Source organism: Quercus lobata, chromosome 11, assembly GCF_001633185.2.
Source record: "Quercus lobata isolate SW786 chromosome 11, ValleyOak3.0 Primary Assembly, whole genome shotgun sequence".
Lineage (NCBI taxonomy): Eukaryota > Viridiplantae > Streptophyta > Magnoliopsida > Fagales > Fagaceae > Quercus > Quercus lobata.
This window is the reverse complement of record NC_044914.1, coordinates 43,114,079-43,258,257: the sequence shown is the minus strand read 5'-3', so window position 1 is coordinate 43,258,257 and position 144,179 is coordinate 43,114,079. Positions and strand designations below refer to the sequence as shown.

Below are 144,179 nucleotides of genomic sequence, written 5' to 3'. Positions count from 1 at the left end.
TGAGAGTATATATATTATAATATAGTATAAAAGAATACACTTGAATGATCCGATTATTTGTTAAGGAGTTATAACTGGCCCCATATTTTTAAGACTAAGGCAAAATATACACTTTTAGTCCTTAAAACTTGGGTCAAGTTTTATTTAGTCTCTAAAGTTTGAAAATTTATTCTTTAGTTTAGTTTAGTTTAGTTTTTTTTTTTTTTTTTTTTTTTTTTTTTTTTTTTTTTGCTAAGTAAAAAATTTATTCTTTAGTTACGTTGTTAAAAAAATTGTTAATGTAGCAAGTTAGTCCTGTAATCTTACTGTTATGACATAGTGCCGCATTACTTTGTCAAATTTTGCCATGCTAGAAATAATTAATTTAGTATTTTTACAATTTTTTAGGGACTAAAAAAATGAAAAATTCACTAGGTTTAAAATTATCATTTTAGTCCACTAAGTTAAAAAAAAAAAAAAATAGTTCATTAAATAAATTAATAAAATAATCTCCAAAATTAATTTTTCCTACTAAATATGTGAAACGACGTTGTTTTAAAGGAATTAACAGAAAATTTTTAGCGACAATGTATGAAAGGATTAAAGTGGCTGCATAATCAAAGTAAATGGATTAAAATGAAAAATTTTAAACTTAATGAACTAAAAGGAGAATTAATCAAAGTTATAAAATATAAAGTGTTTTTTTTTTTTTTTTGAGAACACAAGAAAAGGAGTACAACAGAGGCCAAAAGCTTACAAAAATCATCCTAGGCCTGAATGAATTAGATGATCTAAGAAGGGCGGGGTAACACCCTTCCAGAGGTTGTTGGCATGATTACATTTGGCAAATTGGGCAAGCTCATGGGCAGCCCTGTTGTAGTCCCTTTTCATGTGATGAAAAAAAACAACAAGAGAAGGAAGGCTTTGCACGTTGAATACCTTGGATCAAGTGACCCATTGCACCACCATTAAGGTCTTGGGAAACTGCCTGAATGATCGAGATAGCATCAGTTTCGAAGATGACAATGGGAAGAGTCATCTCTTGGGCCAAGAGAACACCTTGATCCATTGCAAAGAGCTCTGTCCAATCAGTAGGGTAATGTAAGGGCAGAGCTTTACTAAGGGCTGCAACCATCCTTCCCTCCTCATCGCGAATGATCACCCCAACTCCAAAAGTCCCAAGGCCATCTGATGTTGCACCATCCACATTTACTTTGTAATAACCCGATGGGGAAGTTGCCCAGCCTTTCTTAGTGGGTTGCTTAGGGGGAAAGCTCACTGAGATGGCTTCCTAGAAATCTTAAACAATGTTTTTAGCCATTTCCCAGATTTGCAAGGGTGGCCGATCATTCTCATCATGGACAAGCATGTTTCTATTATACCAGATAGACCAGGAGATAGCGAAGAAAAATTCAAGATGTTTAACAGTGGAGCATGAGTTGATTTGGTGTACTAGGCCATTGAAGTCTTTTTGAATTTAGCAGTACTTCAATAGGGTAGTCCTACCATAGGGACCACACCAAGAGAGCATAGTCACAAGAGATTAAGGTGTGAATTAGACTTTCAGGCTCCTCTTCGCAAATTGGACAGACGCAAGAAATTTGCATACCTTTCGCAGCCATATTTGTAAGCACAAGGAGGCCATTTATGCATGCTCTCCAAGAGAAGATCTTGATTTTTACAGGGAGCTTTAATGTCCAAAGTTTTTTCCAAAGCTGAGCATTTGGTTCTCTAGTAGAGCATTCCTCATCATCCTTTGTGTGAAGGAGTTTGGTTGCAACAAAGTAGGCACTTTTAACTGTGAATTCATCCCTCTTATTCCCCATCCAAATGAGCTTATCTTCAGGCAAATTATGGCTTAAGAGGATTTTTAAAATCATGTCTACCTCAAAGGGCAAGAAGAAAGCTTTGACAGCCTCGATTTTCCACCATCTTAACACCGGATCAATGAGAGAGGAGACCATTGGAAAATCCTCAAGGGCTCGAGGAGGGGTAATAACCTTGTATGTTGAGGGATTTGGGAGCCATTTGTCTTCCCAAATGTGGATTAGTTGTCCGTTTCCCACTCTCCATCTTGTTCCATTTCTTATGACTTCTAGGTTGTTGAAAATGCTTCATCAGGTGAAGGAGGGGCTGCTGCCGAAGTTTGCATGGAGAATATCATTGAAGGGGAAATATTTTGCCTTGAAGATATGAGCTGCCTGGGAGATTGGGTTTGTGAGGATTCTCCATGCTTGTTTTACGAGCAAGGCAAGATTAAAGGCCTGCAAGTTCCTGAAGCCCATACCACCTAGAGATTTTGGTTTGCACATCATTTTCCAACTAACCCAAGCCATTTTTTATTCTTTTTGTTTCTGCCCTACGAAAAGCTTCTCATCATTTTTTTAAGGTCTTCACAAAGACTCTTCAGGAGTTGGAAGCAGCTCATCATGTAAGTGGGGATGGCCTGGGCCACTGCTTTGATGAGTAATTCCTTTCCCCCCATAAAGAGTAATTTACCCTTCCAGCCAGCCAACTTCTTGCAAACATTTTCCTTAATCTCCACAACGATAAGCTTTTTTAATCTACCTATAATGGAGGGAAGGCCAAGGTACTTTGAGTGTCTTGAGTTTTGCATTGGCCCAAGAATGTTCAGGATCTCTTCTTTGAGTTCTTGGGAAGTATTAGGGCTGAAGAAGATAGAGGATTTGTTAGTGTTAATCTTTTGCTCGGAGGCAAACTCATAGATTCCAAGAATTTCCTTTAGCTTGTTACACTTATAACCATTGGCCCTACAGAAGAGGAGGTTGTCGTTCGCAAAGAAGAGATGAGTGATTTTTGGTGCACCCTTACAAATGGATATGCCATTTAGTTGCTTGGTCCTTGCCGCATCATGAATGAGGGCTGAAAAGCCTTCCACACATAAAAGGAATAAATACAGGGATAGCAGATTGCCTTGTCTGAGTCCCCTAGTAGGTACAATGTTTTTAGAAATCCTGTATTTAGGTGAGAATCATGTAAGGGTAGTATCTGAGAGAGTGTGAAGAAAAGTCTAAGAGTATGCACTCAAGAAGAGTCTCGTGACTGGATCTTGTGACTGGCAAGCCACCAAAGGTGGCACACATGTGAAACATGTAGGGGAGCTGAAGGATCACACTAGCTGTAGCACTACAGGACAAAACTTCTAGTCTGGCTAGGCAGTTAGCTCGTGACTCATTCTAGTCGCAAGCCTGAGTTGCCAGAATGCTCTGCTTGTTAGAAACCTGATTGTTCGCATTCCTCATTCACCCTACTATAAATACCCTTATATCCACGAAATGTAGAGAGCTTCTAGAGAGAATTTTGAGAGAGAAACCCTAAAAGAAAAACAAAATTGACTCATCCACAATCTTCATCTTTTGATTCTCCAAATTCCTCTACTTTCACCATCTCTATTGTTACATCCTTGAGAGGTACATTAGCCAAATCCTTATCTTACCATACCCATATCTGTGAGGAGACATTTTGGTACTTGGGAAGCAGTTTAGAAGGGACCAGTTCATTTTGGTTGATGCAATGGGCTTATTGTGGGATCCAGTAAGTTAGAGAAGACAAGGTTTGGCGTAACCCTATTGGAGCAAGAAACTTGGAGGGTTTAGATGCACTGGGTAGATTAGGCTTGGAGGGTCTGCTGCTATCCAAGAACAGATGAATCTTCTTTCAGCAAAGTTTGATAGCTTCACTACCTAGCAATAGCCCTTTGGCCATTCCAAACAAAAAAGGGGAGAACTTTGGAGATGAAGAAGGAGTAGCTTTTGAGGGGGAGCACCATTTTGAGGGGGAGAAAAACTTTTTGTTTATGTTTTTTTTTTTTTGCTGTTTTGTTTGAATTGTTTTAATATAGGTCTGCACAGCACTTTTTGTTAAAGCTTTTGGTACATAAACTCATGGATATTTATTGTGCTTTTGTTTAAAGCTTTTGGTACTTTAGTTTATATTCAGTATATTGTTTTTGTACCCATGCTTTGTAGCTTAGTACTTATTGTTAATGTTATGCATTTCTTTAAGTACATTACTCTTGTGCCCTTGTTGGATTTTATATCCTTGATGCAATTACCTTCTGTTGTTGTATCAGTTGAGTGTTGGACATGCAAATGATAATTTGCATTAAGTTTATTAGCTTACTTGTGTGAATGATCATTGTGGTCACTATTTATAGTGATTTTTCATTTTTGGTCAAGCCATACTTTATTGCTTTAATCTATATTGCTTGATCACATTGTGCTTGCTCCATATGCATTTCTAGATTTTTGCTTACAATGATCGTCTTGTGTTGTTTTTCAGGAAATACTTGTTCGTGTGGTTCAAGAGCTTCACAGATTCTAGAGTTACGTATGAGTGTGTTTTGTTCAACTGTTCCCAACTCACATGTTAAGTCTAGAGTTTGTTTTAGGGCTTTGTCACGGAATAGGTGAAGGGGGAGATTGTAAAGTTGAATTTATTCAATCATTTTTTTGGCTTTATTCCATGCCAAATTTGCTTGTAATTTAGCATTTAGAAACCTTGTATTTAGGTGGGAATCATATAAGGGTAGTGTGTGAGAGAGTGTGAAGAAAAATTTAAGAGTGTGCACTCAAGAAGAGCCTCGTGACTAGATCTCGCAACTAGCTCGTGACTGGCGAGTTGCCAAAGGTGGCACACGTGTGAAGCATGTAGGGGAGCTAAAGGGTCACGCTAGCTATAGCACTACAGGACAAAACTTCCAGCCTGGCCAGGTAGTTAGTTCGCGACTTAAACTCGCAACTCATTCTAGTCGCAAGCTTGAGTTGCCAGAATGCTTTGTTTATTAGAAACCTAACTATTCGCATTCCTCACTCACCCTACTATAAATACTCTTATACCCACGAAATGTAGAGAGCTTCCAGAGAGAAACCCTAAAAGAAAAACAAGATTGACTCATCCACAATCTTCATTCTTTGATTCTCCAAATTCCTTTACGCTCACCCTCTCCATTGTTACATCTTTGAGAGATACATTAGCTAAATCCTTATCTTACCATACATATATCTGTGAAGAGGCATTTTGGTACTTAGGAAGCAGTTCAGAAGGGACTAATTCATTTTGATTGATGCAATGAGCTTATTGCGGGATTCAGTGAGCTAGAGAAGACAAGGTTTGACGTAACCCTATTGGAGCAAGAAACTTGGAAGGCTTAGGTGCACTGCATGAAGGGGAGCAGAAGGGTCACGCTAGCTATAACACTACAGGACAAAACTTCCAGCCTGGCTAGGTAGTTAGCTCGTGACTCATTCCAGTCGCAAGCTTGAGTCACTAGAATGCTTTGTTTGTTAGAAACCTGATTGTTCACATTTCTTACTCACCTTACTATAAATACTCTTATACCCATGAAATGTAGAGAGCTTCCAGAGAGAATTTTGAGAGAGAAACCCTAAAAGAAAAACAAGATTGACTCATCCACGATCTTCATTATTTAATTCTCCAAATTCCTCTACTCTCACCCTCTCCATTGTTAAATCCTTGAGAGGTACATTAGCCAAATCCTTATCTCACCATACCCATATCTGTGAGGAGGCATTTTGGTACTTGGGAAGCAGTTCAGAAGGGACCAATTCATTTTGATTGATGCAATGGGCTTATTGCGGGATTTGGTGAGCTAGAGAAAACAAGGTTTGACGTAACCCTATTGGAGCAAGAAACTTGGAGGGCTTAAGTGCACTAGGTAGATTAGGCTTGGAAGGTCTTCTTCTATTCATGTATCCCAACTTTATTCTCTAGTGGATTATTGAACGCTTGGAGGGCGGTGGAGAGATTTTTCATCGAGAACTTCGGTTTCCTCTTCGATAACACATCTCTGTGTTGTCTTTTTGTTTGCATCTCTCTTCCCTTAATCTTTGCCTTTTAATTACTGTTGTGGTTGTGATTAATTTTGGTTTAGATTGTTTTACCAATTCTGTTTTTTCTTATTTTCATATTCCACACATACATTGTTTGATTATAAGCTTGTGTTGGTAATTTGTAAATTGGGGGTCTAAACATTCATAGGTGTTTTACACACTATTTGAACTTTCAAAATCAAAATACTCTTTACCTTGGTTATGTGTTGGAGATTTTAATGAAATTACCAGGGCACATGAGAAGTTAGGAGGGAGGTTGAGGCTGAGTAAACAAATGGATGATTTTAGAGATGTACTCGACGAATGTGGATTTCAAGATCTCAGTTTTAGTGGCAATAAGTTTACTTGGTGTAATGGCCATGGGGAAGGCCACACGGTGTGGGAAAGGTTAGATAGAGCAGTTGGTACGGTGGAATGGATGGATATGTTTCCGGCATCCAAGGTAGTCCATTTGGAGAGTGGTTCCTCAGACCATAAGCCTCTTATGATTTACTTAGTGGGCATACCAAAGAAAATTAATAAACTACGGAGGTTTGAGCAAATGTGGATGGAGGATAAGGGACGTAGGGAAGTGGTGGAAGATGCATGGGCTTATGATTCACAGGGAAGTGTTATAAACAGATTAGAAAGTAAAGTCGATAGGTGCTGTAGAAATCTAAAATGATGGAGTAAGGTTGCCTTTGGAAATGTGACCTGAAAATTGAAGGAAAAGAAGAGATTGTTGGGGCTGGCCGAAGCTGAAGCAGCAAAGGGAGGCAACTTTGCTCAGATTTTGAGGTTGAACAAAGAAATTTCCAAACTCTTAGTGAGGGAGGAACAAATGTGGAAGCAAAGATCTCGATCCTTGTGGCTGCAAGAAGGTGACAACAATACAAGGTATTTTCATAGCCAAGCATCTCATAGATTTAGGAGGAATCAGATTGATAATTTGGAGGATACAAATGGAGACTTATGTAGTAATGAAGAGGGCATCTCAAATATTTTGGTTGACTACTATCAGCAGCTTTTTACCTTAACCAATCCATCCATGATAGAAGAGGTTGTTGCATACATTCCTTGCTCCGTTACAGATGAGTTGAATGCCAAGCTCTTGGCTGATTTCACAAAGGAAGAGGTGGTAGTGGCCTTGAAGCAAATGGAACCTTTGAAAGAACTGGGGCCGGATGGTTTACCTCCTTTATTATTTCAACGATATTGGCAGGTCATCAGAGATGATGTGACTAAGGCGGTACTGAGTTGCCTATCCACGGGAGTCACTCCCTTTTCTCTCAATAGTACATTCATCACTCTTATCCCCAAGGTAAAAAGCCCTACTAAAGTATCTGAATTTCGACCTATTTCTCTATGTAACATTGTATATAAGCTTGTTTCAAAGGTTGTTGTCAACAGGATAAGGGGTTTACTACCTCTTATTATCTCAGAATCACAGAGTGCCTTCCAATCCGATAAGGCAATTTCGAATAATATCCTTGTAGCATCTGAGCCCCTACATTATATGAAAAATCAGAAGTTAAAAAAGGAAGGGTTTATGGCTCTTAAACTTGATATGAGCAAGGCGTATGATAGGGTTAAATGGCAGTTCTTAGAGTTAACCATGAGGAAAATGGGATTTTCTAACCGGTAGGTGGATTTGATCATGGCTTGTATGGGGTCAGCTTCCTATCAAGTTTTGGTGAATCGTGTTCCAAGAGGGGATATTTGGCCAACGAGTGGGATTAGGCAGGGTGATCCGCTTTCACCATATCTATTTTTGATATGTTCGAAAGCTCTAAACCAACAATTACAACAGGCAGCCAGATCTGAGGTAATTCGAGGATTCTCTTTGTGTCGAAATGGCCTAAGAATCAGTCACTTGTTCTTTGCTAATGATACCTTGGTGTTTTGCCATGCATTAAGGGGTGATTTGGAGGTAATTCTTCAATTATTACAACTGTATAAGCTAGCTTCAAGGCAAAATTTGAATAGAGAAAAAACTACGGTGTTTTTTAGTAAGGCTACTACGGAAGAACGAAGGGTAGAATTGGTGGAGTGCTTGGGAGTATATGAGGTTAGGGAGTATGAGAAGTATCTTGGATTACCAGCTGTGGTGGGTCGAAACAAGAAAGAGAGTCTTAATTACATTAGAGAAAGGGTGTGGAATAAGCTTCAAGGGTGGAAAGAGAGACTTCTATCACAAGTGGGTAAGGAGGTCTTGCTTAAGGCGGTAGTTCAAGCAATCCCCACTTTTGCAATGAGTTGTTTCAAGCTTCCAAAGGGACTTATACAAGATATTGAGAGATTGATTGGGAAGTTTTAGTGGGGGGCAATGGGGAGATCAATGCAAAATCCATTGGAAAGATTGGGAGACCTTGTGCAAGCCAAAGACTTTGGGTGGAATGGGATTCAAGGATTTAGAGAAGTTCAATGAGGTGATGTCGGCGAAACAAGTGTGGAGGTTGTTAACAGATCACACATCCCTGTTCTACTGAGTTTTCAATGCCAAGTATTTTCCTAATGGCTCAGTCTTGGATGCTAAACCTTCCTCGGGTTCATATGCTTGGCAAAGCATTGTGAAAGCATTACCATTTATCAAATCGTGTATGTTGTGGAGGGTTGGGGATGGCAAGCAAATAAAATTTTTTGGGAAGAGGTGGCTGCCAGGGGAGGAACTAGCTAAGGTGATTTCACCCTCAAATAGTATTTCTGCAGATTGGACAATGAGCAGGCTGCTGGATTCGAATGGTGCTGGCTGGAATAATCAATTGGTGGATGCCATGTTCCTTCCTTTTGAGGCTCAAAGGATCAAGGGTATTCCTATTTGTGTCATAAGCTAGGAAGACTGTGTGTCATGGCCTAAATGCAGAACTAGGTCTTATTCTATTAGATCGGGTTATCAATTATTGTGTGAAGCTAGGCAACAGGTGCACCATCAGGGTTTATGGATGAGGGAGTTAAAAGATTCTGGAAGAGCATTTGGTGTCTTAAGGTGCCAAATAATGTTAAAGTCTTCCTTTGGCGAGCATGCTCAAGCGCACTTCCTACTAAGGTGGGGTTACAAAAAAGAAAGATTATTGATAACAAAATCTGTGATCAGTGTTTGTTGGAAATTGAGGATGAAGTTCACATAATCTGGAGTTGTGAATGTATCCAAATAGTCTGGGAAGCCTCGTTTGCAGCAGCTAGGGTGAAAAACCCAAGGATGAATATCATGTGTGACCTGGTTAGTTTCATACTTGAAGAGACTAGAGAGTTAGAAAAATTTGCAATGGTAGCATGGGAAATATGGCAATGTCGCAACAAGCTTCGAAGCAAGGAAGATAGCACCCTGATCCACAAAATCTATAAATCAGCCTTAACACTCCTAGCTAAGTTCCAGCAAAAGTATCGAGGATAATTGGTCAGCGCCAATCAAGTCCAAATCACTGGAAGCCTCCTCCACCTGATTCAGTAAAGGTGAATTTCAATGGTGCAATTTTTAGTAATTCGTATGAGGCAGGGGTGGGAGTTATGATTCAGAATGAATGGGGGGAGGTAAGGGCTGCCTTATTTGAGAAAATAGTGTTGCCATCATTGGTGGAGGTACTCGAGATGCTGGCTGCCAAGAGAGCTGCCATCTTCGCCAATGAGCTGGGGTTCAAGAATGTCTGCTTTGAGGGTGATGCTGAGGGGGTGGTGAGAAGTATAAGGGAAGAAGATAGCTCCAATGCTTTGTGGGACATTTAGTAAAAGACTTTTAGTTTATAGCTGGTTTGTTTCAAACTTATTCTATCTATCATGTAAGGCGGTAGGGTAACAGTGTAGCCCATGCTTTAGCTAGGGAGACTAGAATGTCTTTTCCTTTACGTATTTGGATGGAGGATGCTCCACCAAATGTTTTGAATTTTGTAGCTAAAGATTTGCCTATTGAATAAATTATCCCTGGATTGGGGGAATTCTTGAACTCTTAAATTGCTGCTAAACGTTTATTTTTAGTTAAACAAGTGAAATATTTCATTAAAGCTTTTACTACAGTAGATACGCATTAGCAGAAACTTGTGCCATATACAATTGGGAGATCCATCCATTGATCCATATTGTAAAAAGAGGGGAAAAAAACCCTAGGAAAAAATAAAAGAAATCTTTTATTTGCCCTAACTAGAATGAAACAATTACCTTCTGATAAAAAAGAAAGAAAGAAAAAAGAATGAAACAGTAGTCCAAAATCTAGCAGAATATGACTGTTGTCATATTATGTTCACCTTTGATTATATCATTTAAGGGAAAAAATGATTTGGTATGAACTTGGGAAACAATAGACTAATAAATAAAACCTATGCATAAATACAAGTTTATCTCGACATGTCAAGTAAAAAAAAAAAAATCATCTAAATTCATCTGTGCAGGAGCGTAGCCAGAAAATTTTACTTGGGGGAGCCAAATTGTAGTATTGATATATTAACCATAGTTCATATTGAATACAAAATTATTTACTTTGATATATTGTTATATTCTTAAATATTAATGAACATACAAAAATTATATAGTTTGTTATAGACAAATACTAAAAAAAAAAAAAAAAAAAATCCAATAAAAGAATAGTTCACATCAAAAATTATGCCCAACAATCTTTAATGGAAAAAAGATAGCAATACAAAAATGTGAACAAAAAAAATCTTAAATACCCTTATGCATATCAACACACACATAGTGGCAGAAGAAAGAAACAAAAATAATACTGATGAACACAAGGAAATCAATAAGGCTAAATGTCTTGGGCGTTGATCTGCGTAAGGTCGAATTTAATCAACCATTTTGTTGGCTTTATTCCGTGCCAAATTTGCTTGTATTTCAGCAATTAGTAACCCTGTATTTAGGTGGGTTTGCTGTAAGGGTAGTGAGTGAGATAGAGTGTTGAATGCTGAAGAATGTGCAAGAAAATAGAGTCTCGTGACTGGATCTCGCGAGTGACTCTCAGCTGCAAGCCGCTAGAAGCAGCAAACGTGCCAAGCATGCCAGAAGTTGAAGCGTCATGCTAGCTAGAGCACTACAGGACAAAATAGGACAACTGGTCATTCTGTTATCTCGCGATTGGATCTCGCGACTCAGTCAAGTCGCGAGGCCAAGCCGTGAACTAGCCCTATTTTGAAAAACCTGACGTTTCACATTCCTTTCTCACCCTAGTATAAATACCCCTTATACCCACGAAAGAAAGAGAGCTTCCAGAGAGAATTTTGAGAGAAAAACCCTAGAGTAAAACAAGATTGATTCATTCACAATCTTTACATAAGAGACTCTTCAAATTCCTCAACTCTCTTCCTCTCCATTGTTAAATCCTTGAGAGGCATTTTACCAAAACCCTTTTCTCACCATATCCATTACTGTGAGAAGGCTATTTGGTGTTCTGGGAAGCAGTTAGGAAGGAACCAATTTACATTGGTTGATGCTATGGTCAAGTAGTGGAATTCGGGAAGCTAGAAAAGAAATAGGTTCGGCGCAACCTCGTTGGAGCAAAAAGCTTGGAAGGCTTAGGTACACTAGGTAGATTAGGCTTGGAGGGTCTATTGCTGTTCATGTATCCCAACTACATTTTCTAGTAGATTGTTTACCACTTGGAGGGCGGCGGAGAGGTTTTATGCCGAGAGTTTCGGTTTTCTCTTCAATAACACATCGTGTGTTGTCCTTGAGTTTGCATCTCTCTTCCCTTTATCTTTGCCTTTTATTTCTGCGGTGGATGTGATTTTAATTGGCATAGATTATTTACCAATTCTGTATTAAGCTTTTGTTCATGTTCCGCACATTAATTGTTTGATATATAGCTTGAATTGGAAATTTGTAAATTGGGGGTCTAAACGTTCAAGGGTGTTTTTACACTATTTGAACTTTCAATCTGTGTTACTTGGAATATCTTAAAAAGATGAACACAAAGTCAGAGGAGACTGAGGAAGACCAGCCAAGAATCCTCCGATGGTAAAGTTAGTATTTGTCGGAATTCCAATTTGTATGGAAAAATGTCTGAATCTCTTACCTTTTTGTAGAAGAGTCCTTATATAGTGTTTGTTTGAGGAAGTTACCCCTCCTACCGTTGTGGAGTTCGGAAGACTCGGAGGTAACTTCCATAACCGTCAAGGAAGTTACCTTATTTGGCCTTTGTTTTCCTCAACCGCTTACTGGGGAAATGGTTTTGTAGCTTGACAGGAAAACAGAAGTCGTCTTGAGTATGTATTCAAGGATCACGTTCAGGACGCAAGGTGCTCGTCCAACCTACTTCACGGACGGACGAGCTTATCCTTGGACGAACATGATCTAAACCAGTCAACTCTTCCTTAGGACGAGCCATATGGATGAGTTTCAGGAGTTGGTCTATTTTATAACACCATCAAATACTAATGGTAAAATAACAATGATGATTGATAAAAGAGATAGAAAAGAAAATGCGCTTGCATATTCACTTCTTTGAAGAGTCAAGAAGATGATGTTGCACCAAGAAAAAAAATGGATTAATAATTTTGGTTAAGATAGGAGTTTTTGTGTTGAGAAGAAAGAAAATGGGGCAATGGGCTGGCATTAGCAATCACAACAAAGCTCCGTAGGTACCTAAAGATGAAAAAAATTGAAATTATGTTGGGAAATGGGTTGTCAATGATGCTAGAGAGTGAGTTATTATCCATTGGGTTAATTATAAATTTTTTGAACAATGGAGAAGATCAACTATTAGTCATTATCTTTTGGATTAACTATAAATCTTAGGAATAATTGGGGTGGACATGTAATAAAGTTTTGAACAATTGAGGAGGCTAACTAAAAATCCATTAGACTAACTAGAAATCTTAGAAATAATTGGGGGGTCCGGTTCTAATTTTTTGGGAGGACTATATCCTATTAGTAGTACAGTTGTAGGAGGAAAAAAAAAATAAATAAATAAATTTGGGAGCAATGTAGCTCCACCCCTGCGTCTGTGGTTTGCTTTTAATAATGAGAAGTTGTTTATTTTGGTTATTGTTGTTGCTTAGTTTTTCCAATATGTCTATTCAAAATTTTCAGTTGCTTCTTTTTCATGCATCAAATATTCAAATGCAAAGCATGGAATGAATAATGATCATCACAAGTGTTAGAGCTTAGCATTCTATCAAATATTATCTGTGCGTGACGCATGAATTACTTCCTGCATATGCTGCTGGAGCTTCCCTGACCTATGTGTTTTGCTCAATAGCTACAAGGCAATTAATGGGTTATATTGGCACTGGATGTAGGAACTGTTGCTTGTGGAGGAAAGTGCCAATTAGGGTGATTGGAGTTTTCAATTAAAAGACCTCCATGCATGTTTTATGTTTTCTTAGAAATTAAATGAAATGAACTGTGTAGTTAGAAATAGAACAAAATCACTTCGAATGTTGCTGTCTTGATGGAAAGGAGGAAGCCTTTGGTGGTTAAGTAAATATTGATTAAATTCATTATTTTTTAACAACTTAAAAGATTTTGAGATAATTAATAATTTATCATAATATCAAATAGGTGACCTTAATCTTTTGAGATAATCAGTTAAAAAAAACGAATATTGGCTCTAAAAATTATTCGACCAATTTTGAGCTTCAAAGGACTGAAGGTTTGAGGCAGCTGGTGGGCTGCAGATCGAAGTAATATATATGGTTCTATGGTGGAACACATTAAAAAGATACGAATACACCAACAAATTAAGGAAATGGTGAGAAGACACCAATAACCCTAGCTAGTTTCTTGCTGTGGAATATTTTAGATATTAAATCTACATATTGTGATATCCTAAATGACAATATAACTCACCAATATATAATAATATCTAATATTTTAGATAAAAAATCTTAAAATAAACTAGGGTAAAATAAAATCATAATAATAATTAACTCTAATTAACTTTAGATAAATTAACTGCGCGGTACATTCACTTGTGTTATGTTTGATTGGATCTATTTTCAATAGCTTATTTTGTTTTAAAAAATAACCCATTTAATATAATTAATGTTGTACTTTAGCCCAAAAAAAAAAGTTTTAAAAAACTATATATAAACATAAGTTGACATTTTAAGTTAAGATTGACAGAAGATTAATTATTGCAAGCCAAAATGAGTGCTATGCAGTATGCAGTACAAACGAAGTTACGTACTTCAAAATAATTCAAAGACATCCAGAAGCTTTTAGTGTAAAATTAATTATCAATTTATTAAAGTAGAATAACTTTTTTCTTCATCATGGAGGAAGAATTACTTTTTTACAGCAGAATAACTCTTTTCTTGCCATAGAGGAAGAATTGCTTTATTATAGTAGAATAACCCTTTTCTTTCCATAGAGGAAGAAGTACTTTATTTTACAGTGCGTAGAATGACCTTCATCATGGTCTTGCCCCATATAGGAAGATTTTTCGGTCATTGAGAGCCTGCACAGGCCTTGCATTATCCATTCCACGGTACTGCAATTAATAGATTAACCAATTAAATCAAGGATTTAATTTTTTTTTGAAAGTTAAATTATATATTTGTGGTCCTCCACCTTGATGTTTGTTTCTTCTTCTTTATCATCAGCCTAAATTAGTTTAAAAATATAATTATATTTAAAAAGTTATTTGCTGTTGTCTAATGAATAGAATCATAGAACTTACTAACTTTACTATTGAAATTTGTGAAATGGAGGTCACTTTAATGATGTGAAGCCTACAACATAGCATAAACTCTGTTTGCCATGTCAAAGTTTTTGCTTTTAAAAAATATTTTTAAAAGTATAGAAACTAAAATCAAATAGTTTAAAATACAAAAACAATTTTGAAACAAATGTCAAACATTTAAAAAACTAAAGATAAAAATAAAAAACAAATATCTCAATTTGAGCTAAATATATATAGCACATACATCGAAATTAGCTCCCCGAAGTAACTGTACTTGTTTGCTTGAGACAGTATTTATCTGAGGCAAATACAAGGTAAATAATCAAGTTAAAAAGAAAATGAAAAAAAGAAGAAGAAGAAGTAAGAATAGAAGAGTTAATTGGAATTAGTGAAGGTGTTTAGCCATACCTTTGCATTGACGATCCAAGTAACACTTTCATTACAAGGAGGTGCTGTGAGTGATCCATTATATCTGTAATACTTGAATGTATCTGTGTTTGTCTCTCTAGGATCTATTACCCCTATGGGTCTCTTTCCCCTATTATTAACCAAAGTTTTTAGCTCCTCTGTGAACTGAAACCAAAAAAAAAAAAAAAAAAAAGAATAATTTTAAAAACACTAAGAAGTTATAATGTGTGAAGAACTCATAGGGGATTAATCTGATGCCTAATTCTTTACCTTTGACAAGAATGAATCAGGCACACCAATTTGGTAAAACTGGGCACGTACAACAGAAACTTGATTTGATGTGTTTTCGTGAACCACATGCAGCTCCAAGTCATACCTGGTTAAGAAATCATTGTAGATGAAATTTATTGGCGGTGAGACATTTAATTTGAGAGAGAGAGAGAGAGAGAGAGAGAGACCTTTTGCCATTGATGAGATGCTCTGCGGGTGAGTGCCAATGGCATTGTCGGAGGGAGTATTGCTTGCCATTGATTTGAATTGATCCAGCATCACCAAGCCATTCAACCTGTGTCACCACTCATCATGTACAATTAGCTATTGAACCAATATTTTTTTTAAAATACCACATTATTTATAAATTTGCATTCTTTGACAACAATATTATTGTGAATATTTAAAATTAATGTTTTGAATTCTGTTTCGTTCAAATCTTATTGGTGCATAAAATCAGTACACAACAACCATTATTTGCATTGTCTAAAAGATACCGGGCCATATCAATGTGTTTTGAGCATTTTGGTAATTTTCCCCCTACAAGTTAGATCTAATCAAGTATATTTCAATTTCCGATTGTCTTATTTCTAAAAGTTTGATTTCTATTTTTTTTTAAAGAGTATTTCTGAAATGGATATATGAAATAATTTTGTTATAGTTCATTATTATTTTTTTTATGATAAAAACCTTCCATATTGGGAAGTGAGACAGCATAAATTATGTAGTTCTTATATTTATTTTATAAGGAATATTATTATTATTATATATGCGAAAATTTCAAAGTGGTACATTGGTATGCCCCGATTTTGAAATATTTTTTTCTCTAATGGTCAATTAGAAGTGGCCTCCAAAATAGTATTCAAAACTTTGTTTAGGACACTTTTCTTTTTTGGTTGTAAATTGTTGAAGTTAATTGAATTGAATGATTGTAAGACATATAATCATGTGATAGATCATCTACTATTTTGGAGATGCTTGTTTAATTTGAGCAAAAAAAGGGTGTATTCTTTATTCATTTTCAGTTTTCGTGAGACCCACTACTAAAAAACATGTTTAATTTTGTATTTGTACTCAATTTTCATTTTTAGTTTCCAAAAAAATTAGGATTTTTTTTTGAAAAAAAAAAAGGAAAAAAGAAAAGGATTTGAATACAAAAAACTGAATACAACTTTTTGGTGTTTTCATTTTCTTGAAAATGAATACAAAGAATTTTTGTAAAAAAACCAAATATGTAGGTCCCTCTAACATTGACTTGTCCCATCAAAAAACACACACTCTCTCAATTGTGTTGAATTTTTAATTGAAAAATATAAAGTGAAAAAAAAGAGAGTAAAAACTAGACTAGAAAATAATGCCAAACATGAAATGGGTTGGGTAGAGAAAATGAATATAAGATTTGAGAAACAAAAAATGAGTTTAGAAAATGAAAAGAGAAAATGAATCCACCCCCAATATTAACCAAATAGGGCCTTGATGATTCATCAATTTTCATCTTACTAATTAGTGGATTAATGCATTTTTATGTTTAGAGGGAGGGTGGAAAGTGAGAGTTGATCCAATTCTAGAAATGCCTATTATAGGTTATACTTTAAAATTTGAGTAATTTTGTTCCAAGACTTTATTATAAACCTGGCCTGAATGAATTGAAGCAGATCGAACTTTACCTCTAATTAAACATTTGTCCTATCTAATTACTAATTAGGTAAAACCGGCTATTTAAATTTTGAATAGCGCTTTTAAAGAGCAAGAGAAGTTGGTCTCCAACATTGGATACATCATACAACAATACATAAATACCATACTATGTCTTTATCATGTAGCTTTTGCTTATAAAACTTATAAGTAATGTTAAGTACACAACATATTTTGTACTCTTTTTAAAATTCCATGGATGAAAAGTTATGATTGGTGTATGTAAACTTATTTATTGACAAAGCTTATAAGTTATCTCCTTACCTCAACGTAAGGGCCTGTATTCTTTATTATTGCATTAGATGCCTTATAATTCAACCTCAGATCTCCTGGATTTATGTTAACTTGCACATCCTTATTCAATATATCAATTGGAGATTGATGTCGCCCAGTCTTACACAGTTTCCATTCTGACTTAAGTTCTCCCCAGTTTTCGGGTCCTTTTGGACTCCCTTCAATATAGTTAAACTTAGGCTCTTCACCTACCAAGTAAATTTCAATATCACATCATCATCATAGGTAATAATAATATTGCAATTCTCATTATATATATATAAAAAATAACAACATTATTAGCATCCTACATGTAAGTATCTTTGGCATTACCAGTTTGAGCAGTAATGGACATTGGCTGCCAATATAGAAGAAACAGTAGAAACCAACAATTGAAGATTGGTAAACCATAATTCTTCATGATATACAGTAAACAAATGGCAAGTTAAAGGGCGCAGTTCTTTGTTGGCGAAGCTAATGTCAATGAGCTCTATGATCATATCTATATCTATCTATCTATATATACTAAGTAGAAACACAACTATAAGGGCACATTTGGTATATTAAATGAGAATTACGACTAGAATGGTAATCTTTATTACTGAGAATAAAATGTGTTATAATAGAATAATTAAATCTATTCATAAGTTTTGTTATGAGTTGTAATATTAGAATAAAATTTAAAATCTATTTTAGGAAATATCTTAAACAATTATATTTCAAAAAAATAAATTTTTTTAAAAAAAATTTGGGAAAGATAATTTTTTTTTTTGATGATTTTTTTTTATTTCTATAATTGTTATGTGCATATGCAAAGTTTGTTTATTTGAAAATATATTAATTTTAAAAATTATTACACCTACTAAGGAATATCTATTACAGTCATTTCAAAAAGAATAATTATCCCTCATTTTAAAGAATAACTATTCATAAAGAATGATTATTCTATATAATAAAAATATAACCAAACTACTGAATAACTAAATCATAGAAATAACCATTACATTACATTATTTATTACGGTCTAGTAAATATACCCTAATAGTTTAAAGTTTTAGCATGTGGCGCATTCATTTTTTCTAATAGCAAGCTACAGTGCTAGCTAGTTAGATTTGGGATAAACATTGTAGCTGGCATTCAATATTGCCGGCCAGTAGCAAGCCAGCCTAATATGGCCTGACTTTTTGGGTTATGCATTCAAATTTTAGCTTGACAAGCTACATGGGTAGTTCGGCGCTAATTCTTCAATGGATCGATCGGAGAAAATTGATCCACACTCCACCTTACACCAAAAAAAGTACAAAATAGAGTCAGTTGACTTTGTAAGTCATAAATGAAAGAAAACTAAAACAACAGAAAGAAGTAATGCACTGTGATTTCATCTATTGACCATTTCTTAGGGCTTTGTTAAAAGTTAAGGGCCTGTTTGGGTAAGGGTTTTTCATCACTCAATTTCCGTCACTCAATTTCCATCACTTATCACTCATAACTCATCACTCATCACTCATTTTTTCACATTCATTTGGCAACATCACTTTTATTTTCATCACTCAATTTTTTCACACTATTCATGGGTCCCACACCTGTCAGTCAGTACAGTAGTTTTTTTTTTTTTTTTTTTTTAGCACGCAACTCACCGAAGCTAATATATATAAAAAAAAAAAAAAAAAAAAAAACCAAACCGAACAGCCAACCCCAGGAAAGAAAAAGAGAAAAGAAAAAGAAAAAAAAAAAAAGAACAACGCCAAACCCAGAAAAAAAAAAAAAAAAAAAAAAAAAAAAAAAAAAAAAAAAAAAAAAAAACCTGAACGGCCAACCCCAGGAAAAGAAAAAGAAAAAGAAAAAAAAAAAAAAAACAAACAAGCAAACGCCAACCTAGAAAAAAAAAAAAAAAAGTCAAAAAGTGGTCAAAAGTTGCGGCTGTGGGTCCCTCATGTGTGTTTATTTACGGAAATGCCATTGAGTTATGAGTTATGGAAACTGAAAACAGCCTTTTGTTGTTTTCAGTTTCCATAACTCATAACTCAAAAATCAGAGAATTGAGTGATGGAAACAGAGTTATGGAAACAGAGTTATCGTTTGGCCAAACGACCTTTTTACTATGGGTCCCACCATTTTTGAGTTATGAGTTATGGAAACAGAGAATTGAGTTATCAAAAAACTCAATCCAAACGGCCCCTAAAACTCCTACATAGGGAGAGATATAGATATTGCACTTTCTTGTTTTTTGATTATAAATAATTTCTTTCCTTAAAATACACATTGCACTTTTTATTTATTTCTTTATTTCAAAATATATAATAAACTTTAATAGCTCTCTCGAAAATTAAGTATGTGCATGCTAAGTTGTTAACCATCATAATTTAAACAATATTTTGTCTCTGATGCCCTTACTATTTTGTGTTTAAGATAAAGCATTTTCCGTTGACACTAACAAAGTAGTTTATGCCACTTAGCACACATCAAGTCTCTTATTGTTGGGCTCGACCACTCCCATCCTAAGTGATTATTTTTTATAACTCATTTTTAGGCTATAAACCTTATAATTGAAACTCATAAAACCTATTTCTATAATTTAGATTGATCTAGTACATACATAATGTAATTCTTAAAGCATAATCGTAAGTGAAATCTCTTATCATCAAATAAGAGACTTAGGTTCAAATTTCACCTATACAAAAAACCATCATATTTCAATATTAAAGAACATCCCAACCACTACAACAAAATTTATTTTTTTCGAGGGTCAAAACCCTTGAAAAAAGTATTAAAAGCCCTCAAAAGATATTATTTTGAGGGTTTAACTGACCTTTGAAATAAATTCTCTTGAAATGGAAATTTCTACGGCCTTTGTGACCCTTGAAACTGAAATTTCAACATCCTACATGATCCTCGAAACAAATGTTTTATCTTTATCAAAGATTGGCAACCTTTGGAAAAACTAAAAGGGATAAAAGAGCAATAACTTTTTTTTAGGGTCTCCCAACCCTCAAAATAAGGTTTTTCTCTTTAAAAATAAAAAAATAAAAACCCACAACCATGCACATAGACTTTAAAGAACCACATATTAAAAAATTTATATTATACCAAAACACAAATATCAAAACAAAATTCAATTAGCTTTCCAAGTTACTAAATTCTTCATTCTTGAAGTTTATGTAGACATTTTCACATTAACGTAAAGGAACTTAGAATTTTAACTAGATAAATGAATCAGTACAAGAACCATGCATGATCAAAATCCTAATCTTAATATTATTCTATTTCAATGCAAAACAACCTGATGTACTAATGTTTAAAGGGTCTCACATAAAGGATTTTGCCTTCTCCTGGTACTTCTCAAAGACTGATGCATAGCCACCAACTTTCCCTTGCATTAAGAACTGTAAGGAAATAAACAAACCAATTAATCATGCACTTGTTAAATGGTTGAGGTGTTTGATTGAAAAATTGCAATACAATGAAGTCCATATTGAGTTGTTTTTCATTTTCATTCTCAAAAACAAGTTTTTGAAAACAAAATACCAAAATAGTTACTAAACGTAGTCTTATTTTTTCAAAATTTTATTTTGGATGTGAGAAATACAAAATGCATTTTACGGAAAATGAATTCCACACATTTAAAAAAAAAGAAAAGAAAAGTCAAACATAAACAAATTACAATATACATTTTACTTTCTATAATTTATGAAATGTATTTTTAATAAATATGCCAAACACTACCTTAATGAATCATGAGACTTTTTTAAACTAGCGTGGAATATTCAGAATTTTCAATGCTCAATTCTCAAATTTCATGAGCCCCATCTTAAGTATGCTTGTTTGGTTCCATTTTTTTTTTTTAATCTTAATTCTCATGACTCATTACTCAAAAAAGTGAGTTGGGGTCATGAAAATTGAAAACAATTTTTAAGAATTTTAAGAAACTGAAAATTGAGTTATGAAATATGGATTATGAGTGATGAGTTAACCAAACAAGCAGTAGGGACTATTTCTCAACACGAGTCTAATGTGTAATTTGGGCCGCTTTTGAATAGTAGTAGAAGGTTTTGGGATGCTACCTGCTAGTCAAATTTGATACTAACTTTCTCCGATGCATGGCTAAGTAACAAGGGAACTCTCATTGTTTCCATCACTGTGAAGGTGATATTTTTGTTTGCTTTTTGGGCTTGATTTTGAGCCATCGATCACTGTCTTAAACAAGCCCAATGGCTCTCTAGTTGGATCCTCAATGTTTATCCTCTCACTTTTTGACACGTGGTCACCACGTCACCTTTTTGAGAAATACTAAAGTTGCTTTGGTATCAGACTTTCAGTGCTTGCATTTACCTTTTTACTTTCAAAATTTTTACTATGTTTTCTAGGCCAAAATGGTCAAATACCACAAATTTTTGAAATATTTTGTAAAAAAAACACTGTTTCGGAATTATATAGAGAAATACCACTTTTTATGGAATTCGAGTTTCTTAAACTCGAGTTCCTAGGAGTTTTGCCACCATGACACTATTGAGGTGGAAATTGAGCCATTAAAAAAAATTATGTGGTGCTCGAGCATGGTAAACTCGAGTACCATGCAACACAATACTTGAGTATACCAGGCTCGAGTACCATTTTATAATAAAATGCTATTTTTTTTTTTTTCTAAGGTACTCGAGCTCACCAAGCTCGAGTACCTTGTAAGGAACTCGAGTTTAATAAACTCGAGTTCCTTATAACTTTTTTTTTTTTTGTTGGGATTATTGACAAATAAACATAAACATAAAAATAAGTAGCTTTTTTTAATATTTTTATTTATTTAAATAGAAGCATTGTAAAATATAGAGATTTTAATTTCAAAATATGAATTTAATTTTTACGTTAAGTAAAACTGTTCACTGTTTTCTCATAAAATTTTTCCTAGGGGCGTTGCCCTCGGACCCCCAAGAGGCTTGTCCATGAGTGATCCGGCTTGGGCCTGTTGGCCCAAACCTTCGCTCCATGGACTAAGCCTCAAAAAATCTCCCATTAAAAACCACGCAACATTATTCGACTCAAGTTGGGTCGTCAACATGAATCAAATGATACCCTTAAAGTGTGGATGAAATGTTTTATAATGCTTAAATTTATAAAAGATACTAGTGAAAGTTCCATCCTGAACCAAACTCACTTTTTCCAAAAGAACTGTTTGAAAAAGCTGAACCAAACTCACCTTAGTAGAACTAATAGATTGTGGTTTTTTTTTAGTTGCAACTTACGCATATGCAAGTAACAATAATATGCAAGTATTATAAAAGATTTAATTGCTTGAGTTCAAATCATCTCTTTCATTAATAAATAAGGAGTTATAAAAATCTCTATATTTTACAATGCTTCTATTTAAATAAATAAAAACATGAAAAAAGCTACTTATTTTTATGTTTATGTTTATTTGTCAATAATCCCAACAACAACAACAACAACAAAAAATAAATAAATAAATAAAAGTTATAAGGAACTCGAGTTTATTAAACTCGAGTTCCTTACAAGGTACTCAAGTACCTTAGAAAAAAAAAAAAAAAAAAAAAAAAAAAAAAAAAAAAAACAGCATTTTATTATAAAATGGTACTCGAGCCTGGTATACTCAAGTATTGTGTTGCATGGTACTCGAGTTTACCATGCTCGAGTACCACATAATTTTTTTTAGTGGCCCAATTTCCACCTTAGCAGTGCCACGGTGGCAAAACTCCTAAGAACTCGAGTTTAAGAAACTCGAGTTCCATAAAAAGTGGTATTTCCCTATATAGTTCCGAAACAGTGTTTGTTTACAAAATATTTCAAAAATTTGTGGTATTTGGCCATTTTGGCCATGCTTTCTAACTATTACTCACAAATTTAACTACACTTCCTAATCTAAAGTGATTGAAGAATAAAATAAATATAGAGGTCAATTCAAAATTTAGAAGTTTAAAACTGATCATCAAAATTGTATTTCCACTAACAATCCCTCAACCATAGATCAAGTGATTTTTTTGTAAGTTTGTCGTTTACTTTCTTCTTAATTATTTATTATTTATTATTTATTTAATATGTTATATTTTGTTCTTAGTTGTACAGTATATATGTATGAGCTTGCATTGATTTATTTCTTTTAATTTCTTTTTAAAAACCTTTATTTTTTATTTCAAACAATTACAATTTTGACAATTTTAAGTAAAAAAAAAATTAAATTTCATAAAAAACTAACCAAAATCACACTACGTTTACAATCATAACATGTATACATTTTTTAAAAAATTTATTCTATGGATTAGTTAAACATTTATTTAGAAATAAAAGTTTCTTTGAGAAATAGATTTTAAAAATAATTATTGGTTAGTTGTAAGGTTGAATTTAATCAACCATTTTATTGGCTTTATTCTGTGCCAATTTACTTGTAATTTAGCATTTAGAAACTCTGTATTTAGGTGAGAATCATGTAAGAATAGTGTGTGAGAGAGTGTGAAAAAAAGTTCAAGAGTGTGCACTCAACAGGACCTCGCGACTGGCTCGTGGCTAGCAAGTCACCAAAAGAGGCACATGTGTGAAGCATGCAGGGGAGCTGAAGAGTCACGCCAGCTGGAGTACTACAGGACAAAACTTCCAGTCTGGCTAGGCAATTAACTCGCAAGTCAGTCAAGTCATGAGGCCAAGCCACCAGACCACCCAGTTTGTTACAAACCTAACCTTTCGCATTCCAAACACTTATACCCACGTATTGTAGAGAGCTTCCAGAGAAAATTTTGAGAGAAAAACCCTAGAGAAAAACAAGATTGACTCATCCACAATCTTTACACTTTGATTCTCCAAATTCCTCTATTCTCACCATCTCCATTGTTACATTCTTGAGAGGTACATTTTGCCAAATTCCTTTATCACCATACCCATATCTGTGAGAAGGCTATTTGGTGCTTGGGAAACAGTTAGGAAGGGACCAATTGATATTGGTTGATGCTATGGGCTATAGCGGAATTCGGTAAGCTAGAGAAGACAAAGGTTCGGCGTAACCTTGTTGGAGCAAGAAGCTTGGAAGGCTTAGGTACACTGGGTAGATTAGGCTTGGAGGGTCTTCTGCTGTTCATGTATCCCAACTTCATTCTCTAGTGGATTATTGACAGCTAAGAGGGCGGCAGAAAGGTTTTACGTCGAGGACTTCGGTTTCCTCTTCGATAGCACATCGATGTGTTGTCCTTGTGTTTGCATCTCTCTTCCCTTAATCTTTACCTTTTAATTACTGCTGTAGTTATAATTAATTATGGTTTGGATTGTTTTATCAATTCTGTTTTAGCTTATTTTCATATTTCGCACATACATTGTTTGATAATAAGCTTGAATTGGTAATTTGTAATTTGGGGGTCTAAACATTCATAGGTGTTTTACATGCTGTTTGAACATTTAATTGGTATCAGAGTGGGTACACTTGCTGTGGTTTAATTACCTAAGTGCGATCCTTGTCCCTTAGCTATGGATGAAGCTATGGAAAAGGCTATGTTGAATTGTGGCTTAAATGTTTGTGATAATGACTCTATGAGTATGTTTGAAGGATGTCCTAACAATGAACTCCTAGAGCTATTAAAAACAAAGAAACATGCTAGGATGTTTGTTCACATGCTGAAATATTTTGAAAATGAGAATCACATCTTACACAGTAGTCTATGTGAGTCTAATTCTTTGATTAAGAAGTATAAAAGAAGAAATAGAATATTGTGTGATAAGGTTAAGAATCTAAAAAAGAAAAATCATTCTAACAAAAGCATGGAAAATGAAGACAAGTTTCTGTTTAAAGGTCAAGAGTGCTTGTCTCATGCTTGCTTGTTTGTGCACACTTCTTTGAAGGTTTTCAATTCATGTTTATGGTATCTTGATAGTGGCTATTCTCGTCACATGACAGGGGATAAATCACTGTTTAAGTCTCTCAAAGAGAAGGTTGGTGACTATGTGACATTTGGCGATGGAAGTCATGCTCAAGTTCTTGGCAAAGGGACTGTTGAGATACCAAGATTACCTCTATTGAAAGATGTCTTATACATCAAAGGGCTGATGGCGAATCTCTTAAGCATCACTCAAATATGTGATGAGGGCTTCCTTGTTCAATTCTCAAAGAAGGGGTGCATAATCATTGATGAAGAAGGGATTCAAGTCTTGGAGGGAAATAGGACTACTAACAATTGCTACGGAGTAGTTCCTACGGCACCCATTTCTTGTAGAAGTGCTCGTGTTGATATGTTGGAACTTTGGCATCATAGATTTGGGCATGCAAATTTCAGACAAGTAACTCAAGTATCTAACCTTGAAGCGGTTGTGGGACTTCCAAAGTTTGGAAAGGTGGAGAAGACTATTTGTGGTGCTTACCAAATGGGAAAGCAAACAAAGGCAAGTCATCACAAGGTGAATGTGATTGCTACCTCACGTTGTTTAGAGCTTCTTCACGTTGATCTAATGGGGCTTACAAGAATTGAAAGTCTAGGAGGAAAGAGGTACATTATGGTCATTGTTAATGATTTCTCAAGATACACTTGGGTTGAATTTCTTAGAGAAAAATCAAAAGTATGTGAGAAATTGGAAATTCTTTGCAAGAGACTACAAAATGAGAAAGGGACTCTTATTGTCAAGATAAGGAGTGATCATGGCAAGGAGTTTGTGAATGCAAGATTTGAGTCGTTTTGTGAGAAGAATGGAATCAAAAAGGAATTTTCAACCCCCAAAACTCCTCAACAAAATGGGGTGGTTGAGAGGAAGAATCGGGTGATTCAAGAAATGGTAAGAGTTATGCTACTCAACAAGCAAATTCCTCAAAAGTTTTGGGGAGAAGCCGTGAACACCTCATGTCACATTGGTAATAGAATATTCTTCCGAGCGGGAACAAAGAAGGCCGCTTATGAAATTTGGAATGGAAAGAAGCCAGAGTGAAGTACTTTCGAGTGTTTCGAAGCAGTGTTACATTCTAAATGATCGGGAGAACCTTGGAAAATTTGATGCAAAAAGTGTTGAAGGCATTTTCCTTGAGTATTCTACTACTAGCTGGGCATATAGAGTTTTCAACAAGAGAACAAAGACCGCAATGGAATCCATCAATGTAGAAATTGATGATGCCATAACAAAGGTAGAGATGGTTAATGATGGAGAAGGACCAAGCACCAAGGAACCCATAGTTGAGGTCGAAGCTCTTGATATAGAAGTTGAAGGACCTATACCGGAGAAGGAATCAACTCCCGTGAACTCAAGAATAGAAATAAGATCAATGTCTAGAACAACAAGTCCTCTCACTCCTCCAAAAGTTCATCCTCCTATATCCTAGAATGATGAAGTGTCCACATTAAAGAAGCCATCATCAAGAATGATTAAAAACCATTCGGACATTAATATCATTGGATCTTTAGATGAAGGTCTTTGACTTAGAAAATGAAACGTTCTTCTAGCCAATCATGTAACATACCATTGCTACCTTTCCCAATTTGAGCCGAAAAGGGTAGAAGAAGCTCTTCAAGATGAAAATTGGTTTGAGTCAATGCATGAAGAGCTGAATCAATTTGTGAGAAATTATGTATGGAAACTTGCTCCTAGGCCTGAAAATGATCATGACATCGGCACCAAATGGATCTTCAAAAACAAGACTGATGAAGATGAAGAGATTATCCGGAATAAATCTCGGCTAGTGGCTCAATGATACACTCAAGTGGAAGGAGTAGATTTTGATGGATCATTTGCTCCTGTGGCAAGACTTGAGACTATTCGAATTCTTATGTCAATTGCATGCACTATGAACTTCAAACTCTACCAAATGGATGTGAAATGTGCATTTCTAAATGGATACCTGAATGAAGAAGTGTTTGTTGAACAACCTGTTAGGTTCTAAGGAATTAGGAATTAATGTATTAGAACTTCATTTTGTAATGTTGGAAAACCATGATCAAAATGTTTTAGTCTTGTTTAGACTTGCTCAAAGTATGCGTTTTTATATAAAGTTAGAATCGAGTTATTGCAGGATTTACTGTGTAAATTTGCTTGGCTCGATCGATCGAGAATTAGACTCGATCAATCGAAAGTCGTGCAAATTATTTTTTCTACAGAATTTCCAACTCAGCTCAAGCTCGTTTGACGTGTAGGGTTTTACGTTCTGCCCTAAGTATAAAAGGGAAAACCCTAGCCATGTTTTAGAGGTTCTTTTTATGCTGTATGTGTGAATCTTCTGTGAGATCTAGAGGTGTTTGCCTTCACATACACTTAGGGTTTCCAATCTCAAGATTGATGTCAAGAGTTTGGTGATCAGTTCAGTTGCAGATTCAAGAGCTTAAAGATATACAAGCGAAAGTGTTTGTACTTGTTGGGAATCCAAGAAAGAAGTAATCCGTGGACTCGTAGCTGTCACGTGGGCGTGGTAGTAAGTTTTCTACTCGAGGTAGCAATAGGATGTTAGTGGTCTAAGTCGCTATTATGTAAACTTCAATTCTTTCATAGTGGATTCAGTTTACCTTAAGAGTAGTTAAGTTAAATCCTCCCCAGGTTTTTTACCGATTTGGTTTTCCTGGGTTATCATATTGTTGTATTTTTTATTTTCCACACTTTACAATGATATGATATATTTATGTTAACCTAGATCTATTTAATTTGACTAAGTAATCACTTAGCTAATTAACTAGGTTAATCTGATTGTGTTTTAAGGGGTCTAAAAACAAACAAGTGGTATCAGAGCAAGTTGCTCTCTTGTTGTAGATCTTTTGATCTAGGAGTTGATCCTTGACCCTAATTGTCATGGAACACGAACACTCTCTTGTTATTCCACCTCACTTTGATGGGAATAATTATGCTTATTGGAAAGTAAGGATGAAAGCATTCCTGAAATCTATTGATGAGAGAGTCTGGAACTCCGTTGAGTACTAATGGGAGAAGCCCATTACTCCTGTTAGTGAGTGGCAATCTTCTCAGGAAGAAGTAGCCGCTTTTAATAGCAAAGTTATGAATGTTATTTTTAATGTTGTTTCTATGAAGGAATTTAAGAAAATCTCTAATGTTGAGATTGCTCATACTGCTTGGAATATCCTCTAGACTATGCATGAAGACACAAAGGCAGTTAAAAATCAATAAGTTACAGCAATTAACAACTAGATTTGAAAGTATTAGGATGTCTGATGATGAATCTTTTAATGAATTCTATACTAAGTTTAATGATATTGTTAATTCTGCTTATAATCTGGGTGAAATTTATGATCAACCTAAAATTGTTAGGAAGATTCTTAGATCTTTGACTAGAGATTTTAGACCTAAAGTGACTGTCATCACTGAAAGCAAGGATGTGAACTCCATCCCTGTTGATGAATTTGTAGGATCTCTTCAGTCCTATGAGTTGGACCTACCTAAGACTAGCAAATCCAAATCAATGGCTCTTAAGTCTGTTGATAATATTGATGTGAGTGAATTTGAAGATGAGCTCTTTGCTACAGAGATTGCTTACTTTGTCAAGAACTTTAGAAACTTTCTTAAGAACAATAACAAAAGTGCAAGAGGTAAAAACAATGTTGAACCTATAAATTTTAGGAGGAATGATCCCACTAAGGTTAATAACACTGAAAAACCTAAAGAGAAAGTAGGTCAACCTTCTAATAATTCTATGGGTCAACAATGTTTTGGATGTCAAGGGTATAGTCATGTGAAATCTGAATGTCCAACATTCTTGAGGTCTAAGGGTAAGGCTATGGCTGTAACCCTTAGTGATGATGGAGTTTCTGACAATGAATCTGATAGTGATGAGGATGGAAACTTTATTACTTTCACTGCTACTGCTGTAGTTGCTGAAAGTATTACTGTTGAAGAGAACTCTTCTGATGGGAAACTCTCTAAGGATGCAGATTTATAAGAAGCCTATAATAAACTTTGCAAAGTTGCTGCAAAGGATGCTATGAGTATTGATTTAGGCTTAAAGAAAATTGCGTTTCTTGAACTTGATAAGAAAATTTTGCTTGTGAAACTGTTTGATACTAATGAATTGTTAAATAATGTGAAGACTGAAAACATGTTTTTACTTGATAAAGTTAAGAATTTGGAACTTAAATTATCTGTTGCTAGAGAACAAACTAATAGGTCTGCAAGCTCCAAACTTGATCACATGCTGAGTGTTCAAAAGTCTCCCTCAGACAAAACTGGTCTAGGTTTTGTAGAAAGCATCTCTATGCTTGAACCACATTCCACAAACTTTGTTCCTTCTTCTGAACCCTCTGTGAGTGAGGTTGTCAAACCTGTAGAAGTTGCACTGCTTAGGAAAATTAGGGTTAATCTTCAAGAATCTAAACCTAAGACTCCTAATCCTCTTAAGGGCAAGTTGCATGATAGACCTACATAGGTTTGTCATTTTTGTGGAAAGTTTGGGCACATTCGTCCAAACTGTTTCTAGTTGCAAGCTGCTAAGCGAGCAAACAAGCCAAAAGTGCCTGTGCCTCAAGCATAAGATCCTATGGTACTTTTTGGTGAATTGGTAAAGGCTCTAAACCTTTATTCCAATCCTGGAATTGGTAATCATTCTAGTATGAATAAGAACTCCAATGCTTGAGGTGCATCTAAAAAGTTTTGGATGCAAAAGGCTCAATCTAATTGAGTCTTTCTAACATAGTCCTTATGCTTCATCGCTCTACTCTTTGTGACCATTCTTCTTTGTTACTTTTGTTTTCTTTGCTTTTTCTAGGGTTTGCATTGCATAACATTCATGCATTTCATTCTAGGTTGTTTTTTATATTTCTTTTAAAAAAAAACAAAAAAAAAAAAAAACGAAAAAAAAAAAGAAGGAAAAGGGAAGCAAAATGTGTTTCGCATTATTTGTCTTGGATTTGAAATCAAGGTTGGCCAATTTATTTTTACATAACATGTGTATGTATCTTGTTTAGCTTTGATGAGCTTATTTATTACACTTTACTAGTCTGAACTTTGTAGTGCATGTTGTATGGGAAGATGTTTATAGTTTTTGATCACATGATCTTGATCTTGAAGTCACATGCCTTTGATTGTTAGACTTGAACTTATTGAGAAATGCATAAATAACTATCTCACTACTGTTTACTAACCAATCATGAATACCTTAGTGCATATCGTAAGATTTTGTACTCGAGAAAGTGTAGCACATGCACTAAAAGAACATAAGGTGTAGACACGGTTTAAATGCTAAAATTGGTGTGTACATTATTGGGCTTTAATAACTTCACAATCAAATAAAATTGGTGTATATATTATGAGGCAAATCAAGAAATTTACATGATTGCAAGCTTTTATTCTAGGAGATGTGAGAGTTATATGATGTAACTCTTTAGGTGATAGTCTCTCTCAAATTTATGTGATGAATTTTGTAGAAATTGTGATTGATTTCTATTTACATATCACCTCACATGTATCTCAAGTTTTTGCTAGTTGCACACACTACACAAGTTACTTTTTGCTAAACTTTGTACATGTTATTGTGTGTGATTTTGGTTTGGCCAACCAAGTTTGAAAATTCCTTGAGTTTTATGCGAAACATGTTTGCTGTTTAAGAATTTAATGATAATTAATTGAAAACCTTATTTTTGGGAAATTTGGGTTCAATACAAGTGTTTTTGAAGAGCATTTTATCTCATACTCATGCATTTTATTCATAAAATACTATGCTTTGAGGAGTTACTGCATAAAATTGCTCAGTATTTCAAAAAAATTGTGTTTTCCAGATTTTCGATCGATCAAATCTGTTTTTCGACTGATCGAAAATGCGATTAAAATTTTGTTTTGAATCTGACCCACTCGATTGCTGTTGGATCAATTGAAAGTGATTTTCAATCGATCAAATATAATTTTCGATCAATCAAAAATCTTATAGAGAGTTTTTTAAAAGCTTTGTTTCTCATGTGTTCAAACACTATTTCAAAACTTTCAAAAGCTTTTCTCTCTCCCTTCGATCGGTCTAAGATTCCAAGCAAGATTTTTGTTGTTTCGGCCAAATTTCTTCAAGGGTTTTTGTTATCTAAGGCCGGTAAGACCTTTTTGCCTCTCCTTTTTCATTTATTTTCATTTTTTCATGCATTTTAGGGAGAATGTCGAACCTATGATAATTTGGGATTTTTGTTGATTTAAGCATTTTCTTTGGAAATTAAATAATGGGTTTTTGTTGTGGGACAATATAAAACTGTTCTATATGACTTAATTTGATCAATTTGATGATTTGTGGAAAATTGGAATTTCTAGGGCTTGAAACTACCTAATTTGGGGATTTTGTTCAATTGTACTTAATTTGATGAAATTGGCTTGTTAGATTGATTCATTTGATCATTCTAATGTGTCGTCTCTCTTGTGTAATGACCAATTGATCAATTTGTTGGTTTTGTGAAAATGAGTTTTTCAAATTTTGGGGTTTTTGATGTAAACTCTATTCTCAAGCCAATTTTGTGATCTTGGAGTAAAATTGAACTTATTCTCACTGCATTAGAGCATGCATCATGTGTTGATATTGTTCATGCATCATATAGAATTGTTATTTCTATATTGTTCTGTGCCAACTTGCAGTCTGCCCTTGGTTTTTCTGTTTTTTCCTTCTCTTCTGTGTCTATCCTTCTACTCTTTAGCATCATGTCTAGGAAGACTAAAACTAATAGGAAATCCACCTTTACTTCTTCCCCCACCTTTGATAGTGAGAGGTTCTTGAATAAGAAAAACCAGGAAGCTTATGAGAAGCTGAACCTTCGTAGGAACATTTGGGCTGAGAGAAAGGTTCTGTTAGACGAACTAGATGGTGAGATTAGGAGAAACTTTGACCGTAGGGGCTGGTTACCTCTGTTGGATGTTGATCATCCTCCTTTGGCTACCTTGATCAGAGAGTTCTATTCGAACCTCTATATCCATTCCTATGATTCCAACACTCTTGTAAGAAGTTGGATACGAGGTGATGAGTACACCATTACTCCTTTGGTAGTGGCTGCTGCTTTAGGGGTACCATTGGTCCAGCATTCTGTCTATTCGTACGATGAGTCTCCACCCCTTGATGACATTATGTCATTTATTACTGGTACTATTATCCAGTGGGGTTTTGATCCTCAGTTCACCTCTCACGAGTTGATCGATATTCACTATCTTTTCTTTCGAATTTCTTGCCATTCGATCTGGCCTATCTCTTATCTGCACACCATTCCTTTGGAGAGATGTGCGTTTTTGTATTCCCTTGTTTCTTATGCTCCTATGAGCTTTCCTCATCTTTCTATTCATTCTTTAATTGAGGTTCATAGGAGTAGTTCTACTGCTCATGCTCTTTTCTTCCCCATTTTTATTCACCGGATTTTGTTACATCTAGGATTAGATGAGTTTCCGGTGTTTAAGCCTGTTCATATTATCGCTCCTATCGGTGCCACCTTTCTTAGGTAGAGGGCTGCTTAGATAAGAGCAAGCTCTAAATGCCCTAGGGTTGAGTCTTATGGTGTCGCACCTCCTCCTTTCTCTTCTACAGGTGATACTACGACTGAGGAGTCTGTTGATCCTGCAGTTGCTGCTGCTACTGCTACTATTCCCCCACCTTCTACTTCGGATGATTCAGACATTTGTCGTACGTTGGAGATTGTCATAACCGTTCAGGCGGCTCATGGTCAGCTTTTGGTGGACATGCTTGATGAGCTTCTTGCCTTGCGAGCAAATTTGGAGCATTTTAGACAATCGCCTCCACCGCCTCCTTTTGGTGATGAGTGAGAGCCCTTTGGCAATTCATAACAAAAAGGAGGAGTACATTTGTAGGGGAGTTTTTGTTGTTAAGGGGAGATTTTTGATGTTTTGGAGCTGTAGAGTTTTTAGATTGTATCTAGATGCTTCATTCTGTACTTACATTTTTTGGCTCATGATGTATTTTTTTGTTTTTGATTGGGTTGTTCATGATAGGGGGAGATACATTGATGATATATGTTTCTTGTTTCACATTATTTATTGATTTATATTTATGAGGTTGTTCATGATATATGTCTTTATTTTTAACGTTATGTGAAATTAAGAAGTTATTTTATTTTACTTGTATTTTCCACACATGCGTTTATGTGTTTGTTAAGTGTTACAGGAATATACAGATTGATTCAGTTGTGCTGCTGTCTACTCTTACAATTGATAGATGGTAGTTAGGTTGAATTTGTTGTGTTGGGCAATATTTTTGTAATGGGCTGTTTTTATGTAACTTTGAGCAATTTGTTTTGTTTGTGTTTTGTCATGAATTGCCAAAGGGGGAGTTTGTTAGGTTCTAAGGAATTAGGAACTAATGTATTAGAACTTCATTTTGTAATGTTGGTAAACCATGATCAAAACATTTTAGTCTTGTTTAGACTTGCTCAAAGTATGTGTTTTTATGTAAAGTTAGAATCGAGTTACTATAGGATTTACCATGTAAATCTGCTTGGCTCGATTGATCGAGAATTAGACTCGATCGATCGAAAGTCATGCAAATTGTTTTTTCTGCAAAATTTCCAACTCAGTCCAAGCCCGTTTGACATGTAGGGTTTTATGTTTTGCATTAAGTATAAAAGGGAAAATCCTAACCACGTTTTAGAGTTGCTCTTTATGCTTCGTTTGCTGCTAAGCGGAGAGTAAGTTACCTCTAATTATGCTTCATCTTTTATATACTTTTGACTGTCCTATAGCTAATCCTGACATGTGTGCTGACTTCTCTCTTTAACCTTATCTTTTTTTCTCTTTTTCCTTTGCAGTCTAAGCATAAGGAGGATACATCAGTCACCCGTCCCATTTTGCTTGATGAACCCGAGTTTGAGGTACATTTCCTTTCTTTTCTTCTTCCTCCTCTTTTTTTTTTTCTTTGCACGTTTTGTCTTCTAGGACGAGCCCGAGCCTTTTTCTATATACCACCCCATAACCGAGGAGCTTTCTACCTCCATGGGAGGCTTTCTGGATGGGGTTGATATAGTATTTGCAACACCTGCCCCTTCTACTGCTACATATAGAGTTCCTGTTGAGGCTTCTACCCCTCCCATTAAGCCGGTACCCATAGATGAGGGTACTCATACTAGGAGAGTTAGTGAGACCACTCCCATTCCTGCCGAGACACTTACTCCCCAAGAGGTGGCCACTCCTCCTGCAACTGTTCAGACCGAGGTTGCTTCTCCTATTACACCCTTTGTCATCTCCACCAGTGACCCCTTTGCAGTTCTATTCAGGTTGTGAAGGATGGTTCTTCTCTAGTAGTTACCCCTTCTTCCATTCCTAGCTCTGTCGCATGTGGACTTGATGTGGACTTGTCCTCTAAGGGGTCTAAAGACGTCCTTGAAGACCCGGACGATGAACTTGTCTTGAAGAAGAGGATTTCTGATTCTGACGACGAGGAGAGTGCTCCCCCCGAGATCGAATTCATGGGTATGTGCCTTTCTCCCTTCCTTTTTTTTACCAAGTTCATTCTTCCCCTTTTTTTGTCATCTCTTCCTTACACGTATGTATTTGCGTCTCCCCTTTACTGCAATCTTCCTTTATTTGTATGCCTATTTTCGTGTTTTGTAGAGACTTTTGAGGGACCAGGAGTCGCATTCTTCCCCTTTTTTTTGTCATCTCTTCTTTACACGTATGTATTTGCGTCTCCTCTTTGCTACAATCTCCCTTTATTTTTATGCCTATTTCCGTGTTTTGTAGAGACTTTTGAGGGGCTAGGGGTCGCAGTAGACGTATGTATACCTTCAGCCGCTGCTCCTGCCACACCCATAGCACCCATTTTTGCTATTCCCACAGCACCCGTTTCTGCCGTACCTTCTGTACATGTTTTTGCCATTCCCACAACCCCCATTCTCACGGGTCCCAGTAATTTTCTCATCTCCTCTCTTATTTCTTTCTTGCGAGTTTATTGCTCCTAACTCATGGTTTCTCATGTTACGTCTCATGCTCCTTGTTAGGTCCGCTGCCTATTGTCCTTTCTCAATTTGAGGTGGGCGGTAGTTCTGCCACGGTTCCAGACCCTATGGGTGAGGCCACGGCCTTCTTTGTGCATTTTGATCAACCTGAGATTAACGACCTCAATCCTGCAAACTTTTGGGGTTCCGACCCTCCTTATGTGGACTTCCATGGCTTCAGGGTTCCCCAGGATTGCATTTCTCACCTAAAGGCAATTTTCAGTAGCCGGGGGGACTTCATGCAGGGATTCCGCCTTGGTCGTTCTACCACGGAGCATTTCTTGAAGTTGCTAGGAAGCGTAATGAATGATATTGAGCATAACTTCGTTGATACTGTCTCTTCCAAGAGGATCCTGCAGTAGAGAGCTGCAGTTCAAGAGTTGATCAATGTCGCTGTGGAGTTCATCCTAGACCATCTCCATGAGATTGCCCAAGCCTTTTTCATGAAAAAGGTTCAGTCCACTGTAGATGCCATTGACACATGGATTGAGACTTTGAAGAAGGAGGTAGCAGACTTGGAGGGTCGTTGTGAGCGTCTTCTTGCTAGTATTAGTAGGTCCAGCCGCTTTGGAGACCAGCCTCTTATCTCTGGGCTTTGTTGATGTAGTTCCCTTCTTCTTCTTTTTTTGTTCTTTTCCTTTTTTTTACTACCTCACTTAGTACACTTCATCTACATATTTTCTCTTTATAGCACTTATTTGGCTATTTGACATACTTGCCAAAGTTTAGGTTTGTAACTTTTAAGATGCTACACTTGGTTGCTATTTATGCTATTACTTATGACATGGAATGCTTTTTATAATACTTCATGTCTTTTCATTGTGTACTCATAAAAGCATGTTACAAACTTGTCTCGTGACATGGTCACTTGAAGGAAAAAAAAGAACAAAAGGTAAACCTTGAACTCATTGAATAAAAGGGACAACTACATAACCTTAATGCTTCAGCCATTTCCCATTGAAGGGATCCATTAGGTCTTTGCCATCCATTTGGGCTAGACAATAATACCCACTTGGGTGTGTTTCTCTTATCACGAGGGGCCCCTCCCATTTTAGTGCAAACTTAGATGGTCCTGCCATACCTTGCTTGACATAGTCCGCCACTTTCAGCACAAGTTATCCTTCTGTGAACACCCTTTCTTTAGTCATCTTGCCATAGGCTTCTGTCATCCTTTGTCTGTATCTGCGGCTACACTCTTGGGTTTCCTCCATTCTTTCATCAAGTCCTTCCAGATCTTCACACCTTTCCGCCGTAAAGGCTTCTTCCTCTTTTTCCTTCCCTTGTATCTGCATAACTCTCAAAGATGGAGTCATCACTTTTGCTAGGCTCACTACCCCTGTCCTGTATACTAAGGAAAAAGGTGAAAATCCTGTGGCAGACTTTGGTGATTTTCTATAAGCCCAAAAGGCGTTTGGCAAGTGCGTTTCCCATCCTTTTGTATACTCTTGGCTCATTTTGCTGATGATTTTTATAAGAACCTTGTTCGTTGCCTCTGCTTGCCCATTTCCTTGAGGGTAATAGGGCGATAAATGATGGTGCTTGACTTGGTAGAACTCCAGTATCTTCCTTACATCACTGTTGACAAAGGGTGTGCCATTGTTGCTGATAATCTTGTGGGGTACTCCAAACCTCACAATTATGTTCTCTTTGATGAAGTTTACCACTGCTCCACCTATGGCTTTTCGGAGTGGAACTGCCTCTGCCCACTTAGTGAAGTATTTCGTAGCCACTAGTATCCATATGTATCCACACGATGGTGGGTTAACTAGTCTTACCAAATCAAGCCCCCAAGTGTGGAAGGGCTATGGGGTGACATGCTATGCAAGTTCTGCAGGTGGGTGTGAATTAAGTTGGCTTGTATTTAACAACTGTGGCATTTTCTCACAAATTCTACCACATCCTTCTTCATGGTAGGCCAGTAGTAGCCCATTTGCAGCAGGCATCTATAAAGCTTTTTCTTCCCCTGGTGCTCCCCACACTCTCCCGAATGCACTTCTTTTATCATTTCTCTTACTTCTTCAGAGCCCAAACATCTTAAGGGGTCCCCATTGTACCCTTTTTTGAAAAGGACCATATTATGCAAAAAGTAATGCGTTGCTAACCTCTTAAGCTTGTATCTTTCATTGTGCTTTTGTGGCAGAATGCCTTCTGCCAAGTACTACACTAAAGGGCTTCTCCAGTCTTCGTTGATAAACATAGCGTAATTTTCCTCTCTATCTGCTACGAGCTGGTAGGTCCTACATTGGGTTTGGACTAAGTCTGCATCTTTACCCATGCTTGGCAAATAAAAGCCTGCCCTTTGAAGTCTGAGGTAAAAGCTGACCTCCTCTTACCCCACGCAACTGGACAAGACCCTACCGGGCATCTTGCAGTATAGTTCTCCTCTCACCAGGGCGTAATCTTTTAGTACCTTCAGTTCTGCGACACCTTCTCTTTTCATCAAGGCTTCCCTTATGGGGATCCACCAATCCCCTTCACACTGTTCCTTTAGGAATCTTTCCTTCAACACCTTAATAATGAATTCTTCCCTCTTGCTAACCTCGACCTTGGTGTTATCCCCTTAAAACATTATTTGTGAGCCTAGTGCAGCCAACGCATCTGCAAACCGGTTTTTGTTCCTTGGGGCATGTTCTATTTCGAAGGTTGAAAATTTCTCTTCCATCTTTTGGGTCATTGCTCTGTATAGGGCTAGGATGGGCTCCTTTAGGGAGAAGATCCCTTTGGCCTGGCAGACCACCAGGTTCGAATCACCCATTACCTTTAAGTGCTTAACTCTCATTTCAAGAGCTGTGACCAACCTGGTTAAATAGGCTTCGTATTCTGCCGTGTTTTTTGAATAGGTGAATTCTAGTTTGAATGATAGCACCACTACCTTATCTTCTTCATGGTACAAAACTACTCCTACTTCCCCTGATTGGGTGGTAGAAGACCCATCAAATTTTATTACCCATTGTTCTCTGACCTTTTCTACCATGGCTACTTCCCCCGGAACTTCATCATCCAACGGGAATTCTTCCTCTCTTGGAAACTGTGCCAATAGATCTGCTATAGCCTGGCTTTTCACCGCCCTGGGTGTCCCCATTCTCAAGTACTGTGACAATTGTAACAACCACTGGGATATTCTGCCCGGGAGGATTGGTTACTGCAACAAAGCCTTGATGGCATGGGATTTGGTCATCAGCCATACTTCATAGGCCAAGAAATAATGGCGTAACCTCTGCGAAGCATACATAATAGCCAGACACATCCTTTCTGCCCTTGGGTAACGAGTTTCTGCATCTTTTAAGGCATGGCTGATGTAGTACACTGGTTGCTTGATGCCACCTCCATCCTCTTGAGCGATTAATGTACCAATGGCATAAGAGTTGGTGGCTAGGTAGAGTAGCAATGACTTTCAGTGGACTGGGGATTGTACCGTAGGGAGGTTTATCATGATCTGCTGTAGCCTTTTGAAGGCCATTTGCTGCATTTCTCCCCATTCAAAGTTTTGCCCTTTCTTGAGCAATTTGGTGAAAGCAGAAGTGATTGATGCCAATTTAAGAATGAATCTCTAGATATACGAGACCTTCCCTAAGAAGCTCTTTAACTCCTTTACCGTGACCAGAGGTCTCATAGTGGCTATGGCTGTGGTTTTGGCCAGGTCCACATCTCTTCCCCTGTTGTGAACCAAGAAGCCTAAGAATTTCCTAGAGGACACTTTAAATGCGCACTTGAGATGGTTCATTCTTAGTTTAAAGGCTCTACACCTTTCAAATACCCTTTTCAACACGTGGAAGTGCTTTTCTCTCCTTCTTGATTTAACCACTATGTCATCCACATAGTCCTTTAGTTCCTGATGCATCATGTTGTGAAATATGGCCATCATCGCTCATTAATAAGTTGCACCTGCATTTTTTAACCTGAAGGGCATTACAGTGTAGTAGAAGTTGCCCATGGGTGTTTTGAAAGCAATTTTCTCCGCATCCCTTGGTGCCATTCTGATTTGATTGTATCCACTGAACCCATCCATGAATGAAAACATGGCACTTCCTACCACAGAATCTATTAGTAAATCCATATTTGGCAATGGGAACTCGTCCTTCGGACAAGCTCTGTTGAGATTTCTAAAATCTACATAACATCTTATCTGTCCGTTCTTCTTCTTTACTGGTACTATGTTGGATAGCCAGCACAGGTGTTGAATAGGCTTAATGAATCCTGCGGCCAGCAATTTCTATACTTCTTTGACTATTTGTCATTCTATTTCAATGTGGAATATCCTGGCAGGTTGGGTCACTGGTTTGGCTTCTAGGTTCACATTCAACATATGCCCCACTAGCCCGGGATCTAACCCTGACATTTCACTGTAATCTCATGTGAAGACGTCTTTTGAATTCTTTCAACAGCAGTATTAGATCTGATTTTTCATTTTCTGTTAGACTTGCACTAATTGAGATAGGCCTTGGTCCTTGTGAACCAGACCCCAGGTTAAGCTCCTCCAACTTTTCTTTTGCCACAACTTGCACCTCCTTTTCTGCCACGATTTTTTCATCTTTCTCTTTATTATCTTCTTCCCCTGAACTTTCTTATGCCATGCAACACGCTAAACCCTCATGTTGCCACTCTTGGGTGGGGCCCGCTTGTATTTCACTCGTGGGCCTCGTACGCCTTTATAATTTGTATACAATCCTACCATCAGGGCCTCGGATCTTGACACATTGGGGTGTGTCATCTGATTCTGCAGTGGATGCTTCTTTTCTTTTCTTTTCTTTTTTCGTGCTAGCAACTCCCTTAGATCAGGCTCTAGGTCACCTTGGACGTCTTCCCACTTGGGCACAAAGGTACCTCGTGGATTTAATACTGAGCTTTCCCTAGATGGAGCCCATTGGTCGTAGAACATAGTTTCTACTAAATGAGTCTTTATTTGTTCGAACGGCGAGGGGTTTACTGCTATACGTATCATTCTGCCATTCAACTTTCCTTTCACACACTGGTGATAGGTGGAGGAGACCAATCGGTGTTTGTGTAACCATGGCCTCCCAAAAAGCACATGATAAGAGATCTTCGTTTTCACCACATGGAACTGAGCTAAAGAGGCTATGGGGCCTACTTTCAACCACAACTGGATGTGGCCTGCAGTGTATTCACCCTTTTCGCTAAACCTTGTCACTTCCATTGAGCATCCTTGAATCTTTCTTTCTGAAAATTTTGCTGCTTGTAAAGTGCTCAATAGAATGAGATTTACGGAAGCACCTGTATCTACCAAGGCTCTCTTGATGGGGATTTGATTTATAGATGTCGCTAAGTAGAGAGGCCTTCGGTGATTTGGGTATCCCACCTCCATATCCTCATTACTAAAAGTGATCTCAGTCAACTCCTGTAAGAGGATTCTATCATTTGGGATTGATCCTGGCTTTAGGCTGATGTACTAGGTGTAAACCCTGTCGCATAGCGATTTGAAAAATTCTCGAAGACATAAGTCTTTGTCTGCGGCGTAAGGGTCAAGAGTATCAATGAACTTGCTCACGTGCTCAACTGCACTTCCCTTCCTGCCATCGTACTGTGCAAAGGCTTGCGGCTTATACCTTTCAGGGTATGGTTTGCTAAGTACCCTTAGTTGGTAAGGAGGACTTCGTGCATAGAATCTCTCCTTAGGTGCTCTGGCTCTCTCTAGTTTCAGGAGAGCCACTACTTCAGCCATAGTGATGAAAAGTTGTTCCGCATTCTGTGGGACACCTCCTGCTAGTGTCTCTTCTTTATCTTCAGCATGTTCCAGGTAATGTTGGCTTCCTTTTTCCTTTGTTTTGTCTGTTTTCTGCTGACAGATTACTTCCATCATTTGTTGCTGTGAGTGTTGCAAGGATTGTAAAACTTCAATGAAGATGTTGGCATTGTCAGTAGGGATTCTTGGCTGTGGCTGGGGTTCAGCCCCCACTTCATTGGCACCTTCCATCTGGTTAGGCTGCTGTTGGTGAGGCGTTGTTGGCCTGGACTCTGCTTGTAAGGGCATGGCATTCATATTTCGCGTTGTTTTGGACTTTGGAGGCATTTGTTTGCTAGGGCTTCTGTCCTTATCTGCTTCTCAACTCCCTAGTGAAGTTGCCAATTTAATGTAGTGGGCATTTGGTTATATCAGGCTGGATTGCCTCCTGCGGTACTAAGCCCAAATATTCTGAGTAAGAGAGTTGAGACCGGTCTAACTGCAACTCAATTTGGTCCGGCTTGTGCGCAAACTATGCCTCGTTCACCAAGAGCGCGCTTACGGCGGGCAGAGCTATTTTAGATGAGTCGTGGCAAACAGATATGATAATAACAAGACAAAAGAAAGTACTTTGACTTTTTAATTAAAGTGAAAAGATAATCCCTAATCAAGAAAAGATAATCACAGTTTAACAACAATTACTTTTATAAAGAAAGTAAGGGAATAACTGGGTAATATATGGGTGAATCAAAAGAAGAAAAAAATCAGATTAAATCTAATCTACAGGACCAAAACCAGAGAGAGAAGAACGCCTCTTCTCAAAGTGAATAATCTCCTAGGGAAATCCTGCTGTGGAAATTAATCACTTTGAGGGAAACGGACCTAAATGGTTGGTGCATAAGGGAACTCTTTGTTTCTGGCAAAAAGCAGGACTTTGAAAGGGAGAGAGGGAATCAACCTATTGGTGCATGCTTGCCTCTCTAACTCTGTATCTTTTTCTTTCCTTTTCTTCTAATATTCCCCTTTCTTATCTTTTTTTCTTTCTTCCTCTTTTTCTTAATACTTGTTTTCTATTTTCTGGTTTTCAAACTCCTACGTCGTGGTGCTGGTTTCTGTTTCCTGTGCACGGCAAGGGCCTCTTTATAGTGCCTTCCGTGATTGGGTTTTACTATTTTAGCCCTTAACCACCTTTGTCTGGTCTGGGTATACTTGCCGATTATAACTGGTTCGTCTATGTGCCACTCCCCATTACCAAACAAAAGAAAACTATTTTTGTTTGTTTGTCTGCCATAGTAGCCTTCCCTGCTATGGTGTAGGTGCCTTCTCTCTCCCTATCCCTCATGGCATGCACCTAGTGGTTCCAACTCAACTTTGCTTCTTTTGGGTGGTATGTCATCTCAGCAAGACACTTCCCCCCAAAAGAGCCCGAACAGGAACCTCAAAATAGGTTTTTCCCCTCTCCCCACTGTCAAACCATGCCCTCTTACCTCTGACCTATGACCTCACCGTGTCTTGCATTGGCTGGGTACAGGCTGGTGAGGTTTTGGCCTTGTGCGTGCCTCTCTTCCATGTATGTCCAAAATCTACCTGCTACTCATGCGTTTGTCGTGATTGGTCTGCACAGTCTGCTGTCCGTTTTTTACTATTTTCTAGTTCCCCTTTCTTTTATGGCTTGCCCCACTTAGGGGCTGGGCCTTACTTGACAGTGGGCTTTGCCTTTCTTCAACCCACCCTTTTTTCTACTATCATCTCCTGCTATGCCATTCCATCATTCCTACTGTGAAGTTGTTCCGCTGGGCCTCTTTGGGCCTGCCGTTTGTTCTTCTCCCAATGGCCCAGTACGGCCATTGGTTCTTTCATTACATCATTAGCAGGCTCCTGTGTCCCATTTGTTTTCTCTTGGGCGTCCCTGGCCTATTTGCTTTCCTTAGACTTCCTCAGCCCTTTTCTTAACTTTGCATTCTCATGGGCTTTTACTGAGTTCTTTGGGCTTCCCCGATCCAATTACATTATCTCTCATCCTTGGGGCCCATGAGCTTGCCATCAACGCCTTACTTTCTTTGCTTTCATTACATTGGGCCTGCCGTGGCCCATTCTCACTTTTCCATATCATATACTGTCCATGGTTTGCTTATTTCTCTCTTTCCGAGCTCTTTTAAGCCCATTTACCCCCTCAAAGCCCATTTGTTTATCTCATGGGCCTATGATTCATTATTCCTGCTGCTTGGGCTTAACGAATTTTCTATCCATTTACCAATTCTTTTCTATCCGCATTGCTGGGCTTCTCTTTTCCACTTGGACTTCCAAAATGGCCATCCATAAGTTGTAAGACCTTTCTTCCATTTGCAGAGGAGTAGCAGATTTTTTCAAAGTTCCATGGCCCACTATTTTCCACCCATTCCATCTGATAGCGAGAGCCTAATTTGAACTGAAGAGTATTATTCCCTACATCAATTATTCTTAGCTCTGATCCCAACTTCCATGCTACTCTTAGTGTGTTTTTCAGAGCCCTTTGATTTTGTTGCATGTTTAAGAGGAGCCATCCAAAAAGGCTTAACGAGCATTCCTCTAGGAGATTTGCTCTACATTGTGTTGTGATTGGTATTTCCATTTCTTCTTCCTTGGTGAGGCAGACGTTTTGAAGTCCATCTACTACTTCTTATTCCATTGAGAAAGAAAATATGTGCTTAGGGGGGTGGGGTGCCTCACTAGGGGGAGTAAAATCTCTTCCAGGAAGGAGAGGAGGAAGGGGCTCTTACCAAGGAGAGAGGGAGAGACTCCTACTAGGGAGAGAAATCAGTGGGAAAAGAAACTTAAATATAAGGGATAATTACACTTTACTCACCTGTGGTTTGCCTCTAATTTGACTTGCCTACCTGTGGTTTCAATTTTGACACTTTATCCACCTGTGCTTTCCTCTGTTATCGATCTGTAACCCACCTCTCCTTCAGCCGTTACTCTAACACATAATATGTCAAAAACAAAAGCCCAAAGAGATCAAAACACTCCTCACATGAAGAACATACAAACCACAGTGGAATGTTTTCAAAGCACAGTGACTAGCCTAAGCAAGTCAACAACAAAGCCATGCAACATTACTCAAGTGCTAAAATTCAGAAATTTACATGACAAGGAAATGGACAGTGACAGAGAGAGATTTACAAGTTACAACACACCCAATTGCTAAAAATCCAAAATTTGCAAACACTCGCACATTTAAAAAAAAAAAAAAAAAAGACTTGTAATATTTAGATCTTTACAGATACAAATGAGAGAAAATAGTAAAACCAACAATAAGAGAAAATCCCATGAAAAAACTTACTTTCAATCTTGAAAATTCAAAACAATCAATAGCAAGTGCATGTAACAGAGAACAAACAATCACAATCAAACCCAGACATCCAAAACCGACAATACCTAGTTGAGAAGATCCCACAAAAATGTTAGAACAAGTTGCAAATCCATGTCAAAGAGAACATTACCATCAAACCCAAAACCTACAAATCCCAACCGATAAACCCAGTAACAAAAACCCAAAATTAAATCAATTCAAAGTAAAATACTTTGAAAAGAACAAAAACACAATGTGGGATTTTCAAAAGAACTTGCAAGAGATTAGCAATGGTTTCAACAGTGGCAATTTTGTTAATCCCAACTTCATAGCATCTTACTATGAATCTCTCCTTATATGACAATCCATCCTCTGTCAAGCTCCCAAGTCTCAAACGGTCCGCCAGAGTCCCCGACCCTAACCCTGACCCGAACCCGGATCCAATTACCCGATTAGACATCACAGTTACTTTGCTCCATTTATTTGATTTAGGGATTGAGTTTCTTTTGGTTGTTGGGGTTTGAAAAATGGTGATGGATCCATGGGTTTGAATGTGTGTGGGTGTGTTGATGTTTGCATTTTGACTTGGGTTTTAGGGTTGTATTTTGATAGATCTTAGGTTTATACTCTGATGGTATTGTTTGATTTGATTTGTATTAGTTTTTTGGGTGTACGTTCTTCATGTTTGTGTATGTTCTTCATGTGAGGAGTGTTTTTATTTGTTTGGGCTTTTGTTTTTGACATATTATGTGTTAGAGTAACGGCTGAAGGAGAGGTGGGTTACGGATCAATAACAGAAGAAATCACAATTGGATAAAGTGTCAAAATTGAAACCACAGGTAGGCAAATCAAATTAGAGGCAAACCACAGGTGGATAAAGTGTAATTATCCCTAAATATAAAATATATTTCACCTAAAGGTTACAAGAAATTTCAATTTGGTACTAATAAGTGAGAACACTTACAAAGTAAGAAATTAAAACTTTGAAATATTATTATTATTATTATTATTATTATTATTTTGGGAACCCTTAAAGTAAGAACACTTATAAGAAGGATTTAATAACCTGAAAATTCATAAAAGCCTTTTTAGTTTTTCTCCCTACCTAAAAAGCTATAATTAGGAGCTGTCCATATAGCCAACAGGTTAAAACTATCCCAGAAAAAGTAGTTTGCATTCTCAACGACACGTCGCTGAAGAAACAAAAAGGATTTGCTAGTTCTGTAGTCTTTCACTCTCTGTCTCCGCCTCTACCTCTGCCTCTCTGGGTGCAAAATGGTAGCTTTAGCTATCTCTGTGCCTTTAAGCTTCTCAATCGCTTCTCGTAGCAGAACCTCGTCCATTCCTTTGTTTTCTCGCAGGTATATATATTCATATATATATATATATATATATATATTTATATATGTGTGCTAATTTTTATAATTTTATTCACTTCAAACTCTAATTTTTACTTGCTGTTTATCAATTCTGGAATTACATTTTCGGTAAAAATTTACAGAAACTCAACGAGGTCGATAGTCTCTGCCTCGCCAGGTCCATACTCTGATTCTTTAACACTTGGTAATATTCTTTTTTTCATTTTCTACTTTAAATTCCACGAGTTTTAAATTACTGTTTAAGATTATTGTAGGAAAGTCAAAGAATTTCTGCATTTTAAGTAGCAAATGTCAAGCTAAAACTAGATTCGGGGATGACCCAGTTGTCTTTTTGAGTTTAGTTGTACTTAGGAACAGTTTATTTGAGTTCAATGCCCTTGATTTGATTGAAAATTTTGTCTTGGTCTGAGCCAATTCCATCTGATTTCTTAATTACCTTAATTAATCATGCTAAAACTAGATTTGGGGATGACCCCTTTTTTTTTCAGCTTATTTGTACTTAGGAACGGTTTATTTGAGTTCAATGCCCCTAATTTGATTGAAAATTTTGTCTTCGTCTGAGCCAATTCCATCTGATTTCTTAATTACCTTAATTAATCATGCTAAAACTAGATTTGGGGATGAGCCAGTTGTCTTTTTGAGTTTAGTTGTACTTTGGACCAGTTTATTTGAGTTCAATGCCCCTAATTTGATTGATTATTATGGCTTTGTCTGAGCCAATTCCATCTGATTTCTTAATTAATGATTCCCATGATTTGTAATATGTAAGGTAATTGTTGTGTCCAGGCTTATCCAGTAAAACTTGTTGGTTACCTAGTAAGCATGAAGAGAAGGATTTTCCTGGTACCAGTACAAGGTGAACTGCTTGTTCCCTTTTTTGCTTAAAGTACTTGGTGTACTCCTTTTCCCCCCCTTCTATTTGTGTGTGAGTGTGAGTGTGTGTGTGTTATGTGCTGGTGTTGGTGTTGTCTATAATCATTTATTGTAGTGACTGTATATGGCTTTTCGAGTGATCACTTCCTTTGGAGAGTATTGCACTTAGAGGTTTTGTTTTTTCTTTATATTTAATAACGGATTTTTTTTATGCAGTGCCATGATTATATTACATCCATTATCCATATGATAGAAAATTAGAAGTTTTTAAAAATTGATAAGGACAGGTAGGAATTGGTTTGAGGAAAAAGCATTGCAGCTGGGCAAGTTTGTGTTTATTTATCTTCACAAATTCATTAGGAAACATGTTACATATACCTGTGTTATACTTCAGCTTCCTGAAAGATCCCCAATTATAGTTATAGATGTTTGATCTCGTTCTATGTTTTCTGCTTCTCTGATTTAACCAATTCATGGACTAATTTTCTTTAAAACAAAAACAAAAATTTAACCATTTAATGGAATAATTAGCTACTTAAACTGTGTTTGATATACAGTTATGATGCAATAGAAGCCAGAAAGGGGAATCCACCTGTAATGCCAGCTGTGATGACCCCAGGAGGGCCTTTGGATCTCTCATCGGTGTTATTCAGGAATCGCATAATCTTCATTGGGCAGCCAGTCAACTCACAGGTGGCTCAGCGAGTCATATCGCAGCTTGTGACTCTGGCAACTATTGATGAGGATGCAGATATTTTGGTGTGGTTATGTGTTGACAGTGTTATTTTGTTTTTCAATTTCAGAATCGATGTGTTGGGGCTGTGAAATCAAAATTCTTAGATAAAGATAATTCTTTACAGTTTATGACATAGTCCTGTACCCTCTCAGGTGTATTTGAACTGCCCTGGTGGAAGTACGTACTCTGTGCTGGCAATATATGATTGCATGTCTTGGGTAAGATTTAAAACATTTTTTGATGATTTCTTTGCTCTCCTTTTCTTAATTAATTCATGCTGCCTTTGTATATTAGTTACTTTATCTTGCCACTCTGGTATTAATAGTGAACTTAAAAAGGTGAGAACAAATATTGACTAAATTTAAATATTATATATGAGTGCCTCTGGCCAATGACCCAATGTGTTCTGGCTCAAATGGCACTCCTTAGCCCACAAGAGTGGGTGGAAGGTGATGTTTGTGGGCTCAGAACCTATTGACTGTGTGTTTCACATACCAATAAACAAAACACACAATATCTGAGTGTCTCCATATATGAAATGATTGTGACTATAAGCCTCAAAAAAGCCATTATCTCTAATCTAAAATTGATAAGTACAAATCGATCAGATGGTTTATTTTATTTTATTTTTTTGCAATAAATCCCAAATGGAACAAGGAATGAGCAATCATCAGTGACTAAAAATTATTACATCAGTGATCCTAATAAATAATTCAGGATCCATTTATTAAGACAGCTTAGATATAGAATAGATCTGAATGTGATGCTAGTACTTGCCATTAGGTGGCCTGGCCATTTTCTTCTCCACAATAAACGAATTGGAAAGGAAAAGAACAAGATAAATAGGAGGAGAACCAAATAGAACAAGGATATATAATTAGAGGAGCACGAAGGTAACTAAGATGCCAAATAGATATTAGTGTCATGCCTGTTTATTCCAAAAAGGCTTAACCATTTTACTAACTAAACATAAACGAACTTGAACGGAGTAAAATGAACATTTGGAAAGGAAAACTAAAGAAAGAAGATTACTAAGGAAGCAAAAAGATATGTTGTCTCTGTCTCTCACTCTCTGACTTATTTTTACTGTACTTTTCTTTTTTTTTTTTAATTTTACTTATTTATAATGGGACATTTGCGGAGATTTTGGGGGACATCTGATTGGGCTGATAATGTTTCTGTGTTTGTAACTCTATTTGGATATATTTCAGAGTGCTAAAAGAGGTCATGATATCTGTAGTGTATAGATTAACTGCAAATATTATCTGCATGTAAACTGTAAAAAGTTACATGACAGTCTTCCTTCCCTTCTACTAATATGATCCTGTCAGGCTCAGCTGTTTGTCTTCTGTATTCTCGGGAAAAACAAGCACATTGAGACCTGCTTTTTTCCCTAGTCATCAGTAGATCATACAATTAGCGTTAGATGTTATATGGGTACTTGTAAAGGCATTTACTCCATCTCCCACTTGTGTGCATTATACTTTGTAAACATCGATCTTTCTTTCTTTTCTTTTTTAAAAAGGTCTTCAATTTCTTACTTTGGAAGCATTTATTGACTAATGTTTTCAGATTAAGCCCAAGGTTGGCACGGTATGTTTTGGAGTAGCAGCAAGCCAAGGCGCACTTCTTCTTGCTGGTGGAGAAAAGGGAATGCGCTATGCAATGCCAAATGCGCGTATTATGATACATCAACCACAGAGTGGATGTGGGGTATGAATTTCCTTTTGGTGTAGTTTGCTGCATTTTATGAAAGGATTAGATTACAAGTCTGTAACAAATTCTGGTATTATCTGCGCAAACAAATTATATTAAAGTACCATCTTTCTTATTCAATTCAATCCTCTTTTATATTTGGCTATTTCTTTTTGGCCTTTCGGTTTCTATATACATGAGTATATATGAAGTTTAAATCAGTTTTTTCCTATTTAGTGTTGTTCGAGACTAGAAGGTTTAAAGTTTAAATTATTATTATTTTTTTTTTAATTTAATTTCTTTTGCTGAAGTGAAGTTTAAATTAGTTTTTTCCTATTTACTGTGTTTTGAGATTAGAGAGTTGCAATAGAACTACGTTAAATGGATCTCGGTCTGGTGTTGGGCTTGGATACTAGCTGTCAGATTCTTTTGATTTTCAAGGATTTTCCACTACTTAAGAGTGTCAAATAGCTGTACTCTTACCCATGTCCTTCCTGTCAAACAAGTATGGCTGGGTGAAGTGAAGGAGCTGGGTAACACAAGCAATGAAAGTATTCTTATGCATGTGTAATATGGTAAATTTTGATATGTATGGTTTGAGATATTATGATTCATTTGCTAATATTCCATAGATATGATTGTGTCATCTGCTGTAGGGGCATGTGGAAGATGTGAGGCGGCAAGTGAACGAAGCAGTTCAATCTCGTCATGTCAGTCTCTCTTCTACACTCAGTTGCTTGATTTAAATGATCTCTGGATGATAATTGATAAATTACTGGTCCTCCCAAAAGCTTAAGCTGTTAGGAAATGATGAATTTAATCATTTAACCACAGTTCTAACAATAATAATACGGCCTTCATGACTTAGATCAAGCTGTAATATACTGACTCAATTGTGTCTGTATTCTTGCTAATTTGAATATAAAAAAATGAAAAGCAAGATCTCCTTAAGTTGTGCTGGGCTGTACTGTTCAAATAAATTTCACTCTATGTTGTGAGCAAGATGATGATAGAGATATCCATCATTGATGCTAGAAAATTCATGCTATCATCACAAAGAATTAGGCTGGTATGTTTGGCCTCTATCTTGGAAAGCAGCATTTTAGTAGTAATACAGATGCCATGATCATCATCTAGAGAAGTGTGGAATGACTTTTAACAAGGCCCCTGGATTTTTGGGCCGCAAGTAAAATATAATGGGGTTTTCTCCAATTCCATTTTCATAAGTTACCTTTAGGCAAAAGCGTAATGATCTGAAAACTTGCATGATTTTCTGAAGTTTTGACAAAACATGTTTTTACGATTCGTGCTTAGACAGAATGTATTGATACACCATTATTGCATTTTCAAGTTCACCAAGCACCTTGAATAAAATTATTATTATTTCATATTTCATGTAATGTTATGTTCTTCTTTTGAGTTAAGTTATTTTTACCTGTGAAAAATAAAAAAGAAGATCAGGGAGCTCTTGAGATTTAGATCCTATGCTTGGCTCTCTGAATTGACCAGTTTCCAGGACGGCCCAATTTTTCTCTGTCAAATTCTTCTGAATGCTTGAGTGTGCTGCTCAATATTAAGCATTGACTCTACTTTTCTTCTTGCCCTGGTAATATTATGCAGAAAATTGACAAAATGTATGCTGCTTTTACTGGCCAACCTCTAGAGAAAGTGCAACAATACACTGAAAGGGATCGTTTCTTGTCTGTTTCTGAGGTAATATTTCTCAGTCCTTTGTTCTTCTTCAATCTTTTTTTTTTTTTTTTTTTTTTAAAGAATGGGAATGGAAAATATAATGAACACAAAACATTTGCAAGTTGTCCTCATGAAAATTTCCTTTTAATAATGATATATCATAATGAGTGGACACACTGCAAAATCAAAGATTCAAAGCCCATTGCAACGAAAGAGCTTCCATTATCTACTACTAATTATTTTGATCCAAACTTCCCTGTCAGCTGAGTACTGCTTTAATATGCAATTGACCTGCATGGAGAGCTACTAACGATTTTCTTGTTATGCTGCCTCTAATTGCAGGCCATGGAGTTTGGACTCATTGACGGTGTGTTAGAAACTGAATATTAAACTCAAGACTTTGTGCTGAACCATTCTATGCCTTCTTGACATCATATTGCAATATGTCATCAAACAGATACGATGTCCTTGGGTTGCTTTAAATGGTAATTTGCATGTGTTATTCTTCAATTGATAGTTGCCAAGTGATGCTTCTGTATTTTAGTGGAATTATATGAAGTTTTGATATTCAGAGACTAGTTGTTTTGGGTTCATTCTTCTGGGGTGATATTCATATACCAGTGCCTTTGATTAATATGGTACAGTAAGTTAATGATCTTGGTCTTAAAACAGTTATGATAATGCTCAAGAAATGAGAACTGGCATCTGCCCAAATTTGCAACTAGGATCGCTTACCTTATAGACTTAGTCCATATTATCAGGCGATGAGACACGATATGCTATGTAATTTATAATAAGTGATGTTACTGATGTTATTTACTACAAAAGTCTTGTAAAGAGATGTGTTATTATCACCGTACACTTTTGGTACTGTGGTCACTTTACAAGTATAAGTGCTTGTGGGATGTGGAGGGTAAATGTTTGAGTGCAAGTTTCTAAAAGAGAGTTTCACACACATATACATTTAGATTAGGTTATAGTTGAATTTCTATCTTGTAAAAAAAAAAGTGTCATTAATAAGATATTATTTATTATGTCACTGAAATAGCACCAATCACATACATCATTACTTTTATGGTAAAACTGGTCATAACTTTTACCCTTTTTCATATAAGTATATTTACGAATGTGTAAAATACTAGTTGCACTGAATAGTGTTTTAGAGTCAAGGCTCAATTATGGTAGCGCTTACAATTATTATTGTAAGGACTTAATTTGTAACGACTCCAAATTGGTTTATTGGGTTCGAACGTTAAAGGCCTAAAAAATAAATTTGTAGAGAGTGGGCTAAAAAGTTAGGCCTTGGTCATCGGACAATGGTTTGTCATGGTGTTCATGATAATTGCACAAGAGTGAACTGTGCTTGCCCAAAAAGGTTTTCTCCTCGACACGGCTTGGGAGGCCCTAGTTCTTGGCCCTCGTCTTAGTCCTCAATTCTGGATTGCTTCCTTCTCCTTTTTATACTAGCCTTTACCCTCCCTCCAACGTCCACGTGTAGGTTTAACTTTCTAGGGCTAATACTTGTCCTATCAGCCCATACCCAAAGTGGTTGGGAGTGGTTGTAAAAACTGAAAAGTATTACTCTGTCAGGCACAGAGTACTTAATTGCAGTAATAGTAGCCTTTCCCTTGTCCTTTATCGTCACGCTGTTCAAGGATCCTTTCCCCATCAATGCAGAGATGTTTAGTTTTTCCATGAACCGTTTCTATACCTTACTTGCCCTTTCTTCTAGGAGCGCTTTGGGATGCCGAGGACAGAATTGTCCTCGACTATATCTCTAGGCCATTTGGACTTTCGTTGTATGTTCTCAGCAATGTCTCTCCTCGGCTCGGGCCTTGGGCCCTAATGTAAAGTGGATCGGGGTCACAAATTCTCTAGCCCCACAATAGCCTTTTAAAATCTTGTTGTCCAGCCCCTTGGACGGAGAGGAGGGTTTTGGTGACGTCGGGCCTATGTCACGATTTGCCAAGCCTTGTTCTTCATCAATGCCGGTGCTTCTTCATTTGCCTGGGACATGCTCCTGGTTATGAGACATTCATTTAGTTTTACTCACGCCGCGTTCCTGCCGTTTCAGTGCACGAGGCGCGTCTTTAATAAGTTCCCTTTATGAGGCGACACAAATCCAACGATTGAAGACGGTGTTGGGAGTTGAGTGGGACTTATCTCGTTTGTAACTTTTCTTGGAGATTTGTACAGATTAAATGCCACCAGGCTTGCCCCCCATATAAGAAGCATGGTGGAGGGTCATTTTCTTTATTTGTAGACCTTTTAAGCCTTTCAAATCCCTAACCTTCCAGTTGTGCCCATAGTCCCTATTACCAGTGTGACTGAGCCTTCGAGGGTGATATGGTCAAGGCCAGGATGGGGGTGAAGGGACCACATCCTCTCCAGAAGCATTGGGTTTCCCCGAGACTCAAGATGGCCCGGTCAAAGCAAGGGAGACAAAGACTCAAGACATTTCTTCCCCTTGATAAGGCAGGAAAGGAGCCTCTTCTTCCTTCAGCCAAAATCCGAAGCAGGTGGAGGTCGCATCAGATTTTTGGTGCGACAGCACTGAGGTTTCTCATCGTCGGTATCATCCGCTCTCTCTCGAGTGCTGCTAATATAACACTTGCTCGATTGCAGTCAGAGCTGGTACAGGGATTAGGCATCTCCGCTTCTTCCTCTCCTCCATCACTGGTGCCACTTAGATGCCTCCGCTTCTTCTTCTCTTCCATCACTGATGCCACCCAGGTGCCTCTGCTTCTTCTTCTCTTCCATCATTGGAGCCATCCTGTCATGCTTAGTCGCTGCTAAAGCAAAATTTGAAGGATTTATCGTTCCCCTGTATCTTTTTCTTTTTACTTTTCTTTTTGCTTCTGTAGTTAGCTTCTGGTATAGGCTTGTTTAAGCCCCTTATTGTACGTTGTACTATTTCTTTGTCTAATAAAAGATGACTTTATCCCATTTTACGTGTTCTTTCTTTTCTGCAATAATTATTTTGTGAATGGATGTATTGGTGTCCTTTTCTTTTGAACAATACTTAGGGCCGAAACTCTTGTTAACAAAGAGCTATCACTTTTAACTTATTAAAACTGACGGGCACAACAATGCCGACCTGAAGTAAGTTAACCATATAAGACTAACCGAGATAACAGCTGAATACTCTGTATTGCATATGGGGTGATCATCCGAGGATGGGTAATCTAAAATGAACTATCCAAGAGGGTCGCCGAGCACTAGGGTGTTTTGCCACGTTCTTGATAACATTCATAGCCTTAACCCTTTTTGGGCATTTGGTCCGAGGACCGAGGTATGACTGTACCGGGTCTAAACACTCGGTTTTGTTAGTTTCCTTAGAACTGGGGATCCGAGGATAGCGCGAGATTTCCATTCTGTCTAGGACTTAAGACATTTTTTAGACTAGTTTCCTCATAGGTTTGAATCCGAGGACCATGCAAGACCTTAGTTCTGTCCAAAACTTATAGTTTTTCTCAAAGTAGTTGATTTCCCCATAAGTTTGAGTTCAAGGACCATCCAAGACCTTGGTTCTGCCCAAAACTTATTGTTTTTCTCAAAGTAGTTGGTTTCTTCATAGGTTTGAGTCCGAGGACCATCCAAGACCTTAGTTCTGTCCAAAACTTATAGTTTTTCTCAAAGTAGTTGGTTTCCCCATAGGTTTGAGTTCGATGACCATCCAAGATCTTAGTTCTATCAAAAACTTGTATTTTCTTGAAGTAGTTGGTTTCCCCATAGGTTTGAGTCCGAGGACCATACAAGACCTTAGTTTTGTCCAAAACTTATAATTTTTCTTAAAGTAGTTGGTTTCCCTATAGGTTTGAGTCCGAGGACCATACAAGACCTTGGTTCTGTCCAAAACTTATAGTTTTTCTTAAAGTAGTTGGTTTCCCTATAGGTTTGAGTCCGAGGACCATACAAAACTTTCGTTTTGTTCAAAACTTATAGGAATTCGGTGAATCGGGTTATTGGACCCGCGAGGATTAGCCCCTTGAAAAAGGTGTGTGGGGCATAGACTTGATGTTGGAAGCCCCTAGAACTGCCCGCGCCATTGGCACTTCGAAGTGCAGCCTTGAGCGGGAGCTGGGTTAGGATGATAACCCCGTGTTGCTGGAAATGATGGAGGAGCTTTCACAGACCCTTGTTTGACAAGAGCTTGATCCTACCATAACTAACCGCCGCCTGTACCAACGCACAAGTCTTCCCACAGACGGCGCTAATTGTAAGGACTCAATTTGTAATGACCTCAAATTGGTTTATTGGGTTCAAACGTTAAAGGCCAAACAATAAATTTGTAGAGAGTGGGCTAAAAGGCTAGGTCTTGGTCACCGAACAGTGGTTAGTCATGGTGTTCATGATAATTGCACAAGGGTAAACCGTGCTTGCCCAAAAAAATTTTCTCCTTGGCATGGCCTGGGAGGCTCTAGTTCTTGGCCTTCGTCCCAGTTCCCCTTTCTGGATTGCTTCCTTCTCCTTTTTATACTAGCCTTTACCCTCCCTCCAACGTCCACGTGTAGGTTCAGCTTTCTAGGGCTGATACTTATCCTATCAGCCCATACCCAAAGTAGTTGGGAGTGGTTGTAAAACCTGAAAAGTATTGCTCTGTCAGGCGCAGAGTACTTAATTGCAGTAATGGTAGCCTTTCCCTTGTCCTTTGTCGCCACACTGTTCAGGGTCCTTTCCCCATCAATGCGGAGGTGTTTAGCTTTTCCATGAACCGCTCCTATATCGTACTCTCCCTTTCTTCTAGGAGCGCTTTGAGATGCCGAGGACAGAATCGTCCTCGACTATATCTCTAGGCCATTTGGACTTTCGTTGTATGTCCTCGGTAATGTCTCTCCTCGGCTCGGGCCTTGGGCCCTAATGTAAAGTGAGCCTGAGTCACAAATTCTCTAGCCCCACAATTATTATTATTATTATTAGAATGAATGTAGCAATCTAATTTATTCTCAATTTTCCTTTAGATAGTTTGCAGTCTGGTATGTGCACTCTCTTTCCACAATAATTGAACTAATTTATGCACTATTCACTTGTCATGAATCATGATCTTTCAAGAGTACTCTTATAAAAATAGCTAAAGCTGGGGAAGACTTTTTTTTTTTTTTTTTTTGGTATCAATTTTCCTATTTAAACAGGTTGACCTCGGAAGACTCTCTCTCTTCCTCTTTTAATTGGCAAGTTATATACATGTTTAGTGGGTCTTGATCTTGAATGAACTGATAGATTGGATATCTCTGTCAACTAGACAATTTTGTTTAACTTGAGAAATTCTCCAAAACCATTGGTATCATCTAGGACCTAACACTAACAGCTTCTATCAATTGCTAAGTCACACGATTTTATAATGAAGTGCACACAGCTTATATCACCTCTCTAAATAGGAGTAATCTTGTGGAGTGGCTGTATACAATGGCTAATGGCTCTCTAAAACAAAACAAAACAAAAAGGGAAAAAAAACTTGGAAACATCACTTTAAGTGAAGAAAACCATACACCGGATTTTCAATTATCCAAAAAAGAAATACTGCATCTCCAAATATAGAGATGGAGAAGCCGAACATTATTTAGAGGATAATAATCACTCAATCTAAAACATATGATTTTTTTACACAAGTCTTTAAGGAATAATATTCAAAATTTAAATTTAGACATATAAATCACTCAATTTTTACAATCCCAACCTTTCCCATCCTCATGGTCAAACAATACAATTTCAAATTCCAGGAGGATAATAATCAAAATTACTTTAAGTTGAATCATGCAATAGAGAATCAATGGATGGGATTAAAAGTTAAAAAATTCACTTTTAATCTTAACTCTTGGATTAAAAAAAAAAACCTTTCTATGCATTGAACATGTTAAGATGTGCGCATGTGGCAAAAGTTAGACATGTTTTGGCATTCCAAAGGGACCAGTGCATAAGAGCACTGGACTCAAGCTAGTTTCTTAATTTTTAATTTTTTATCTTTTTAACTTTTACATCTCATACGATGCAAATAATTGTATGGTGTAACAATTACGCTGAATCCAAATCTCCCATATTAGAGCCATGTTTGAAGATTCAAATGAAGCAGGCATCGGTGTGGTAATTTACCATTCTTAAGGTGAAAAATGGTTGTTTTGTCAAAGAAGATACCTATGCCATTTTTTATGGTAATTTTGGGGACCTTAACTGCTAGAAGAACTATCCAATTTATCCACATGATTGGTCTTCATAGATCTATTTTTGAGGCAATGCTCTTCACCATAGAGATTTGCTACATTCTTCTTTCAATCATCTTGTTATAGACACTTTTGTCTTATGCTAGCTCTTTACAAAACTTTTCTTTCTCTCATACATTTAGGCAAGGCAATGCATTAGCTTGTACTTTCGCCAAGATAACAAGGCTTTCTTTTCCTGTATTGGTTTGGATGGAGTCTATTCCTCCTAACCTTCATGACTGTTTTGTTTCTAATTTACTTGCTATTGAATAAATGCAGGAATGATCTTTTTTTATTAAAAATAAAAATAAAAATTCCCCTCAACTTTTGAGGATAAATTCAATTGGAGTTTGTAAAATTATATTCATTCAATCCGGAAAATTCAATTGGAGATTCTTTCTAAAACTATATTCATTCAATCCTTAAAACTTCACAACTCACAAGTTCACAAACCTTAAATTTTGTAAAACAAAGTCTTTATTTATTTGATAATGGTTGTGCGCAGACTTAGGGGTTTCGGATCCTGGGGTGTTTTAATTTTTTTTTTTTTTTTTGGGGGGGTGGGAAGCATGGTTAATGCTAGAGGATTTTAAGGTAGTTTCATGTAGCTCTTAATCAAATAACATTATGGCAATATTGGGGAAAAAAAAATACTACAAAGTAAAATTATACTCATCCAATCCTTACACTGTGTTTGGCCAAAACAAGGGAGATGGAAGAGAAAGGAAATGGGGGGAAGAGAGGGGAAAGGAAAGGACAGAGAAAGGAAAAAAAAAAAATTCATTAAGTTGTTTGATTTATAAATACAGTTTATTGGTGGGTCCTACCATCAAAAATTCATTAAGAGATAAATGGAGAGAAATATAGTTTATTAGTGCATCCTACCATCAAAACTATTTCCTCTCTCCTTTTCTTCTCAAAAAAAAAAAATAAATAAACAATTGTTGGGCCATTGTGGAAAATAAATCCCTCCATTTTTCTTTTTTCACCCCCAATTCCTACTAACCCAACAAAGGAATTAATTTTCTTTTCTTCCCTGTCCCTTCTAACTAAACAAAGGTTAAATTCTGAAAGTCCACCCCTTCTCCTCTAGGAATACCTAACCTAGGGAGGTGCCATTAGACTCTTAAGTGTTTTTTTTTTAAATCTTTTGAGAAAACATTAGATTATGAAGTTTTTTTTTTTTTTTTTGAGAAAGATTAGACCATGAAGTTCATTGGCCATGTTCGCTAACTTTAAAACATTGTATCATTATTTATATTTGATAATGGTCGTGTCAAATCTCTGAACTCTGAAGACTTAAAATAAGCACTAGGTTGTTATAAAATAATAATAATAATAATAATAATAATAATAAGCACTAGGATTTTCTCAACAAGAGTGCTTGACAACTTGTAGGGCGCACTCCTCTCTCAAGTTCAATGCGTTGAAATGCTTTTCACAAATTGAAGTTTTAATACTCTGTTTTTCAAAACAAGAGTGTTTGTGGAAGTTCTCACTAAAGGCATGACATCTTAGATATATTAGCCCAATGTAATAAGCCCAAGTCCATTCCTACTAGTACAAGTAGGATTGAGATTGGGCCTATTATATTGGGCTAATATGTCTAATATATCTCTAACAACTCATGACTCATAAGCACTAGGCTTACCAATGTTTAATTGACCCATGGCAGTAAGAGCTTCCTTTTTCTTTTTTCTTTTTTTCTAGTGGATTTGGGGTAGTTTCGTGTTGCTCTTAATTAAATTACAGGTCCTATTTATGCAACTTGGAATCGTGGTCCAAAATAGGATTGGCAAAGAACTACAAAGTTTTGTGTCCTACATAGTACTATTTGTAGTTTAATTCCCTAATATGAATTAGATCAAAATTATTAAAATAACCCATGATTAAATAACATTCTTTGAAAAAAAATCAACAATCTCGTCACGATATATATTAAATTCAAGTGGGTTTAGTACAACAACCCTGTTAGCCCCATATTATACATTTGAATTCATTCCTAACGAGATAAAAGTATAATAATTCATATAGTTCATTTCAAAATTTTGGGAAAATTACACTTTACTCCCCAAAACTATAATATTTACCTGTGGGGCCCACTAATTCACGGACCAAGCCCATTTGTCCTTAGAAAGTCCAAAGGCCCGAGCCGAGGAGAACTATGGCCCAAGCTCTACAATGCAGAGCACCAAACATTTTTGTGGTGCAGCCGAGGACAACTCAGTCCTCGGCAGATCCAAAACCTCACCAAAAGAAGAAGGATAAAACCGGTATAGGGCCAAGCTTAAAAGAGAATCAAAGAATATCCGGGAAAGCTGCTCTCATTGCTATTCAATGCTCTGCCCCTGACAGAGCCGTACTCTTTAGCTTTATCGAACCATCCCCAACAATTCTGGGATTAGACTGATGGGACAAATATCAGTCTTGTAAAGATTGACCCTACACGTGGACGAAGGACAATCAACGTAGACGAGTATAAAAGAAGAAAGTAAGTAAATACAGGGGGGTTCCATCCCACCTCCGAAAAAGAAAGACTACATGGGGGAGAACCTCTCAACAACACCGGACCTCACTGAAGAAAGTCCGTCGTTGGGTAACCGGGATAAGGCCTCAATGGTCCTCGGATCAACTCCGAGGAGTCCCATCCCATAGGGTGCGACGCCTTAGGGCTTAAATGTTCAAGCCTAACTCCTTTTTTCTACATGAACTCCTCTAAAAACCATGACCGGGCATCGCCCCTTGACCAGCGACTAGCTTTTCAAGCCCACTCTCTACAAATCATATTGTGAGGGATCTTTCGTGTGTGAGCCCAAAAATGTTAATGGGCCGCCAAGGAATCGTGTCCTTACATTACCCTTTTAAATTGTGAGAGTACATATTTTACCCCCTAGACCATCATTGTTAACACTTGCCCTCTAAACTATGAGAGTGCATGCTTACTCTCCTAAATTATTACTCGTGTAACACTTTTTTTTACATCTCATGGGTAATTGAAGTAAGTATTCATTCTCATAATTTAGGAGAGCAAGTGTAAAAAAAAAAAATCATAGTTTAGGGAGGTAAAGTATACATTCTCATAGTTTAGGGAGTAAGTTAAAAGAATATAGTTTAGGGGGATAAAGTGAGCATTCTCATTATTTAGGAGGGTAAGTAAAAAATTAGTCATAATTTAGAAGAGTAAAGTGTAATTTCCCCCTAAATCTTAGTATAGTTTTATCTGACAATATCCTATAATGAGATTATCAAATAAGCGAGTGTTTGTCAATAAAAAAAACTAAAAAAAAAAAAAACTTATGTTATTGTTAGACTCACTTTAAGGTACTGTTTTCATACATGAGTACCTAAAGGCGCACTCCATGCCTGCCGCTCGTCTACGAGTAATTCTTTGTTTCTAATAAGAAAATATCACATGTATTGGATATATTATATATGCATCATTTTTATTATGGTAGGATGCAAATCAAATCCATTGGATAATTATTGATTCCTACTGGTGATTACCTGACATAGTATAGCACGCCACTGAGACTATACATAGCATAGAGCTCAATTTTGCTTAGATCTAAATTATGTAGTTGGTTCAAAACTAACAAAGAAGAAGAAATTTTTTGAGATTTAAAAAAAAAATATTTTTAGGAATTTAGAAGTGTATATATAATATCATTTCATTTAAAATTTCACACCACAGTATATGCTCTACCTCAAATAATATTTTCTTCACGGGTTCATAATCAATTGGCCATTAGGTGATTATATTTCTTATTCATTAGGGAAAAAGGAAGAAGATAAAGAATGAAAAAGAAACCCTCAATCTACCAAATAATGGGTAATGGATTATGAAGTATGAACCATGATATTTCCCTTGTCCTCATCCATAATCCGGTGATTAAAGAGACCATTCATACGTAGTTTTAGTTACAGTACTTTTTTAACGAGCCATGAGCAATAAGAGTGAATATAGTACCGTACTCATTGGTACTGCTGGAATTTGCTGTACCAGTAACTGAACCAGTACAAAAACAGTCTTGAATCATGGCACTCCAAATACCGAGTTGTACTGGTTTGTTTCGACTATACCAAGATGTTTCGGGCATTTTGGTCAGCAAACATATTTTGGACTAGTACAAGTAGGGGTGTTCACCAAACTGCAAAAACCGCACCAAAACCGCCCGCAAAATAGCATAACCGCACCGCATCACAAGTAATAGTGCATCGCACCGCACCACACCGTATGGTGTAGTATGGTTTATGGTTTTATAATAAGAAAACCGCACAAACTGCACCACACCGCACCGCACCCTCTCTATATATTAATATATTTAATTATTTTTAATATTAAATATATTATTAATAGTTTAATAACCCTAGTTTTCAAAAAAAAAAAAAAAAAAAAAGTTTGATGATCCTAGCAAGTGTTGATTAAGAAAGCTAGCCCAAAATAAAGAAAAACTAGCTCAATAGTTTAAAACTTGGACCAAAATAAAGGGAAAAATTAGTTTTGAGCTGGGTAGAAAAAGCCCAAAATTTGAAATATATACCAATTTCAAATCATTCAAACCACATCTTATACACCGCACTGCATATGTGACCACAAAAATGAGGTGCAGTGCGGTTATGGTTTTGGCTAAACTTTAAACTGCACCGCATCACACTGCATCGCACATGTGACCGCAAAAATAAGGTGTAGTACAGTTATGGTTTTAGCTAAACCGCACTGCAAAGTGCGGTACTAAAAATAACTCAAAACCGCACCGCACTGCACCGCGAACACCCCTAAGTACAAGGAGGGAAAAAAGGAGTAAGGGAGCCATTCTGAAGTCAGCTCTATAATTTGGGTTCAATTCTGGTTGTTGTCTTTGAAATATGTTGCTGTTGTTTCATCTTCTTCTTTTGTTTTGCTGATTTTCACAAAAACCAATGCGTGGACTACTAAACAATATTACAAACAACATTTCGTAATGTAGTTATAGGTGTTTAAACAACATTACACTTATTTTCATACACTTTTTCACCAACATGTATTTTCAAAAAATACAAAAAATATTACTAGAACAACATTACCAAACAGGCCCTAAGTTTTTGATCTTTACTTTGACTTTTCAAATTGAGTTGTGTGACTGTCAACCACTTTCACTGTTTCACAAATCACACCTCCCCCGCTTCTTTTTCAATTCTTCTTCTTCTTCATTTTTTTTTTTTTCAAATTTTTGAATTTTTTATACATTAGAAAATGGGCTGGACATGGCTTATGTGGGCTTAAATATGGATTTGTAATATATATACTTTTCTAAAGCAATATAGGTCTGTAAAAATATAAAAATATATTAGCCTCATCACAAGCGTTTTACGCGTGCAATGATACTCCTTTTTATTTATTTGTTTTTTGGATTTAATGTAATAATATTTAAAATTGAGATAGAAATAGTGTTCTAATTCTTATGATTTTTCTCTATGTGCTTTTATTTTAATTAGTGCTTATGTGAATGGAAGAAACTATTTGAAATTGAAACTCTTTATTTTTTTTTCCCAACTCTCGTGTAGAGGCATTTTTTTTTTCTTTTGATAACACTCATGTAGAGGCATTTGAATTCAACTAAGAGAAGTAATCTTTCTAATATATATATATATATATATATATATATATAGGAATAACCATATGTATTTTTTTTTTTAAGAAATAGGTAAAGTGACGTCGAATAATGTTTAAAAGTGAGATAAAAATAGTATCCTAATTTTTAGGCAAAATGGAGAAGAAAAAGGAAAAAGTCTAAAATTTATGAATAGTAAATTACTCTTTTAATCAGTTTGTATTTTTTAATTTAAAATTATTTAACTAAATGATAGAGATATTTTAGAGAATTTAAGAATTTGTGTGAGGAGTTTCTCAAAAAAAAAGAAAAAAAAAAAAGAAAGAAAGAAAGAAAGAAATTATGTGAGGAAATTTTAGTACGCAAAATAATAAAATCCAAACATGAAATCTTGTTATTGTTGAGGCTCATTTTGACAAGTCCAATAAGAGAAAAAAGCCCAGCAACACGGGCAGATCAAAGTTAGCAAGCGAGAAAAAGCCATTAAGTGCAAGTGGCAGGAATGAATGGCTCACAGGCTCATAAAGTGGGTCCTGAGGAAACAAACGGGCTTGAATGGGCCTGGAAAGAGAGAAGAAGTAAACCCATGAGCAGTATGTAGAAAAGCAAGAAAGGGTCACAGTAGGCCCAAAGTAATGCAAGCAAAGAAAGTAAGGGGCTAATGGGAGACCCATTAGTCCCAAGGATGAGGTATAAAGTAATTGGGTTAGGGAAACCCAAGAGAGTTACTAAAGGCCCATGGGAAAGCAGGATTGGAAAAGGGCCGAGGAAACCCAAGGAAAGCAAATGGGCCAAGAATGCCCAAGAGGGAAATGGGACACAAGAGTCCGCAAACAATGTAAGAAAAGGCCTAGTGAACACACTGAGCCACTGGGAGGGAAATAAACAGCAGGCCCAAAGAAGCTCAGCAAGATTGAGTCAAACAATATTACAGTAGGAATAACAGAGTAGTACGACAGGAAATGCTAACAAGGCCACAGAGTGAACACAGAGTAGGTCGGGGGAAGGAAGGCCCATGATCCAACAAGGCCCAACTCCCAAAAGAAGCAAGTCATAAAGAATGGCAGATCGGAAAACAACCCATGCCATAAGAAGCCAAAAGCGCACGACAGAACGTACAGACCAATCTCCAGACCACGGCAAATGCATAAGCAGCAAGCGAAGAAGGTGAAGCACGCGTAACACCCAGGCACCACCAGCCTGTACCCAACCAATATAGGAAGTAGTGGGTCATGGGTCAAAGGGCATGGTCTTGTGGTGGGGAGAGGAAAAAAACTTATTCTGGGGTTCTTACTCAAGCTTTTTTGGGGGAAATGTCCTACTGGAATAACATGCCACCTAAAAGAAGTAAGAATGAGTTGGAACCACTAGGTGCATGCCATGAGGGATAGATAGAGAGAGAGCATACACACTGTAACGGGTAGAAAAGCCACGACAAGCAAACAAACAAAATAGCCTTCTTTGTCTGGCAAAAGGGAGTGGCACAACCAGCACAGGTAAGTGGTTGTGGCTGAACAACTAACGACCAGTAAGTGGTCCGCAAGGATACCCACACTAAACAAAGGCAATTAAGGGCTAAAACAGTAAATACCAGTCACAGCAGGCTCTATATAAAGGACCCCTTGCTGTGCACTAAAGGGAGGGGGAAAAATCACAGTAATAGGAATTTCTAGGAAAAACCATAACTAGAAGTAAGCATTGGGAAGAAAAGGAAATAAAACAAAAGAAAAGAAAAGTAAGAAGGAACGAGAGGAAAAGAAAAACAGAAAGTTTAGAACGGCAGGCATGCACCAATAAGTTGATCCCTTCTCTCCCTCAATAGCCTTGCTCTCTATAAAAGGCAAAAGATCTGTATTTGGGTATAGATCATTTGGGCATGTTCTCTCAAAACAATGAATTTCTTCTCTGAGATTACTCTTGTTGAGGGAACAGTTGTCCCTTTCTTGGTTTCAATCCTGTGTATTACTTGACATGGCAAACTAACACTTTGATTTTGCTAACTTTGTTTATCCTTCACTTAGCTTATTCTGTGTACGGAGAGCCTTTTGTTGTTCACTTTTATTTATTGTGGCTAAAAGTAGTGACTGTATTTTTTTGTGTTATCCGTATTATATCTGCCTGCCATAACCTCTTTATAGCAGCTCTGCTCGCCATGGGCACGTAGCCAAAGCCTGGTAAACGTGGTGTAGTTTGTGCATAAGCCGAATCAAGGTGGGTTCGAGTTCGACCGGTCCCAACTCCCTTATCTAGAAAACTCGGGTCTAGTGCAGTAGGAAGTAGCCCAACATTACAAACAAGGCCCACCACCTTACAGTTATTAGTAGTATAAATATATGTGTGTGGGGGGTGCACAATTTTTTATTGTACCATACTTACCTAAATTAATAATTATTTTGATTATGTATATTTGATGACTCTTGTTCTCACCACCAGAATTCAAGTTTCCAGAAGGAAGTTTCACACACATATACACTTAGATTAGGTTAGAATAGAATTCTATCTTGTAAAAAAAAAAAAAAAAAAAAACTCTTGTTCTCTAATATAATATATGAATTTATAAATATGCATATTACTTTAGTCAATCACTTTGACTTTTCAAACTGAATTGTGTGGCTGTCAGCCACTTTCACTATTTCACGCCTCCCACGCTGCTTCTTCTTCTTCTAAATTGACTCCCTTGGTAATGTGGCTTGTTCTGGCCATGCTTTTTATCATCAAATCAGAATACTAAATAGTTTTTAATGTAAATTGTTTTTAAAGGTCTGTTTAGAATTCGTTTATTTTATTAAAATTAAATTTTTTTTTGCTAAAAATACTGTAAATAAAAGTAAAAGTTAGATGAAATAGTCCAATGAGATTTCTAAATAGTACCAAAAAATGTAGTGAAACTCATGAATAGTAGCAAAATAAGTTGAATAGTAAAATATGCTGACTTTTTTAATTTTGAGCCAAACGCACACTAAGAGTGCGTTTGGATTGGGCGTTTTCGCCCAATCCTGCGTCTGCGTTTTTCATTTTTTTTTTTTTTTTTTTTTTTTTTCTTCACGCGTTTTGGGTTTGCGGCTACTGTTCATGTACTGTTCAATGAACAGTAGCCGCAAACTTTGACTTTTCAAATTTTTTTGACCCATCACAGCACATCGTGTACTGTTCACGGACCCACAAATTTCACTTTTTAGTAACTTTTTCATTAAAAATGGGTCCCACGATACTATTCACACATTTAAAAATTATTTCGCTACAGTGTTTTTCAGTTTTCAGTTTCAGTTTTCAGTTTTCAGCTGTATCCAAACGGACCCTAAGTATTCGTTTGGATACTGTGAGTCTGCGTTTCACGCTTTTTTTTTTTTTTTTTTTTTTTTTAGAGAAGCAGTTTTTGTCTTTTCCAGTGGGTCCCATGTACTGTTTACGAGACTCACAAACCTTTTTTTTCACAAAAAATTTCATTAAAAATGGGTCTCACGACACTATTCACACATTTGAAAATTATTTTGTTACCGTGTTTTCAGTTTTCAGCAAAATAAGCAGTATCCAAATGAATCCTAAATTGACTTTGTTGGTCATGTGACAAGTTTAAATATTGCTTTTTATCATCAATTCATGACACTAATAAGAAATTTTACTAATTGAACTAACTTAGAACCCTCAAATAATACACATAAATAATTTTATAAATTTCTACATAATAGGTTGGAAATGATAGCCTCAAGCCTTTAAGCATGTTTGGAGCCAAATTTTATTATACAAAATTTGGCTACAAACTTGGTTGTAGCCAATAGCTATAATTCTCACTAAACAAATTAATATTGTTACATATTTTAAAAATCTAATGGTTGGATTGCATGTCAACTAGATGTTATTTAGGGTCTGTTTGGATACAGCTTATTTTTTCTGAAACTGAAAATACTGTAGCGAAATAATTTTTAAATGTGTAAATAGTGTTGTGGAACCCATTTTTAATGAAAAAGTTACTGAAAAGTGTAATTTGTGGGAGCCGTGAACAATGCACGAGTGCACTGTTCACAGTTGACTTGTCAAAAATTGTAGGCTGAAAAAAAAAAAAAAAAAAAAAAGAGAAAACGCGAAACGCAGCCGTGGACATGGAATCCAAACACATACTTATTATTCAATCCATAAACTTATTTTTTTATGCATATTTTTAGACTACAAAAGTTTGAAATTTAAATTTTTAATTGATAATATAGTTATTGATTTTTGATTTTCTGAATATTTTGCAAGCATTGAACATATAAGAAAAAAATATAATCCAATAGTGAGTGTCAAAATTTACATCCAATAAAAAGATATTAAGTATTGAACCAAATTTTATTTTAAAAATAACCCAATGTATATACTGTAGTTAAACTCAATTTGAGAGTATCAAGTTAACGTACGGGATGAGTTTTTAAACATCCATACTGAGAAATAGCCATCTTCTCCTGGAAAACGACAAAAGAAACATCAATTACTTATTAAAAGTCAAGGATAAGACTCGTAAACATGATGTTTTAATATATTAATCTTTTAATTATGCAACGCATGACACCATATGTGCAACCACGAAACCTAGAAGTCTCTCTTTTGAGAAAACTTAGGAAGAATTTCATAGTATATATTAATGTTCTGTAATGATAAATTAATAAAACCCATGAATTGGATAGTGATTTTTTTTTTTTTTTTTTTTTTGGTTGAGAAAATGGATAATTTATTTGAAGATTCCTTGTTATCAATTAATTATTTTCCCTCTTCTCAAATTTTTTTTTTTAATAATTATTTTCCTGTTTGTTGAATAAGTAACAAAGTCAAACTTATATAAACAAGGACGGGAAATAATAATAATCTTATCTAGGGAATATTTTTTATTTGATTCAAGATTGTGGGACATACTATAGCCTATAGGATGTATATACGACTTCATTATGGTTGCATTTAGTATTGGTTGAAAAATCAGTTTTTTTATTATTTAGTTTATTTTTGCTACTATTCATGAGTTTTATTGGACTTATTTTTTTGGTTGGTTGAGAAAATGGATAATGAAATTGAAGATTCCTTGTTATCAATTAATTATTTTCCCTCTTCTCAAAATATTTTTTTTTAATTATTTTCCCGTTTGTTGAATAAGTAAGAGAGTTTAAACTTATATAAACAAAGATTGGGAAATAATAATAATCTTATCTAGGGAATATTTTTATATGATTCAAGATTGTGGGATATACTATAGCCTATACGATGTATTTGCAACATCATTATGGTTGTGTGTGGTATTGGTTGAAAAGACAGTTTTTTTACTATTTAGTTTATTTTTGTTACTATTCACAGGTTCCATTGCAATTTTTTGATACTATTCATGATCTTGTTGTACTATTTCAACTAGTTTTTAACTTTATTTACAGTACTTTCAGTAAAAAAATTTCAATTTCAACTAAATGAGCTATTTCCAAATGGACCCATAAATGTGTATGCTTTACTGTAATTCATAATTTCCTCAGATTGATATTACTGTTTGTAGTAGTTTCAAACTTTCAAATTTTATTCACATGTTGGTGGTGTGCACTCGATATGTAAAATACACGAAAGGTAAGATTGTACAATTTAGTTACCTAGACAAATTTAAAATTTGCTATGTCAGATATTTTATATTTTGTTTGATTTACAAATGGGTGCAGTTGCTGAATTTTCTTGGCACATCACGGAACTGAATCCAAGGAAGTTTATATTTTTTTTCCTTTCAAATGTGGGTGTGCATTGTCCACAACTCTTCATGCTCTTGACTATTTTCTCAGGTGTGTATAATCCATATGTCTTATACACACACTATAATCCATATGTATTATACACACACCAAATAATTAAGTGTTAACCCCAACATGGAAATTAGTAGTTTTGAATTCCAGACCTCATGGATCTCATAAGCCTTGAAATCCACTAAACTAATTAGGATTTCATAAGTTACAATTAATTAATAGATATCACATATTAGTTAAGTACCTAATGGCAGTGTGGCACTGTTTAATTTAAGTGACAAGGGAGTTCAAAACTAATTTTGATGGTGCTATGTTTCCTGAGAGCGATGAAATGGGGATTAGGGTGGTGATTCGAAATGCTTTGGGGGAGATAATTGCTACTCTTTCTGAAAAAGTCCAAAAGCCTCCATCAGTGGTAACCTTAGAGATGATGGCAACAAGGCGTGTTGCAAAACTGGTCCAAGAAGTAGGCTTACGACAATCCCATTTTGAAGGCGATTCAAAAGTTGGAATAAAGGTTCTTCAAGATGGAAATATGTTGTTCTCCTCCTTTGGTCTTTTAGTTAGGGATACTTTATCTTTTGTTAGTCCCCTATAGGGTTTTTCTTTCTCTCATACTGTTAGGCAAAGTAATGCAGTAGCACATGCCTTAACTCAGAGAGCGAGATTGTCTTTTCTTTTACTTGTCTGGATGGAGTGTATTCCACTAGATTTAAATTCTGTGGTTTATGCTGATTTTTTAGCGCCTTAATTTTATTCAAGCAGTTTTTCTTCTAAAAAAAAAAAAAAAAAACTTTACTTAAAAAATTCAATTTAATTCTATAACTTCTTATTTAATCATTTCAATCTTGTATCTTTTACCTTAATTCAAGGTAGTTTTTATATATAATTCTATCACATTATATCGTTTGGTGTCCTAAAAATGACATTTTTTTGGAAATTCAAAAATATCAAAACTACATCATTTTGGAACACTTAACGGCAACTCCTATATATAATAGATGTGAATGAAAGTAATATACATTGGAACAAATGAAAGTTATAAACTGAAAATGAATAAATTAAAAGTTACAAAACTAAATTAATTTTAGAAAAAGATAGAGGATAATATTTGTAATTTAGCCAAAAATAATAAATGACACATGCAATGCTGAATTTTTCATAAGACTTTTTTTTTTTTTTTTTTTTTATGGGGTCATAAGACTTTTTGAACTAATGGTGCCTCGGATGTTGGGTGTATATATTCAAGTAAAGTCTCACATTGAATAATGATGAGAAAAATGAGTGTTTTTTTTTCTTTTAATAGGAGAAGAATGAGTTGCTAATATAAAATAATTGAACACATACCCATTAAGTTTAGGCCTTTTGGGTTAAAGTGTGTCTCTATATATTATATTAATTATTTAAGAAAACTTCCTAAGGTGTTTATCTCACTGACAAGTGGAATCGGGGCCCATGATAGTGTAAGGCAAAAGGTGGCTAGATTATCAAGGTTCCTTTCGTAGTTAGAGTAGGGGGTGTGTAATTGGAGCCCTTTTGCAAATGGAGCAGGAATGGGTCTCTTTCGCAATTGAAGCGGGGGCGGTATATTTCACCAAGAAATCCCATAAAGCCTGCACAAACAATCTTGGAAAAGGATCCAACAAAAGAGTATTATTGCTAATGGTGCTAGACAACAGTGAGGTGTAAGATTCCCATGGAGATATTAGAGCCCATGATGGTGTAAGGCAAAAGGTGGCTAGATTATCAAGATTCCTTTTGTAGTTGGAGTAGGGTATGTGTGCTTGGATCCCTTTCGCAAATGGAGTAGGGACGAGTCCCTTTCGCAGTTGGAGCAAGGGCTGTATATTGCACCAAGAAAACTCATAAAGCCTGCACAAACAATCTTGGAAAAAGGTCTAAAAAATGAGTATTATTGCTAATTGTGCTAGACAACGGTGAGATGTGAAATTCCCACCAAGGATAAAAGATGTGTGGGATTGACAAGTGGATAGAGGTCTTGAAGCCCACAGATAGATAGAGACTTACATGTGATCAGGGGGAGATTGTTGGATATATAGGTATGAGTAAAGTCTCACGTTGAATAATGATGAGAAAAATGAGTGATTAATATAATATAATTGAGCACATATTTATTGGGCTTAAGCATTTTGGGTTAAAATATGTCTCTATATATTATATTAATTATTCAAGAAAACTCCAACCCACCAAATCCACCCTTGCAATTGAGCTTGACTTTCTTGAGAAATATATATAATGATTAATTTCAAAGATTAATCTTACAATTTATGCTTACTATGAAACTAATTTAATAATTCATGCAACTTTGAATTCTTTAATTAAATGAATGAGCATTTCATTAAAAAGATTTGAAAAGAAAAACAGATTAGTGAAGTACAAATCATCACAGCACCAGCAAACAAGAAAACAACCAAAAAAAAAAATCCAACTCGTTTTTGTAATCCACGCGTGCAACATGACTTCTTTAGGACAAAATTTTTTGTTAATATATATGAAATAATGAAATCATAAATTTTGAAGTCAATTTCCTTCAATAAACAGATGGAACCTCCCCACATAAGATCTAACCCATCATTAAAATCTCTATCTCTCTCTCATGGAAGAATGTTTTATTATAATTTATTATGTTTAAATTTCTGCGGTGAAGCCGTTATGGCTATAAAACGTAGCATAGTTCTTGAAGTCTCACTCACTCAAATTCAATACAATAGACAGACAGTGGTGTAAGCTGAAAGAACTATGGCTCTCCGATTAGCATATTGGATGCTCTTATTTCATTTTCTGTTCTTAATGGTAATTCATATATGCCTTCTCATTAAAGCATTTAGTTTTCGCTCCCTATTAATCTCGTGCTAAATTTTGCATGAAAGTTCAACATTTTTTAAGTTTTATCTTTGGTTTTGTTTGTTTATAGTGCGACCATGGCAATGGAGCAAGGGATGTAGCAAAACAAGACTGGAAACAAGTGGAGATGATAGACCAACATGACTCAGCTAGCCATGAAACTAAATCAGTCTCCAAAGACTCTGAGATGGAGGACAAAAAGCATGTTAGTTTTTTTGTTTGATATTACACCATTTTGAAAGCTTAAGCTACTTAATTAACTTTTTTTCCCAAGTAGTTTAGGGACAAAAATTTGCACAACAAATTTACAACTATTAAAGTGATATGTTATTATTGGTGCAACCATTAAAAGATAAAAGTGGAGTCAATAATACTATAATAGACGAAGGTGCATCCTATGTCCCAAAGTTCCTGTCCCACATCATTTACCACTAGTAAACTTATGACATGTTTTTTAATTTCTAGCAGGACAAAGTGAGAAAACTAAGTACCCAAATATTTTAGCCATAAGCAATTTTTTTTCCTCTCTCTCTCTTAGATTAAAAAATTATCAAGAAAAGTGAAAGAGGAAGATTCTTTTCGCTAAGGGCTGGAAAAAAGAAAAAAAAAAGAAAAAAAAGTGCCACGTGACATTAAGAGACACATGTCACAAGTAGATTGGTGGTACATGATATAAGATTGAAACTTTGGCATATATAGAAGATGTCCATTAAATCCAAAATAGCAATCACACATAAGAACATAAATATTTATGTAGAAAAACCTTTCTTCTTGAAAGAAAAAATCACAGAACGAACTCCAAATCAATTCACTACTATCAAATCAATTACAATAATTATTTAGAAGACAGCAACACTAATTATTTTTTCACTACTAAAGAAAATCTTTTTTTCTTATCTTCTTTTTTTTGGCACACCCTATGCAGTACCAACTCCTTGTTTTTACAGGTAAGCCAACCACCTCTAATTCCTAATCCTATTTGAATTAGAATTCTTTACTAGTCTGGGACAAAACATGTAACAAGCACATATATGGAATTTGCTTGTGAACTAGATTATGGTGCCCACGTGCACCCAACATATTATAGACCTATGTAAAAGTGATATTTCTCTAATTATAATTTATCTTCTTAAAAAATTGGGACAAAAAAGAAACATTTGCACTTTATTGAAGCAAATTGTTGGAGTCTTGTTTGCAATGTACGTGGCCATAATGATATTTGAGCTTTTGTCTACAGTGCGACCATGCTAATGAAATGCAGAATGTACCTAAGCAACACTTGAAAGTCACAAAAGATGGTTACATAACAGCATATGGAGAAGAGTACTCTAAAGAATCAGTGATGGTGCAAGAAAATAAAATGAAGCCAATGTCAACATCTCATCTCTTCGGAGCAGTAGGCTTATTCCCCGTAAAAGATTTGTTTGTGGGGAATATAATGCCTCTTTACTTTCCCGTAAAAGAATTTCCTCAGTTCTTGCCTAGAGAAGAAGCTGATTACATTCCTTTCTCCATGGCCCGACTCCCAAACATCCTTCAACTCTTCTCAGTCCCTATAGATTCTCCCAGTGCCAGAGCCATGGAAGCCACACTCCATGAATGTGAAGTTACACACATCCCAGGGGAGATCAAGCTCTGTGCTACATCTTTAGAGTCCATGCTTGATTTTGTGCATAAAGTCATGGGCTCATGGGCTAACCCGAATGTTCTGACAACTACAGTACACCCCACAATGTCAACTGCCTTGACACAGAATTATAGTGTTTTGAGAGTTTCAAAGGAAATTTACGCTCCTAAATGGGTTGCTTGTCATCCTTTGCCTTACCCTTATCTGACTTTCTTCTGCCACTTCACAGAGAATACCAAGATTTTCAAGGTTTTACTTGGTGGTGAGAATGGACATAAGGTGGAATCTGCTGCTGTTTGCCACAACACTTCTGGTTGGGACCCTAATCACATTATATTCCGCGAACTTGGTCCCAAGTACGGCTCGACTTCAGTATGCCATTTCCTTGCAAAATATCACCTTGTTTGGGTTCCATCACCAACAACAGCCTCTATCTAAAGGTAGCTCAAGCTCTGTTGCCTCTGTATTGTGTAAATGTTGAATAAAGGTCAATCAGCGAGTTCTTGTAATATGGTGGACCTTGTGTTTCTGCTTGTATTGCTGCTTAATTTCTAGTTTGTTGTCTGAATGTCTCATGTGAGGAAGATCACAAAAGTAGGTGCCCTTTATGTACAAAGGGTGGGACTTTGGTCGCAGTTATTAGTGCATGAAAGATGGTTCTTGTTTTATGAGTTAAAAAGTGTTTTTCTTTCGGTTAGTAAGTACTAAGAATCGATTCTTAAAACCCTTTTCTTCCATATTGCCATGCAATTCCTAGTCAGGGCCGGCCCAAGCCTTAGGTAACTTAGGCCTAGGCCTAAGCCCCACTACAACAACAAAAAAATTCCCTAGAAAGGCCATTCCACATTTGTAAAAGTTCCCAAAATTTTATAAAAATTTAAATGATTGAGCACTTTTTTTTATGAGTGATGCTAAGAATGATTTTACTATAGGCTTACCAACTAACATATCACCAATTGCATAAAAATGTAATTCAAAAACTCATTAATTAGTTAGTTGAAGTTCATTAATCACAATTATTATTATCTGATAATCATATTGTAGACATTTTGTAGTATTTTTTAGTATTTTTATTTTTAATTTCTAATAAGGCTTTCAAAATAGGAGATCAATAGAAAATTAACACAATTGAAACCCTAAAATGTTTTCAAAAAAAAAAATGTTGTAAATTTAGATTACAACTTTATTTAACTATGCATAATCATATATCCAAATTATAGTAAGTTTCTTTTTTAAAAATAATATTTTTTTAGTTCCTTTTGTTAAAATTTATGCTTTAACTATAATATTCAATCATCTATATGTAATTAATCTTAGTTTAGTTGGTACATTAGGCCCCAAAATTATTTTGGGCCAGCCCTATTCCAAGTTAGGGTCTATTTGGATACCACTTATTACTAAAAATTGAAAATTTATTGTTGAAAATATTGTAGCAAAATAATTTTTAAATATGTGAATAGTACCGTGGGACTTAGTTTTAACGTTACATTTGCGTTTTTCCATACTTGCGGATCCATGAATAGTGCACAGGACTCCAGAAAAAATGCAAACACTGCAGGCGTTTGCTATCCAAACTCACACTAAGCTACAATTATGGTATGATCATCCCAATAAAATGTTTCCCACGGTATCATGCCATAGTGATAGCATGAAAGATAAAACCTTATCTAGAGACGGATTCTTAAACTTGAATTTGTGATAAATCTTTTGGATAGCGATTAGAGAGTACTTACCATTGTACCAAAGTCTGACTCTTCACTAATTGCTTTTGAATAATTTAAAATTAAAAATCCAATACTTTGAACTTTCATTTCATTTCATGCTTAGTGGTTTTCATCTTGAACGAACTTACAGAATGGATATTCTATCATAACATCCAAAAATCATATATATCAACTAGACAATTTTTTTAACTTGAAAAATTCTCCAAAGCCATTGGTATCATCTAGTACCTAACGGCTTATATCAATTGCAAGTCACATGATTTTATAATGAAGTATACATAGCTTATATGAGTTATTCAACCTCTCTAAATAGGTGGCATCTTGTGGAGTGGCTGTATACAGCGGCTAATGGCTCTCTAAAACAAAACAAAAACAAAAACAAAAGGCAAAAACTTGGAAACATTTCTTGAAACTCTGAGGAAAAATAAGGGAATAACCATATACCGGACTGGATCTCCAATTATATATATATATATATATATATATATAACGAGACTGGATTAAAAAAAGATCCAATACAATTAATTTGTAGGGATGGATGGTTAAGGTCAACCTTTTATGTCTTGGTAGCCTCAGTTTAGTAATTTAAAAGAAGAAGGTTGGCAAAAACAACAGTTTAAGTTAAAAATTAAGTCAAGGAAAAGAGAAATTCTTATTTAAGTTCTCCCTCGGGTTGGCCAAGTAGCAATAGTTCCTAAGCTTTACACTTCTTGGTTTTACAATGATCACTTTCTCTCTCTATTTCCTTATTTCTCTCTCTCTAAACTTTTTTTGATTCCTTTCTTGGAGGATCTTCCTTCCTATATATAGTTGCTTGGGTTGCATTCCAGCCCTCCACTTGGATGACCGTTGATACTTGCTTAGATATTTGTCCCATCACTGCCTTCTTGGTGGTGGTAGAGTAGACTGCAAGCTATGGGGGCACTATTCAGGAGTAATTCTGCTATTAATACGACAAACTGAGTTAGTACAATACATTAAATGTGAAGGTGATAAGTTCTTATCTGGAAGTTTCCTCCTTTTATCTGGAAGTTTCCTCATTCCCTTGCTTGCACGTCTCTACTTCCTTCCTCAGCCTTCAATCTTATAACCTCGGTGGTTTGTCCCTAGTCACCCAAGGAGTATTTGCTCCTTGGTCTCCTCAAGCAGGCCACTCTCCTTGGTTTCCCCGATTGGGTTATTCTAATTGGACCGGGATTGATTTGATGAATAGTTGGGCCTAGTTACCCTTCAGGTGGATTCCATTCAATGATCCTCTCTCTTCAAGCCCCCCACCACCCCCCCCCCCCAAAAAAAAAAACACACACACAAATATATACACATTGCATCTCCAAATATAGAGATGGAGAAGTCAAACATTATTTAGAGGATAATAATCACTCAATTTAAAACATATGATTTTAACACAAGTTTTTAGAGAATATATTCAAAATTTAAATTTAATCATATAAATCACTTTCTTCTCAAAAAAAAAAAAAATGAATCTCTCAATTTTTACAATCCCAACCTTTCACGACCTCATGTCAAACAATTTCAAATTCCAAATGGAGGATAATAATGAAAATTTCTTTAAGCTGAATCAGGGATAGGATGCAATAGATAATCATTAGATGAGATTAAAAGTTTAAAAAATCATTTTTATTTTTAAACCTTGGAATAAATTTTTTTTTTTTTTAACCTTTTAACTTTTGGACAAGGATTTGGTCAATGCATCTATGCACCGGACTTATTAAGATCATGGATTTGAAATCTGGACCATTCAAAGAATTAGAAAATGGAGAGATTCAAGGTATTTGAAATCGAATTGAAGTTCAAGCAAGGGTCAAACTATGACATATCATTTAATTTTTTAATGAATTTGAAACTTATATTATATTTATATAGTTTCTCAAAAACAAATTGTATATATATATGTATGTATATATATATATATATATATATATATATTAATTTTTCATTCCTTACCAACAAAATGCGTGTGGTCCAATGGTTTAGACTTTTGGATATGAGTATTTGCCTGTTGAGAACTTGGGAGCAAGTCTCTAAAATTATGTACATTCTTTATTTTATGTTTTTGAGAAACAAATTATGTTCATTCAATCCTTAAACTTTACAACAAGTTTACTAACCTTAAATATTGTAAAACAAAGTCTTTTTTTTTTTTTTTTTGATGAAATTGTAAAACAAAGTCTTTATTTCATACATTGTTTTCTAAACAAGAATGCTTGTAGCCTCTCAATTTCTCAGAAGTCAAACCTCTCAAAAATATTATCAATATTTAACTGACATATATATGGCTGTAACCTGTAAGATTTTTTTTTTTTTTTTTTTTTTTGAAGTGTGTTAAAAAAAGTAAGAAATTTTAAATGCTAAAGAATTTAAGGTACTTTCATGTAGCTCTTAATCAAACCACATTATGGGAATATTGGAAAAGAACTACAAAGTTTTCTTTGTGTGCTAAATGTTGTTTAATCCCCTAAATTAGATCAAATTTATTAAAATGTCCCATATTTAAATTACATTCTTTGAAAATAAAAATCTCCTCACAATATATATTAAATTCAAGTGGATAAAGTAGTAAAGTACAACTTTTTCAGCTACATGTTATAAATAAAAAAAACTTATCATGCGGGATAAAGTGTAATAATCCACATTATTTCAAAATCTTAGTATAGTTTCATTTGACAATATTCCATATAAAATTATTTTCAACAATAGATTTCAATTAATTTAATTGATCGATAAAATTTTTTGTTGTTAGTGTTTGATCTTTACTTACATAAAAAATCAATTAGCAACTTAACTTGATGATAAAAAGCAATCTTTGTATAGCAGATGTTATAGATGTTTATTTCAAATAAAACATATGCCCCAAAAATGCTTTTTGAGGTAGTAGATAAAAATTTTGAACATTCAGTATTCGTTTGCCAAGAGTCTAACTCAACTAGTACTTCTTGATATTTTAGAGTTCAAATGCCCTCATCTCCCATTATAATTATCCAATTATCCCAACAAAGAAATAAAAATCAGCATTCATTCACTGGGATTTATCTTTTATAATAGCCTGCCAACACTAAGTGAGTTTAGGTTTTCCCATCACCAAATCATCTTCTTCACCACCATTTTTAAGTAAAAGACACTGATCTCTTGAGAGCTATCACACGAAGCAAGTCAGAGAGGTTGAATAGAGCAGAAAATGAGCAAAAGTGAGCTGCGTCACACTAAAATGAGTGGAAGTTTAGTGTTTGTCAAGCAAATAAACGAATAAAAACAGTTGTGTTATTGCTAGATTCACTTGAAGGTACTGTTTTTCATGCATCAGTACCTGAAGGCGCACTCCTCCTAGCTAGCAACTCATCTGCTGGAAAATATTTATATATTTATACTACTATTTAAGGGGTTTATTCTGTTTGGGATCTTCACTTTAGATGCCCAAATTCCATCAAATTCATCCTAATACAACTTCTTCTTTTTGAAAAAAAATAAAAAATAAACCTACTTTTTTTTTTCCACAAACATACCATTTTTTTATCACTGAACTTATTTTTTTTTTTTTCACCCTCACATTTCTCTCTCACATTAGTAGTCAAGTACTAATACAACTTCTTCTTAAAATAAAAAATAAAATAAAACTTCCATGAATAAAATGTGTAAACTCAAAAAATAAAATTTAATAAGCATCATCGCACACGCAAAGCACGTGTGATGAGACCAATTTGTGTGTGTGTGTATATAGAGCACCTTGCTTATAGTATGATGCCTATATTTAATGCATTATTAGAGATTATTATTGGTTTAGGAAAATTCTTAGGTAGTCCCAGAGTATAGTGAAATAGTATTCCATTCTATTACATTCATGGTGGACTCCATCGTGAATTTAATGGACGGACCCCATCATGAATGTGAGAAAAATGTGTATCATTCTCCATGTTCAGGAGTACTTAAGAATTACTTATTGGTTTATAACTAAATGAATAGTTGACATAGCAAAGCATTCCACTGAGACTACATATGCAGAGTGCCCGATTTAGTTTAGATTTGAATAATGTCGTTGGTTTCAAAGCTAACAATATATAAGATTTATATGGCAAAGAAATTTATATATTTATGAATTTAGAAGCACAATAGTGCATGATGATGAACTGATCGTCAGTTTATTATGATCGTCCAGATGGAAGCCGTCCCTCACCAATCCAATCTTCTGCAATTCGTGGGCGAAAGAAAGGAAGTAGTTCGTCGGCGTTGTGCCTGCAAAAAGGTCTCTGATGCCAAAGTTAGAAAGATTGACAAGGGAGAGCAATGAGAACAATGTGTTAGAGTATTTTTCTTACCCTACCCTTTTTGGGGTTCAGTCTTTATATATATGTGCTTACAGGTGATTTCTTCTAGCCGTTGGAGTCTTGATGGAGGCTTTAATCTTGCCTGGTAACGCCCTTGCAGGGTGTTAATGATGAGCTACCCTTCCCAACGATCTGAAGGTTGATTAATGTCTTGTAACGGCTCCACGAAGAGTGGGAACGAGTATTCATGTCTTTGAGCGACGACCTTTTCCCTCAGGACGGTTTTATTAAGGTCGTCAATGACCTGCATTGTATGGACGATTACCATTTTGGTTGGGCGTATCAACTGCCCCCCTATTCCATGGTCGTCCATATCTTGGACGATTATAAGAATATGAAAAGATTATCATTATTATTATTATTGTTATTATTTTCAGTTATGGCGCTTGGAGTTCTGCTCCGCATTGATTACGTAGTGGCGGTTGTGGCTCATCTCAGTGCCACGTGTTTGACTTTTATTGGTTGAAGTGTCTCGTTTCCGATGAATGCCTTTTCAGTTTCCCGCACTTTCCAAGGCAGAGTCCTTTGATTTTTTGGCTTTTCCTTTTTCCATTTCCCCATTTTCTGTGTGGTTGATCTCTCCTACGCGTATTTTGCTCCTCAACTCCTTAGTTTTCTCCCTAACTTCCAGGTATGCCCACCCTCATTTACACTTTTCTTTCCTTTCTGATTTCTCCTTGCATTTGTGTCACTTAAGCTCCTTTTTCTCTCTACACTATCCTTTCTTCTTACGGAGTGGTGTTGTTAGTTTTTCTTTTCTTTTCCTTTAATGGTGGATAATTTCGAAGTTAGGCGTAACTTCCCCTCCGTAGCTTTTCTCCTCGCCCGCTTAGGTTCCTTGGTAGAGCTTTCCGGTGACCCATTGGGTGCGCCTTCGCTTGCCGGTTCGTACCCACTAGTTGAGGAATTTGTTAGTAGGGGTACCGGGTTAGATTCGGCGTTGGGTGTTTTATACCCATTATTGTTAGAGTCTCAAGCTTGGTTCCGGTCTATTAGAGGGCTCCTAAGAGAGGGAAGTATGGGTTTAGAGGAAGGGTTAGGTGATTTAGAGAGGGGCTCGACCTCTAACGTAATTGAGGAAGAGGCCGGGATCGATGCAACGACCACCGCTCTTTCCCGTGCTCCCTCGTCCTCCCATTCTCCCGCCCCAGCGACAGTCCATCAATTTCATGCCCTCAAGGAAAATTGTTCCTTGAAAGTTTAGGTTTTTAGTAAATTTAAGGATAGATTTCAGTTTCCGGAGGGAACCAAGGCTCGTCTTCCCAGGAAGGGCGAAAAGGCTTGCGCCTTTGCCTACGGAGAAGTTTGCTTTTACGAGGCTGCTTTTTCGTGTAGCCTCCGATTTCCCGTCCATCCGTTCATAATGGAGCTTCTTTACCATTTTAACCTTGCACCGAGGCAACTTATGCCTAACTCCTGGAGAATAGTAATTAGTTGTATGGTGATCTGGACGACCATTGCTGATGGGGATATGATCTCAGTTAATGAGTTCGTCCATCTATATCGTCTGAAAGAGTCTAGAGAATTTGGGTACTATGAGTTTGTACCCTGGAATCGGAAGGCTCGTCTGGTAGCTGACCTTCCGTCGTCTTTTCGCTACTGGAAATCAAGATACTTCTTTGTATCTAGGGACGGTTGGGAAACATTGCCTGACGATTTGTGGGGGAATGTACCTAGGTTGCTGCGCCGATGGGAGACCCCTTTGATTGGTGCGTTTACCACAAGATTGTTGGCCTTTTTTTTTTTTTTTTTTTCCTTTTAATTGATGTCGTCATTTGCAGTGAAAGATCGTCCAGAACTTGAGGCCAAATTTGTAGAGCGAGTTCAGGCTGCGATCAAGTACGCACGGATGATTGAAGATTTTGGTGAGCTGATCGATCTGCGTACCCTAGCTCGTCATTGTCTGGGACCAAAACCTTCCCTTTACGTACTCAGTACCCTCGACCGCGAAGAGAGAAAACGTAAGCTGTACTTCAAGTCATCTCTTTTCTTCGTGTTTATCTTCATTCTTTTTACTCGTCCTTACCCCCCTTTTATTCATCCTTGATCTCTTTTGTGTAGAAATGACGTAGAAGTTTAACAAAGAGATGTACAAAAAAATTAAGGGCAAAAAGAATGAGCCCCTTTCTAGTATAGGCCAAAAGAGGCTGAGAATCACGGATAAAGAAAAGGAGAAAGATAAAGAGGTGGTGGAGAGAGGGTCGTCCACACCTACCCTTGATCTGGACGAGGGTGTGGCTGTATCTTCTGGCATTTCGGTTGAGGAGGTGGCTCGTCCTTTCAAGAAGCAGAAGGCGGCCAGTAAGGGGAAAGAGAAAGTCGGTGCCAGCGTTTGGTTGGACGCTAGGACGGTCATGGATCGTGCCAACGAGCTTTTTACCCCTGGTGAGATGAGGGAAGTCACGAGCATTCCCTCGCACGAGATGGTGAGCCGCCACGTTCATAAGCTCGTGCAGGTGATCCATCATACTTCTTGTCCTTTTCTTCGTCTTTAACTACTTGACTATTTTTGTTGCTTTTGATTGAACTAATTTTTATTAACTTTGTTCTCGTCCATAGGTGTTGGGGGAGACCATGCACATCACAACGCAGTATTTAGCGAACGAAGAGAAGGCCGTCGTGGCCAACTCGAAGGTGGAAGCTTTGGAAGCTGAGGCCTCTGGCTTACGGAAGGACCTGATCACGACCATGGATTCTCTCAACATTTCCAAGGAGCAGGTTCGTGTACTGACAGAGCAGCTGGAAGTTGAGAGGCAATCTGTGAAGCAGAAAGACGAACTCCTGGCGGCAACCGCTCAGAAGATGAAGGTTGAAGTGGCCAAGGCCGTCACTGCCTTCCAGACCACGGAAGAATATAACACCATTCTTTTCCAGTGGTACTTCAAAGGGTTTGAGCTGCGGTGGAGGTATTTGATAAAGCATGGTCCTGGCGTGAACCTTGACGACTTAGACTTTGAGGCCGTCGACAAGGAGATTGAAGAGGACGAAGCAGCTCAGGCAGTGGCGTCTACCGATGCTGAACCATCCTAGGCTACTCAGGACGATGATTTTGCCCCTCCAGCCTGATTCTGTTTTAAAGAAAATTCAAGAAATTTTTTTTTTTTTTTTTCATGTACTAAGTTAAGAACAGTTGATGTTTGGATGCCCCTCCTGTTTTTGGGGGCCCCCCTTTTTTTGCCTTCAGAACAATTTAACTCTATGTTTGATTTTTGGCTATAAATGTCTGTGTGTTTATTTTTGCTTTTCATGATTGCATGAGTTGTGTGAGGACTTTTGTCTCTTCCTGGGGGTTTTAGAAAGGTTTCCCCATTTACTGACTTTTTGATCGTCCTGTACGGACGAGGTTACGTTGATCAACTTCAGGAGTTTGATCTTCTTGCATTGTTGTATGGACAAAATCATTTTGTATGATCGGTTTAGGCGATGCATATCCGCTTAAGGAATTTTAGCTTTTGAGACGACGTGCATCTACTGAAGGAATTTTTGTCGTCATTAAGCTTTTTAGAGACGGTGTAATTCCATTGAAGGAATTTTACTGCCATTAAGCTTTTTTGGGGACGATGTACATCCATTTAAGGAATTTTATCGTCATTAAGCTTTTTGGGGACGATGTACATCCATTTAAGGAATTTTATCGTCATTAAACTTTTTTGGGGACGATGTACATCCATTTAAGGAATTTTATCGTCATTAGGCTTTTTGGGGACGATGTACATCCATTTAAGGAATTTTATCGTCATTAAGCATTTTGGGGATGTACATCCACTTCAGGAATTTTATCGTCATTAAGCATTTTGGGGACGATGTACATCCACTTAAGGAATTTTATCGTTATTAAACTTTTTGGGGACGATCGTTTGCGCTTTTCTTTGCAAACTGTGGCGGATGATTTGCTCAATAACACTTAAGAGATGCTGGATAATACTTATGATTCGAATAATTGCTTACACAAGATAGAAGTATCAAATTGGTTTTACAATGATGTTTATGGTTCCTTTTCGTAATACCTCTTTAGATGTTCGACGTTCCACGGACGAGGTAGTCTTCTTTCTTCCGAGTCCTCCAGGTGGTAACTGCCCTGACATGAATAATGGAGGACTCTGTAGGGACCTTCCCAAGACGGTCTCAATTTGCCATGTGCTGGATCCTTTGTTGCAGGTGTGACTTTTCTAAGGACGAGGTCACCAATGTTGAATCTTCTCAGCTTCACTCTCTGATTATAATATTCGGCTATCCTCTGTTGGTACTTGGCCATTCTTTCAGCTGCATGATCTCTAATCTCGTCCAAACTGTCTAAGTTTTCTTTCAATTGGTTGTCATTGGTTTGCTCGTCAAAAAATTCTCTCCTTAGGCTTGTGAGACCAACTTCGACTGGTATGACTGCTTCTGTGCCATATGTTAGACTGAACGGTGTTTCTCCAGTTGGTGTCCGCGCTGTCGTCCTGTATGCCCACAAGACGCTTGGCAGTTCTTCAGGCCACATTCCTTTTGCCCCCACCAACCAGGACTTGATGATCTTGAGCAGGGTCCGGTTGGTTACTTCAGTCTGTCCATTGGCCTGAGGATGATCTGGTGATGAGTACTGGTTTTTGATGCCCAAGCTTGAGCAAAATGACCTGAAGCTTTGGTTGTCAAACTGACGACCGTTGTCTGATATGATCGTCCTTGGTATCCTAAACCTGCAAACAATATTTTTCCAAACAAAATTTTGTACCTTTACTTCGGTGATTGTTGCCAGAGCTTCTGCCTCCACCCATTTTGTGAAGTAGTCGATGGCGACGAGCAGGAACCTCACCTGTCTCTTTCTCGGAGGTAAGGGACCCATGATGTCGATCCCTCACTGTGCGAATGGCCAGGGAGATGATATTGTGGTCATCTTTTCCCTAGGGATTCTTTGAACATTCTCATATCTTTGGCAACTGTCACACGTCCTTACGAAATCAACTGCATCTCGTTGCATTGTTGGACAAAAGTAGCATGCTCTCATGATCTTCCTGACGAGGGACTTTGCCCCCGCGTGATCTCTGCAGATTCCCCCATGTACTTCTTCAAGGATGTACCTAGCTTCCTCCTTTTCAACACATCTCAAATACGGTTGGGAGTAGCCCCTTTTGTAGAATTCGTCATTAAGTATCGTAAATCTGGCTACTCGTCTCCTTACCTTTTTAGCTTCTTCTGGATCACTCGATAGTCGTCCTTCTTGAAGGAATGTGAATATCGGGCTCATCCATCCATGGTCTGTGTGGACGGAGGAAATTTGAAGTTTCTATATGCTAGGATAGTTTTGTTCTTCCGTCTTCCAATCTAACCTTTTACTTTTGCCGTCTGTTGAGGCACTTCGGGCCACCTCATCAGCTTCTGCGTTCTGATCCCTGGGGATCTGGACGAACTCTATGTAATTAAAGGAGCTGATTAATTGGTTCGTCAACTTGAGGTATTTCTGCATCCTAACCTCCTTTGCTTCGTACTCCCCTTTTACTTGCCCAATAACGAGTTGGGAATCGCTTTTGAGTACAACATTCTCAGCTCCTAGTGCCTGGGCTACTCTCAATCCCACCAATAAGGCCTCATATTTTGCTTCATTATTGGTTACAGGGAATTTAAGTTGGACTCCATACTTGAGGACATTTTTTTCTGGGGAAGTGAGGACGATGCCTGCTCCGCCTCCCCGTTGAGTGGACGATCCGTCAGTATTAACCGTCCAGATGTTCTCCATGTTTCCAGGGATGGTGAATTCCGCTACAAAATCAGCCAGTGCCTGTGCTTTTATCGCCATCCTTGGACGATATTTTATGTCGAACTGGCTGAGCTCGATTGCCCACTGCACCATTCTTCCTGCCGCTTCGGGCTTGTTCATTGCCTTTTTTATAGGCTGATCCGTCATCACGATGATGGGATTGGCTTGAAAATATGGACGAAGTTTTCTCGAAGCCATAATCAGGGCAAAGGTGATTTTCTCTATACGAAGGTACCGCACCTCAGCACCCTGGAAGGCCTGGCTAACGTAATACACGGGAAGTTGCAAACCTTCATCTTCTCTAATCAATGCCGCGCTGACAGCCATGACCGAGACGGCTAAGTACAGGAATAGATCTTCACCTTCTTTGGACGGGCTTAAGAGGGGCGGGTTGCTAAGATAACGTTTCAGCTCTTGGAACGCCATTTCGCATTCCTCCGTCCATAAAAACGCCTTCTTCAAAGTCTTGAAGAATGGGAGGCATTTGTCCGTAGCCTTCGAGACGAACCTGTTGAGGGCCGCAATTCTCCCTGTGAGGGACTGTACTTCTTTGACCGTCCTGGGTGAGGACATTTCTAGGATGGCCCTAACCTTCTCGGGGTTTGCTTCAATCCCTTTCGAGATACTACAAACTCGAGAAACTTTCCCGAGGAAACTCCAAAGGCACATTTGGACGGATTGAGCTTCATGCTGTACCGCCTGAGAGTATTGAACGTCTCTCTAAGGTCGTCCAGATGATTCTTCTCCTCCTTGCTCTTGACGAGCATATCGTCAACATAAACCTCCACATTTCTCCCAATTTGCTTCTTAAACATCTGGTTCACCAATCTTTGATAGGTCGCCCCTGCGTTCTTGAGCCCAAAAGGCATGACCTAGTAGCAATAAAGTCCCTGGCTGGTGATAAAAGCGGTCTTCTCTTGGTCTTCCTCAGCCATTTGTATCTGGTTATATCCTAAAAATGCGTCCATAAATGTGAGAAGTTTGTGCCCTGCTGTGGAGTCCACTAGCTGGTCGATTCTGGGCAGTGGGAAGCTATCTTTTGGGCAGGCTTGGTGCAGATTTGTGAAGTCGACACACATTCTCCACTTCCCATTTACTTTCTTGACCATGACTACATTGGCCAACCACTCTGGGTAGTGGACTTCTCGGATGAATTTTGCTGCAAGCAACTTATTTACCTCGTCCATCACTGCCTTGTTCCGCTCTGGAGCAAAGACTCTCCTTTTCTGCTGGACAGGTTTCTTCCCTGGATCAACATTCAGGTGATGCTGGATGAGGCTTGCTGGGATCCCTGGCATGTCCTCGTGGCCATTTCGTCTTTTGACTCATGCTCGTCCCTATTTGTGTCGTCTTTGGAGGATTCCCTTCAACCAGCTCTACCATTTCAAGTTTCTCCATAATCTCTGGTGTCTTCTCTTCAATCATCCACGTGTGGTTTTCTTTTGAGGCCAGGACGACATGGTAGCATTCTCTTGCCAGTACTTGATCTCCTTTAATCTCCCCGACACCATGTTCTGTTGGGAACTTCACCTTTAAGCAGTAGGTGGAGATAGCAGCCTTCCAGCGATTAAGCATTGGTCTCCCTATGATCACATTGTAGGACGAGGGTGAGTCTACTATCAGAAAATTGTGCTGGTTGGTTACCTGAAGGGGGTATGACCCGGCCGTTACTGTCAATGCCACGATTCCTCTGGGGTATACTTTGTCTCCGCTGAAGCTGATGAGGGAAGACTCAAAAGGACGGAGCCTTTTTGGGTCCAACTTTAGTTGTTGGAAAGTAGGAAGATAGATTATGTCTGTTGAACTTTCGCTGTCGACTAGGACGCTTCGCGTGTTGAACCCCTCGATCATGATCATAATGACGAGAGAGTCATCATGGGGTTGCTTCACACATCTGGCATCATCCTCAGAGAAATGCAAGTCCTCACTGGTGCGTCTTTGCTTTGATGAAGGTATACTGTGGACGCTGTTTACCTGTCTTTGGTATGATTTCCTGAGAGACTTGAATGATCCCCCGGTGGTTGGTCCCCCAGCAATGGTCTTTATTTCCCCTAGTGCGCTTTGTGGACGAGGTTGGGGGCGATCTTCATCTCTCCGTGTATTAACTGGCTGGCTTTTCTATCCGTACCTGCCGAAATCCCCCCTTTTTACATACTGTTGTAACTTCCCATTACGGATGAGTTCCTCAATCTGTTCTTTTAGGTCCCTGCAGTCCTTTGTATAATGCCCGTGATCTTTGTGGAAACGGTAGTATTTCCTCTTATCGCGCAATCGAGGTGCTGAATGGAGTGGTTTTGGCCACTTTAGGGATGATTCGTCCTTTATTTCTGTTAGAATTTGATCGACTGGCATCACCAACGGGGTGAATTTTGATGGACGAGGGTTTTTGTCCTCCCTCCTTCAATTTCCATCGTCATTTCGTCTGTCAGCCCAATCTCGTTTTAGCCCTCTTCGATCGTCCTCCTTTTCTTTCTTCTTTTCCCTACTCTTATCTGCTCCATCAATAGCTGCCAAGGCTTCTTCCGCATTCATGTACTTCTGAGCTTTCAACAGTGCCTCGGCCATCGTCTTAGAGGGGTTCTTTGCCAAGGATGCCACAAAATCCCTGGACTTCAATCCTGCTTTGAAGGTCGTGAGATGTACCTTGTCATCTGTCTCATCTATTTCCAACATTCCTCGGGTGAAACGTGTCACGTAAGACCTCAATGGTTCCTTCTCTCTTTGTCTGATGGTAAGCAGGTGGTCGGCAGTTCTCTATGGTCGTTACCCGCCTACGAAATGATGGACAAAGGAGCTGCTCAACTGCTCGAAATTGTCAATGGACGATGTTGGCAACTTGTTGAACCATTCCCTGGCTGCTCCTTTGAGGGTCGTAGGGAATGAGCGACACAAGATCTCGTCAGGCGGCTGTTGGAGGCCTAAGGTCGTCCTGAAGGTGTTCAGGTGATCCAAGGGGTCTTTCAGCACGTGGAAAGGTTCCAGCTGGGGCAGATGAAACTTGGAGGATACAGGGCACTCCTGGACGGCTATGGTAAAAGGTGAATCCGTCTTCCGAACGATTCTCTCCAGGCTTTAGTCCGTCTTCCCTTTGATGGTGTTTCTTAGTTCGTCCATCTCTTTCCTCATCTCTCTTAAAAGATCCGAGCTTGCTTCCTCCGGAGTGCTGGTTCGCCTTCTGTTGCTGTCTTCATCGTCTCCCCTGTCTGCACAATTACTTTCCTACAGCAGTCGTTGCTTCATCTCTTGGTTCTATCTTGTGAGTTCTTCCACGGTTGCTGATAGCGACTGGATTTGTAGGGCCAGCGCAGCAAGATCTGGGTTTGTACTGGATTCCATTTGGACTGGGGACAGATCACGTGTTGAATCGTCGTCCCTACAGACGGTGCCAAACTGATGATGAACTGATCGTCAGTTTATTATGATCGTCCAAATGGAAGCTGTCCCTCACCAATCCAATTTTCTGCAATTCGTGGGCGAAAGAAAGGAAGTAGTTCGCCAGCGTTGTGCCTGCAAAAAGGTCTCCGATGCCAAAGTTAGAAAGATTGACAAGGGAGAGCAATGAGAACAATGTGTTAGAGTATTTTTCTTACCCTACCCCTTTTGGGGTTCAGTCTTTATATATGTGTGCTTACAGGTGATTTCTTTTAGCCGTTGGTGGAGTCTTGATGGAGGCTTTAATCTTGCCTTGTAACGCCCTTGCAGGGTGTTAATGATGAGCTACCCTTCCCAACGGTCTGAAGGTTGATTAATGTCTTGTAACGGCTCCGCGAAGAGTGGGAACGAGTGTTCATGTCTTTGAGCGACGACCTTTTCCCTCAGGACGGTTTTATTAAGGTCGTCAATGACCTGCATTGTATGGACGATTACCATTTTGGTCGGGCGTATCAGTGCATATAAAATATCATGTCATTTAAAATTATGTCACTAATCAGCTCTATCTCAAGTAATATTTCTCCTCTTATAAGTAGTGAAGGGAAATATTCTGGATTCATAACCCACTAAAAGAGCGTATAATTTTACAAGAAAAAAAAAATCCTTGATTCCACCAAAAAATGGATTTATAATTAATAATTTTTAATTAATAATATTTTTTTTTCCAATCTAAAGGTGTATATGATAACATTTAATTTAAAATCACTCCCCTAAATAAGATATAAAAATCGATTTTATATGAAGTAACACTGATATTTTAGTTTTTAAAAACATTAAATTTGATGATGAAATGAATTAAGCCATAAAAATTACTAAAGGTATGTACTGTTGCTAAATTCAATTTGAGAGTGTCAAGTTGACTCGATGAGTTTTAAAGTCTAAAAACATCTATATTGAGAACAAGTCATCAAACTGAAAAACTACCAAACAAACATTAGTAGATTAAAAGTCAATAATAATCATCGCATACTCTTGATGTGATGGTCACTCTATAAATATAAGTGTTTGTGAGATGAAAAAGCTTCACACACGTACAAACTTAGATTAGGATAGAGTAGAAATTCTATCTTGTATAAAAAATAATAATAAAAAAAAGCTCGTGAAATATGATATTTAATACGGGTTCTACTTCTTTTTTTTTGTGTGAGAATCATGTCGGTATGTTTTATTAATCAATTAGAAGAGGCTTATCAGCCAAACCAAGAGTATACATATTAAGAGTAACAGACTCCATCCAAACGGTTAAAGAGGAGACAAATTTGGCTTTCTTTGCCAAGGCATCGGTAACGGAATTACCTTGCCTATAGACGTGTGAAAAACTACAGCTCTCTAACGAGTTCACATAAACCAACATACCTTAAATAAGATGGCCAAAAGCAGATTGAAACATATCACCTTTCCAAAAGGAGTTGATAACAATTTCCGAGTCTCCTTCCAAAATAGAATTGCGAAGTCCTTCTTCATGGACAAAAAGGGCAGCTCGCCTAGCTGCTAATTAATAATTCTAACTGGGTAACAGAGGGTGGCAGTGGGATTTTTTCAGATAAAGATGCCATGACTTCTCCTTCATGATTCCGAATGACGACACCCAAACCCGCTTCGCCTGAGTCATGGAACATGGCCCCGACGAAGTTTGTCTTATAGCCATTTATGTCCGGTGCTGTCCATTTCACCCTTGCAGTTCGAGTTTGCTTGATCTTGGTCTATGGGGCGGGTTTATGGGGAGACAAGTATCTCTTTGCTTCTGCTACAACCCGATTCAAGGGGAGTGCTTCAGTATTCAATCGGGGCATGTTTAGCTGGGACCATAGAAATTAGGCGTTAACTGCAAAGAGCTCAAACGTGTTGGTTTTTCTAAAACCAGTTCCACAAGATTTTTAAAGGTTCCCAGTGAAGCTTTATTTCTGTCAATCCAGTGGAAGTCCACGTCCCAAACCTGCTGACAGAGAGAAGCGCAATCCCAGAGTGCATGTAAGACCTTTCCAGAGTGATAGGAGCATTGATGGCATGTGAGTCCAGATTTTCTTTTGTAGGTAGAGCATTAGAGTAGGCTTTCCACAAGAAGTGCTTGACTTTTCCTGGTAATTGTGATTTCCAGATTTTCTTCCAGAACCCTTTGGTGCTCTCGGAATTCAGTGCTCTCGGAATTCAATGCTGAGGCATGCTGTGTCAAGTCTATTTCACACAGCCACTGGTAGCCCTATTTTACCTCATAGGATTCGTCTCTACTCCTAGGCCAGTGTAGGTAGTCGAGTTGCGTTGAAGTACACAATGGAATAGCTTTAATTCTCTGGGCTTCAAAGGGCATGAAAAGGTTATCAATGATGCTCGCTTTCCAGCATTTTGATTGTGGAACAATTAAGGCAGAGACCATGGAATTTCTGAGGGAAGGGGCTGGAGGTGACTGTATTTGGCCTCGTGTGTCTCCTGGCAGCCAGTTGGAGTCATAAATCTTGATTTGGGACCTGTCTCCCACTCTCCATTTTGCACCTTGCTCGATAATGTTTCTAGCATGTAGGATGCTTTTCCAGGCAAATGAGTCAAAAGATGTTTTAGCTTCAAACACAGACCCATTCGGAAAATATTTAGCTTTGAAAACCTTGTAGAAAAGGGAATTTTCATCATGTACCAATCTCCAAACTTGGCTAACATTGCTTCGTTAAACTTGCATAAGTCTTTGAAGCCCATAACTCCCTCCATTTTTGATTTGCACAAAGTTTCTCAATTCTTCTAGTGAACTTTCCTCCGGTCACCCCGTTGTCCCCATCAAAATTTGCGGATTATCATCTCAATCTCTTTGCATAGGCCTACAGGTAGGCGAAAGCAACTCATAGCAAAGGTAGAGATTGCATGTACCACTGCCTTAAGAAGAACTTCTTTCCCTGCTTGGGATAGTAATTTTTCCTTCCACCCTTGGATTTTCCCCCACACTTTCTCCTTGAAGAAATTTAGGCTAGCACTTCTATTTCTCCCCAACACTGCTAGTAGGCCCAAATATTTTTCATACTCCTTTATCTCTGGACCTCCAAGGAAATTTTTTATGGAATTTTTGGTCTCCATAGTAATAGATTTGCTGAAGAAGAGGGTGGTTTTTTCCTTGTCTATGCGTTGCCCAGAAGCATGCTCATACAAATCCAAAATTCCTTGGATTGTTTGTATATCATTGATCTGGGCACGACAAAAAAGAAGACTATCGTCAGCAAAAAATAAGTATGAGATTTTGGGACCATACCAGCAAAGGGAATATCCTCTAATTTCATCTTCATTCACTGCTTGTTGGATAAGGGCATTAAGGCCCTCGGAGCATAGTAGAAAGAGGATTGGTGATAGTGGGTCACCTTGCCTTATGCCTCTCGAAGGTACAATATTCCCTTTTGGCTCACTGTTCACTAGTATTGAATAGGAAACTGTGCCGATACACTCCGAGATTAGATTTATCCACTTTCCATCAAAGCCCATTTTTTCCATCAATTTCAGCAATAATGCCCATTCCACTTTATCAAAGGCCTTGCTCATGTCGAGCATAAGGGTCATAGAGCCTATTTTTCCAGATTTCTTCATTTTCATGTGGTGGAGAGTCTCAAAAGCAACAAGTATGTTATTTGAAATTGCCTTGTCAAATTGGAAAGCACTTTGAGATTTAGATATAACATTAGGCAAAATCACTTTCAATCTATTTGCCAATACTTTGGAAATAAGTTTATACAAAATATTGCACAAGGTTATAGGTCGAAATTCAGTTACCTTCTCTGGGCTTTTCACCTTTGGAATAAGAGTTATATGGGTGTGATTTATACCTGTTGGGATCTGACCTGAATTTAGGCAAAAGAGGACTGCATCCGCAACATCACCACCAATTTCCTTCCAGTAGTGTTGGAAAAAAATAAGGGGCATTCCATCGGGTCCCAGAGCTTTTAGGGGAGCCATTTGCTATAAATATGGGTTTTACTAACGTATGCTCTTAGAGCATATGTTAGTAAACCATTTCAGGAAAATTTTTATCGGGAATTGAAAAGGCTATCAAACTTTTTGACAGTTTTTTCAATTTCTGATAAAAATTTTCCTAAAATAGATTGTTAATGTATACCCTAAGGGCATACATTAACCGGACTCATTTAATATAATAATTTTTTACTTATGTAGCACACACTATATATGGTTTAATATTTTAATCAATTATCCAAAAAATCATCATCATCAACCCATGTGCAACAGAACCCAAGAAGAATCTCATCATATATGCTAAAGTTTTGTATGCTACATGTATAAACTATTTTACAACATTTTTATAAATGTTTGATATTGCAAATTTTTACTGGTTTTTATCTGAGCTTACTACTAACATCACATTTTTACTAATCAAAAACCACTCACTACATCAGCAATTTGTAAGAAAATATTGTAAGATTGTTTGTAATTCTATTATTATTTATGTTGAGTAAATTTTCTAGTCGATTATACCCATGTATTGGGATTAAGAAATTGTAGTCCTTATCAATTAAATGTTTTCCCATGTTGAATAAGTAAGAGAGTTAAACTCAAACAAAACCTAGAAGAAAAAAATAATATTCTTCCCTAGAGAAGATTATTTTTAATTTGATTCTAGGTTGTAGGATAATGTACATATTATATGTACTATCCTTTACTTTAATTTCATAACTTCCTCAAATAATTGATATGACTATTTGTGGTAGTTACACATTACTAATAATTATTTATATTGTTGTGGTGTACACTCACAGTGCACCTAGTATTTAAAATTTACTAATGTGGCGTTTGGTAAGGAGTAATGTTTTAGGATTCTCAAGAATGTTTAAAAATTTCTATGTTTGGTTGTAAATCATGTCAGGAAATCAAATGCCAGGGGAATTTGGATTCCCCCTTTAAACCCCTCTCAATAGGAATGTGAATTCCCTTTAAAACAGGTGGGTATCCAGATTTCCAAACTTAAAGGAAATTGTATTTTTTATAAACTGATAATTTTATACTGTTTTCCTTATCATTTAAGCAATTAAGATAAAATATAAAATAAATCATCAATATCTTTTCCCTTGTCTTTATCTATTCCCGCCAAAATAACATAAACAGGATAAAGGATAGACAACTCTATTAATATATTTTTTAACAAAGTTCTATTTAGGTTTCTCGTGTGGAAAAAAAAAAAGTTTGAAGGGGACCATTATTGCCAAGTATTCATTTTTGTTGTTGTGTGTGTGTTGCTCAACAAATTATTAATAATTTATATTTTTTTTTCATTATTTATTTAGAGGAAGATTTTTTTTAAAGGACTTGGTAGTTCACATTCAAATCTAAGAATAGAATAGGAAAAATAAATAATTCATTTAAGATTTTTAGAAATAAACCAAATATTATCATCTCACATTTGTAGGAATGTTAAGAAATTTCCAATAAAACCAAACATAGGAATAGCTACATTCCTAGGCATCCAGTTTGCAAGAAATCACATTTTTAGGAATCTAGATGTCAGGAGTAACATGAATTCCCCTATACTAAACGCCACATAATGGTATTGTGCTTTGTGCAATTTAGTTACATAGTCAAATTCATAATATGTCATGTCAAATCTCTCATATCCCCTTTTTTTTAAAATTTTATTTAATGTGTAGTTGCTGAATTTGCATGCGTCGTGAAGTATGTAACTGTAGGAAGTTTACATTTTTTAAGCGTTGGTGTCCAAAATTCTTTGAGCGCACCTGATTACTCTTTAACAGGTGTATATAATATATAGTCCCATGTCATCCATTTACGCTCCTAAATGGGTTGCTTGTCATCCTTTGCCTTACCCTTATCTGACTTTCTTCTGCCACTTCATAGAGAATACCGAGATTTTCAAGGTTTTACTTGGTGGTGAGAATGGACATAAGGTGGAATCTGCTGCTGTTTACCACAACACTTCTAGTTGGGACCCTAATCACATTATATTCCGCCAACTTGGTCCCAAGTACGGCTCGACTTCAGTATTCCATTTCCTTGCAAAATATCACCTTGTTTGGGTTCCACCACCAACAACAGCCTCTATCTAAAGAGGTAGCTCAAGCTCTGTTGCCTCTGTATTGTGTAAATGTTGAATAAAGGTCAATCAGCGAGTTCTTGTAATATGGTGGACCTTGTGTTTCTGCTTGTATTGGTGCTTAATTTCTAGTTTGTTGTCTGAATGTCTTATGTGAGGAAGATCACAAAAGTAGGTGCCCTTTATGTACTAAGGGTTGGACTTTGGTCGCAGTTATTAGTGTATGAAAGATGGTTCTTGTTTATGAGTTACAGTGTTTTTCTTTCAGTTCGTAATAATAATCGAATCTTAAAACCCTTCCCTCCAAATTGCCATGCAATTCCTAGTCAGGGCCGGCCCAAGCCTTAGGTAACTTAGGCCTAGGCCTATGGCCCCACAGGGTCACAACAGCAACAAAAAGTCCCTAGAAAAAAAGAAGGCCCATCCCCATCATAAAAGTCCCAAAAATTTATTAAAAAATACATAATAAATTTAAATGATTGAGCTTTTTTTTTTTATGAGCGATTCTAAGGATGTTTTTACTGTAGTCTTACCAAGTGACATGTCACTAGTCACATAAAAAAATAATTCAAACACTCATTAATTAGGTAATTGAAGTTCATCAATTATAGTCTTTATTACATTATATCGTGTATATGTTGTAATATCCTTTTGGTAGTTTAACCTAATTGAAACCCTAAAATTTTTCAAAAAAAAAAATATTGTAAATTTAGATTAAAAAATATCCAATTTTTCGCCTTAAGTTCCAAATTTTGTTAGGCCAGCCCTATTCCTAGTAACAGGGCCGGCCCAAGCGATTCCAAGGCCTAAGGCGAAATTTTCAAATGGGTCCTTTATGTTATCACTTAAATAATATTTAATTAGCATTTTATGTAATAATTTTTTTTAAATCCATTCTTTTTACTCTTTAATATGATTATTTTTTTTAGAAAATGCTAAAGTTATAACAAATTTTACTATAAACTGGTGTTGTAATGAATGTGATCAATGATATGAGGCTTACAAAAATACTAGAAATGTTATAAAACTTACAACTGAGAATTATAAAGATATATCACCAATCACAAATATTTATTCAAAAATGCATTCAATAGTTTGTTGAAATCTACCTATCATATTCATTATCACATCAAATTATAAAAGTTATGGAGACCACTACGCCCCCTTGGTGCAGTGATCACTTCTTAAGTATAAGTTCTTGTGGGATGTGAGGGGCAATGGCCGAGATTTAAGTCTCTAGAAGAGAGTTTCACATACATATACACTTAGATTAGGCTAGAATATAATTTTTATCTTATATAAAATAATTAAATAAATAAAAGTTATGTAGTAAAATTTATAGTATTTTTAACATTTTCTTATTTGAATTACTTGTGATTAGTAACACGTCTATTTATAAGACCTATTTATTTAAATTGGTTTTATCTATATCTCTAGCATTACTTAATTCTTTGAGCCTTCTTAATAGTGAAAAAAAAAAATGTAAACTAAAATGTTTTAATATCTCCTAAAAATATTTATATATATAAAAAAAAAAAAAAAAAAAAAAAAATTGCGCCCAAATTTGGGGCCTTCCCTAGTAAGGGGGCCCTAGGCAATGGCCTAATTGGCCTAAGCCTAGGGCCGGCCCTGCTTAGTAAGCTACAATTTCAGTATGATCATCCAAATAAAAATGTTTCTCACGTTGTCATGCCACAATGATAGCATGAAACATAAAGCCTTATCCTTAACTTTTACAAAGATTGATTCTTAAACTTGAATTTGTGATAAATCTTTTGGATAGAGATTAGAGAATACTTACCACCGTACCAAAGTCCGACTCTTCAATAATTTCATTTGAATAATTCAAAATTAATAAAAATCCAATACTTTGAATATACATCTCATTTCGTGTTTAGTGGGTCTTGATCATGAATGAACTTACAGATTGGATATCTCTATCATAACATCCAAAAAATATATATGTCAACTAGTCAATTTTTTAAACTTAAGAAATTCTCCAAAACCATTGGTATCATACTATATCAATTGCAGGTCACATGATTTCATAGCTCACAGTATACACTGCATCTTCAAATATAGAGATGGAGAAGCCAAACATTATTCAGAGGATAATAATCACTCAATTTAAAACATATAATTTTATCACAAGTTTTTAAGGAATATATTCAAATTTTAAATTCAATCATATAAATAAATTTAAAACATATAATTTAACACAAGTTTTTAAGGAATTAATATATTCAAAATTTAAATTTAATCATATAAATCACTCAATTTTTACAATCCCAAGTCCCAACCTTTCACATCCTAATGAGTAATGCCAAATAATTTAAATTCCGAATGGAGGATAATAATCAAAATTACTTTAAGCTAAATCAGGGATAGGATGCAATAGATCATTATTACATGAGATTAAAGGTTAAAAAATTCATTTTTATTTATAAAACTTGGAATAAATTTTTTTTAACTTTTTTAACTTTTGAACAAGGATTGGGTCAAAGCTCCTTGTCACAAGACTTATAAGATCATGGTTTTGAATTCCAAACCATTAAAAGAATGAAAAAAATTCAAAATTTTTAAAGTCAGGCTAAAGTTTATAAGAAAAACAGAGAGCTAGGGAAGAGAGTAAAAGCTAGAGAGAAAAGATTGAAGAGTGAAAACTCTGTAATTGTGTTAAACTGATACAAAAACTGACTGTACAATGTATATATATACTACAATTCACACAGGAGAGCTCAACTGCTAAAACTAACCAACTCCACATTATACGGATCTATTCTAAACTACCTATCCAACCAATTCTAGTAGTACACGTGTCCATATATACATCTGCTAATTAACTTAAGCTAAACTACAAGTCGTATACCAGAACTCAGTCATCTCAGTTGTTTAGCAAGCCTCATGTAAATTCTTCCAATGCCCTGTTTCATTGCTCTGCCTCTCTGCCTGAGCTGATCCTTCAAACACCCTTCTCATCAATGCTTGCATCTGTCTTCTTCTTCTTGTTCTTATCAATGCTTTTATCTAAACTTTGACAAAGTTCAATCGAGATTAAACTATAACATGTCATTTAATTTTTTTAATGGATTTGATACTTAAATTGTATTTATATAGTTCCAAAAAAAGTTGTATACGTGTGTGTGTATATATTAATTTCTCATTCTTGGCCAACAAAATGCATGTGGCCCAATGGTTTGGACTTTTGGATAAGCTTATTTGTCTTTTGGGAACTTTCGGAGCAAGTTTCTAAAATTATGTTCATTAAATCCTTAAACTTTACAAGTTTAATAACCTTAAATATTGTAAAACAAAGTCTTTATTTATTTGATAATGGTCATTGTTAAATCTCCGCAGATTTGGGGGTTTCGGATCCTGGGATGCTTTCAAAAATTGACATTTTCTTCCATACGTTGTTTTCTAAACAAGAGTGCTTGTAGGCGCACGCCTCTCAACTTCTCAGCAGTCAAAGCTCTCAAAAATATTATCACGTTTAACTGAGACATGGCTGTAATATTTGTTTCCTTTTTTTTGTTTTTTTTTTTTTGGAAGTGTGTTAAAAAAGTAAGAATTTTTTAATGCTAGAGGATTTAAGGTAGTTTTATCATTCATGTAGCTCTTAATTAAACTACATTATGGAAATATTGGCAAAGAACTACAAAATGGAAATATTGGCAAATAACAACAAAGTTTTCTTCGTGTGCTCATTGTAGTTTAATTCCCTAAATTAGATCAAATTTATTAAAACATCCCATGTTCAAATCATATTATTTGAAAATAAAATTCTCATCACAATAAATAAATAAATATATATATATTAAATTCAAGTTGATAGAGTACAACTTTTTTAGCCACATATTATAAATAGAAATTCAATCACATTTGGATAAAGTCCACATAGTTTATTTTAAAATCTTATTATAGTTTCATTTGACAATACTCTATACAAAATTATTTTCAAAGTTCTAGTTAACTCAATTGATAAAGATTTTTGTAGTTGGATTCGATCCTCATTTACATAAAAAAACCTATTAGTGTATTAATTTGATGATAAAGAACAATCATCGTATAGAAGATGTCATGCATTGATGTTTATTTCAAATAAAACCTACACCTCAAAATGCTTTTTGAGGCAGTAAATAAAAATTTTGAACAACATTCAGCATTCGTTTGCCAAGAGTCTAGCTCAACTAGTACTTCTTTATATTTCAAGATTCAAATGCCTTCATCTCCCATTATAATTATGGGATTATACCAACAACAAAAAATAAAAACAAAAATCGGCATTCATTCACTGGGATTTATCTTTTATAATAGCCTGCCAACACTAACAAAACCTTTTATTGTGTGATTTTAGGTTTTCCCAACACCAAATCATCTTGTTCACCACCATTTTTAAGTAAAAGGCACTGATCTCTTGAGGGCTATCACACGAAGCAAGTTGAATAGAGCAGAAAATGAGCAAAAGTGAGCTGCGTGATAGAAGAGTGGCCTGGTTGAGCTGATCAACACTATGATTACTGATTAGTGGAAGTTCAGTGTTTGTCAAGCAAATAAACGAATAAAAAAAGTTGTGTTATTGCTAGATTCACTTTTAGGTACTGTTTTTCATGTATCAGTACCTGAAGGCGCACTCCGCCTTCCTAGTAACTCATCTACAAGGAAATGTTTATATATATATATATATATAGCACCTTATTTCTTCTAGTATGATGCATATATTTAATGCTTTATTATAGATCATTATTGGTTTCTAATGAAATGAATAGTTGACATAGCTAAGAATTCCACTGAGACTGCACATAGCATAGAGCCCAATTTAATTAGTTTAGATTTGAATAATGTCGTTGGTTTCAAAGCTAACAAAACATAAGATTTAAATGGCAAAGAAATATATATATATATATATATATATGAATATGAATATGAATATAAAAGCATACTATATGATATATAACCCATTGGGTGAGAGTATAATTTTACAAGGAAAAAAAATCCTTAATTCCACCGAAAAATGGATATATAATTAATAATTTTTAATATATATTTTTTTTCAGATCTAAAAGCATATATGATAACATTTTATTTAAATTTCACTCCCCTAAATAAGATACAAAAATCAATTTCAAATAAAGTAACACTAGACATTTTAGATTTTTAAAACATTAAATTTTGATGATGAAATGAATTAAGCCATAAAAATTACTAAAGGTATGTACTGTTGCTAAATTCAATTTGAGAGTGTCAAGTTGACTCGATGAGTTTTAAAGTTCAAACACATCCATATTGAGAAATAGTCAACAAACTGAAAAACGACAAAACAAACATCAATTGCTTTAAAGGTCAAGAATGATGCTCGTGAAACATGATATTTAATATAATTATATTTTACTTATGCAACACACTATATATGGTTTAATATTTTAATCAATTATCCAAAAAATCATTATCATCAACCCATGTGCAACCACGAAATCTAGGAAGAATCTCATCGTATATTTTAATGTTATGTAGGTTACAGTTACAAATTATTTTACCATATTTTACAAATAGTTGATGTTGTCAATTCTTACTGGTTCTCATATAAGTCCGTTACTAACATCACATTTTTACTTACCAATAACCACTCATCATATCTGCAGTTTGTAAAAAAAAATTATAAAATAATTTGTAATTCTAACATTTTTCATGTTGAGTAAACTTTCTGGTTGATTATACCCATGCATTGCCATTATGAAATTATCAATTAAATGTTTTCCTGTGTGTTGAATGAGTAAGAGAGTTAAACTCAGACAAAACCTAGAAAAAAAATATATTCTTCCCTAGAGTAGATTATTCTATATTTGATTCTAGGTTGTAGGATAATGTACATATTCTAACTTCTTCTTCTTTTTTAAGAGAATTCCCCCCAACTGGGGATAATTTATTCAATAGGCAAATCTTTGGTTACAAAATTCAAAACAGTTGGTGAAACATCCTCTATCGTGGAACATCCTCCATCCAAATACGCAAAAGAACCGTTAGAATGTTATAAGTTATAACTTATATGTACTATCTTTTACTTTAATTTCATAACTTCCTCAAATAATTGATACGACTATTTGTGGTAGTTACACATTATTAATAATTATCTTTATTGTTGTGGTGTGCACTCATAGTGCACTCAATATTTAAAATTCATTAATGGTATTGTGCTCTGTGCAAATTAGTTACATAGTCAAATTCATAATATGTCATGTCAAATCTTTCATATCTTTTTTTAAAAAAACAAATAGTTGCTGAATTTTCATGTGTCGTCAACTATGTAATAGTAACTGTAGGAAGTTTACATTTTTTTAGTGTGAGTGTCCAAAATTCTTTGAACACCTAACTACTTTCATAGGTGTGTACTATATAGTCCCCTGATAAGCAAATTACAAAGACTAATCCCTTGGGAGTTGAGAATGCCCTCAAGATGCTGGCTAAGAGTTTTGAACTCATAACCTCATTGATCTTATGAGGTCCTAAAAACTACTAAATCAACTCTTTAGAATCTCATGAATCTATAATTAATTGATAGATAACACATTACATAAATATATACTAGTACTGTTACTTCTTCTTTTTTACTAAATACTAGCGCTGTTTCTTCAAGTGGCACCATGATGAATTTGTCTAAGACTTTTTTCTTAGTGGTGCCTGTGCCTCCGACTCCTCCTAAAGAGATGAGCTAGAGTTCGACCCACCAACTCCTCCTTTGGGATTGAGATTGACTTTGTCTATATATATATATATATATATATATATATATATGTGTGTGTGTGTGATTACTTTAAAGATGAATTTTAAATAATCCATAGTTATTAGTTATTACCGGGAAACTGAACTATTAACTCATGCAGCGTGATTTCTTTAGGGCAAACATTTCTGTAAATACATATAAAATAATAAATTTGAAGTCAATTTTAGTCAATTTCTTCCAATAAATTGTGTGATAGAATTTGTTAGATTAATTATTCTTGTATGTGTGTGTATATATATATATATATAAATTTTAAGATGAATTTTGAGTAATTAATTCTTACTAAAAAAAACTAATTTATTAACTTATGCAGCACTACTTTTTAGGGCAAACATTTTTGTACATACATATGAAATTGTAAATTTTGATTCCAATTTGAGCCACTCCTTCAATAAATTGTGAGATAGAGTTTGTGAAATGCTGCATTCTAAAGAACAGTTCTTATTAAAAAGGTGAAAATACAAAAATACACCCCCTCCCGAAATTTGGGTCAAAATTAAATTGATCTCCTTGATTTTAATTTGAAATAGTAAGTCTTTAAACTTTAAGAAATGTCTAAATCGATCATTATGTTTCCATGGATTGGATGGTAAAAACATCACATGAAGAGCAAGTATTCATTTAAATATAATATTCATTTAAAACTACTATTTATTGAAAAAGTTATTTTAAAAATTACATGAATTTTTTACAAAAATAAAATAATTATCAATTTAGACACTTATCAAAGTTCAAGGACTTGTTATTTCTAAACTTGATCTAAAGTTCAGGGTCATTTTGTATTTTTTTTTTTTTTTTTCAAAAATGAAAAGAGGCAATAATCTTTTCTTCTTCCTCTTCTTTTTTTGAATGAGTATATGCCTTCCATTAATATTAGTACTCTTCTTATATTCACTTTAAGTCGTCTCATTTTCTTTCCCATCAAAAAAAAAAAAAAAAAAGTCTTTTCATTTTCTTGGTATTGTCATTATTGTTTGTAGCAATCAATTATTGGCTTATCTAGCCAAGTGGATAATATCATAATGTAAGGAGTATCACAAATTCTACTATGTAACCTTTACAAACTAACGAAACACCAATTACAAAAAATGTGATTTAGACATTCATTTATTATGTTTTAAAAATTCACTAATCACCTTCATTGTCGCATTATTGGTTATAATGATTGTGTAGTAAAAAATATAGTATTTTAGCATTTTTCAATATCAAAAGATGAAATCTATGAAGAATTCAAGCTCAGATGGCACCTCCTCACATAAGACCCAACCCAAGTCAATGAAATCCTCATCTCTCACTGAGAAGATTTATTTTATTCAACTAAGAAGGCCTTCATGGCTATAAAACGTAGCATAGCTCTTGAAGTCTCAGTCACTCACACACTAGACAGGAGTGTAAGTTGTAAGAACTATGGCTCTTCGATTAACATATTGGATCCTCTTCTTTCATCTTTTGTTCTCAATGGTAATTCAATCCTTCTCATTAAAGCATTTAGTGTTCACACAATATCTAGAGCTAAATTTTACATGAAAGTTCAACATTTCTTAAGTTTGATCTTTGCATTTATTTGTTTGCAGTGTGACCATGGCAATGGAGCAAGGGATATTGATGCTAAACAAGACTGGAAACAAGTGGACATGACAGACCAACCTGACTCAGCTAGCCATGAAACTACATCAGGCACCAAAGAGTCAGATTACATAACTGCGTACAGAACTACAGATACTAAAAAGTCAGGTTATGTAGCACGAGGTGGTTATGCAGCTGCTTACAGTTACAGCTCTAAACAAGATGCAAAAGACAGTTACATAACTGCTTATGATACCAAAGAAGCCTCCAAAGACTCTGAGATGGAGCACAAAAAGCATGTTAGTGTTTTTGAAAAGCTTCCACCTATTGCTTACCCTTTTTTTTTTTTTTTTTTGTTTCCAATAAGTTTAGGAACACAAATTTTCACAACAGTTTTGCAACTACTGACATGATATGATATGATTGGAGCATAATAAAAGCGGAGTCAATAATAGACCCATGTAAAAGTGATGTTTCTACAATCATAATTTGTCAACTTAACAAATTACGAAGAAAATGTGTTAAAAAAACAAACATCTACTTTTTATTGAAATTAATTGTTGGAGCCTTGTCTGCAATGTGGCCATATTGATATTTGAGTTTTTATCTGCAGTGCGACCATGCTAATGGAAGGAAGCATGTACCTAAGCAACACTTGAAGGATGCAAAAAATTTAGGTTATGTTGGTGGCTATGCAGCTGCTTACAGTTACGGCTCTAAACAAGATGCCAAAGACAGTTACATAACTGCTTATGAAACCAGAAAAGATGCAAAAGACAATTTCATAACTGCATACACTAAGCGAGATGCGAAAGATGGTTATGTAACTCAATATGGTACTAAAGATGCTTCAAAGAACTCTAGAATGAAGCACGAAAAGCATGTTAGTCTTTGATTCTTAAACTTGAAATTCTACATTTTCTTAAGAGTGATATTAAGGATATTATAAATTTTACTACATAAATCTTACAAATTAATGTGTTACCAATTACAAAAAAATGTAATTTAAACAATCATTTATTTGACACATCAATTTGTAAGCATTTTGTAGTAAAATGGACTGTAACTTTAGCATTTTCCTAAAGTTGACGGTCTGGACACATTAATCTTTGACTTTTTGTTTGTAGGGTGAGGTGGAGGAAGTAGCTAACCACTTAAAACAAGGGAAGGTGGAAAACCAGAAAGAGATGGACCGACCTTACATAGCTGGGTATAACAAAAACAGGGAAGCAAATTACATAACTTCATATACTAGCCAAGCTACAAAAGATAGTTACATATCTAAATATAGGACTAAAGAGGCCTCAAAAAACTCTGGGATGGAGCACAAAAAGCATGTTAGTCTTTGTCTCTTAAAGTTGATCTCAATTGAAATCTTGTTTAATAGTATGGACACATTAATCTTTGAGTTTTTGTTTGTAGGATGGAGTGGAGGATGTAACTAACCAGAAAGAGATGGACCAACCTTACATAGCTGGGTATAACAGAAATAAGGAAGCAAATTACTTAACTTCTTATGGAACCAAAGAAGATGCAAAAGACAATTACAAACTCAATAGCAACATAACTCAATATGGAGATGCCTCGAAAAACTCTAGGATGGATCACCAAGAGCATGTTAGTCTTTGTTTCTTAAAGTTGATCTCAATTGAAATCTTGTTTAACAGAATGGACACGTTAATCTTTGAGTTTTTGTTTGTAGGACGGAGTGGAGTATGTAACTGACGAGAAAGAGGTGGATCAACCTTACATAGCTGGGTATAACAGAAATAAGGAAGCAAATTACTTAACTTCTTATGGAACCAAAGAAGATGCAAAAGACAATTACAAACTCAATAGCTACATAACTCAATATGTAGATGCCTCGAAAATCTCTAGGATGGATCACCAAGAGCATGTTAGTCTTTGTTTCTTAAAGTTGATCTCAATTGAAATCTTGTTTAACAGTATAGACATTAATCTTTGAGTTTTTCTTTGTAGGATGGAGTGGAGGATGTAACTAACCAGAAAGAGATGGATCAACCTTACATAGCTGGGTATAACAGACAAAAGGAAGCAATTACATACACTAGGCAAGATGCGAAAAATAGCTACATAACTCAATATGGAGATGCCTCGAAAAACTCTAGGATGGATCACCAAGAGCATGTTAGTCTTTGTTTCTTAAAGTTGATCTCAATTGAAATCTTGTTTAACAGAATAGACACGTTAATCTTTGAGTTTTTGTTTGTAGGACGGAGTGGAGTATGTAACTGACGAGAAAGAGGTGGACCAACCTTACCTAGCTGGGTACAGAAAAGATGCAAAGGACAATTACATGGCTCAGTATGGAACTAGGCAAGAAGCAAAGGAATCTCCAATCCAAGAGTCAGATCAATCTTACATGGCTGGCTATAGATATAAACAATAGGTGAAAGAGTCAAATTACATAACTTCATATGGCGATAGAGAAGACTCTAAATCATCAGTGATCGAGCATGAAAACAATATGAAAACAAAGCCATCATCTCACATGGATCATTTGGGAGCATTCAAGTCAGGCTTTTTCACCATGGATGATTTGTTTGTAGGGAATATAATGCCACTTTACTTTCCCATACAAGAACTTTCTGAGTTCTTGCCCAGGGAAGAAGCTGATTCCATTCCTTTCTCCATGCCCCAACTCCCAAACGTCCTTCAACTCTTCTCAATCCCTATAGATTCTCCCAATGCCAGAGCCATGGAAGACACACTCCAACAGTGTGAAGCTACACCCATCACAGGGGAGACCAAGCTCTGTGCTACCTCTTTAGAGTCCATGCTTGATTTTGTGCATAGCATCATGGGCTCATGGGCTAACCTGAATGTTCTGACAACTAAACACCCCACAATGTCAACTGCCTTGACACAGAATTATGATGTTTTAAGAGTTTCAAAGGAACTTTATGCTCCTAAATGGGTTGCTTGTCATCCTTTGCCTTACCCTTACAAGATTTTCTTCTGCCACTTCATAGAGAATACCAAGATTTTCAAGGTTTTACTTGGTGGTGAGAATGGACATAAGGTGGAAGCTGTTGCTGTTTGCCACATGGACACTTCTGATTGGGACCCTAACCACATTCTATTTCGCCAACTTGGTGTCAAGCCTGGCTCATCTCCAGTATGCCATTTCCTCCCAAAATATCATCTTGTTTGGGTTCCATCACCAACAACAGCCTCTATCTAAAGAGGTAGCTCTGTTGCCTTTCTATTGTGTAGACGTTAAATAAAGGTCAATCAGAGAGTTCTTGTAATATAGTGGACCTTGTGTTTCTGCTTGTATTGGTGCTTAATTTCTAGTTTCTTGTCTGTATGTTTAATGTGAGGAAGATCACGCGTACTTCAGTACTTGGCCGAGGTGCCCTTTATGTACAAAGGGTTGCACTTTGGTCGCAGTTATTAGTGTATGAAAGATGGTGATTGTTTTATGAGTTACAAAGTGTTTTTCTTTCAGTTGGTAAGAATCGAATCTTAAAGTTAAAACCCTTCCCTGCATATTGCCATGCAATTCCTAGTAAGCAAGAATTTTGGTAAGATCATCCCAATAAAAATGTTTCCCACACTGTCATGCCACAGTGATAGCATGAAACATAAATTACAATAATTTCTTACATAAACCATCAACAATAAATGCTTTTAAAAAATATCTGCATAATACTCACTTTTACAAGATCTTGGAAAAGTTGTTGGTATATATCCTTATCCTTAACTTTTACTGGGACTGATTCTTAAACTTGAATTTGTGATAAATCATTTGGATAGAGGGTACTTACCATTGTACCAAAATCCAACTCTTCACTAATTGCTTTTGAATAATTCAAAAATAAAAATCCAATTCTTTGAACATTCTCATCAAAGGACAAAAAACACTTCTGGTTATTGTAAATTTCTTATAATTTTATTATTTTTGATGGGCAAGAATTTGTTTTGAAACTAAAGAAGTACAAGCCTCAATGCCTCACAACACGATATGGAACTAAAAGGAGGTGCACCATTATTTAGCATACTAGCATCTAAAAGACTAAAATAAAAGATGACTGACAAAGGGATTTAGAAGGCTGTGAGAAGTAGCCACATACACAGAATGTAGTTAGAAGGAAGTCCCCTGACTTTGATCTAGAGCTTATTGGCTCAGTTATGCAAGTTCACTCAAATTGAACTGAGGTCACATATAAATTAGAAAGAAAAATATTTTTCACAAAATCCTCAGAAATTAGGCCCAAATGTAAAAATTTTAGCCTAAAATTCTGTGGAGCATTTTCAATACGTCGTGGTTTTCTCAAATAAATCAGATGCCTGAAATTCTGCCTAAAAGCAATAAATCATTTGCTTTTCAACCGTGACTTAACAACAGTTCAAGAAAAATACATATGGAGAGAGAGAGAGAGAGAGAGGCTTTCCTATTTCTAACTTCAAAGACTAAGCCAATGCAATCTGCCTACACTTAAAAGCATAAAAAGAAGTTCATACTCCATGAACAAACGCATTGCCCCCTGCAGTATTCAATTGCCCATTTATCACTGCATGGCTTATTTTAGATGATGACCTCGTAATGTGATGGCTCACTTACCTGTTTGAGAAAAAGATTACACATATATTCAACCACCATCTTTAAAACTTAAATACATGAATTTATTTTACTATTAATTATCATTCCAAGAACCACAATTGATGGAAGAAAATGCCTTATAACAGTATTATGGAAACAAATTCAATCCAGGAAAAGCCACATTTCATTTTGTTCACCCATTAATTGTCAGTCATATTGTCAAGAACAAAAGCAATGGCGAACAGGAAATGCCACTTACCATAGTTCTGGCGCACCATGGTGAATTTATAAATAGCCTTAATTAGGGAACCATATCTCATGGACTTCAATGATCCCATATGTCTGCAACAACACCCAAAAAAAAAAAAGCATCCCAAATCAGTCCAAGAAAGAAACTGTGTCAAATAGGGAGAAGTTTCTCAATCACATGTTCACCATAACTCCCTGATCAGAAAATGAAGAAAGCAATTACAAGCAAGAGAAACTAGATAAGTTTGTCAAACATAGGGCAACAAATGAAGATATTAATGTCAAAGGAATCTTTTGGTTTGGCTTTCCTTTTATCAAAGAAGCAGGTTGGGATACTCAAGTAAATATTGTTGGAAACTCTATCTTGGATCTTGTTGTGAAAAATTCATGAAACAATCTATTTACACAAGGTTAAAGAAGAGAGAGAGTAGAAAATATGACACAAGGAATTTACATGATTTGGCAATATGCCTAAGTCCACAGGAAGTGATAGAATAAATTTTCACCATAACTTTGGAAATTACAACAATAGCTTGAAGACACTCTCACACAAACACAAACCACAAATACACCCTAGGTTCTCTCACAAATAAATGGAGAACACCCTATTGTATTTAGACAAAAGTTGCAAGACACACTAGCTTCCTATCTCTGGTGCACACACACAGAAGAAGCTCTTTGCTATCTCTCTATATCACACAAGAACTCTCTCTTGCTCCATCTCTATTTATAGCTAAAGTTCCAGCCGAATTATTAATAGTTCCAGCACATGTAAATAATGCAAAACTTCTACCGACAAAGATGTCAATATATTCGGCCATGAGTCCATGCAACATTTAATGCAACTCCTTGTATTTCTTCATGCATGAAATTGCTGAATTGCAATTATTTGGCTTTGTTGATCAAGCCACACTTTCTAACATAGGCATGCAAGCATTCATTGCCAAGATTGTATGTCAGATCTTGCCTTTCAACAATTCATGCAAGATAGCATTTAATGCTTGCTTGTAATGTCAATCCACCGACATTACAATTCAAGCCATTTCAACAGATCGTAATGACACATTCAAGATAAGCTAATACACTTCTAAGAAAATGAAGTTAAAGACTTTCACATGTTTCTCTATGCCTTCCATGATATAATATTTCCTTTTGAAGACAATTACTTCCATTCCTGCTTAAAAATCATATTTTTCCTTTTTGATTTTTAGAAAATTACTTTTTCCTAGGCATAACCAAAAAGTAGTTTTCTGCTTCTGTTGCTTTCTAAAGCAAGAAAGTACCGATTCCAATGAAAACCAAACAATGCCAAATCTCCAGGGAGTTGTTGATCAAAGCTAGCAAGGAAGAACTAGGAAGATAAAAGATGCAAACTCTATAATAAAAAAATAATAAAAAATGGCTATTGTATTTGGTATCTTGGAAGTCTCCCACATATAACCAACCCAAGCAGAGCAAAAATATGAAAAATAATTGTCGAATATTCATGTATGAAATTTGAACTCAAGTCCTTGGGAGAAAATGGTAGTTGTTGAGTTTCTGTTTCTGAGCCTCTCAGGCAGTCAATAAAGTGTTAGTAAAGATCATGCTAATTAAAAAAGAACTCTCAGAAATAATTTTGTGGACTTTATTGTCCACTTTGGACTACATCAACACTTACTGCCTAGATAAGAAAACGGGGAACCATTGGCCACTAATATTGCAAACAGAGAGTTCTTCTGGCCGTCTGGGAATTAAAAACGATATTGACCCCCCGCAACATTAAAAAAAGTCCAGACTGCTCCTTATACAGACTCCATTTCACCTTTTTTATTGTTTCCTATGAGTATTGAGCTGAAACATATAAGCAGTAAATCTCCAAATGAACCCCCACAGAAACATATAGAACCAAAATAACCTAATGCTGAATATTTTTTCTTCAGCTTTGGACAAGCTGTCTGATTTAATGAGTCACTGAGTTTTCCACTTTTAATGGCCGATTAACATAAGCTTCCAAAAGCACCAAGTATTTATGGTAAACTACATTATAACAAGAAAGAATACTCACACAATCTCAGTATATCGTATCCTCCATGCAGGGAAACCTTGGTGACATCTTGCAGGTCCATATACTAATAGGAGATCAGGTTCTGGCCCTCCACTTCCTGATAGCACATGAACATAAATACCCAAAGGTCATACATTAAAATGGAAACAAAATAAATTCTCAAAACCATTTAGCATAACTGAAAATTAAAACAAACCAACAGCTCTTAGTGCCTCAGTCATGTGAGGTTCCGTAAAAATTTCCCCTTCCTGATCTTCACTAGAATTATTTGATGTCAAATACTTTGCAAAAAGTAAGTTAGCTGCTTTTGCTACTGCTTCTTTTCCATCAGAGAATGACGCAAATTCTAGCATCATATGTTTTTGGTCAAGTAGCTTATCATTTTCATCAGCTTCCTGCGCACAATAAATGTTAAATTTGGTAAGTAAGAACTCTGGTGGCCTTTTGGACATACCAATGGTATAATGCCAATTGTAGTTGATCTTTTTTTCTATTTGGTAAGTTGCATACATGTATGGTAGGACTTAAACCCACAACCTCACCCTTCAACTTGCTCTTACAAGGGAAGGAGGTGCTGTTTGAGCTAGAACCCATTGGCCTAAATTTCAATTGTAGATTATCCAAATAAAGTTGAGCATCTTATATTAATTAGCCACAAAAAAAGGGCAATTTTTTTATAAACATATTCAAAGGAACAGACAAAAGTCTTTTTTTTTTTTATATAAGTAAATAACTTCATTGAGATATAAAGGAAGAAAAACAATGAAAATCAAGGCACACAGGCAGTGTGCTAAGGAAGCAGCAGAAGATCTAAAGTACCTAGCAGTGAAAGTACAAAAATCAAGGAAATCATGCAAAGAATCAAAAGTATAAACACCCAAAGTATGTTTGCCCACCTCAAACAGAGTCTGAAAGAAAGAAAGAAAGCTTCAAATCAAATAGAACAAAGTCATTAATAGTTTAACAAATACAGATAGAAGCACCAAATCTGTGTACACCCACCCACCCATACACATCAAGATTTTTGCATATAAAGACTAATATTAAGTTCATCCTAACAACACTATTTGTTTTACCCACATTAATTCTGTAATAGAAAGTTTTATATGACAAGAAAACCCAATTTCCTGATACAGTATAAAGATTGGTTTCAAATACACTCATAGTCATGTACTGATAATGATAACATATTAGCTGAATGCCTCTCCTCTCCATTTGTAAGTTACCTTTATCAATAAATGTTCATAAACGGGGGATATGAGTGTAACTTTACTGTAAAAAAAGAACATAATACCTGAAATACTGTTGCATTGCTCATTTTTTCCAATATGGCTTCTTTTGATCTCTTTAATACTCCTATGACATCAAAATGTTCAAAACACATCATTTAGATAACAAGAATTACACACACATTGACATTATTAGAGAGCAATTATAGAAGAACTTCCACCACTGTTGAACCCACACATCCTCACCTTCCATATCATAGAGGCACACATGCTTCACGCCAATAGCTTCCAGCCACTGTAGAAGTTCACTGACCTTCGAAGTTTGGTAAGCTTCTTCACTTCCTACCACAATGGCCAGGTACCGAAGCTTGCCTAAATTAAGGGCTTTGTAGCTCTTCATTAGCCCACTAGAGATGAAATAACTTTCAACCGCGTGAGCTATTTCCAGCAGAAAGTACCATGTGCTGACACTAAGATGCAGAATAAACCACACAAGTTGAAGCCCAAAATTGCCAATCTGCACCAACCTTAAAAACCAGAATGAACATTGTATTTAAGTTTAAAGGAGCACACATGACATGATAATGGATGCTAATCAGCAATGTTTATCCATAAACATTATAACAATCAATAAACTCTTAACAAGCACATACAGTCACCCTTTCAGATTCTCAAAACCTTATAAAAACATTTCTCAATCAAACTAAAAGAGCTTGCTTTGATGGAGAAAAATACGAGCTTATCTGCTACCATAATATCATGATAAAGGAATACTACTATATAACAGACACCATATTATTAACACAACCTACAACTTAAAGACAGTCAGATGGCTGCTACATATACCCTTCCCAATCAACCATTTCTCAGACTACGCCCTTGCTGAATGTTCTCTCGAATGTCTTGTTTGATATGCTAGATGCAAGCAATTCCACTTTGCATCATAGTTCGGATTTTTAATGACCCAAGGAAAAACGCTAGCCACATCTGCGCTATATCTCAAAAGGACTAGTTACAATTGAGGCTTCTTGTAGTTGTTAATAAAGCCCAGATCTACCCAGTAAATACCCGATGTGGGACTCATCACACACCCACACACATCATACAATCAATCAAAATTGGGGCATCACAACCTCTCCCACTTAAGTCTTTAACATCCTCGTTAGGGCCTACTTTGTGGGGTAGTGTCTCCAAGCCCACGTGGGGTTACTGGGCCGGCTCTGATACCATAAGTAACGACTCAAGAAAAAGCGCTAGCTACATCTGCGCTATACCTCAAAAGGACTAGTCACAATTGAGGCTTCTTATAGTTGTTAATAAAGCCCAGATCTACCCAGTAAATACCCAATATGGGACTCATCACATACCCACACACATCACACAATCAATCAAATTGGGGTATCACAGGATTAATCCCATTTTCTTTTCTATATTGAAAGAAATGAAACTATTACAAAAATAGGTGTACAAATATCTTGAATACTATAGGAATAAACTTCTTCATATTTTTATTCATCACTTTCAATAATCATCCCCTATTATACGCAATAATTTGTTGCTGTCTATCCATGAATCAGTTCTAAAGACTGCTACAAACTTACACAGAAACATAAAAATAAATTCACTTGCAATAGAGGTCCACACTCCATGCTGTCAGTTTTCCAGCTAACTAACATCCATAAACAAGCCTAAAATCCAACATGCAATTGGACTGCAAGCACGCATTAATATGATAGCAAAACTTTAACTCAATTAAAAAATAATTAAAAAAAATTACCCAACAAACAAATAACATTAAACAAGAAGCTAACGCTCATAGCCTATTACCTGAGCAATCAAACGGTTAGCCTTCTGCATTTCTTCTCTGATATTCATTTGTCTGAAACCTCTATAAGAAAATCAAAATAAACCATCAAACTCAAATTCCCAGATAGTAAAGGAACAAACTTGCCAAAAGAAACCATAAGCAAAAAGATAATTCACGAAGGATTTAAAGAAAACTATCTCCACCAAAAAATATATATAATTTATTGATTAAATAAAACAAAAGTATAAAGAGAAAATTTCTCAAATGTGCCCATGAAGATAACAAGCAAATTCTATATCCAAAACAATCAGAAAGACTGAAACACAAAATACCCAATAAAACAAATGCACTAAAATTGAAAAGGAACAAGAAAAATTAAGGAAAAATTGAGTACCTTTGTGAAACTTCTCACTCAGTTTGGTGAGGCAGACAGAGTTACTACGATATTCAATGTTTTGCTTTTCTTTTATGTTTTGACTGTATCACCGAATCTAAATCCTACAAATTTGCTCATACACGAGAGTCTCTTTGTGTGTGTATATATATAGATATATACACACACACAAATATTATATTTGAGGACAAAGAGAAACTCCCTAGTCCCTATAGACGAGGGCTCAAGCTCAGAGGGTGTGTGTAAACTTAGAAGTCTCAGTTCAGTTCCAGACTTCTAGTTCAGTACCTAGTGCTAGTTGTAAGGTTGTTCCTCTGACACGACCACGTGTAAAGCATTTAGCTGTGGTTCATAATTCACTCTGGGACCATATTTTGGCTCAGCAAGTCTTTTTAGGCACAATTTTTTTCTCAAAAAAGAAAAAAATAGATACATAAACCAACCCAAAAAAAAAAATCTAGTACCACAAATAAATAAATGCACAACTGAGGACACTCGTAGAAATTATCGATAGGAAAAGAAGCAGAAGTAATCCCAACAGAGAATGGGTTGAAAGGAGACAACCTCAAACGCGGGGGAGAGAGAGAGAAAAAAAAAAAAAAAAAAGATTTTAGCTTGGGTTTACTCAGACTTACCAAAACAGTGGGCGGGCTGAAATTTTTTAAGGGTAAAGTAGTATTTTTGTTATTTGATGAGGTGCCAATGATTTAAGCCATTAGATTAAATCTATGGCTGAGAAGTATTGCACTGACGACCTCTCTCAGGTTCCACTCATCGTTTAGTTCTTCTCAAAATAAAAAAATAAATAAAAAAAAAAAACCTCATGCTTTAGTTCTTTGTTTTCTCTCAGCAGCACTGAAATTTCTAGGAAGTGGAAGTACCCAGAAAATATATAATAAAACAGAGCAGTGGAAATTTCTTGTAATATTTCCTAAAAGGAGCACTGAAATTTCATCACTTTCAAAATTCTAGGTCCTCTCCAAATTCTCTCCTTAAGTCTTCTCTCTTTTCATTTGCAAATTTCAGATTGGATTCGACGCATTCTCAAAATTACGCAAGTCTGGTTGGGGATCAAGTTATTTTTTCTTCCCTAATTTATTTTCTTTTTAATCGTTTTTCAGTTCTAAATTTCTAATTGATTATTTTTTTTATTTTTATTTTTAATTTTGCATGCAGATCTATTTTTCTAATGGCTTTAGTGGACATTGAAACGGACTCGTCATCCTTCCCAAGTTCTTCTTCTGCTGCTGCCCGACGGAAGTATGATGTCTTTCTCAGTTTCAGAGGCGAGGACACCCGCTACAAGTTTATGGGTCATCTATACGAAGCTTTGATCCAGAAAGGCATTTTCACCTTTAAGGACGATGAAAAACTCGAGAGAGGAGAACCCATTTCACCAGACCTGTTGAAAGCAATAGAAGAGTCGAGATTTGCTGTAGTCATTCTCTCTGAAAACTATGCATCGTCAACTTGGTGCTTAGATGAACTTGCAAAGATCATTTGCTGCAAAAATGAGACGGGAATGACAGTTCTGCCTGTTTTTCACTACGTGGAGCCATCTGATGTGCGGAAACAAATGGGAACTTTTGCACTAGCATTTGCTAAACATGAAGAAAAGGAGAACAAAGAGAGGGTGGAGAAATGGAGAGATGCTTTGACACAAGTGGGAAGCCTTCGCGGATGGCATTTAAAGGATCATTGGTAATTTAACTTGACTTATTTATTTCTTTTAAATATTCAGATGACCCACTTCATAAATGTAACTTTGTTTGGAACCTTAAGCAAATCTACATACATGTTTATTCTACTTCTTTTAATTTTTTTTCCTCAGCGAATCAATTTATATATTTTTGTTTCAGTCAACAGAATTAAACTTTAAATATGTATCGTATTCTTTGTGTGACCTATTGGTGGCTCAAACTCAATGCATTTTGTACTTTGTTCATTGCAGGTCTGAGATAGAAAACATCAAAGACATTGTGGGATGGATATCGCTTCACTTGAAATATGATGCATTACCATACATTGCCAAGGACCTAGTAGGAATAAACTCTCGAATGGAGGAATTGGAGGCGCGTTTAGCTTTAGGGTCAAACGATGTTCGCTTTATAGGGATTTGGGGGATGGGGGGAATGGGCAAGACAACTCTTGCTAGAGTTGTTTATTATATGGTTTCTATTAAATTTGAAGCTTGTAGTTTTATTGAGGATGTTAGGGAAAAATCTGAAAGAGATGGTTTAGTTGGACTACAACAGAAACTTATTTCTGATATTTTGAAGGAAAAAGATTTGAAAATTAGCGATAAGTATGATGGAGTTATCAATATCAAGAATAGGTTATGTTGTAAAAGGATTCTTCTTGTCATTGATGATGTAGATAAATTGGACCAGTTGAAATTCTTAGTTGGGGAGCATGATTGGTTTGGTCCGGGCAGTAGAATTATCATAACAACAAGAGATGAGCATGTGTTGAAAACACGTGAAGTAAATGAAATATATGAAGTTGATGGATTGAATGGTGAACATGCTCTTCAACTATTTTCATCAAAAGCCTTTAAAGGCAAACATGACCTAGATGATTATTTAGAGCTGTCTAACCATTTTTTGAAATATGCTGGAGGCCTTCTGTTAGCTCTTGAGGTTTTGGGTTCATTTTTGATTGGAAAAAGTATTGCTGAATGGAAAAGTGCATTAGAGAGGCTCAAAGAATTTCCTGAGAGAACCATTCTCCAAGTACTTAAAATAAGTTTTGATGGACTCCATGACACAGAGAAGGAAATATTCCTACATATTGCATGCTTCTTTAACCATAGGGAGAAAGATGGTGTAGTAGAAGTATTGGATAGTCTTGGCCTTTTAGCTGTTATTGGATTGAAGGAACTCATTAATAAATCTCTCTTGAAAATTGATTGTATTAATCGGTTGTGGATGCATGATTTACTTGAAGAAATGGGTAAGAACATAGTTTTTCAAGAGTGCCCTAATGATTGTGGGAGGCGTAGTAGACTGTGGAATAATGAGGATATTGAAAACGTGCTGGAAAAAAATCAGGTAAGAATTTATTTAGAGAATTTGAGCTCATTCCCTACCTTCTTGTTCAACAAATTTGATATTTAAATATTTATGCTAATAAGATATTTCACAATTCACCAATTCCTTCTTGATTATTAGGGAATAGAAGCAGTTCAAGCAATGTATATTTTCTGTAATTATAATGAAAAAAAAGGGGCATGTTGGAACCCTGAGGCCTTTTTTAATATGTACAATCATAAATTTCTTAGAATTGACAGTATTTTCCATGGCCCTAAACATCTTCCAAATTCTTTAAGAATTCTTGATTGGAGGTATCATTCTTCAAAATCATTGCCATCAACTTTCTTGCTAGATGAGCTTGTTCTACTTTGTTTGCAACAAAGCAACATTGAACAACTTTGGATAGGAAGAAAGGTAATTTTGTTATTGAGTATCCTCACAACTTTGCATTGAAATTTCAATAAATTGGACACTAGGAAGCACATCGACTTGACTGCTTTTTTAACTTTTTTTTTTTTCTTCTTTTAACAGAATTTTGACAAGTTGAAATTCATCAACATGACAGGATTGAGCCTAATTTTGAATTCATTCCCTACCTTCATGTTCAATAAATTTGAAATTTGAATGGTTATGCTAATAATATTTTTTTTTTGCAAATTATCAATTCCTTCTTGAATATTATTAGGGAACAGAAAAAGTTCAAGCTATGAGAATTGTGTGTGATATGTTTCTTAAAAAGCATGTGGCAACTTGGAACCCTGATGCCTTTTTGAAGATGTACAATCTTAGATTTCTTGAAGTTTTCTGGATTCGCAATTATGTCCCTACACATCTTCCTGGTGATTTAAGAATTCTTGATTGGATTGGATATCCTTCAAAATCTTTGCCATCAAGTTTCCAGTCAGACGAGCTTGTTCAACTTCGTTTGCAATGGAGCCAAATAGAACAACTTTGGATAGGAATAAAGGTAAGTGTGTTATTAAATATCCTAAAACAACTTTCGATAGGAAGAAAGGTAATTGTGTTATTAAGTATCCTCGTAACTTTTTATTTAAATTTAAATAAATCAGACAATAGGAAGCTCATCAACTTGACTTCTTTTTTAACTTTTTTTTTTCTTCTTTTAACAGAATTTTGATAAGTTGAAGCTTATCGACTTGTCCTACTCCTTCAACTTGATTATATCCCCAGAATTGACCGGAGTCCCAAATCTTAAGGAATTAATTCTTCAAAATTGTAGAAGTTTACATGAGCTTCACCCATCCGTTGCAATTCATAAAAAGCTTGTTCATCTTAATCTAAATGGTTGCCGGAACCTTGTGTGTCTTCCTAGCACCATTTGTAGTTTGAATTCACTTGAACGTCTTGATCTGAGAAACAGCTATAAAAGAGCTACCTTCATCAATTGAACGCTTGACGAGTCTTACTTCACTGACTCTTCTTAATTGCAAAAAACTTGTGTGTCTTCCTAACACCACTTGTGGTTTTAAGTTTTATGGTGCTCTAAATCTTTCAATGTGCCCAGGATTTAAAAACTTGCCAGAGAACCTATGGATGATTGAAGATATAGAGAAGCTTGATTTGAGTGGAACAGCTATAGAAGGGTTCCCTTCTTCAATTGAACGTTTGACTAGCCTTACTTCATTGACTCTCAAAAATTGTAAGAATCTTGTGTGTTTTCCTAGCATCATTTGTAGTTTGAATTCACTTGAATGTCTTGATCTTTGTGGGTGCTCAAATATTGACAATTTGCCGGAGAACTTAGAGAATCTCAAAAGTTTGAAATTTCTTGATTTGAGTGGAACATCTATAAACGTGCCTTCATCAATTGAATGTTTGACGAGTCTTACTTCACTGGCTCTTCTTAATTGCAAAAAACTTGTGAGTCCTCCTATCAGTACTCATGGTTTTAAGTTTTATGGTGCTCTAAATCTTTCAATATGCCCAGGATTGAAAAACTTGCCTGAGAACCTATGGATGATCAAGGAGCTATATAGGCTTGATTTGAGTAAAACAGCTATAGAAGAGTTGCCTTCATCAATTGAATGTTTGACTAACCTTACTGTATTGACTTTAAGATATTGCACAAATCTTGTGCGCCTTCCTAGCACCATTTGTAGTTTGAAGTTGCTTAATTCCCTTGATCTTTATGGATGTTTAAAATTTGTCAACTTTCCAAAGAACATAGGAAATATGAAAGGTTTGGAGGTGCTTAATTTGTGTTGGACAGCCATAAAAGAGGTCCCTTCTTCCATTGTTCTCCTTAAAAATCTCAAACACTTACATATCCGTGGATGGACATTATCTGAATTTTATTCTCAGCCAGCAAGTAGTCTTGAGTCGATGGGCCCATTATGGACTTCATTATTTTCCCTGCCAACAAGTCCTGATACAGAAAGAATATTATTGCCTTCATTTTTATATTATTCCCTACCAACAAGTTCCAATTCAGTGGGCTTATTATTGCCTTCCTTATCAGGTCTGCGTTCTTTAACATATTTGCGTATTAGTGACTGCGATCTTTGGTCAATCCCCAATGACATTGGCTGCTTGTTCTCTTTAGAAATCTTAAATCTAAGTGGAAATAATTTTGTTTCCCTTCCTGAAAGCATGTCTCAACTCTATAATCTTCGAAGACTCTATTTGGAGGGTTGCAAGAGACTTCAATCTTTGGAAAATGTTCCATCAACTATTAATTTTGTAATTGCAAATGATTGTATCTCACTGGAGAGATTGCCTGAACTGCAATTTGATCCTTTTAGGTTAGATCACTCCCATTTGAATTTCCAATGTCTCAACTGCTTCAAATTGGTTGACTATATTCAAAGCGGTGGTAACACTTTTAAGGTCTCTCTCTCTCTCTCTCTCTGTTCCTAAAATTATGCCTGTTCCTAAAATTATGCCTTGTATATTTCAGGGACTACCACATGTTATTATTCCTGGAAGTGAAATTCCGAAATGGTTTAACCTTGAATGTCGAGGTGATAACATACAAGTGTCTTTTGCCGGGTGTGATAAGCTAATGGGAATTGCATTGAGTGTTGGTTTTGTACCCAATGGATCACGTCAATATTATAGTGATTGGCAACTTTCATGTTCTTTTCATGTCAATGGATTTAAAATTGCATATTTCATACAATCTTATTATCTTATGACAAAATATGGTAAAGTTGAATCACCTCACCTTTGGCTGCTCTATTTGTCCACTCACCATTCCGTCTCCAATTGGGGCAAAATATGTAGTCACATTGATGCCAACGGATTCAGTCAGCTCGAGATTAAAATATTAGTCGACAGCGTGGAGGTGGAGAAAATTGGGGTTCATTTGGTATACAAGCAAGACATTGAAGATTCCAATGAAACCATGGCACAGTGCATCAACAACAGCAGCACATTGTATGGGGATTTGGGTGTAATCCATCATGATATTGATAATTCAGACATAGAAAGTAGTAGAAATAAGCAAAGCCATGATGTGGATGATGGGGCTGGATCTAGTGGAGAAGGCTACTCTGATAAGGAACCACAGCCAAAGTGGATTCATAGAGTCCGAGCATTTATGGCTGATTCTGAGGATTTGAGTCAAAGGGAAATTTTTGACTTCTTTGCTAGTAAGTTATTGTTGTTCTTCTTACTACTTTACAAGTCGTCATCATTTTTTTAGCGATATATACTATCATTTTTATTTTCAAATGTAAACTTCAAAGTATTGTGCTTGTTGTACCTTAGCATTTTCTGTTAACACTCGCAGCAAAATCAGCCCAAACTCAAAAATTAAAATCATACCATATCACTTTTCCTTTTTTAATTAGGTTGGAGTAATAGAAATTTTTCTTGTTGTCTTGTTTGTGAACTTTTATTTATTGGAAGTAGAGGATGAAATGTCCAAGAAGCTTGAATCTATTCACGGAGGGAAGAGCAATAGTTATCATGACATTGAAGATTTCAATCAAACTATAACACAGTTAAGCATCAACAGCAGGACACTCTCTAAGGATCTAGGTGATCACTGTCATGATCTTTATAATTCAGCTGCAGAAGGTAGCAGAAATAAGCGAAGCCGTGATGAGGAAGATGGGGCAGGACCTAGTGGAGAAGCCTACTCTAACGACGAACCACATCCAAAGACTTGGAGGATGTATGGCATACTCTAAACAATGCAGTATTAGGAATGTTTCAACTTCTTTGCCTGTAAGTCATTATCTTTCTTCTTGCTATTACAGTTAAGTCTTGATGTTCTCTTTTATTTTTTGGGGAGGGGAATCCAATGAATTGAAAGTGTGGGTTTTGATTGTCAGGTTTAAATTCGCTTGATAAAAAATTTCAATTTGTCATATGTACAAATTAGAGCGTTTCTTGTAGATTTTTACCCCTGTTTTTGTACATATACTAGCTTTGATAGAGATAAAAAAGAAAGTTCAAAGTATTATGCTAGTTAACATTACCTTTTGGCACTCACATCCCAATCACCACAAGCTCAAAATTAAATTCATCCCGTATCACTTTTTTTAAAGTTTTTTAATCAGGTTTGAATAATACAAAATTTTCTTCTTGTCTTGTTGGGGCACTTTTATATATTGGAAGGAGGGGATCCAAGAAACTTGAGGCCTATCACAGTGGTAAGAGGGAAGGTTACAAGAGAAACGTTGAAGAATTAGTCAAGGAGGGTCCCTCCTCTCAAACTTACCTTGGCACTCGCTAAACTGGTCAACAATCAACCGAGGGTTCCTTTTTGTTGCATGTGCCAGTGTGTGTATATATGTGTGGCTTTGTTTAATTGGTTTTATAGAGTTCAAGCTGTGGCATCAGTGTAGAGAAATTAAAGATTCTCTCGTCCCATGCTTTTGTGCTATTTTGTAATCTCCTATTTTCTTAGTGAAATTTTCTGTTAGACACTTTTAGTGGATGTAGGCCTAAAGCCGAACCACGCAAATCTTTGTGTTCTATGTGTGATTGTCTTTTCTATTTCTATTTTGCATAACATACTGTTATTTTGTTACACACAACAAATAAAATAAGCTACTATTAGTTTGTTACACATAACAAATAAGCATAAATGCTTCCACTAACTCAACAGTTAGTGATTAGAGCAATGTCTGCTTATGAACTGAATTTGCTTTGTTGTAACAATTGAGTGCCCTGTTGGGCTTGGACAATGTGGTTGCAAATGTAGCTGTTTGTACTTTGGTAGCAGAGAGGAGAGGTTGTTTGAGTCTTGTTTTTGCCGGGCTGTTATTTGTGTCCAGCTTTGTTTGAAGTTTTTTCTTCTAATGTTTTGATAAATAAAAATTAATTATTAAAAAAAATCTCCTGAGGTTTGTTGTATTAATATATTTCTCTTGGACTGTTGGTTCTGCTAGTGACAAACAAAATGCCCAAGAACCTTTAGTGATAGGATGTTACATTTTTTGTCATCTTGAAGTTGTGAAAGCGGCAGAAGAAATCAAGCCACTTGATAGTATTATTATCTTCAAGAGCAATGAGTAACTTGATCATCCTAAGCAGCCATCTAAACCACCTTCCAAACAAGCTCTATTGCTGCATTTCACACAGCCTCATCAATTACTCAACTGTGCTCTTAGCATATTCCTATTCCCATTCCTCTTTCTCCTCTACTCTCATTTCTTCTTTCTCGAATGCCTTTCTAGCTAGAAACAGACTCAGTCTTTCTCTAATGTCTCTTTAATGCGCCTTTGCCTACTGTAAGAATCTTTTGCCATTCTCAATAATTCATTCAAAATTTTTTAAGGACATGTTAGTTTTGAATTAATTAGATTAGTCAAACTAGGTTGTATTTCTGATACTCCGACACTATTTTCTTTCTTTTTGTGTTTGAATAGAGAAAAAAGTCTATGCAGAAGAAATTACCAATTCCATTTTGTTCAAGTTATTTATTGGGATGAATCATCCCTCCATCCACCTCGACCTAAATTTCAGAATGTTTCACTAACTTATGTTTGATATATAGTATTTTCTGCCGATACGTGAACAAAACATTAATTTTTTTTCGTTGTCATTTTTTATTTAAAAAGTTTTACTCATAAAATATGAAATTAGAATTTGATTGTTTGATTTGATGTCATTACTATGAGAAATTTGAACCCAATGATTAGGAAGTGGTAAAAATAATGTCATACTAAGTTGGTTGAGCAATTTAAGTTATTGACTTGATTCATCATAAATTGGTTTTCTTGATTTGATAATTAAAATTTGGTCCTTGCAGGCTAAACTCTTATTCAACCTAAATTAATTGGGTTTTTGTTATGTAATGAGATATTATAAACCTCTTTGTTGAGTAATAATGATGTTAAGAATGTGTATTATTTGGTAATATATAACGGTTGAATCTTTGAATGAGCATTATTTAGGACCTTAGTCAATGTATAAAGTTTTCACAAAATGACATGTTTTCTTTCAGCTATCCCATTTTGTTAACGCTTGTGTGGAAAAGAACAATAATGGATTATGCCTTGTGAAGTACAAAATTTATCAAATTCAGTTGAAGTACATTCACCTAGAGGTCGAGCCTTGGTACAATTGCAAGGGAAGTTCCAGAGTTCAACCATTTTTGCTAGAGTATATTTATCTCCAAAGTCACTTAGGATTTTAAGTTTGGATGAAATTGTGTTTCCATAATGGCTTTAAAATTCTAAAATATGACAAATACTTTTGATTTATTTTGTAACAGATACAACCATGTAAACTAGTGAATGATCAACAAAGTTAAATGGTAAAGAAAAGTATTTACTGATGTGAGAGGTGCTAGCTCCTAGACATCAGTATGGACTAGTTTTAAAGGTGCAGAAACTTTGAATTCAGAATTACGAAGGGAATTTCTGCATTTTGCCACTAACGCAATGTTTACAAAGATGTGGGACATTTTGAGAGTTGAAAATTGAAAATTTGGATAACTGGTAATGCTGATTATAGCACATTTTTTATTTCTCAGATGACCAAGTTGCTTCTGCCACAAATCCCACTAGTTGGTGAAGAGTTAGCTTTGAGTAATTTGCAATTCTGACGGAGACAGTTCTAAGTTGGCATTCTGTGGCACTTACAACAAAATATGCTAGTGGTGACTACCATCGAAGCAGCTTCAATAATACTACTTTGCCATATGATATGGATTATTACTCCACAATAAGCTACCATTAAAATGCCCTATGTTACCTAGTGTTGACAACTTCTAGGAGAATTTCAAGTGCCTATGCTCTTCCTGATCTAAAATATTTGCCTACTCTTTATTAGATTTAGTTGGACTAAAAGCAGCAAAAGAATTCATATCTGAAGCAAACTGAAAATTTTCTTTTGCTTCTAAAGTACCAAATAATTCAATCTCAACTATTTGATTATTTGATAATCCAATTCACATCATCATGAAAAACTTTTTTTTTTTTTTTTTTGGGGTTCGAACTAGGTAGCCACCTCAATAGTATTTTGAACATGTTGAGCTAGGTTTGGGACATGACATAAACTTGAAGGTCCAAGATTCAATTCATCACACTATCAGTCTATAGGGTTTTAGAGTGTCTCTTGGACAAAAAGTAGAATAGTCTAGTTAAAGACTAAGCCACCACTGCTTTATATCAAGAGAGAGAGAGAGAAAGAATGCGCCTCAAAGTAATACCAGCAAAATCCAAAATGAAAAATCTAATCATAGTTATCCATCTCATTTCTCATAACCATTTTTTGTACATAGTGTATCATCTATTTCTTCTAGAAACTACCTTCCATCTTTAGAAGCCGCATTTCTCCACACACAAACCCATTAAACTTGATATTGCAACCGCCAAACAATGAAACAATGACATTCCTTTGGCTCACCAAAACTCAAACCTCAAAAGCCCACAAAAAATTACACTTCATTAGTAAGAAAACCTTCTTCAACCTGTTTCTTCAACTTGTTTATGGTCAGTTAGTCTGCCAAAAGCTTAGCTTGCCTCATCACAAAAATGATCAACACTTTCCCATCTGAAATATTCTTTTTTACTTAAAAGCCTTGAAATCCAGTACCTTTGATTCCAAGATGACTCACACAACCCCACAATAGCCAGTCCTACAAAGAACAACCACAAAGACCAGTTAAAAGGAAACGAGTGTTTAATACTGATAGTGAAAATTTTGATAAACAATTAGGGAAAAAAAAAGTATATTGCGTTTTTTAGAAGTGCCAAACATAGACTAAACTCTGAAAGCAAAAGAGGTGAAAGTTCACTTGGCGTATAAAACACTAGTGAATGTTTAAACCCCCAATTTCAAAATTACCAACACAAGCTTATACTCTAACAATAAATGTGCGGAATGATAAGTACAAGCAATACCCAAATAAACAAACTATTCTAAACCATAATTAATCACAAACACAGCAGTAATTAAAAAGCAAGAGTAAGGGTTAGAGAATGCAAACACAAAGATAACACCGGCATGTGTTATCAAAAAGGGAACCAAAAAACTCAACAAAAAACCTCTCCGCCGCCCTCCAAACAAAAAAATGATCCACTAGAGAATAAAGTTGGGATACATGAATAGCAATAGACCCTCCAAGCCTAATCTACCCGATGCACCTAAGCCCTTAAAGCTTCTTGCTCCAACAAGGTTAAGCCTAATCATGTCTTCTCTAATTTTCTGAATCCCGCAGTAAGCCCATTGCATCAACCAAATGAATTGGTTCTCTCTGAACTGTTTCCCAAGCACCAAATGACCTTCTCACTAATATGGGTATGGTGAGGTAAAGATTTGGCTAAGTATCCTCTCAAGGGTATGTCATTGGAGAGGGTGAGAGTAGAGAAATTTGGAAAATTAAATGTCTAAGATTGTGGATGAGTCAATTTTGTTTTTTTCTAAGGTTTCTCTCTCAAAATTCTCTCTGAAAACTCTCTACATTTCATTAGTATAAGGGTACTTATAGTAGGGTATATGATGAATGTGAAAAGTCATTTTTCTGCAAAATAAGGCGTTCTGGCGACTCACTCACGATTGGGACAAGTCACGAGTTCCAGTCATGAAATAACTAACTGGCCAGGCTGTCCTTTTTTTTCCAGTAATGCTCTAGTTGTCATGACCCTTCAGCTTCCTACATACTTCACACATGTGGCATTTTGGCGAGTCATCAGTCGCGAGCCACTCGCAAGTTCTAGTCGCGAGAATGCTCCTGAATGCACACACACTTGAAATCTTCACACTTGAAATCTTCACACTCTCTCACACACGACCCTTACATGATTCCCACCTAAATATATGGTATCTAATTGCTGAATTACGAGCAAATTTGTTACAGAATAAAGCCAACACATGATTGAATAAATTCAACCTTACAAGAGGTAATTACAATACAAGTCAATCATCAAAGAAAAATGAAGATTACTATAGTCAATGCAAGCATATACACATACATCACCCATCATAATTTTTTTTGCACAAAATGGTTGTGCTTAAGATTTGAACTCGCACACCTTTGGTTAACCAATCATACAATTAGGAGTTAAACACACCAAGTTAAGCCCAACTTCCTACTACTCAGACTCGGCTCTTGCAAAAAATTTATAGAACTCAATATTGGCTAGAGCTTCATTCCAGTCTCAATATTCTGGTTGTAGCTCAGCTCATGCAATACCAACTCTCTTCCAAGCCGATTGCAAGCTCCAAAAAACTTCTAAATGCTAGCTATTTTGAGCATTTAAACTTCAAAAGCTGATGAGCTCTACATCAAGGGTAAGGTAATTGCACATAAGCGAAGGCTTTTTGTTACAGGAATGGCTACTCTTTTCATCATTTGTTTGCAAAAGGAGAACTAGAGAGAGAGAGAGAAATCCATCTTATACATGAAAAGCTTACAGAGAGATGACAAAATAATGAAAATAATAATAAAATAAAATAAGAGAAAAGTTTAGAAGAATGTGCTGTCTATGCTTGATTGCTAAAATGAAAGCATCAGATCAATTTGAGAAGAAGAATATTCCCTCAGATCTATGATGGAGAACCTCTATCAAAACCAGCGCACTAGCTGAGCATAATGATGCTTAAGCCCAAAAGTCAGAACATAGTTCAAGCACAGGTCATCTTGCTTAACAAACAAGCCAAGCAAACTTTGATCGAGCTGCTTGCAAGCAGCTTGGCTCTTTTTTTAAACCTACAGTACTTGAGAACAGCTCTTCACATGTACCTACCACAAGCAAGAAAAGAGTTGGAAGAACAGGTTTTGTAGCATTATTCTAAATAAAATCAGAAAGATCAAAGGTAAGAGGCACTAAACACTTTAGAAAACTGAACCCCAACCAAAAACTAAAAAAAATCCCAACATCAAATATGGACAAAAAATCCTTAAAACTGCAAAGTTGTAACTTCGGAGGCACTTAGTGAAGTTTCAATGAACAAACAAAAAATAAGCCAAAGAAACGTCAGCACTAAACTGCAATTAGGGCTATTCACTCAAAATGTAACAAAATTTAATTAACAAAGATTTTTTAAAGATGTCATAGATATAAATCTTTTAGTAGCCACTAACTTTTTCACCAGACATGCCAAAGGAAATCTTTTAGTCTATGTGTGGCTTACAAATAAAAAAATAAAAAGAGTGGAATGAATAATATATTTTATCCATTGCAAAGACCTAAGGGTTTGTATGAATCAAACTACAAATTAAGGATCAAACAACTGGTGTGGTGAGCATAACGGTCACAATGCTGTAGAATAAATTGAGCATGTCAACATGAGATACTTACATTTACATAGAAGAAGGTAAGAAGGCACCGAAAAAACAGTTTAAGGAAAGACATGATTATCATATTGAAAGGATACGTAAGGCACAAGAACAGAATTTTCAGGGACGAAATGGTTTTGTAATCCTGTTCCATCATAATAAACCGAGCAGTGAGATAAATCAAATGCTCAGGGTTGGGAAAATAACGGATGCCTTTCAGAGAAGTATTGGATAATGACTACTCGAATATGTTTCTCTATAATGGTTCATAATAAACTTCACACGAGGATTCATCACCACAAATGACAATGACATTAGTAGATTAAAAAAAAAAACAATAAAAACGCAAACAATTTACACATCACCTGCCTGGCCTCATTTCAGAAAAGAAATACAGAAGAATTTCTTGAACAGGGTTCAGATCAATAGCAACCACCAGAACCAGTGCCAATTATGTAGAAAACTGCAGCAGAATATGCAACATTCAGTCCACATCCACAAACGCAGTGCAATCAATGTCTTGCAGGGTGATATTCCCCATATATAAATCGTTTATGTGACAAGAACAGAGAAGGAGGCATTTCCGATTGAGACGTTCATGAATTGCACCCATCCCTGGGATCCATTTGTCCTCAACAGATGAATTCACATTCAAACGGTTCTGCAGTAACCGTACCCAATAATAAACAGTATCCATTATGTCACAGAAATGACCGATCAGGAACATTAAGGCTCATCAGAAGCCAACCTGATCAAAGCCAAAGATAAAGCCCTATCAACAGGCCTTGGATCCGAAATATTTTGATCTCCCATCATTTTAACCTCTCTTTCTATGGGGAAGTACACTTCTTCATTTCCTTTAAAATCAGAGACCTTCAAATCTTTAGTGTAATGCTTAATGGCTTCACGCTTGGTTGATTCATGCTTCTCTGCTAGTGTCAAAATGCAAGAGAACCTCAAGTGATAAGTTACTGCAGTTTTAACCATCTTGAAGTTGTGACAGCAGCAGAAGAAATCAAGCCACCTTCTCCCTACACCTGCATACCACTTGATAATATCAGTATCTTCAAGAGCAATGAGTAATTTCATTGATCCAAGGCGACCCATGTTATTTGTAAAACCAGCCATGTTGACTGCCTTCCTGACAAATTCTATTGGTGCATCAACTTTCATACACAGCCTCGTCAAATCCTCAACCGTGCTCTTGGCATATTTTCGTTCCTCTTCCTCCTCCACTATCCTTTCTTCTTTCTCTAATGCCTTTCTAGCTTGGACCGGACTCAAATACTTGTCAACTTGCTCTTGGAAGTTGGAACTTATCATAAGCATCAACCAGATCTTGGGGTATTGATCTCTAATGTGCCTTAAAGAGAGAAAATCGCTTGCTGTAACCATCTGATGCCACTCCCAACGCTCTTCCAAGAAATCTTGGACCACTTCATCAGTCCGAGTTCTGAAGATTTCTCGAACCTCATTTTCAATTTGAAAGTCAAATTTAGACCCATCACTTTGCTTCAACTTCTTAAAAACATGCTGCAATATCTTCATCCCCAGTATTTTCTCCGTCATGGGAGGATGCAAAACTGAAGGTGGAACCGCCTGTAGTTCCATTCTTAGATAACTAATGTTCTCAGATACTACACTATGTATTGCCATTTTCATTTTATCAACCCTCAAAACTAACCTACCTTCTAAATATTTCAAAACCCAATTCTCAAAGTCCAAGGTCAACATCTTCGACCTCGATGTTATCACTAATATTCATCCAAATAGATGACCACATACATCTTCACTGGCTTATAAAACAGGCCAGACATCCAAACAAGCTGCTCCGATTTAAACTTTGGATTCTCCTGAAATTTCTGAAGGCGCGTATCTTGAATTTCTTTATCAAACCCATTAAAGTAAATATTAATCAAAGCTTTCTTGAGGAAACCCCCTTCCTAAGTAACAACCACCCAATTCAATTCTCACCCCCTCACACTCAAACAACCTCTTTATTAAACCAATCAAAGAACCATCTTTTATTTTCTCTTCAATAAATAAACACAACATCAAACCTTTCTCTATCAAATGAGACACTAAACCACCAACTAGGATTCTCTACCGAGTTCATAAGGTACCTAGTGGCGGTGTGGTGTCCCATACTGACACGCCCACCTTAAGAAAAAGTTACAAACCGCTCATCATACAGAATTTCCAATACCAACCTAATAGCTTCAATCAAAACCTTTAGTTTCAAGTTGGGCAAGACCAAGGACTCACCTTTCTTTCTTGAGGGTAGCATTGTGACACAACAAGCCTCAATATCGAACCAACTGTCGCAGAGCTGACTGCCCATTTCTTCGATGTCGAATCGCTTTGAGACTGAGTGGAGAAGGGACTACGAGTCAGTCAAGGGAGCTGAGCTTGAAACCATTGTTGGGTTGTGGAGTGGTGATGTTCTGGTAGGCAGTGAGGAGGACAGTGGGCAAAGTGATGACGTTTGAGACAAGGTTGGAGAACTTGCCTTGAGAGTATTGGGTGAGAACTAAGGCTTGGAGGGCTGAATTCAAGTGGCTTTATTCTTCTGAGGTGAATAAGCATTGAGACAATGAGAACTAAGAAGAGAGAAGTGGAAGTTTTGGATTTTGAAATTGTGCCTGAGTTCGAAATTGGAGATAGTAGCTGGCCAGATTTTCGCAAATAGCAAACTTTTTTATTTGTTTTTTAAATTACGTTTTTATATTGGTTTTATAAATAAACTCTCTAGTCTCTACTGTTCAAAAACCAACGTAAATGTTAAAAAAGTAATGTGTAATGAAAAGAACTTTTAGCTGATAAAAAAAGTGGTTAAAATAGTCAAATATTACGTTTTGGCAAAATTTGTAACAAACTAGTACTATTTCAGAAATATTTAGTAATTTACCACTTTTTTAGTACTCGAGTTTTACAAAATCGAGTTCTAAACAATACTCGAGTTCAGTGAACTAGAGTTCTTAGTGAGTCATCAGCGTGGCACTACTAACTTGAAATTTGTGTAATTAAAAAAAATAATGTGGTACTCGAACTTTATACAATCGAGTACCTTGTTTTTTTTCTTCTTTTTTTTGGGGCTTGTGGGTATGGTTCCTGGCCATCTTCTTTGACAATTCATGAAGAACATTTAATGCAAGCTCTTACATTTCTTCACGCATGAAACTTCTTGAATATCATGCATCTTCCTAACATGGGTATGCAAGCCATTTAATAGTTTGTTGGCTAATGTCAAGCCACTAAGTTTGACTATTCAAGTCATTCCAACAGAAACAAAAAGTAGTAAAAAAAAAAAAAAACAACAACAACAACAACAAGGTACTTGACTACACTAAGTTCGAGTATTATAAAGAGATACTCGATTTCAATAATATCAAGTACCACATTATTTTTTTAAATTATACAAATTCCAGATCAACAGTGCCACGCTGACGACTCACTAAGAACTCAAGTACTAAAAAAGTGATAGATTGCTAAATATTTTCTGAAATTGTGCTAGTTTGCCACAAATTTTGCCAAAATGTGGTATTTGGCTATTTTCACCTTTGCATTCTTCCAAAAAATAATAATAATAAATTTATGAGTTGCATACATCCACACATTTACCTCATAAATGGAACGGTCTAAACGTGTAATTTTCTAAGCGGTATGGTGAAAAAATTAAAGTTAATATGCTCTCTTATTAGAAATTGATATTATTTTAACCATAAATGAATGGTATAATTGTTAGCTGGTAGGTGTACTAAGATTTTAGTCTCAAACACATCCCTAACCACACGAATAGCTTGCTAATTCCCAAACCCTCAATTCTTTCCCTCACGAGAAAGGCATCCTACCTTTTCTATTTATGAAAATTGTACATTTTCTATTTATGAAAATTAGTGTATAGCCTCCTGTATATGCACGGGTACAATTAAAAATTAAAAACAATCACAATTATATGGTTTTTTTTTTTTTTGAAAGGACAATTATATGGTTCAAATTATATATTTTTTGAAAAAGAGGTTCAAATTATACCTAATATTAGCTTACACTTTTTTTTTAAATCATACACTTTTAATATATGTAATAGTTTCTCATTATATATAGGGAAAATTATACTTTACCCACCTGTGGTTTGCCTGAAAAACACTTTGCCTACCTATGGTTTAAAAATTGACACTTTACCCACCTAAGGTAAGTTTTATTTATCTGTTTTTCTTGTGGCAACACTTCAATAATAAACACTTTACCCCCATCCATGAAAATTGGGCACAATTTGTTGAATAGAGGTTCAAATTATACCTAGTATTAGCTTACACTTCTTCTTTTTTAAATCATACATTTTTAATATATGTAATATTTTCTCATTATATATATAGGGAAAATTATACTTTGCCCACCTGTGGTTTGCCTGAAAAACACTTTGCCTACCTATGGTTTAAAAATTGACACTATACCCACCTAAGGTAAGTTTTATTTATCTGTTTTTCTTGTGGCAACACTCCAATAATAAACACTTTACCCCCATCCATGAAAGTTGGGCAAAATTTGTTGAATAGTATCCTTTAAGGAAAATTTTAGGTGAATAACATGCGTTTGAAGTAATTTAGTTATGTAGATTATTTTTTGAACTCGAGTTTATCAAACCAACCCAAAATCGAGTTTGGCAAACTCGAGTTCCAAAATTTGTTGAATAGTAACTTTTAAGGAAAATTTTAGATGAATAACATGCATTTGAAATAATTTAGTTATGTAGATTGTTTTTTGAACTCGAGTTTATCAAACCAGCCCAAAATCGAGTTTGGCAAACTCGAGTTCCAATTGATAGTTGTAGGGTCTCGATTTTCAGTCCAAGCCCAAAACGTATGGGATGTTGGCCCAATGAGCCCAATACAATAAATTTGTAGAAAGTGGGTTGAAGAACTAGGTCCTAATGAATTGAACAATGGATAGGTTTAATTTGAATGACTGTCAAACACAAATAAGAGATTTGATCTTAATATATTTTCAGTCTGAGGAGGTCCTCCTTGTATAAATTAATCACAAATGGATGCAAAGATAATTTAGATTGCTACAGTCTTTTTTCTCTCTATTTCTTGCCCTCCTCTTCCATGAAGAGCCTTTCACATTATATATCCTCCTTTAGACCATCCTCATCCTACACTTGTCGATCATCCGAGTCCTTACTTGAGTACCTGTCCCATCAGACACCCTCTCTGGTATTCTGTAAGTTGTGGTAGCCAAGGTAGCACTGTTCAGAGGTTTTCTCCACATAAATGCGATCAGAAAAGTAGCTGCAGTGCATTTAATGCGGTGGTGGCAGCTTTCCCTTAGATATTTTTAGATTTCCTTCCTTTTCGTACATTCATAAGGCATGTCACTATCATTGGAGCTTCTTGGAGGATCACTTTATTTGCTGGAGTACGTACTTTAAACTATATTCATCATATCCGAGGAAGGGCTCCTCCTCGGACCACTTTTCATTCGTTCCCCACTTATGAGACTTTAACTGGGAACTTGTAACAACTATTTGCTCCTCCTCAAACCTATCAATGTCTTCGGACAAAGGCCAAGGCCCAACTTATGGTTTTGGGCCCTTTATCCCTACAGTAGTCATCTGAAGTGGATTTAAAAAATAAATAAATAAATAAAAACCTTGTGGAACTCAAGTTTAGTAAACTCAAGTTCTAGGCCCTTCTTTTTCACTCCTCTTATGAAGCGTCCACCGCTTCTTACTTCCATGTTCCAACCGCTTCTCACTTCCAAGTTCCAACAAAAAAAGTCAAGCCTATTTGAAATTCGAAGCATTGGTTTGAATTTAGTCTGTATTTGGTTTCACTTGTCAAAAAGCAAATGATTAAAGCCGAACCTTTTTGAAATTTGAAGCACTGACTTTGACCGAAAATAAAACAAAGCGTCCAAAGAAATAGTGTGTTAGTGTTTTGTGAATTAATTTTTACAGTCTAGAAAAAAACAGTTTACATAACTAAGAGCCCGTTCGGTAGCAATGTTTAAGTATTGTTGTTCAGTTTTCAATGTTGTGAAAATACGTGTTTGAATGTTACTAGGGACGGAGCCGGGACTTGAAGTTGTGGGGGCAGCTCTTATGGTTGGCTTTACTGCTTCTTTTGCTAGGTAAAGGTTGTTTGTTTTGAGTAAAATTGGTTAATTATGCTTAATTATTTTTAACTTTACTATTGGTAATTTTTGTTATTGCGCTAATTTTTTTGGGCTTGTATATTTTGTTTTAGATTTTAAATCTATAAATTTTTTAATGGCCTTTAAATGAGAAAAATGCTAGAGCTACAAATTCTTTTACAAATTGCTTATATGGCAAGTGATTATTGGCAAGTAAAAAAGTAATGTAAGTGGTTATTGTAGACTGTAAAGAAGGTTTGCAGAAGATCCCAAGAGCTAGAATACAGCATTGTTATAGGGAGTTAAACAAGTGTGCCGACACTCTTGTTAGAAGAGGCGCCTTACTTTCTCAAGATTTTGTAATTTTCCATTTCCCCCTAGTTGATGTTTCTCTTTTGATTAACCTTGATGCTGTTAGGACTATGTATGAGCGTCAATGCTCTTTTGTTGATGTTTTTAAGTTTATGAAATTATCCTAATTACCCAAAAAAAAAGGGATGTAAGTGGTGGGTCCAAATGCGAACCAATAAGACTTTGTACCTTAAATATTTGTAAAAATGTTGTAAATAAGTTTGTGTCTATAATATTACTTTAAAAAGAATCAATGATATTGTTAAGAAGGGTAAAATGTAATTTTATTGAATAAAATTGCTAAAATTAGTATTTGTGTGTATATATATATTTTAATAAAAAATTTGGGGGGGGGGGGGCCATTGTCCCCCCAGTCAATATATGCCTCCGCCCTTGAGTGTTATAGAAATACATGTCAGAAGTGTTAATGTTGTTTAAACACTGTAAACTGTTGTTTAAATAACAGTACCAAACAGCTCTTAAATAACTTCAAACACATGTTATTCACCTAAAATTTTCCTAAAAAGTTACTATACAGAAAGGAAAACAGAAAGGGCGGGTTCTGATTTTCAAACTTTTCTTCCAAAAAATTCGTTGTGTCATTAATCTTGTACCTTTGTTGGGTGATACAGAGACTAAATTGTTGCGTGTTGCCAGAAGAATCTGTCTATATTGTACAATTGTCCTTCCTCCAAGAATATCAAGCGTTTATTATTAGAAATTAATTCCACATTAATGTCTTGATTATTGTACTGTACGAAACAATGGCTTCCTAATAAAATTCTGGATTTCAGTCCAGTATGGGTGTGTTTGGATTGAACTTATTTTGCTGAAACTGAAAACTGAAAACTGAAAACACTGTAGCAAAATAATTTTTAAATGTGTGAATAGTGCTGTGGGACCAATTTTTAATGAAAAACTGATAAAAAATGAAATTTGTGGGTCCATGAACAGTGCACGGACCCACTGATGGACAGAAAAGTAAAAAAAACAAGGCCAAACAGTACTGAACAGTACTCTACTGTTGCGCTTATCCCCTGAAACGCGTGTAGAAAAAAAAAAAACGCAAAACGCAAAAGTAAAACTCAGACGTGGATCCAAACTTACACTATAGTTGTAATATAAAGATGTTTTGCGTACTTAGAAAATTATTTAAAACCTTCCAGCCTAGATCTGTGGCCTGCGAGCATGGTTCACTTCACGAAATGTGGCACCTAATAATGATTTTTTGGCACCTATCCCACACCAGCAAAGCCTATGAAAATTGAAAAGTAAGGGGAGGAAATGATGTGTTTGTGTGCGGAAGAGATATTAAAAGTAAGAGGAGGAACTCAACAACATTACTCAATACTAGGACCTGTTTGGTGAGTGAGTTCAAACTCACATTTTCACATTTTAAATAACATTACACACTTTTTCATCTACACGTATTTCAAAAAGCTCCAAACAACAATTTTCAAACTACTCTACCAAACACCCCCAGTATTTTTAATTTTAACAAGAATAATATTATGATTGTTCTTAATTTTTTACAAAACCTAACTTTTAAATCTTCTTTTTTCTTCATTTTTTTAGTTTTTTTTTTTATATATATTTTGAGAGAAGAGAGATATAAAAGAATAGCAAAATAAAAATTTACTCATATTTTTAACAGATGTGAATAACGGAAGACAAACAGAGTTTACCTCTGGTGGGTAAAGTGTCAATTTTTAAACCATAAACAAGCAAAGTGTTTTTCGGGCAAAACACAGAGGGTAAAGTGTAATCTCTCTCTCTCTCTCTCTCTCTCTCTCTCTCTCTCTCTCTCTATATATATATATATAAAATTTAAAATTTAATTGATTTTAAATTCTTCGGCTTTTGCATTCAATAATTCACTTGCCACAAAAATAAAAAAACTTAGATGAACATGTGGTAGAAAATTGGACTCAAGTTGAAATCTAATTTAAAATCTAATTGAATTTGGACTCTTCGATTTTTACACTCAATAATTTTTTTGGCACAAAATTTTAAATTAAATGAGACACGCAGCGCAAAATTGAAAATTCAATTAAAATCCAATTGGATTTTCTCTAAACTTTGGCTATATATATATATATATATATATATATTATGGGGCAAAGGAATTTGACAACTCCAGCTCATTTTATACTGAGCCCAAGACCCACGCCGAGGAGGGAGAAATGGCCGAGGACGAACAAAGAAAGCCCAAATAGCCTAGAAACGTTGCCGAGGACAATCCCGTTCTCGACATCCCAAATTTCTTGTAATATTTCCTAAAAGGAGCACTGAAATTTCATCACTTTCAAAATTCTAGGACCTCTCCAAATTCTCTCCTTAAGTCTTCTCTCTTTTCATTTGCAAATTTCAGATTGGATTCGACGCATTTTCAAAATTACGCAAGTCTGGTTGGGGATCAAGTTATTTTTTCTTCCCTAATTTATTTTCTTTTTAATCGTTTTTCAGTTCTAAATTTCTAATTTTTTTAAAAAAAATTGCATGCAGATCTATTTTTCTAATGGCTTTAGTGGACATTGAAACGGACTCGTCATCCTTCCCAAGTTCTTCTTCTGCTGCTGCCCGACGGAAGTATGATGTCTTTCTCAGTTTCAGAGGCGAGGACACCCGCTACAAGTTTATGGGTCATCTATACGAAGCTTTGATCCAGAAAGGCATTTTCACCTTTAAGGACGATGAAAAACTCGAGAGAGGAAAACCCATTTCACCAGACCTGTTCAAAGCAATAGAAGAGTCGAGATTTGCTGTAGTCATTCTCTCTGAAAACTATGCATCGTCAAGTTGGTGCTTAGATGAACTTGCAAAGATCATTTGCTGCAAAAATGAGACGGGAATGACAGTTCTGCCTGTTTTTCACTACGTGGAGCCATCTGATGTGCGGAAACAAATGGGAACTTTTGCACTAGCATTTGCTAAACATGAAGAAAAGGAGAACAAAGAGAGGGTGGAGAAATGGAGAGATGCTTTGACACAAGTGGGAAGCCTTCGCGGATGGCATTTAAAGGATCATTGGTAATTTAACTTGACTTATTTATTTCTTTTAAATATTCAGATGACCCACTTCATAAATGTAACTTTGTTTGGAACCTTAAGCAAATCTACATACATGTTTATTCTACTTCTTTTAATTTTTTTTCCTCAGCGAATCAATTTATATATTTTTGTTTCAGTCAACAGAATTAAACTTTAAATATGTATCGTATTCTTTGTGTGACCTATTGGTGGCTCAAACTCAATGCATTTTGTACTTTGTTCATTGCAGGTCTGAGATAGAAAACATCAAAGACATTGTGGGATGGATATCGCTTCACTTGAAATATGATGCATTACCATACATTGCCAAGGACCTAGTAGGAATAAACTCTCGAATGGAGGAATTGGAGGCGCGTTTAGCTTTAGGGTCAAACGATGTTCGCTTTATAGGGATTTGGGGGATGGGGGGAATGGGCAAGACAACTCTTGCTAGAGTTGTTTATTATATGGTTTCGATTAAATTTGAAGCTTGTAGTTTTATTGAGGATGTTAGGGAAAAATCTGAAAGAGATGGTTTAGTTGGACTACAACAGAAACTTATTTCTGATATTTTGAAGGAAAAAGATTTGAAAATTAGCGATAAGTATGATGGAGTTATCAATATCAAGAATAGGTTATGTTGTAAAAGGATTCTTCTTGTCCTTGATGATGTAGATAAATTGGACCAATTGAAATTCCTAGTTGGGGAGCATGATTGGTTTGGTCCGGGCAGTAGAATTATCATAACAACAAGGGATGAGCATGTGTTGAAAACACATGAAGTAAATGAAATATATGAAGTTGATGGATTGAATGGTGAACATGCTCTTCAACTATTTTCATCAAAAGCCTTTAAAGGCAAACATGTCCAAGATGATTATTTAGAGCTGTCTAACCATTTTTTGAAATATGCTAGAGGCCTTCCATTAGCTCTTGAGGTTTTAGGTTCATTTTTGATTGGAAAAAGTATTGCTGAATGGAAAAGTGCATTAGAGAGGCTCAAACAATTTCCTGAGAGAATCATTTTCCAAGTACTTAAAATAAGTTTTGATGGACTCCATGACACAGAGAAGGAAATATTCCTACATATTGCATGCTTCTTTAACCATAGGAGGAAAGATAGTGTAGTAGAAGTATTGGATAGTCTTGGCCTTTACGCTGTTATTGGATTGAAGGAACTCATTAATAAATCTCTCTTGAAAATTGATAGTGCAAATGATTTGTGGATGCATGATTTACTTGAAGAAATGGGTAAGAACATAGTTTTTCAAGAGTGCCCTAATGATTGTGGGAGGCGTAGTAGACTGTGGAATAATGAGGATATTGAAAACGTGCTGAAAAAAAATCAGGTAAGAATTTATTTAGAGAATTTGAGCTCATTCCTTACCTTCTTGCTCAACAAATTTGATATTTAAATATTTATGCTAATAAGATATTTCACAATTCACCAATTCCTTCTTGATTATTAGGGAATAGAAGCAGTTCAAGCAATGTATATTTTCTGTAATTATAATATAAAAAAAAAAAAGGCGTGTTGGAACCCTAAGGCCTTTTTGAATATGTACAATCATAAATTTCTTAGAATTGACTGTATTTTCCATGGCCCTCAACATCTTCTGAATTCTTTAAGAATTCTTGATTGGATGTATTATTCTTCAAAATCATTGCCATCAACTTTCTTGCTAGATGAGCTTGTTCTACTTTGTTTGCAACAAAGCAACATTGAACAACTTTGGATAGGAAGAAAGGTAATTTTGTTATTAAGTATCCTCACAACTTTGCATTGAAATTTCAATAAATTGGACACTAGGAAGCACATTGACTTGACTTCTTTTTTAACTTTTTTTTTTCTTTTAACAGAATTTTGACAAGTTGAAATTCATCAACATGACAGGATCAAGCCTAATTTTGAATTCATTCCCTACCTTCATGTTCAATAAATTTGAAATTTGAATGGTTATGCTAATAATATATTTTTTTTTTTGCTAATTTTCAATTCCTTCTTGAATATTATTAGGGAACAGAAGCAGTTCAAGCTATGAGTATGGGTAGTATATTTCTTGAAGAGCAAGGGGGAACTTGGAACCCTGATGCCTTTTTGAAGATGTACAATCTTAGATTTCTTGAAGTTTACCAAACTGTCTATGTCCCTACACATCTTCCTGGTGATTTAAGAATTCTTGATTGGGTTGGATATCCTTCAAAATCTTTGCCATCAAGTTTCCAGTCAGACAAGCTTGTTCGACTTTGTTTGCAAGAGAGCCATATAGAAAAACTTTGGATAGGAATAAAGGTAAGCGTGTTATTAAATATCTTAAAACAACTTTGGATAGGAAGAAAGGTAATTGTGTTATTAAGTATCCTCGTAACTTTGCATTTAAATTTAAATAAATTGGACACTAGGAAGCTCATCAACTTGACTTCTTTTTTAACTTTTTTTTTCCTTCTTTTAACAGAATTTTGATAAGTTGAAGTTTATCGACTTGTCCTTCTCCTTGAACTTGATTATATCCCCAGAATTGACCGGAGTCCCAAATCTTGAGATATTAAATCTTCACAATTGTCAAAGTTTACGTGAGCTTCACCCATCCGTTGCATTTCTTAAAAAGCTTGTTGTTCTTGATCTAGCTCGTTGCACAAATCTAAGTTGTCTTCCAAGAAATTTTGAAATGGATTCCCTCATTACTCTTGATCTTTATTATTGCTCAATGCTCAAGAAAATTCCAGAATCTGTGGGAAACATGGAATGCTTACAAAGTCTTAATTTGAATTGCACTCCTATTATGGAACTACCTTCATCAGTTGGAAGCTTGATTGGTCTGACTTCGTTGGATTTAAATGATTGCAAAAATCTTGTGTGTCTTCCTAGCACCATTTGTAGTTTGAATTCACTTGAATGTCTTGATCTTCATGGGTGCTCAAATATTGACAACTTGCCAGAGAACTTAGGGAATCTCAAAGGTTTGAAATTTCTTCATTTGAGTGGAACAGCTATAGAAGGGTTGCCATCTTCAATTGAACGTTTGACTAGCCTTACTTCATTGACTCTCAAAGATTGTAAGAATCTTGTGTGTCTTCCTAGCACCATTTGTAGTTTGAATTCACTTGAATGTCTTCATCTTTGTGGGTGCTCAAATATTGACAACTTGCCGGAGAACTTAGGGAATCTCGAAGGTTTAAAATTTCTTGATTTGAGTGGAACATCTATAAAAGAGCTGCCTTCATCATTTAAACGCTTGACGAGTCTGACTTCATTGACTCTTCTTAATTGCAAAAAACTTGTGTGTCTTCCTAACATCTTTTGTGGTTTTGAGTTATATGGTTCCCTAAATCTTTCAACATGCTCAGGATTTAAAAACTTTCCAGAGAACCTATGGATGATTGAAGATCTAAAGAATCTTGATTTGAGTGGAACAGCTATAGAAGGGTTGCCTTCTTCAATTGAACGTTTGACTAGCCTTACTTCATTGACTCTCAAAAATTGTAAGAATCTTGTGTGTCTTCCTAGTACCATTTGTAGTTTGAATTCACTTGAATATATTGATCTTTGTGGGTGCTCAAATATTGACAACTTGCCGGAGAACTTAGGGAATCTCGAAGGTTTAAAATTTCTTGATTTGAGTGGAACATCTATAAAAGAGCTGCCTTCATCAATTGAACGCTTGACGAGTCTGACTTCATTGACTCTTCTTAATTGCAAAAAACTTGTTTGTCTTCCTAACACCACTTGTGGTTTTAAGTTATATGGTGCTCTAAATCTTTCAACGTGCTCAGGATTTAAAAACTTGCCAGAGAACCTATGGATGATTGAAGATCTAGAGAAGCTTAATTTGAGTGGAACAGCTATAGAAGGGTTGCCTTCTTCAATTGAACGTTTGACTAGCCTTACTATATTGACTTTAAGATATTGCACAAATCTTGTGCACCTTCCTAGCACCATTTGTAGTTTGAAGTTGCTTAATTCCCTTGATCTTTATGGATGTTTAAAATTTGTCAACTTTCCAAAGAACATAGGAAATATGAAAGGTTTGGAGGTGCTTAATTTGTGTTGGACAGCCATAAAAGAGGTCCCTTCTTCCATTGTTCTCCTTAAAAATCTCAAACACCTACATATTCGTGGATGGACATTATCTGAATTTTATTCTCAGCCAGCAAGTAGTCTTGAGTCGATGGGCCCATTATGGACTTCATTATTTTCCCTGCCAACAAGTCCTGATACAGAAAGAATATTATTGCCTTCATTTTTATATTATTCCCTACCAACAAGCTCCAATTCAGTGGGCTTATTATTGCCTTCCTTATCAGGTCTGCGTTCTTTAACATATTTGCGTATTAGTGACTGCGATCTTTGGTCAATACCCAATGACATTGGCTGCTTGTTCTCTTTAGAAATCTTAAATCTAAGTGGAAATAATTTTGTTTCCCTTCCTGAAAGCATGTCCCAACTCTATAATCTTCAAAGACTCTATTTGGAGGGTTGCAAGAGACTTCAATCTTTGGAAAATGTTCCATCAACTATTAATTTTGTAATTGCAAACGATTGTATCTCACTGGAGAGATTGCCTGAACTGCAATTTTATCCTTTTAGGTCAGATCACTCTCATTTGAATTTCCAATGTCTCAACTGCTTCAAATTGGTTGACTATATTCAAAGCGGTGGTAACATGTTTAAGGTCTCTCTCTCTCTCTCTCTCTCTCTCTCTCTCTCTCTGTTCCTAAAATTATGCCTTGTATATTTCAGGGACTAACACATGTTATTATTCCTGGAAGTGAAATTCCGAAATGGTTTAGCCTTGAAAGGCAATGTGATAACATACAAGTGTCTTTTGCCGGGTGTGATAAGCTAATGGGAATTGCGTTGAGTGTTGGTTTTGTACCCAATGGATCACGTCAATATTATAGTGATTGGCAACTTTCATGTTCTTTTCATGTCAATGGATTTAAAATTGCATATTTCGTACAATCTTATTATCTTACGACAAAATATGGTAAAGTTGAATCACCTCACCTTTGGTTCCTCTATTTGTCCACTCACCATTCCGTCTCCAATTGGGGCAAAATATGTAGTCACATTGATGCCAACGGATTCAGTCAGCTCGAGATTAAAATATTAGTCGACAACGTGGAGGTGGAGAAAATTGGGGTTCATTTGGTATACAAGCAAGACATTGAAGATTCCAATGAAACCATGGTACAGTGCATCAACAACAGCAGCACATTGTATGGGGATTTGGGTGTAATCCATCATGATATTGATAATTCAGACATAGAAAGTAGTAGAAATAAGCAAAGCCATGATGTGGATGATGGAGCTGGATCTAGTGGAGAAGGCTACTCTGATAAGGAACCACAGCCAAAGTGGATTCATAGAGTCCGAGAATTTATGACTGATTCTGAGGATTTGAGTCAAAGGGAAATTTTTGACTTCTTTGCTAGTAAGTTATTGTTGTTCTTCTTACTACTTTACAAGTCATCATCATTTTTTTAGTAATATATACTATCATTTTTATTTTCAAATGTAAACTTCAAAGTATTGTGCTAGTAGTACCTTAGCATTTTCTGTTAACACGCAGCAAAATCAGCCCAAACTCAAAAATTAAAATCATACCATATCACTTTTCTTTTTTTAGGTTTTTCTTTTTTTAATTAGGTTGGAGTAATAGAAATTTTTCTTGTTGTCTTGTTTGGGAACTTTTATTTATTGGAAGTAGAGGATGAAATGTCCAAGAAGCTTGAATCCATTCACGGAGGGAAGAGCAATAGTTATCATGACATTGAAGATTTCAATCAAACTATAACACAGTTAAGCATCAACAGCAGGACACTCTCTGAGGATCTAGGTGATCACTGTCATGATCTTTATAATTTAGCTGCAGAAGGTAGCAGAAATAAGCGAAGCCGTGATGAGGAAGATGGGGCAGGACCTAGTGGAGAAGCCTACTCTAACGACGAACCACATCCAAAGACTTGGAGGATGTATGGCGTACTCTAAACAATGCAGTATTAGGAATGTTTCAACTTCTTTGCCTGTAAGTCATCATCTTTCTTCTTGCTATTACAGTTAAGTCTTGATGTTCTCTTTTATTTTTTGGGGAGGGGAGTCCAATGAATTGAAAGTGTGGGTTTTGATTGTCAGGTTTAAATTCGCATGATAAAAAATTTCAATTTGTCATATGTACAAATTAGAGTGTTTCTTTTAGATTTTTACCCCTGTTTTTGTACATATGCTAGCTTTGATAGAGATAAAAAAGAAAGTTCAAAGTATTATGCTAGTTAACATTACCTTTTGGCACTCACATCCCAATCACCACAAGCTCAAAATTAAATTCATCCTGTATCACTTTTTTTAAAGTTTTTTAATCAGGTTTGAATAATACAAAATTTTCTTCTTGTCTTGTTGGGGCACTTTTATATATTGGAAGGAGGGGATCCAAGAAACTTGAAACCTATCACAGTGGTAAGAGGGAAGGTTACAAGAGAAACGTTGAAGAATTAGTCAAGGAGGGTCCCTCCTCTCAAACTTACCTTGGCACTCACTAAACTGGTCAACAATCAACTGAGGGTTCCTTTTTGTTGCATGTGCCAGTGTGTGTATATATGTGTGGCTTTGTTTAATTGGTTTTATAGAGTTTAAGCTGTGGCATCAGTGTAGAGAAATTAAAGATTCTCTCGTCCCATGCTTTTGTGTTATTTTGTAATCTCCTATTTTCTTAGTGAAATTTTCTGTTAGACACCTTTCGTGGATGTAGGCCTAAAGCCGAACCACGCAAACCTTTGTGTTCTATGTGTGATTGTCTTTTCTATTTCTATTTTGCATAACATACTGTTATTTTGTTACACACAACAAATAAAATAAGCTACTATTTGTTTGTTACACATAACAAATAAGCATAAATGCTTCCACTAACTCAACAGTTAGTGATTAGAGCAATGTCTGCTTATGAACTGAATTTGCTTTGTTGTAATGATTGAGTGCCCTGTTGGGCTTGGAAAATGTGGTTGCAAATGTAGCTGTTTGTACTTTGGTAGCAGAGAGGAGAGGTTGTTTGAGTCTTGTTTTTGCTGGGCTGTTATTTGTGTCCAGCTTTGTTTGAAGTTTTTTCTTCTAGTTTTTTGATAAATAAAAATTAATTATTTAAAAAAATCTCCTGAGGTTTGTTGTATTAATATATTTCTCTTGGACTTGGTTCCGCTAGTGACAAACAAAATGCCCAAGAACCTTTAGTGATAGGATGTTACATTTTTTGTCATCTTGAAGTTGTGAAAGCAGCAGAAGAAATCAAGCCACTTGATAGTATTATTATCTTCAAGAGCAATGAGTAACTTGATCATCCTAAGCAGCCATCTAAACCACCTTCCAAACAAGCTCTATTGCTGCATTTCACACAGCCTCATCAATTACTCAACTGTGCTCTTAGCATATTCCTATTTCTATTCCTATTCCTCTTCCTCCTCTACTCTCATTTCTTCTTTCTTGAATGTCTTTCTAGCTAGAAACAAACTCAGTCTTTCTCTAATGTCTCTTTAATGCGCCTTTGCCTGCTGTAAGAATCTTTTGCCATTCTCAATAATTCATTCAAAAATTTTTAAGGACTTGTTAATTTTGAATTAATTAGATTAGTCAAACTAGGTTGTATTTCTAATACCCCTACACTATTTTCTTTCTTTCTATGTTTGAATAGAGAAAAAAGTCTGCAGAAGAAATTATCAATTCCATTTTGTTCAAGTTATTTATCGGGATGAATCATCCCTCCATCCACCTCGACCTAAATTTCAGAATGTTTCACTAACTTATGTTTGATATATAGTATTTTCCGCCGATACGTGAACAAAACATTAATTTTTTTTTCTTTGTCATTTTTTATTTAAAAAGTTTTACTCATAAAATATGAAATTAGAATTTGATTGTTTGATTTGATGTCATTACTATGAGAAATTTGAACCCAATGATTAGGAAGTGGTAAAAATAATGTCATACTAAGCTGATTGAGCAATTTAAGTTATTGACTTGATTCATCATAAATTGGTTTTCTTGATTTGATAATTAAAATTTGGTCCTTGCAAGCTAAACTCTTATTCAACCTAAATTAATTGGGTTTTTGTTATGTAATGAGATATTATAAACCTCTTTGTTGAGTAATAATGATGTTAAGAATGTGTATTATTTGGTAATATATAACGGTTGAATCTTTGAATGAGCATTATTTAGGACCTTAGTCAATGTATAAAGTTTTCACAAAATGACATCTTTTCTTTCAGCTATCCCATTTTGTTAACGCTTGTGTGGAAAAGAACAATAATGGATTATGCCTTGTGAAGTACAAAATTTATCAAATTCAGTTGAAGTACATTCACCTAGAGGTCGAGCCTTGGTACAATTGCAAGGGAAGTTCCAGAGTTCAACCATTTTTGCTAGAGCATATTTATCTCCAAAGTCACTTGGGATTTTAAGTTTGGTTGAAATTGTGTTTCCATAATGGCTTTAAAATTCTAAAATATGACATACTTTTGATTTATTTTGTAACAGATACAACCATGTAAACTATTGAAATGATCAACAAAGCTTAAATGGTAAAGAAAAGTATTTACTGATGTGAGAGGTGCTAGCTCCTAGACATCAATATGGACTAGTTTAAAGGTGCAGAAACTTTGAATTCAGAATT

At 36.0% G+C, this 144,179-nt stretch overlaps 8 protein-coding genes and 1 pseudogene across 11 annotated transcripts; 6 read left to right on the top strand and 3 right to left on the bottom strand.

Moving 5' to 3' along the window:
* Positions 1–13,987: 13,987 nt before the first annotated feature.
* On the bottom strand, positions 13,988–17,569 carry LOC115969069 (alpha carbonic anhydrase 7-like). Its single transcript, XM_031088634.1, has 7 exons — positions 17,425–17,569; positions 17,083–17,300; positions 15,312–15,418; positions 15,124–15,229; positions 14,854–15,018; positions 14,690–14,743; positions 13,988–14,253 (listed from the first exon to the last, which is right to left on the bottom strand). Exons 1-7 carry the CDS (start codon positions 17,510–17,512, stop codon positions 14,176–14,178), a joined length of 816 nt encoding a protein of 271 aa, XP_030944494.1. The 5' UTR covers positions 17,513–17,569; the 3' UTR covers positions 13,988–14,175.
* A 27,517-nt stretch (positions 17,570–45,086) lies between these two features.
* LOC115969282 (ATP-dependent Clp protease proteolytic subunit 6, chloroplastic-like) lies at positions 45,087–51,200 on the top strand. Of its 2 annotated transcripts, none has more exons than XM_031088904.1 (9): positions 45,087–45,327; positions 45,468–45,502; positions 46,132–46,201; positions 46,776–46,977; positions 47,107–47,172; positions 48,527–48,667; positions 49,306–49,359; positions 50,270–50,362; positions 50,684–51,200. In XM_031088904.1, the coding sequence occupies exons 1-9, from the start codon at positions 45,242–45,244 to the stop codon at positions 50,729–50,731; spliced, it is 795 nt and encodes a 264-aa protein (XP_030944764.1). In that variant the 5' UTR covers positions 45,087–45,241; the 3' UTR covers positions 50,732–51,200. The 2 variants fall into 2 exon arrangements, with proteins under 2 accessions (XP_030944764.1, XP_030944763.1); XM_031088903.1 differs by having other exon boundaries at positions 45,112–45,327; positions 45,468–45,529.
* Positions 51,201–70,602: 19,402 nt separating this feature from the next.
* Positions 70,603–73,004, top strand: LOC115967544 (BURP domain-containing protein BNM2A-like). The gene is made up of 3 exons (XM_031086661.1): positions 70,603–70,687; positions 70,809–70,943; positions 71,976–73,004. Exons 1-3 carry the CDS (start codon positions 70,634–70,636, stop codon positions 72,801–72,803), a joined length of 1,017 nt encoding a protein of 338 aa, XP_030942521.1. The 5' UTR covers positions 70,603–70,633; the 3' UTR covers positions 72,804–73,004.
* Positions 73,005–104,464: 31,460 nt separating this feature from the next.
* Positions 104,465–105,250, top strand: LOC115966933 (BURP domain-containing protein BNM2C-like). Its single transcript, XM_031086058.1, has one exon. It carries the CDS (start codon positions 104,465–104,467, stop codon positions 105,179–105,181), a length of 717 nt encoding a protein of 238 aa, XP_030941918.1. The 3' UTR covers positions 105,182–105,250.
* Positions 105,251–106,251: 1,001 nt separating this feature from the next.
* On the bottom strand, positions 106,252–112,852 carry LOC115966277 (dehydrodolichyl diphosphate synthase complex subunit NUS1-like). The gene is made up of 8 exons (XM_031085530.1): positions 112,270–112,852; positions 111,896–111,956; positions 110,315–110,585; positions 110,134–110,195; positions 109,036–109,234; positions 108,840–108,936; positions 106,803–106,885; positions 106,252–106,564 (listed from the first exon to the last, which is right to left on the bottom strand). Exons 2-8 carry the CDS (start codon positions 111,941–111,943, stop codon positions 106,557–106,559), a joined length of 768 nt encoding a protein of 255 aa, XP_030941390.1. The 5' UTR covers positions 111,944–111,956; positions 112,270–112,852; the 3' UTR covers positions 106,252–106,556.
* A 244-nt stretch (positions 112,853–113,096) lies between these two features.
* Positions 113,097–120,266, top strand: LOC115968945 (TMV resistance protein N-like). 2 transcript variants are annotated; one of them, XM_031088486.1, is made up of 9 exons: positions 113,097–113,344; positions 113,446–113,970; positions 114,221–115,319; positions 115,987–116,268; positions 116,432–116,603; positions 117,379–118,148; positions 118,219–118,912; positions 119,175–119,492; positions 119,886–120,266. In XM_031088486.1, exons 2-8 carry the CDS (start codon positions 113,459–113,461, stop codon positions 119,453–119,455), a joined length of 3,810 nt encoding a protein of 1,269 aa, XP_030944346.1. In that variant the 5' UTR covers positions 113,097–113,344; positions 113,446–113,458; the 3' UTR covers positions 119,456–119,492; positions 119,886–120,266. The 2 variants fall into 2 exon arrangements, with proteins under 2 accessions (XP_030944346.1, XP_030944347.1); XM_031088487.1 differs by lacking the exons at positions 116,432–116,603; positions 117,379–118,148 and having other exon boundaries at positions 119,172–119,492.
* Positions 120,267–125,160: 4,894 nt separating this feature from the next.
* Positions 125,161–129,199, bottom strand: LOC115966932 (annotated as a pseudogene).
* Positions 129,200–134,749: 5,550 nt separating this feature from the next.
* Positions 134,750–140,158, top strand: LOC115966930 (TMV resistance protein N-like). Its single transcript, XM_031086057.1, has 6 exons — positions 134,750–134,894; positions 134,992–135,516; positions 135,767–136,865; positions 137,534–137,809; positions 137,973–139,550; positions 140,105–140,158. The coding sequence occupies exons 2-6, from the start codon at positions 135,005–135,007 to the stop codon at positions 140,156–140,158; spliced, it is 3,519 nt and encodes a 1,172-aa protein (XP_030941917.1). The 5' UTR covers positions 134,750–134,894; positions 134,992–135,004.
* Positions 140,159–140,327: 169 nt separating this feature from the next.
* LOC115968946 lies at positions 140,328–142,319 on the top strand. Of its 2 annotated transcripts, none has more exons than XM_031088489.1 (3): positions 140,328–140,951; positions 141,228–141,545; positions 141,939–142,319. In XM_031088489.1, exons 1-2 carry the CDS (start codon positions 140,363–140,365, stop codon positions 141,506–141,508), a joined length of 870 nt encoding a protein of 289 aa, XP_030944349.1. In that variant the 5' UTR covers positions 140,328–140,362; the 3' UTR covers positions 141,509–141,545; positions 141,939–142,319. The 2 variants fall into 2 exon arrangements, with proteins under 2 accessions (XP_030944349.1, XP_030944348.1); XM_031088488.1 differs by having other exon boundaries at positions 141,225–141,545.
* The last annotated feature ends 1,860 nt before the right edge of the window (positions 142,320–144,179 follow it).

Bases quoted from the DNA above. Each gene is read 5' to 3' on its own strand.
- LOC115969282 (XM_031088903.1), top strand. From the start codon at position 45,242: ATGGTAGCTTTAGCTATCTCTGTGCCTTTAAGCTTCTCAATCGCTTCT. The intron at 47,173-48,526 runs GTAAGATTTAAA...TAATGTTTTCAG, and splicing joins TATATGATTGCATGTCTTGG to ATTAAGCCCAAGGTTGGCAC. The intron at 49,360-50,269 runs GTCAGTCTCTCT...AATATTATGCAG, and splicing joins AAGCAGTTCAATCTCGTCAT to AAAATTGACAAAATGTATGC.
- LOC115968946 (XM_031088488.1), top strand. From the start codon at position 140,363: ATGGGAATTGCGTTGAGTGTTGGTTTTGTACCCAATGGATCACGTCAA. The intron at 140,952-141,224 runs GTAAGTTATTGT...ATTTATTGGAAG, and splicing joins AATTTTTGACTTCTTTGCTA to TAGAGGATGAAATGTCCAAG.
- LOC115966933 (XM_031086058.1), top strand. From the start codon at position 104,465: ATGAAAACAAAGCCATCATCTCACATGGATCATTTGGGAGCATTCAAG.
- LOC115966930 (XM_031086057.1), top strand. From the start codon at position 135,005: ATGGCTTTAGTGGACATTGAAACGGACTCGTCATCCTTCCCAAGTTCT. The intron at 135,517-135,766 runs GTAATTTAACTT...TGTTCATTGCAG, and splicing joins TGGCATTTAAAGGATCATTG to GTCTGAGATAGAAAACATCA. The intron at 136,866-137,533 runs GTAAGAATTTAT...GAATATTATTAG, and splicing joins ACGTGCTGAAAAAAAATCAG to GGAACAGAAGCAGTTCAAGC.
- LOC115967544 (XM_031086661.1), top strand. From the start codon at position 70,634: ATGGCTCTCCGATTAGCATATTGGATGCTCTTATTTCATTTTCTGTTC. The intron at 70,688-70,808 runs GTAATTCATATA...GTTTGTTTATAG, and splicing joins TTCATTTTCTGTTCTTAATG to TGCGACCATGGCAATGGAGC. The intron at 70,944-71,975 runs GTTAGTTTTTTT...TTTTGTCTACAG, and splicing joins AGATGGAGGACAAAAAGCAT to TGCGACCATGCTAATGAAAT.
- LOC115968945 (XM_031088486.1), top strand. From the start codon at position 113,459: ATGGCTTTAGTGGACATTGAAACGGACTCGTCATCCTTCCCAAGTTCT. The intron at 115,320-115,986 runs GTAAGAATTTAT...GAATATTATTAG, and splicing joins ACGTGCTGGAAAAAAATCAG to GGAACAGAAAAAGTTCAAGC. The intron at 118,913-119,174 runs GTAAGTTATTGT...TATTGGAAGTAG, and splicing joins AATTTTTGACTTCTTTGCTA to AGGATGAAATGTCCAAGAAG.
- LOC115966277 (XM_031085530.1), bottom strand. From the start codon at position 111,943: ATGAATATCAGAGAAGAAATGCAGAAGGCTAACCGTTTGATTGCTCAG. The intron at 110,196-110,314 runs GTGAGGATGTGT...TTGATGTCATAG, and splicing joins GTGCCTCTATGATATGGAAG to GAGTATTAAAGAGATCAAAA. The intron at 109,235-110,133 runs GTATTATGTTCT...TATTGTGCGCAG, and splicing joins GCAATGCAACAGTATTTCAG to GAAGCTGATGAAAATGATAA.
- LOC115969069 (XM_031088634.1), bottom strand. From the start codon at position 17,512: ATGAAGAATTATGGTTTACCAATCTTCAATTGTTGGTTTCTACTGTTT. The intron at 17,301-17,424 runs GTAATGCCAAAG...TTTACTTGGTAG, and splicing joins GTCCATTACTGCTCAAACTG to GTGAAGAGCCTAAGTTTAAC. The intron at 15,419-17,082 runs GTAAGGAGATAA...GTGGTGACACAG, and splicing joins ATACAGGCCCTTACGTTGAG to GTTGAATGGCTTGGTGATGC.